We start from the raw sequence: 144179 nt of genomic DNA on the forward strand, positions 1-144179 counted from the left end.
CACCAACCCAACCATCAAGTCACTTAGTCCACTATGCCATCTGGGGGCTCCAGATAATGTGGATTATCTGTTTTGATCATCTGGATTATATGGCAGTGTAGAAGGGGCCGAAGAATCTCTAGGTCCTCCAGTGTGACTATAGTTAACCTCTAGTGGAAGTTGATCAGAGTCACACTGGAGGACCTAGAGATTCCTGGAAATAACATATTAACCAAATCCATGAATATTCATTCCATCCTCAAAAGTTAAACCTGCTAATGTGTAGGGCTTACTCTACCAGTCCAAAACTGGTAGTAAAGGTAAAGGTTTTCCCCTGACATTAAGTCCAGTCATGTCCAACTCTGGGGCTTGGTGCTCATCTCCATTTCTAAGCCGAAGAGCCGGCGTTGTCCATAGACACCTCCAAGGTCATGTGGCCGGCATGACTGCGTGGAGCGCCGTTACCTTCCTGCTGGAGCGGTACCTATTGATCTACTCACATTGGCATGTTTTCGAACTGCTAGGTTGGCAGGAGCTGGAGCTAACAGCGGCCGCTCATGCCGCTCCTGGGGTTTGAACCTGGGACCTTTCGGTCTCCAGCTCAGTGTTTGAACACACTTCGCCACCGGGGCTCCAAACTGGTAAAGAGCTGTAAAACCAAGCTTTTTCACCCTAATATGTCCTAACCCAATAGAGCTGGTTTTCTGTGGAGCCCACTGTGTGACAATTAATCCAGCCTGGTGCACAAGAAGCGAATGCTCTCTCTGTGCAGAAGAGTGTCCTCTGAAGCCGTCTGGAGGCAGTCAGCTTCCACCCAGGGGAGCTTTGCCCCTTTGCACGCTTTTCATATGTGCTGGCGGATGTGTGTGTGTGTTTATGTGTGTTATGCGGGCATGAGAGGCCGAGTGCTCTCTCTATACCGGTGCCTCTGTGCAAGTGCAGCATCCCAGTCTCCCTTTCTCCTCCTCCCCCATCTGCATCTCTCTGCTTAGTTCCATCTGGAAGCTTCTTAGGAATCTCCCAGCTCTGTGCCCCTCCCGCTGCCCAGCTCAGGGGAGGGGTGAGCCAAGGACACAGAGCCAGACAGCCCATTTCCCCTCCCACGTTCAGAAAGCACTGGCCTGATTGGCTCCTTTTGGCCTTCGGCGAGCTGCTTTGGAATGCAAGCAACCAATCTTAGTGGCTACTAAATCTTTCATCTATCTGTCTATCTAATCACCTTTGCTAAGTTCTCCTCCGCTCTCCATATTAGGGGCTCTCCAAAGGGTGGCACCTTTTCCTCTCTTTTGTTTCACGATAATCAGAAATGTATCTTCAGAAAAGTTTGACCATTTGGAGACTGGACCTTCACCACCCATAGAACAGAGAGGCAGGGCCAGCTCTACTATCAGGCAGAGTGAGACAGTTGCCCTTGAAAAGATATTTTGAGTGCCATAAAATTGTTGTAGTTTTTTTTCCAGGGTTGTTTTGTTTTGAGTTAGGAAATTAAATGATGAACCCATGGATATTTGTTTTTTTGTTTTGTTTTGTCTGCTCGAGTTATTCAGCAGGGATACTCGGCACCTTGACTCAGGTGATGAGAATGGGTGGCATTTGGATGGCCTCAAACAGGAAAAATGTCTTGGCACAATCCAGAACAGAAAGGCAGGGCTCCCATGCTTTAAATAGCATGTAGTGCAAGGATTCTGGCTGCTGCCCCCCCCCCCCCCCTCCAAAGATGACAAAAGTGACAATACAGTCCTGTCAGAAATATGAAAAAATATCTAGGTATTTTAAATTACGGTATATACTCAAGTATAAGCCTAGTTTTTCAGCACTTTTTTAAGACTGAAAAAGCCCCCCTCGGCTTATACTCTGGGTGAGGGTCCTGGTTGGCTAATATTTGGGTCAGTTTAAACTCAATAATATATGGTACATTTATTATTATTCTCTATTATTATTGGTATTATTACATTTATTATTTTTCTCTATTATTGTTGCTACTATTACATGTATTTTAATCTATTTTATTATTATTAATACATTTATTATTTCACTCTGATATTATTATTATTATTATTATTATTATTATTACATTTATTATTTTACTCTATTATTTTCCTGTAATTTTTATTATTATTATTACATGTGTTATTTTACTTTATTATTATTAAAAAGGAGCCCCAATGGCGAAGTGCATTAAAGCACTGAGCTGGAGACCGAAAGGTCCCAGGTTCAATCCCCGGAAGCGGCATGAGCAGCCACTGTTAGCTCCAGCTCCTGCCAACCTAGCAGTTCGAAAACATGCCAATGTGAGTAGATCAATAGATAGCGCTCCGGCGGGAAGGTAACGGTGCTCCATGCAGTCATGCCGGCCACATGACCTTGGAGATGTCTATGGACAACGCTGGCTTTTCGGCTTAGACATGGAGATGAGCATCAACCCCCAGAGTCGGTCACGACTGGACTTAACGTCAGAGGAAACCTTTACCTTTACCTTTACTTATTATTATAAGGATACATAAGCACATTTACATTGAATAAAATGAGAATAATAATTTAATCAGTGTTGGACAGTCTTATCTTAAATTTGAGCTTTATGTAAATATTCAAAAATATTTAACCTACTGATGCCTCAATTAATGTAATTTTATTGGTAACTATTTTTATTTCTGAAATTTACCACTCTCAGCTTATACTTGAGTCAATGTTTTCCCAGTTTTTTGTGGTAAAATTAGGTGCCTCGGCTTATATTCGGGTCGGCTTATACTCGAGTATATATGGTAAATACAAGGATCGATCCTGAGACATTATGCAGGCAAAACATGTGCTTTATACCACATAACTCTCACCAAATCGCCATGACCAATGCACAGCTGGCTAACAGATACAGGGTTTTGCTAGTCTAAAATACAACATTTCCAAGCTGTGATTCCCAGGGCATTACAGCCAGCTCAGGGCAGGCCCTGCTTTCACTTGGCTTGCATCTCCCGTTCAAATGAAAGGCAGAGAATGCTGCTGAGCTGAATTTGCTCTTCAAAGCATAGCAGAATAGGTCACCCAAGGACAATTCATTCCATAGTTTGCAGTTGACGCCTTCCTGCAACAACCGTGCCTGTTTTTGACCAGAGTGAAGAACATGGGTGAGAGGGCAATTATGCTGCTATTTTCCTCACCTTAATGGAGGGAGAACTTAGAAGGTTTCTTTCTGCCTGGTTGAGCCCATCGGAGAAGAGTTAGGACACGGCATTCTTCAGCAACCCTATAGTCCTTGCTATTGGATCAGTCTGATGCTCATGATAAATGCTGGACTGGAGTGCACTTCACTTCCCACGTTGAAGAGAGGAAGACACTGAAAATTGTTCACAGCTAGAATTTTTCCATTTGCTGGATTCACTTTCCCTTGGTCACTTTTGCCTGTCCCTTTTGTTTGGGTGCCTACACGCTCTTTCTAAATGCTCGATTGAAGTTTTGCATTATTGCGATGCTAGGAATTTGGGGAATGAAGAGAAATGTCATTGGGGGGGGCAGAATTATTATTAGGAGGGGGCCATGGCTTTTGCAATAAGGCAGACCCGCAGGTTTGTAGTCCTTGAAGTTTTGGAACAAAGACCTTAGAATGGTTCTGTTTTTAGACCAGGGATTCCCAAAATGGGCACTACCGCCCCCTGCTGGGCGTTGCAGTGATCCAGGGGGCAGTGATGGCCACAGGTGCATTTGGGGGCGGGGCCAGGGGAGGGGCGGGGCCTCTTCCCAAGTGCCAGAGACAGAGCTGAGCCCCTGAGGTGCCTATTAGAACACAGGGGGCGGAGCTAGAGGAGTGGGCGTGGCTTCTTCCCAAGAACCCAAGACAGGGCTGAGAATCTATACCTCTCCTGAGGCACTTGTTGGGACACAGAGGGCGGAGCTAGGGAAGGGGGTGGGGCCTCCTCCCAAGAGCCCGAGACAGGGCTGAGCCTGTATACCTCCCCTGAGGCGCTTGTTAGAACACGGGGGCAGAGTATAGAGGTTCAGCCCAATCAGGCACTAGGGGAGAGGCTACGCCCCCTCCTCTAGCCCCGCCCCTTGTGTCCTGGCAGGCACCGCAGGACAAGAATAGAAGCTCAGCCCTGCCTCAGAGCTCGTAACTCCGCCCATCCCAGTCCTGACCGCCCATTTATGGCCTCGCCCACCTCCCCCTCCCAGCCCTGCATCTTGGACTAGGGGAGAGGCTTAGCCCCGCCCTCTTGAGCAGGAGCCACACCCACCCCTCTAAGCCACGCACCCCTTTCCAGGGGGAGCTGAGTAATATTTTTTCTGGAAAGGGTGCAGTAGGCCAAATAAGTTTGGGAACCACTGTTTTAGACTATTGCGAGCAGAATTCCTCATTCATCTTGATTGGAGGATTCTGGGAACTGTAGTCCCTCAAAAGTTACTTTTTCCAACCTTTGAATAAAGCTGTCACCATACCCAACCAGGATCAGCAAAGGCAATGATAGACTTTTTGGCTTCCCAAGAGCCACTAGCGACATGATGTTGTCCCATCGATCAGATTTCCTTGGCCTCAAACGTCTGTGACAGAGGGGACTATATTACAATGTCCACTTATTACAGGACTACAACGGCCATAGCTCCTAACCACTAGCGAGGAGGACTGGAAAATATAATTCATCAGTATTGGGAGGGGCCCATGATTCATACCCTTGTCTGATGGGACAGTTGTTATTTTGTGATTGCCTAGCGAGGAGTGTTAGGGTGAGGTTTTCTAACACCCTTATTTCCAGTATTAGAAGAGATTCTTTGCAGAACCTCCCGCCTTTTGACATTCCAGCCTTATTAAACAACCACACGGCTCTCCTATTCCAGTATTGGAAATTAGTGGAGCTGCTGTTACTCTTTCAGCCAAGCGGAGAATTGGCCATGCAGTAGTTAAAATCAGCTAAAACTATGGGAATGCAGAGAACTTGAACAATGAATGTACGAAGTGCAGGCTTCTCTTCCCTCCAGCAGGGAGACACATACATGCTTGCAAGCTCACGCATGTGCGGATGCCTGAGCACAGACACACAGAACAAGTTGGGTAACTCTATATTTAAATGTCTCCTTACGTCAGATTCACCACGTCCAGAGCGCGTTTCAGCTTAGATTCCTCGCAGCTATACGTTTTACATTGTGGGAGGTCCGTTTTCATTTGCTTTATTTGAATGTTTCGCTGATTATACAGTGTGTGTGTGTATATGTGTGTGAGTGTGTGTGTGTGTGTGTGTGTGTGTGTATATATATCCACAAAATGTCATGTGAACTGCCCTGTGTAGGAGGAAGAGCGAGAAACCAGGACACCTTAGAGCAGATGAAAAAAGTGGGATGGCAGAGGATTAATCAGGACTATCCTTGTTAAATTCAATTGTTGGATAGTATACTGCATGTTTTATAGCACTATGATTGCATTTAACTTCCATGGCTATATCCTATGGAATCACGGGACAAATACCTTGAGAAGACTAGAGTTCTCTGCATGAGATTTCCAAACGGCCATCCCTGAACTTCAAATTCCAGGATTACCCATAAAAGTTAAGGTGAAATCATAGTGCCATAATTGTGTAGTATGAAAGAACATGGATATTTTCAGTAGATATTTGGAGAGTGAGAGAAATCTGTCCAGCTAAAGTTACTTTCAGACGTGAAACCCTAACTTTCATGCATTCCTTTTTAAAATGTTGGATCCTACTTCACTAGCCATGACTAAATCAAACTCCCCAACAGTTTCTTTCACTCAAATTCGGATATGTCTGCCCAGCTGTGGGAACTACGTGAGAGAGGAAAGGGATGAAGATGATGATGGCCACACCCATCATCCACCACCACTGTTTTCAGCCACATTCACCATTGGTATACATCTACTGGCCCTGATCTTGAATCCAGCCATGAAATACTGCCTAACTTAGGAAAAACATCAATGGAAGCAAAATAAGGATATTGTCGATTAGAGTTGTGCGTGGAACCCGTTTTCCTTCGTTACATTCATTCTTTCATTATTTTCATTACCTTTAGGAGCATGTAACAGGAAGCCCCATCCCTGCACGAAAATCAGCTCACTGCAAAAGCAAGTGGGAGCTGATTTTGGCTCCTTGCCTGCTTTTTGTGAGCAGTCTCCTTGACTTGGAGAGTGGCATGCAGCCTGCCTGCAGCCAAGCGCCTCTCCTCTAGAGTAGATAAACAGGTAAGAAGCCCCCTTAAAGTGCATGCCAGTGCCTGCCACTGAGCACTTCTTCTTGAGTAAGAAACAGAACTTGCCTGTTGCCTCCTTGCCTTGGAATATGTGTGTGTGGCATGCAGCCTGCCTCCAGCTGAGTGCCTCTCCTCTAGAGTAGAGAAATAGATAAGAGAAGCCTCCTTAAAGCACACACCTGCCTGCAGCTGAGCGCCTCTAGAGTAGAGAAATAGGTAAGAGAAGCCTCCTTAAAGCACTCACCTGCCTGCAGCTGAGCGCCTCTCCTCTAGAGTAGAGAAATAGGTAAGAGAAACCTCCTTAAAGTATGCACCTGCCTGCAGCTGAGCACCTCTAGAGTAGAGAAATAGGTAAGAGAAGCCTCCTTAAAGCACTCACCTGCCTGCAGCTGAGCACCTCTCCTCTAGAGTAGAGAAATAGGTAAGAGAAGCTTCCTTAAAGCATTCACCTGCCTGCAGCTGAGCGCCTCTCCTTTAGAATAGAAACAGCTTAAATGCCTATGATGGGAAGGGGAGCCTGGGAAGCCCCCCCCCCTCAAATAATGGGTCAATAGAAATCTGATCTTTCGGCACCCCAGAGCAAAAAAAGATGTCTGCTTTCCCGATTTTATTAGGCTCTCAAAAAACAGATTGGGGCCCCCCACCGAAAGCTGGGACACAAGGGTTACCCTGAGAGCACAACCCTATTGTCCATCTCTCTAACAAGAAAAAAGCAGCTCTATCCTGATTCTAATTGAATACAGTACAATTTAGTGCCACCTAGTGATTCTAATGGTAAATGACAGTATCCACCCAAGCCTAAAAAGCATTTGCAAGCACATTCGGGGATTGTATGGGAAAATATTTACTAATTTGAAACTCTGAGACTTCAGTAGATCTCTTAATTGCACCAGAAATTATGGGAAAGGTCACCTTGTGTTGAATTTGCGGTATCAACAATTGTGTCTAAAACCAGTTCCAAGGCAGTATCCTGCTTCATCCACTCTCAGGACTACAGTTGTGTGCGTGTCAGTTTGTCTCAGTGCCTGCAAACAGTGGGAGGGTGTTCCCATCCCAGCCTTCCAGGATCGAATGCCCCAGCTGCTCTCTAGCTTTCCGCCACCACCGACCAGCCATGAAGGCAGAGGTCGCAGGTCACTGGGTCATGACAGATCAAAGAGGCTGACCTCCATGTTCTGTCTAGAACATGTTAACCCTTTGCCGGAGTAGCCACAACAACAACAGAATGGGGCGGAGAAGGGAGGCCCACATTCGGGTGTGAGAGAATGATCTGCAAGCAATAACTAGGGGAGTTATGGGGGGAAAGCCTGTCCTGGTCTCAGGTAGGAAAAAAGATCTGACCGGTCCAGGCTGAGGATGTGAGCAAACAGAACTATTTGTTCATGTGTAGTGTATGCAGAGTGCTCTGTGTGTGCGAAAGAGAAGGTGGGGGGAGAGATGGGGCACTCATAGGGGCTGCTTTGGTGACTTCACATGAGAAGATATTTCCCCCTCTGCTGCCTGAATTTGGTAATGCATGTACCTTTCTTTCTTAGGTAAAGGTTTTCCCCTGACGTTAAGTCCAGTCGTGTCCGACTCTGGGGGTTGGTGCTCATCTCCATTTCTAAGCCAAAGAGCCGGGGTTGTCTGTAGACACCTCCAAGGTCATGTGGCTGGCATAATTGCATGGGGCAGAAATCTCCATTTCTAAGCCGAAGAGCTGGCGTTGTCCGTAGACACCACCAAGATCATGTGGCTGGCATAAATTGCATGGGGCACCGTTACCTTCCCGCCAAAGAGGTACCTATTGATCTACTCACATTGGCATGTTTTCGAACTGCTAGGTTGGCAAGAGCTAGAGCTAACAGCGGCCGCTCACGCCGTTCCCGGGGTTTGAACCTGGGACCTTTCGGTTTCCAGCTCAGTGCTTTAACGCACTTCGCCACCAGGGCTTCTTTCTTAGGAAATGTGATGACTCATGGGCCTTGTAGTCCTGTTCCTAGTACTATTGTGGCAGACGAAGAGGAAAACATGGGATTTTCGCCGGTTCAGCAAGAGCCGGAGCCTCTTCACCTGCAGGATGTTGACGTTTGCCCTCAAGAATTCAGCCAAACAGGCCTTGGGCAGAACTCCCCCCCGTTTTCCAGGAGGGACAATTATACTAAAGATAGGGGAGTCAGGGAGGCTAATCGCAGAAGCCTGAGAATCGCTGCCAAACAAATGGCTGATTAGGCCTGCTTCCCTTGGGAAATTCTAAGGAGTCATGCATCTGGACAGAGTTGGGTTTCGCTTCTCGTTCTCTAGGGAAAGAGTTCTGTTGGCGGGAAAACGAGACCCGATATAGGTGTTTGGCGCGAGGGATACTTTGCGGAGTCAATTGATCAGCTTGAGGAGAGAGATCGTGTGTGGACTTCGTAATCCCAGTTCCTTGCTTCCCGGATCAAGCTTCAAGCCTTGCCTTGTCTCACGGATTTATCACGGACTCTGTTTCATGCTTCATGTTCGTCTTGCCTCCAGTCACGGATCTAGTCGAGAATCAAGTTTATTTCCAGCCTTGTTGTCAAGCTTCATTGGACTTTTAAGACTCTGTTAATTCCCCACACTATTGCTTGGCAAAGTGTGTGTTTCGGTCAAGTGGATTAAAACTTTGAACTCTAATATCTTATATTGGACAATACATTCCTGGACTATATTTGACCTTATCTGAAAGGTCTGCTTCTGAACTATATTCTTCACTTGTTTTTATTGATTTTATATATTTCTTTAATAAAGATATTAGATAGAGACTGGCCTCTGTGTAAGGTTATTGGTGCTCTGCAGCCTGGGTCCTGACAGGAAACCCTTTAATCTCAAAATACCTTTGGACTCTCTCTCCCATCAACTCTACCAAAAATGGTTGATAGTGAAGGTGAGCTGTAATTTTCTAATAATAATAATAGCTAATGATAACAACAATAAATGAATAATGTATTACTCGCCACTCCTTGCACGTTGCGGTGAGGTACTATATGGTTAAAACAGGGAGATAAAATGCAACACTATTAAACTACATATAACAGGATATGCAGACCAATAAAGTGCAGGTTAAAATCCAAAAGTTAAAACTGACCAGGCCAAAATCTTGCTGAAATCCCCCCTTCTGCACAATTATTAAAAGTACATATGATCTTCCCTAAAGCACTGAGCTGCTGAACTTGCAGACCAAAAGGTCCCAGGTTCAAATCCCGGGAGCGGAGTGAGCTCTTGATGTAAGCTCCAGCTTCTGCCAACCTAGCAGTTCGAAAACATGCCAAAGTGAGTAGATCAATAGCTACCACTTCGGCGGGAAGACAACGGCGCTCCATGCAGTCATAATAATAATAATAATAATAATAATAATAATAATAATACTTTATTTATATACCGCCCTATCTCCCTGAAGGGATTCAGGGCGGTTTCCAACAATGAATACAACAATAAACAGTACATGACAGTATAAAAACACATTATTACACAAAATAAAACCATTTCATTAATAAGTGCAGCCCATGAGAATCAGAACAACTTTCAATTGGGGAGACAGGAATATTAATCATTGATTAATAATGATAGGAGTATGGCGTCTAGACCCAGCCACATGACCTTGGAGGTGTCTACGGACAATGCTGGCTCTTCGGCTTAGAAATGGAGATGAGCACCAACCCGCAGAGTCAGACACGACTGGACTTAACGTCTGGGAAAACCTTTTCATTCCGGCAACCCTAAATAGATGCATGTCTGCTCTAGAGAAAAGCTCTGAAGTCAGAGAAAACAATACCAGAGTCCCATGGCAGAGAAAAGGTCCCTCATTTGTTGGGAAAAGATTTCTCAGGCGTAGGATCTTACAGTTGGAAGGGACCACAAGGCCCATCTAGTGAAACCCCTTACAATATACAGGAATATACAATTAATGTATCCTTGGAAGATGCCATCTATGCTCTGTTTAAAATGGAGAATCCACCAACCAATAAGGCCCTTTCAACACTGCCATATAAAATCCAGATTATCTGCTTTGAACTGGATTATATGGCAGTGTAGACTAATATAATCCAGTTCAAAGCAGATAATGTGGATTATTTGCTTTGATAACCTGGATTATATGGCAGTGTAAACAGGGCCTAAGACAGTCCATTCAACTCTTGACTACTTTTATAGTCACAAATCAATTTTCTTTTAATTTGCATGCACTTTTTCATATTCCTGTCTCTGGTGTAGCAGGAAAAAAACTAGCTCCATTTTCTGCCTGACATCCCTTCAGATATTTAAGGATGGTTATCATGCCACCTTTCAGTCTTGTCCAAGGAAAACACAGGCTGGATGTGCCCTTTATCCCAGGATCTGATCCCAGATTGTCTGATTTGAACTGGATTATGAGTCTACACTGCCATAAAATCTGTATCAAATGCTGGGATATAGGGTGGTGTAGAAGGGACGACATTCAGCTCTCCCAGTTGTTCCTCATAAGGCTTGGTTTCCAGAGATTGAATATTCATGCTTGCCCTTCTCAAGTACACAGGGTGTTTGAAAAAGAACTTCCTAGTTTTAAGTACAAATACATTAAAACTAGGGAGTGTTTTTGCAAACACCCTGTATAGTCAGTGGAAAACACCAGGTGTCATGTTTGGTGGGTTTTGAAAGAGAGAGGCTTTGGGGAGGGTTCTAGAATGGCCAGGGATGCTGTACAGTAGAGTCTCACTCATCCAACATAAATGGGCCGGCACAACGTTGGATAAGCGAATATGTTGGATAATAAGGAGGGATTAAGGAAAAGCCTATTACACATCAAATTAGGTTATGATTTTACAAATTAAGCACCAAAACATCATGTTTAACAACAAATTTGACAGAAAATGTAGTTCAATGGGCAGTAATGCTATGTAGTAATTACTGTATTTACGAATTTAGCACCAAAATATCATGATGTATTGAAAACATTGACTACAAAAATGCATTGGATAATCCAGAACGTTGGATAAGCGAATGTTGGATAAGTGAGACTCTACTGTATTTCCACTGCAAATCCTGCACTGAGGAGGACGTTGGATGGGATTACTTCCATACTCCTGTCCAACTTTATGATTTTAATCCCTCATTGGTTGCTGAATTTTGGTAGGTGCTCAAAATCCTCTCTAATCTAAAAAAAAAATGCTAATTTGAGGATTGTCTGTCAGCCCTTCACAACCATGGAGTCTGTATGGATTCAAGCAGCTACAGTGAGAAAATGTTTTTAAAATTCAAAGAGCAGGTATGCTAATTTTGTATAAAGGATGCCATTTTACTATGCCACTATGTGTATTGAGACTTGTGCATCCATGGATTTTAGGACCATGGGTGCTCAAAAGGAAACTTAGGGTCTGGACCCAAACCCTAGTGAATACAAAGGCCAACCATTCTTCAGTTACTACAAACTGAGTTTAAACCGCAAAAGTACCGTAATCCCCACGCAATTAATTCAGCATATCTGTGCCCAGAGATGGAATAAAACAGCTATCCTAATGCAAGAATTGTGGCTTATGAAGATTTGTGAATTTGCTATTCAAGGTGGCCAATTGCAAACATTCACATTTGCCTCAAGCAGACAAGTTATTTCTCCCACCCTGGACATCATTCCACAGGTATATAAACCGCACTTGCCTAGTTTCCAACAGATCTGAGGATGCCTGCCATAGATGTGGGCGAAACGTCAGGAGGGAATGCTTCTGGAACATGGCCATACACAGCCTGGAAAACTCACAGCAACCCAGTGATTCCAGCCATGAAAGCCTTTGAAAACTTTTACTATCTTGTCCACATTCTGTTGTTGCTTGGAGGTGTCCTGATTTTTATTTACAAAATTTTGGGAGTTATGCTCACCACTTGCTAGGAGCTGGAATGATTCTCCATTTTGAAAGAACCACCCACCCTTTCCTGGGAGGAAAAAAAAAGAAAAGTACAAGCCTTATTCAGTTATTCTGACAATTTTTCAATCCTTATCCAGAAGATGGAGCCAAATGCCAGTTTAGACAAGATGAACTGCTGCTCCATTTCCTCCCCTTTCTTTCATCTACAATATATACATATGTGTGGTACCTTCAAGCCATTTGTTGACTTATGTCAACCCCAGGCAAGTGGTTTTCTTAGGCAGGGAATGTTTAGACGTGGCTTTGCCAGTCCCTTCCTTTGAAATATACCATATAGAGTCTCACTTATCCAACACTCGCTTATCCAATGTTCTGGATTATCCAACGCATTTTTGTAGTCAATGTTTTCAATACATCGTGATATTTTTGGTGCTAAATTCGTAAATATAGTAATTACTACTTAGCATTACTGCATATTGAACTACTTTTTCTGTCAAATTTGTTGTATAACATGATGTTTTGGTGCTTAATTTGTAAAATCATAACCTAATTTGATGTTTAATAGGCTTTTTCTTAATCCCTCCTTATTATCCAACATATTCGCTAATCCAATGTTCTGCCGGCCCGTTTATGTTGGATAAGTGAGACTCTACTGTACCATGTATACCCCTATCTTTTTGCCATGGGACTAAAGTTGGAGAAACAAGGTATATCTGCAATGCACAATGACAGCATTTGGACAGCATTGTTAACTGCCAAACCCAAGTCCTTTCACATGACAGTCCACAACAACGTACTTCCCCCCAAGATCTGTTCTCTGGAAAGTCAGTTTTTTAGCTTAGCTTTCATCATTTTTAGTTCAGCTTGGAAAAATTTGACTGAAAAGTGGTACTTCCCTATAGGTTAGTGGTTCTCAACCTTTCTAATGCCACGACCCCATAATACAGTTCCTCATGTTGTGGTGACCCCCAACCATACAATTATTTTTGGTGCTACTTTATAACTATAATTTTGCTACTGTTATGAATTGCAATGTAAATATCTGATATGCAGGACCAAACTTCACAAATACTCACTGGACCAAACTTGTCACAAATACTCAATATGCCCAAATTTGAACACTAGTGGAGTTTGGGGAAAATAGACCTTGACATTTGGGAGTTGTAGTTGCTGGGATTTATAGTTCACCTACATTCAAAGAACCCCTTGAACCCCACCAATGATAGAATTGGGCCAAACTTCCCACACAGAAGCCCCATGACCAACAGAAAATACTGGTCTTTGGTGACCCCTCTGACCCCTCCTCATGACCCCCCCAGGGTCCCGACCCCCATGTTGAGAAACACTGCTATTGGTGATCACTTGTGGCTGAGTATGATTGTCAACTCCATTTACAATGGAACGCTGAACTCACACTTGATTTTAGTCATAACTTTAAAAGCATTCATTTAAGCTATGAAACCCAATCCCCCAAATCTGTATGGCACCATGGAAAGCCCCTTTAAAGTTCAGAGTAAAACCTGGAACAGTTTCAGTGCCCCATGACGTCAAAACCATGAACCTTCACTGCTCCCAGTCTTGTTTTTTCAATGTGCATAAAGTATTGCAATTGTTGCTGTTTTACAAGGACAAAGGAAGGCAGACATGCGACAAGTAGTTTGAAGTAGCATTGTCCGAAAAGGGCTGTATACTGCCTGTGATTTTTGGCATGTCTGAATCATCTGTCCTGGTTGGGATCCAGAATCCCATTTTCTGTCTACCCTGAAGCCATTTCACACATTCTGAGAAAGCGCCTTCGTCACCATCATCACCTCAGGCGAGCAGCCCACACATACCCAGATGAGTGAGGATAACTCATGATTGCCAGTTAGTGGGGAAAATGTTGGGTGGGCTTGTGCATCTGTCTCAGGGTGAGATGCAGCCAGTGAAAAAAGCTACCAAATTCTTTTCACACATTACCTGCAGTCCAGATCATGCATTAGGATCACATAGCTATGTCTCTGTAGTAATGTCATCTCATGTCAGAGCACCCCACTCCCTCAAACTCACCTTGTAGACAATGCCCAAAATAGCTAATATGTGTTAAGATGTGAAATGTGCTCTGTATACATAGTAACCAAACACATATCATATTGATGAAAAAAGACCACAACTTTTTTTTGGTTACAGACATAGGTAAGAGTTGAGTCCCGCATGGGTTTGAATTCAGGCATTGACCAATTTGTGTCTTGCTCTATGAACCTGCTGATTCAGCCACTGCCAGAGATGCACTGAATGGGCCAGTCCCAGACTTGGTCTCTCCTCCACCAAGGTGTGCTAAAACCTTCTATCCACTCCTGGGCAAGACTGCCTATGCACCATACCCCCAAGTTTCCTACCCTCAAAGAAACCCCTCCACTAACCGGTGCCTGGAATATATTGGTCACATTCATCCTGGATCCATGCCCCAAGCCAATCACCAAACACAATTGTGTTGAACAAACAGCATTTATATACCCCAAACACAGGGAGGGCATGCAGCTGTGGGTCCTGAATTTAAACTAACTCGCCCAACCGGAGTTGGCTGCTTGCTCCTCAATGGCTTAGCTCCAAATCCTCAACTAACCCATGTCCTTGCTGGCCACACAGTTTCCATGGATAGTCAGGTTGTTTGCCTCTGCCTCCACCTATGATCTGTCATCCAAGTTGGGGTTCATGGTTTCTTTATTGTGGGAGAGTGGGGAGATGAGCAGGCTAAGGGGGTTGGACTAGATGGCCCATGAGGTCTCTGCCAACTCTACTATTCTATGATTCTATGATTCTAGGGAGGCATCCAGCTATTTTCTTATAGCTGAACACCCTGCAACATCATCTTCAAGGAGCTTCCAAGGACTCTCAAAAACCATTGCAGTACACTCAGCCACAGGAAGATACCGGTAGCTGGACACAACCACTCTGAGTCCTTTTGGGGAGATAGAGTGGTATATAAATAAAGTTTTGTTTATGTATTATTATATTGTCCCTACTCATCCCCCTGCTCTGGTCATGTCTGTGGTGATGGGATTTCACTTCTTGCATGGTGAAGATTTCAGAGGAGGGATTATCATCACTTCATGCTCGGAACAGAAGTCCATTTCTACATAATGTTCTCAAAAGTGATCTACCATAGGTTCAATATGCTATTGTACTTTTCTAATCTTTTTCCAGTCCTGTGTGATTTGTGTATCTCCTTTCTTCTACTTCCCACATCACGTGAGGACCCAACATGCCTTCTGTGAGAAGGCTGCAGCCTTGGCTCAAACCAGACAACTTGGGAGAGTCGTATCTTTAGCCAACACCTCCCAGAACCCTGAGGCCAGGTTCTTAGAATTTTAGTCCAAATCATGGACTTCTCCAAGTTGGCCAAATCCCTAGACCACTCCTGTCTTTGGACTGAGTATTCTGTGTTTTCCCGCTTCCTCCCCTGCTGACTTGTAGTACTGAGCTCAGTTGGGTGGACCCTCTCTAAGGGTGTCACTGATTCTCCCTCTGTGAGCTGCTTTTCCATTCCCTCAGTTCCCTCCCAACCTTTTGCAAGAGCAGTCCATCCCAGATGTGCCATCACCAGCTGTAGGAACTGCTAAACCTCAACTCCAAATACTCCCCCCCCCCAGCTGTCTTGGCTGGACCACACCCATTGAGACTCTGCCAGAATCGATAGTGGCTATTAATAGCTAAGGACAATACTTAACGCAGGGTCTGTGATCTTGGGAGGAGCTTCTTGGTTCCACAGAAAGAAATTTCTCTTCCTCTTTAGGCTTGTGATCAAAGTTGAAGGCCAAGGGGCAAGCCCTTCAATGGAAGGGCAAGTTGTCAAACAATCACAGATGCGGGTTCTAAGTTCCACTTTATCATATCAAATACATTTAAAAATAAACTAAGGATAATTCCTACTCATATTGAGCCACACCTTTAGTTCAGTCCTGTCAACTGTGACTGGGAGAAACGGCTCAGGAAGGGTACCATAGCCCATCGCTTTCTCAAACAATGTTGGCTCAAGGCACCTGTCAAAATGAAATATTGTCACAAGTGGACCAACATTGTGGTTATATTGATCATAGGAGTAAGAAAGTGGGATGCAGCAATGAAGCCCAATCAAGTTAGCTTACATCTCAATCTTTAAATATCCCATTCTCCCTTGTTCTAGGAGGTCCTCAAATGGTCATAGAGAAAATATTATCTTATCCCAACTAACAAAATATCAGTTTCCCAGCAGTTTTGAGATGAAAACATTTTTATTTTCCACCTTTGTGGCATGCTGGAAGCAAACTGTGTCCTCCTTCTCAACACATATGAGGAGAAGCTGAAGGAACCATGCATGTTCAGCTTTATGAAGAGAAGATTTGGGTGAGACAATCTTAGTCTTTAAATACCCCAAAGACTGCCACAAAGAGGAGAGTGCAGGCTTGTTCTCTGCTGCTTCAGAAGGTTCAACAAGTTTTGACAACAAAGGAAGGTTGATTTGGATTGAATATTACCAAAAAAAACCAAACAAAAAACCAAATAAAAAACACCATAGTGGTGATAGTGGTTTGGCAATGGAACCATTTGCCTAGAGAGGTAATGGAATCTCCTTCTCTGGAGGTCTTCAAAAAGAAAGTGGACAACTACTTGCTGAGGACCTTCTAGCTGGAGAGCCTGCATGGGGCAGGGATCTCCTTCCATTACCATAATTCAAACTCTTTTATGACTCTGTAATTTTCCCAGGCAGGCCTACCTGATTGATTACTAAATGCCCAGTTAATATGCCATAAAGTACATGCATAAGGAAAATGTGAGTTAGGGTATTTGTATTTTTCAGCAGTTCTTCCAGAAAACCAACTCCCCTACAGGAGTATTTGCTAAGTCTGTTTTTGCGGGCTTGAGGGGTCAAAAAATTAATTGTCATTCCAAAAAGCCTCCAAATGATCTCTAAAGGGTTTGGAGGGCATTTCTAGTAAGTAAGTAAGTAAGTAAGTAAGGAGGTTTATGGAGTTTTTAACTTCAGGAATCTTATCAGTGGTGTCTAAGAAAGCCCTCTCCTGTTTTCCTTGGGCCTTAGGAAGTATCTCAGGGATTTCCATTCTGTTTTCTAGTTCTTTAGAAAAAGAAAGATGCTTTTTCACTTTGTATCTGAATTGTGATACTTCACCTTTTTAGTGTCCAGAAAGTTTCCATTTTGTGATTGTAACTTGCTGGAATTTGTATGAGAACTAAAACGACACTATCAGATATTTGAAACAGCATCTACAATTTTTCAATGAGTTATGGCAGCCCCCTTCTTTTTCCCTTCCACGAGGATTCCACGTTGTATTTCAACTTGGAAGTGCCCGCTGCAAGTTGGATGACAACCAAAAACATACTGTCAAGTTTGGAGGCACCTACTGCGAAGTCCCAAAGAGTTATGGCCACCATATTCTCCTTTATTATTATAAATAAATTTCCTCCTTGAGGTCTCTCAGAAGATCTTCGTACTCTCCCCGAGGCTATTTAAAATAACCTCTCAGCTTGAACCAGGAAATGACATATCCACACAATGATATAGTTTTGTCTAGACTTTAAAATATATGCATTATGTGTTTCTCCCTTCTTCACTATTCCACCCAGTTATGAGTTTTCTTTTCTCACGCTACTCAGCCTTTTGTGACATTACATTTTTAAGGGACCGATGAGATAGCTTATCCTCCTTGTTTTTCCTCTTACTTTTAGGGGGCTTTCCCCAAAACTGAGGGTCACTCTGTTCTTCGATACACCTCATCTAAAAGTTTGACTGCATAATCCTAAAAATTGAAAGATTAATACAAATGAGTTTTAAATTATAATCCTTAGTAGTAGTCATGGGTGCAGTTCAGTGTTGTAGTTTGATGAAGCATCAGCCCTTTCTGACAAAGAAAGCTAAAGAACTTGTAAAACTACGACTCCCATGATTCCGTAGCATTGAACCATGGCATATAAAGTGGTGTCAGACTGCAGTATTTCTACAGTGTAGATGCATTCAAGAGATGGAGTCTTAAACTTCTCTTAAAGGTAAAGGTTTTCCCTGATGTTAAGTCCAGTCATGTCTGACTCTGGGGGTTGGTGCTCATCTCCATTTCTAAGCCGAAGAGCCAGCGTTGTCCATAGACACTTCCAAGGTCATGTGGCTGGCATGACTGCATGGAGTGCCGTTACCTTCCCGCCGGAGCGGTACCTATTGATCTACTCACTTTGGTATGTTTTCAAACTGCTAGGTTGGCAGAAGCTGGGGTCAAGAGCAGGCGCTCACTCTGCTCCCGGGATTTGAACCTGGGACCTTTCAGTCTGCAAGTTCAGCAGCTCAGTGCTTTAACACACTTTGCCACTGGGGCTCCTTAAACTTAAACTTCTCTTAGGCGAAAGCAGATTGCTCCAGTCCTGTGCCATCTTCATTTCAAATGAGGCTGCCTATTACAGAAGAAATAATTGTACATTGGGATTGCGTCTAATATCTGTCCTGCACTTTTTAATTTTTGCCTTCCACATGATATCACCCCAGCATATTGGCCAAAGACTTTACCTTATGGAGGCTCCTGGAAATGAGAAAAAGTCCTTTATTAAGATCAGGTAATTGAGGGCAAAGTCTAGTTACTGTAGTTAATATGTTTTCTCCATTTATACCCACTTCCTTGGAACAGTGGATATATGCAAATTATTATATGATTGGTACATTACTTTGGTACAGTCATCTAACGTGAGTAGTACAGAGCTAAGATGGGAAATGTACCCCCATCATAAAGTGTCGCCCCACCCAAAGATACGTCAGGTACATAGTTTACCATTCCACATATGAGTTAAGAAGTTGATTTTAAAATGTGCCCATTTCTTCTGTCTCCTCCCACTTTCCCCTTTACTCTGAGCTTAGTTTAGTTTCTGCAAACGGAATTTGCCCACAATTAACTCAGCAAAGGAAAATGGAAACAAGGGGATGAGCCTCAAACCTCTCTGTGTAGATGCAGGCAAAAGAAAACTGCTGTGGCCCTATGCTGTCCCAATCTGAAATGGGGTTGCCTATTACGGAAGAAATCACTGTATGTTTAGTACGTGTCAAATTTGAGTCCTGCACTTTTATTGGCATGATGTCACCTTAGCATATTGACTAAAGATTCTCCTCAGAGACTTGCGGAGGCTCCTGGAAATAAGAAGAGAGCTCTGGATTAGAATCAGCTCTTGGGGTCAGAGTCTAATATTGTCGCTGAAAGAATAAATTAAAGGGAGTTCCATAGAATAGTTGATATATGCAAATTATTATATAGTTGGTATATTACCTAGCCAAGCACCTCACATGGGTAGTATAGAGATCGCATGGGAAATGTACCTTATCGCTAACTGTTCCCTACCCAAAGATATATTGAGTACATGGAGTAACACCCCACATATGAGTTTATATGTTTTCATATCCTCCAAATGTCCCTACTTGGCAGAGACAGTCCTGATAAATCCTCAATGGTCTCTCTTTTTTAAAAAAGCTGCATTTGAGGTATCCCATTTTTCCTCTCCTCCTCCTACCTTTCCCCTTTCTTCTCAGCTGCAAACTGAGTTCAAAGGTAAAAGTGGTTTGTACTTGTAACGAAGTGTGAATTTTTTAGTTTACAGATGTCATGTTTAATTGCATTTTAAAAGGGTCAATATTTCAGTTACTCTGTACTCATGAGTTGGTTGCCATGGAGAATTGGGCGGAGCCAACTGCCGTTTTGGTGGAGAAGTGCAGGTTTGAAAAAGAAGCAGTTAGTCTGTGCCCTGATGAGGTACAGTGAAGACTGACCCTCAGTTGAAGGGATCAGAGAGACTCAAATGCTTATTTTTGAGTCAATTTAAAATAAGTTTGGTGACTTATTTTAAGGTAGTCTGTCTCCTGATGAGGAACAGACAATCTGTGATTGTAATTCACAGGGTGACTGCAGTTTAGAGCAGTAAAGAAAGAAGTGACATTTTAAGAAGTTTGAAACACCTCATTCTAGCCTTGCAACTGTTAACCAAAGTGCCTCTAAAGAGAAAGTTACTGTAACCATTAAGCTTTGTGCCAGAATAAACGTGTTATTGTTCTTTTAAACATCTCAGCTTCTGTCATATATGTTACCATCAAAAACAAACAAGAAGAAAGAAGAAAAACAAAATTTAAAAGGTCTCCTCTCTAAGTAACTAGTGCCTATATCTTCCCATAGTGGTGGCAAGCGTGGATAATCCCCTTTACATCTGGTGGCTGCATTATAAACATCTTTACACTGGTGGCAGCGGTTATAATATAATAATATAATAAAATAAACATCCAACTTCTCTTCTCCGCAGTACTCAACTCATCAGAGGAACAGAGGAGAAGAAGCAACTTCTAACTTGTGTGTTCTTCCTATTTAATAACTCTTGCCTTCTTGAACATGCTCTGATATTGCTTAGCCAGGCATGTCCTGTTTCTTTTCTACAAAATGTTGGAGGGTGTTCTTCCAATTCATAACATGGCAATAAACAAGTCAAGGAGGCTGAATTTAGACAGGAGTCAAGACCACTCTTGAAGTTTCCATTCATCGGCCATGAGGCAGTATGAGTTGGCTGACATTGGGAGCCAATTTTAGGTGTCATGAAAATACAGGAAATTCTTGGCCAATTACTTTGTTACTATTTTATACTTACTACCTGGGAGTGGGGGAAGAGGCATTAGTGGGATTGTCTATAGCTTGGGGTCTTTTCACACTATATGTTTATAAACGCCATGGTTCCCCTTGAACTGCCATGGCAACATCCACATTTATATCACATAAATTGGAGAAGGATTTAGGAAAATGACTGAAAAATTCTTTCTGAATGAGTGCCAATTTTACAGTTCAGTATGCATGGAGATTTAAATATGGCCAAATAAAGGAATATACTTTTTTCCAGAAAGGCTCAAGCCTTTGGTTATCTTAGAGTTGCCTTCATGTGAGATCCCATTTGCAGCTCTGTCTTATATTAGGGCAACTCTGGTTTTTATTTTCAGAGCTTCGATTAAAACAGTGTTTATCCCTTATAAAATAGAGCATGAAAGCATTACTTTGTTAGAACTACAGTTTGCAGAATCCCCTTCTGGCATGGCCAAAGACTGAGATTTTAAGAATTGTGCTTCAGAGATGTAGATACCCAGCATGGCATAATGATTCAAGCTTTGGACTATGACTCTGGAGACCATGGTTTGAAACCCCACTCAGTCATGGAAACCCACTGGTTGGCTTTAGACATAGAATATTTTCTTAGCCTCAGATGAAGTCAAAGGCCTTATGAAGTCAATCCCTTATGAACAAATCTTGCCAAGAACCCCCTCTGGTGGGTTTACTTTAGGGTCACCATGATCTGAAATGCACACAATGACACCTCCAGAACACTATGTTTCCAAACTTTGATCCTGAGCCCTTTCATATTATTTTGATCTAGAGCGTATAAGCTTAAGCATTGTGGTGGTGTTGAGATTAAGCATTGTGGTAGTATTATTTTTCTTCGATTTGTTTTAGCACCCATCAACTAGGATTGTCAGTTTCCTGTGTCTGGCTCTGAGTCCCTGGTCTTGGCCCTTTTCCAGGCATCAGGGCAAGGGAGGGAGATCTCAGCTCAAGAGCACTACCTTGAAACGTGTTTACATATGTATGTGTATACACGCAGTACATACAGATATATAAGTCAACCTCATGTATAAGTCTGGATTTTGATATGACCCAAAGATATATCAAGGGTTATTCAACAGAGAGGAGAAAGTGCCATCATGACATCAGGGGACTACCCTGTTTCCCCTAAAATAAGACATCCCCAGAAAATAAGACCTAGTAGAGTTTTTGCTGAATTGCTAAATATAAGACCTCCCCCGAAAGTAAGACCTAGCAAAAAGTTTGTTCGGAAGCATGCCCGCAGAACAGAACACCAGAGCATGCAGGATCGGAAAGTGTACGTACCATAAAGTGTTATACATGGAAATATTGGTAGTAACAAGAAATTCTTTTTTTTAAAATAGTTTTTATTAGGTTTCCAACTAAAACTTACAGTGAAAGTGTGAGAACAAATAAGTTTCTAGAAAAGCGGTGAAGGAAATAGACTAGAAGGGAAAAAGGGCATAAAGCAGAGGTAAAGGAAAAGAAAAAAAAATCGCTTCTCGGCCTTTTGGCTAAGATCAAGTGTAGTAACAAGAAATTCTTGATAGGATTCACAGTTTGTCTGGTTATGCTGTACAGTATATAATAAATGTTCATTTTTTTGTTCAACAATAAATGTGAATTCTTCTTCATGGAAAAATAAGACATCCCCTGAAAATAAAGACCTAGAGCATCTTTGGGAGCAAAAATTAATATAAGACACTGTCTTATTTTTGGGGAAACACGGTAAGTGCCCCGGGCTGGCACTGCTGGCACTTTCTCACCTAGACATCCAAAACAGCCAGAAGCAATTTCACAGCAGAGAGAATGGAGGAAGTCATTGCTTCTTTTAGAGCCTCCCAGGACGGATTAAGCTCTTGCCTTTTGTCACTCTACTCAGAGAAGGAGATAGTTTCCTTCTTTTTTTTTTTTTTGGCAAAAGTCAAGGAAAAATACTTTCAGTGGCCTGTGGATAAGTTGACCCAGGGTCAATTTTTTTGAATAACATTTCTGGAATTACACATGAGGATATGTGTCTGTACAGTTTTCAAGGCAAGGCCCTGTTCTCTAGAATCATTGTCCAATGTCCAAATCAAAATGCCATGCATTGGGAACTTTTCCCTCCTGTAAAAGTACCCATTAATCTAACAGTAGGGTTATTTATTTCGTGTCAAAAGCATTGCATACCAAATATATTTTAAAATGATGAAAAAAAAAGGAAATCACAAGCAACTAAATAGTTTTAGACCAAAAGCGGGCAACAGCAACTGCATTGTCCGTAGCTTTAAGCAAATCTAATAGTAGGGTAAAGGTTAAATCCAGTCATGTTTGACACTGGGGGTTGGTGCTCATCTCCATTTCTAAGCCGAAGAGCTGGCGTTGTCCATAGACACCTCCAAGGTCATGTGGCCGGCATGACTGCATGGAGTGCCATTACTTTCCTTCCAGAGTACCTATTGATCTACTCACATTTGCATGTTTTCGAACTGCTAGGTTGGCAGAAGCTGGAGCTAACAGCAGGCGCTCACTCCGCTCCCCGGATTCAAACCTGCAACCTTTCGGACTGCAAGTTCAGTAGCTCAACACTTTAACACACTTTAACACACTGCGCCACCAGGGGCTCCAATCTAACAGTAGCATATTTTGAGGGACCGTAGCTCCCATCGGTTTTCACAATGGGATATCTTGGCTTGGCCTGTTGGGCTCTATAAGTCAAAAACTGGAGGAAGGCCTCCTGAACTCAAATCCAAACTTTCCATCTATCCCAATTTTGTCAGGGCTATTGCTACTTATGACTTTTCAATGGACTCCATGAATATTTAGAGACGACAGAACCTTATCCTATGCAGTTTGGAAAGCATCACAGCTGCACTCCAGGGTTCCAGACATGGGCATTCCCTCCACCATAGCCTTCCCTAGAGATGCCAGAGATAGGACATATGGCCTCTGGATGCAATGAATGTGCTCTGCCATGGAGTGATAGCCCTTCCCCTCTGTGATTAGACGTTACGTGTTCCCCCTTGGCAGACCCTTAGCCGCCTGTGACTCAGGCCCTTCTCTTGGCCCCAGGTCTCAGCCATGCTATGCTGTGTGGAAGGATAAGATCTACACGCAAGTTCCTTCAACTGGCTTTCCTTCCCCACACATTCATCTGTCAAGCATGGATCATTTCCCGTACGCCGGTAGGCCGTGGTCTCCACGTTTCCAAAGCCTGACTCAGTGCCTACATAGATCCCTCAAGCCAGATGTTTCATAGCAACTGAAGGCAACGTTCCCAGATTAGGGTGGACCAACAACAGAGGAGGGGGGAGAGAGAGATGGCAACGTCATTGGCTCATCTGTCTACGTCTTGCAGGCTGAGGAGTGTTGAGCAAGACACCTAACTCAGCAACAAACCCTTCCTTGCCCCCAAGCCCAGCATGAATAATTTCCCCCTTTTAACAGAGATTGATAAAGAAGTGGGGAAGGGGAGAAAGGAAGGAGAAGAAAAACTACAGACAGACTCGGGGGAAAAGGAACTTTGCTCAGATCTGTTCTGAGTTAGGCATAGGCAAGTTCTGGCAACACCCAGCTGGCATCCATTGCATTTCCAAACATCTGCCCCTTTTACCAATGTTTAGCAGTGGGACTGCCATCTCAGGAAGGAAATGTCCACACAGAAGTTGTTTGTGGGGTAGACCTGGAAAGAAAACTGGAGATCAACCCCAAACAGGCATTAATACAAACCGAAGCTGGCCTTAGATGTTTTGCTGCCTAAAGGGATGGCAGAAATTCTCCAAGCACATCGCCCTTGAAGAAAAACATGAAATAATCTTAAGATTTGTAATTTAAGGAGGGGGTATTACTGTCAACTTCAGAGCTTCACCAAACTCCAAATCCCAGGATTGTTTAGGACAGTGGTTTTCAACCTTTGGTCATCCAGGTGTTTTGGACCTTAGCTCCCACAATTCCTAACAGCTGATAAAATGGCTGGGATTTCTGGGAGGTGAAGTCCAAAACAACTGGAGGACCAATGGTTGGGAAGCACTGCCTTACAATATTGCCATGGAAGTTAAAGTGGAATCATTTTGCTATAATTGCATACTGGGTTGCGAACAGGCTCTGGGTCTGTGAGTGTTGAGCACATGCTGTCTTCATTGGAGCCCCAGGTGGTACAGTGGATTTAACCCTTGTGACGGTAGGACTGATGACTTGAAAGTTGGGTTGCTGACCTGTAGGTTGCCAGTTCAAATCCAACCCGGATAGAGCACGGATGAGCTTCCTCTATCGGCTTCAACTCCATGCGGGGACATGAGAGAAGCCTCTCACAAGGATGGTAAAAACATCAAAACATCCAGGTGTCCCTTGGGCAACGTCCTTGCAGACAGCCAATTCTCTCACACCAGAAACGGCTTGTCTGTTTCTTGTTGTTCTCCCATAGTTACTTTGGGTACCTGTAAATGTGCTTACATCCATACCCGTTTCTCTATGTTTCAAATCCTGCAAAGATTGGTGCTAATAAGAAAGAGTGAGGATGACTAAGGTGCATGTTACACAAACTCCAAGTCGATATAAATGAAAAAGGAAAGTTTTCTCAACTCAGTGGCCTGATGAAATTCTCCCTTATATGCAGCTACAGGCATACTTCAGAAAACAGTGCCTATTGGCTTTGAAGTTTCTCTTATTCATTTTATCAAGTTGTGTCATGCCTTCCAGGTGTGCCTTCTTCTTCATCGGCATGATGACATACAGTTTAGCTGGAAGGTTTAAGTATTTGCATAGAAAGCGTGGTGAAAGAAGGTTGTAAAAATATAGAATTTTTGGTTGCAGCAACCTTCCTGTAACAAAAATTGCAATTGACAATGTTTGACCTTGGCAAGAGGGGGATTCTGCTTAAGGGATCCTACTATCTCCATGCAGTGCCTGCCTACAATAGGCAAGTTTAATAGCACCTGCTTCTAGAATCCCTTATTGAGCCACCCTGCTTTTCAGAAAACAAGACCTATCCCGAAAATAAGCTCTGGCATGATTTTTTCAGGATTTTTGAAGATGCTCAACATAAAAGGTTGGAGAAAGATTGAAGAACATTTTAAAGTCAGACATTATATCCACAAGCTTTGGATCTAAATTCAAACCCTAGGCTCCTGACTAAACAGAACAAAGGGCAGCCTTCCAAATGTGATTGTATCACAATTCCCATCAGCTCTAATCATGATGTCTTGATGATGAGGAAAACAGAGTTGTAGTCCAGCATCTGGAGGGCACATCAAACAACATGGTGAGACACATTCAGCCTGCAGGCCTTGAGCTTGACACACACACCAAAATTTTGCAATGCATTCCTTGTTTTTATGTGTAAGAGGGAGCATTCATTTATAGGAACTCTATATTAACTTCCACACTATTACAAAAAATACTCCATGGCCATGTGTATTGCAAATAAATACAAGATGGAGAAACCAGAACAAGTTTTATTTGGCCTAGATTTGAAAACCAGCTGTTTCTTGGGAGAGCAAAATCTCTTCTTCTCAAGTGACTGTTAGTTCCACTGTTTTCCTTGAAATGTCCAAAGTTCACCCATTGAAACACTGATTGAACAGGACTTGAGTTTTAACAAGTTAATTCTGATCAGCAATTCCCAGAATCTCCCAGTATGACTAATCTAACATTAGGATGCCAGAAGTTGCGTTTACGTGTATATGCCCTCCTCTGACATTGGTTAAATGGGATTTGCAGCAAAGATTGGCATGGCTTAGCGTTGGCTGAGGGCCATACGCCAGCAGAGTTGTCCAGAAATCTCCAGAAATCAATGGCTCTGATGCTGTCAAATACCTTTTTCACATGACAATCTCAGTTTGCCAGTATATTTTTTGGACCCCAGTTAACTGAAACTACAGAACCCATGGAAATGAGGAAAGATCGATATCTCGTTTAAGGCAATGCTGTTTCCCTTAGATCCCTTCTCATCTTCTCATCTTCAGAACAGGAGGAGGTCCAAACTCTGAGATATAGAACTGGTTCTTGGATCTGGCAACCAACCAAGTGGTGAAAACTTGTCTTTCACTTGTCCTCTGATTTGAGTCCTGAGGAAGAAGGCAAGGTAGGACTCCATCCCAAAATGTGGGGCTATGTGGGGCATTTTTTCAGTGGGCCACATGTGGCCTATGGGCCTCCCTTTTCTCAATCCTGTCTCAAACAATGATGAGAATGGCCAAACGAGGAGACATAATGGGATCCAAGCTTCGAATAGTCACTCTTTGGATTTCAGTTCTTAGAATCCTCCAGCCAGCATGGTCACTATTCTTCATTGGTCATGCTGGCTAGAAGTCACTGAGAACTGTAGTTCAAAAAGAACTATGTTTCCAAACATTGGGATTAGAAAATCCCTCAACATATAAAGGGCCATAGGGAGTTTTGGTCATTGTTGTATCCCATCTGCCCCTCAAATTGGCTGGTTTTAGTGGTATCATCAGAAGACCGAAGATTATCCACCCAGAGCCAATCTGCTTTAGGAAGTGAGATTGAATAGCTTCGGTGATGACGCATTGAGAATTCTCTATGGAGAAAAGAAAGTCAAACCTACAGGGTGGGGATCTGGAATGGAACAACAATGAGCAAATTCATAGGAACTTGGGATGTTGTGTTCCACCAGGTCTGACAATTTGTGCAAGTAGATCTGAGGACTGTGTAACACAGACTGACAGAAGATCTCATGAGGAGTAGCCTTTTCCCAGCACTTATGCTTCTTCTTTGGTCTGTATAATTGGAGGTGCTTAAGATTCATCCTGGAGGACCTTCTGTATCAAAAGCTTGGATGTCGATGCCAGCAGTAATACTGCTTCCTTCTCCCACCCTTGTTGTTTCACATCTTTTCTGTTAACAAAGCAGCTGTTGTACTGTTTATGAATATAATTGTCGTTGCTCTTATAGTAACTAATTTTACTAGCGAATAGTCAAAATCTCAACAATGTAGAAGGCTGATTCTAATTACAATATGAACTCCTGATTGATCCATTTTATTGAGAAAGTATATTGTGACGCATGTAATACAGAATTCAGTTGTTTCTCATATACAAAACAGTTACATAAACTAAGGGTGCAGCCAGACTGATGAAAAAGTCCCACATTTTAATGTGTTGTCGAAGGCTTTCATGGCCAGGATCACAGGGTTGTTGTATGTTTTCTAGGCTGTATGGCCATGTTCCAGAAGTATTCTCTCCTGATGTTTCACCCACATCTATGGCAGGCATCCTCAGAGGGTGTGAGGTACCTCACAACCTCTGAGGATGCTTGCCACAGATGTGGGTGAAACACCAGGAGAGAATGTTTCTGGAACATAGACAGATAGCCCAGAAAATTCACAGCAACAAAGAAAAACAACTGGAAAAGCTGACACGATATGAGGATTTAAAGATTAAATTGCAAAGGCTCTGACACAAGCCAGTCAAGGTGGTCCCAGTGGTGATCGGCACACTGGGTGTAGTGCCTAAAGACCTTGGCCTGCACTTAAACACAATCGGCGCTGACAAAATTACCATCTGCCAGCTGCAGAAGGCCACCTTATTGGGATCTGCACGCATTATTTGCCGATACATCACACAGTCCTAGACACTTGGGAAATGTCCGACGTGTCTGCTGTGGACTCAACTTGTTATGTTTCTAATAACAACAACAACAACAACAACAACAACAACAACAACTGCAAAAGGCCACCCTGCTGGGATCTGCGCGCATCATCCGAAAATACATCACACAGTCCTAGACACTTGGGAAGTGTTCGACTTGTGATTTTGTGATCTGAAATCCAGCATATCTATCTTGTTTGCTGTGTCATAATAAAATAATAATAATAGTAATAAAAACCATTGATCATATCCTCAGCTGCTATAAGAAAATTGCACAGACAGACTACAAACAGAGGCACAACTATGTGGCCCAAATGATTCATTGGAACTTATGCCTCAAGTACCACCTCCCAGCAGCAAAGAACTGGTGGGATCACAAACCTGCAAAAGTATTGGAAAATGAGCACGCAAAGATACTATGGGATTTCCGAATCCAGACTGACAAAGTTCTGGAACACAACACACCAGACATCACAGTTGTGGAAAAGAAAAAAGGTTTGGATCATTGATGTCGCCATCCTAGGTGACAGTCGCATTGACGAAAAACAACAGGAAAAACTCAGCCGCTATCAGGACCTCAAGATTGAACTTCAAAGACTCTGGCAGAAACAAGTACAGGTGGTCCCGGTGGTGATAGGCACATTGGGTGCCGTGCCAAAAGATCTCAGCCGGCATTTGGAAACAATAGACAAAATTACGATCTGCCAACTGCAAAAGACCACCCTGCTGGGATCTGCACGCATCATCCGAAAATACATCACACAGTCCTAGACACTTGGGAAGTGTTCGACTTGTGATTTTGTGATATGAAATCCAGCATATCTATCTTGTTTGCTGTGTCATAATAAAATAATAATAATAATAAATCTAAAAAGGAACAAATCTAGGTTTTTTATCGGTCTGGATTTGTCCAACAATACAGTAGCTTGGAAGCAAATGCATATTGTGCAAGTCATCCTCGTATCAATTGATATGTTTATAAAGTCTAATGACTCATGATTTATCTGCAATCTTGCAGAGAAACTCATTCAGATGTGTAGTTTCAGAGCCAAGATGACTGCATTTGCTTTTCCCTGATGAAGCTCTGAATGCCTGAAGGGTATGTGTCAAAGTTGAGAATGAAGTTTCCCATACAGAGATGAACTGAGGTAGTCTTACAATAGTGTACCAAATATATATGCATGAAAAGGCTTCCTTATACATGTACAATTTAGTGTGTTTATTTTGCAGGATTCCACCATATCCATTTCTTTGGGTGCCTAAACTGTGTTTCTTAATAGGCAATTGACATCGTGTTATTTCCATGTTAGAAAATTTATTTAGGAAGGACCCCCATATGGGAAACGCAGTCCAAAACTTTCCGAAGAGTCATCGTTTTGTTTTTGTTTTTTTCATCGTTATCCTGTTCCGGAGAGGCAGCTCCTTGCCATGACCAGTTTAAAGCTTTGTAAAAGTATTCCTTCTTTCCTTTCTCAATAAACTTTCTGTGTCAAGAAACAAAAAGGTGTAGTAGAATATGTGGAAGACATAGTTGTGTGGATGCTCCGTTAAGTGTTGTATTGAGTAGTCAATGGGTTATCGGCAGTCATAGTAGAGCTTTCTGCTCTTTTCCTCTGCACTACTCCCAAAAGCACACATTCAGTGTTATGGTTGAGACTTCGGGCTCCGGTAATAGAAGAAGGGTTCATAAGACTCCTCGAGAGTCAGACTCTTTCGAGGAGCGTGAAAGAAAACGGCTCCGGGATTTGTTTACAGACCCGACAGATGAGGACTCATCTGAGGGTTTTTCTGAGGGTTTGGAGGAAGAGATGGCCAGCTCGGAGGAGGACGACATGGAATGGACTCGTGTGAGGGAGGATTTGGGTGTTGGGGAAACAGGCAATGAAAGCATGGGAGGTGATTGGCGGGTTGCAGGATCAGACCCATGGACTGGCTGGAGGGATGGAGCTGGGGATGCTGTGGGGCGTAGTCAAAGGTGCTTAAGCTCTGATGAAGATGATGATGTTGGGGCACCTGGAATTGGGATGGCAGCTGACAGCGATGATGAGCTTGAACTGGGATAAATTGGGGTTTGGGACCAATGTCTAATTGCGTTGGGCAAGGTAATCTGGACGGACGCTTGGGCTTTTGTTGGGGAACTTCCTGAAGACGGGTGTGATTCGTTACTGGATACGTAAGTTTACCAAGGACACTGGGCATCGACGGCGGGAGGAACTGTGCGGGGTTTTTCTCTGTGCAACTTGTGTTTAATCTCGATAGCTTGGACCTCCGTCGTCTTTTTGACGGGCAATATCTACTCGCACTGGATTGACGCTGGACTGACTGACTTCGATTCCGGATTATCCCTTCTGCTGGCTATCGGTGAGACCTTTGGATTTCTAGACGACTACGCTTGGCTATTGACCTCTGGACCGGATTGGGACCCTGCTGACTGCCGTTACCCTGACTGCTGTGCCTGGACCTGGATATCGTTGGCCGCTGAACCTTAAACTGAATCCTGACTACGACCACGCTTTTCGTTTGCTGCAGGAAGGAATAAACAAGCCTGGTTTATTCTCCTGCTGTTTCTGAGTAGCAGAGAGGAATCTGCTACCAGTCTGTTGTTTACATTCTGACTCCTGTTGATCCTCTTTTGTTTGCATTGTTTGCCAGGCTGAAGTAAGCACTTTTGATTTAATCCGGATTATACTTCTGTTTAACCCGGTTTATCCCTTTGAACCGTTTAAGCTCAAACTGAGCTGTTTTTTGTTACTTATCACACTGAAGTCAAGTGTTTGCCCTGTTCTTTGTTTCCAACGGGCGTTTTTAGTTCTGTAACCTCAATAAACTGAGTTTTGTTTTACTCGCTGCCGTTCTGTCTGTGACATTCACAGTCTTTCTCAGTATGTGGGAGTCTGTAGTGGTGATGGACAGCTTCTTCATTTTAATGTTGAGTTACAATAGCTGGTATTTTATATTTTCTATTAAACTACATTAAACCTTTAACTTTCCCTTTACCATCAAGTCTCCAGATAATCTAAAGCCTACCCGTCAGAGTATGATCATAAGAATGATGATGATGATATATGATATGAAACTATAGTTCATGAAACTTTCAACTTTCTCTTTACCAATAAGTCCCAAGATGGTCTAAGGCAGTGGTTCCCAATCTTTTTTTGACCAGGGACCACTCTGACCAGGGGCAACTTTGACCAGTGACCACTTTCCAACATTAGTACCAAAAGGATTATGAATCAGTTTCTAATCAACTTTAAATTTGGTTTGGTCATCTGTTGTGCTTTTTTTTTTCCGTGTCAGGAGCAACTGGAGTTGCTTCTGGAGTGAGAGAATTGGCCGTCTGCAAGGACGTTGCCCAGGGGACGCCCGGATGTTTTGATGTTTTACCATCCTTGTGGGAGGCTTCTCTCATGTCCCCGCATGGAGCTGAAGCTGATAGAGGTAGCTCATCCGCAATCTCCCCGGGTGGGATTCGAACCTGGCAGCTTTCAGGTCAGCAACCCAACCTTCAAGTCATGAGGCTTTTATCCCCTTGGCCACCGGGGGCTCCTTGGTATAACATGATGCTTTGGTGCTACATGGAATGGCTCCGCTCAAGGGAAGGAGGAGGAGGAGAAGCAGCAGTCAGGAGGCTTGTTGTCACACCTTTTGTGGGTAGTCAGACTCTCCCCTCCTGACATCCCCATTGCCTTGGCACTATAAGAAGGTTTCGTCATTCTTGTTGCAATGGTGTAATAACGGTGAGGACATATTTTAGTTTTTGGGGGCCACTGGTGGTCCATGGACCAGAGATTGGAAACTACTGATCTAAAGCCTACCTGTTGGAGTATGATCATAATGGTGATGATGATATTTGGTATGAAATTACAGTTCATAAAACCTTTAACTTTCCATTTACCATTAAGTTTCCTGATGGTCTAAAGCCTACCTGTCCAAGTATGATACTGATGATAATAATAATAATAATACCAGCATTTTATCTTGCAGTATGAAATGCCAGGAATGCAACATTTCAGCACTGTATGCTGGAAAGCAGTATACAGCGGGCCCTTCACATTTGCTGGGGTTAGGGGCACAGGAGCCCTGCAAAACTGAAAAAACTGTGAATAAAAAACCCTTTTATTATTTTTCCTGGAAGACACCTTCTCTAGAATCTTTAGGTCCTCCAACAAGAGTCTAAGGCAGGCCTGCACAACCTGAGGAGTAAGGGGCCCAAATTTGATAAGCTAAGTCTCTTGGGGCTGCAGATATGTTTTTAGCATCTGACTTTCCAAGTAAGGTATAATTAGTGACTAATTAGGATTATTGTTGTGTGCTTTGAAGACATTTCAGACTTAGGGTGACCCTATTTGTTTTCTTGTCAAGATTTATTCAAAGGGGACTGGTCTTTGTCTTCCTCTGAGGCTGAAGTCACCCAATGGGTTCAGAGCCATAGTCTGAGGTTCCAACCACTATACCACTATTCCTTCTTGTTTCTACTTACCTTTTTCTTTTTTTTACTTTTCTTCTTTCCCTGTTTTTTTAGCTTTCTTTCTTCCTTTTCTCCCTTCTTCATTCCTTCCCTTTTCCCTCCCTTCCTCCCCTTCCTCCCTTCCATCTCTTTCCCCTACTTCTCTTTATTTATTCCTCCTGCCGAAGCTGACTACAGAATCGAGCTGGGGGGCAGGTTCTAGAGAGTCCTATTGACCAAATCCATCTAGGAGCCACAGTGGCGCAATGAGTTAAACCCTTGTGCCAGCTGAACTGCTGACCTGAATGTTGCTGGTTCAAATCCATAAAATGGGGTGAGCTCCCATCTGTCAGCTTTAGCTTGCAGGGGCATGAGAGAAGCCTCTCAGCAGGATGGTAACACATCTGCGTGTCCCCTGGGCAACTTCTGTAGACAGCCAATTCTCTCACACCAGAATGACTTGCAGTATGTTCTCAAGTCACTTCTGACATGATAAAAAAACAAACAAATCCATAAATAATAAAATCCACAGAAGTCAGACTCACAAACGTTACAGAGCAGTTCATTCTCCACAAGTGAAATTAAAATAAGCACGCCATCAGAATGTTTCCAAAATAAATAAAGATTTATTTTACAGCATATATAAAACTTTGTTTTTTTTAAAAAAAATCTCATCATTCAGTATTTTTTTGCTTTTTCTTAAAGAAACCATTAAATAGACTTTTTTAATTATTAAAATAGGGCAAATAAATAACTTTGGTTGCCTTCATTTTCTTGCAAGAAACAGATCCCCCCCCCCCCTTTACCCACTATAGGAAGAAAGAGGCAATAGGGAAATTGACCACTGTCCTCTTTCTTTCCAGGTTGGGAAAAAAGGGCAAGGTAGAATTTCCCCATTTCTGTTGCACAACTGTAAACCTATGTTTTGTAAAACCTCAAGTGTCCATAAGGCAAGATAAGGCACAATGCCTTTTTTTTTTACTTTTTTAAAGAAAGAAAAAGAAAGAGAGAGAGAATCAGTAAAGCCATTGTATAGGCCAGGACTCCCATTATAAAGAAGTAAGAGTTTTTTCCTCCACTTCTCCAACTTTTTGCAAACTTTAGTGGAACAGCTGCAAGGTCTGAGTCTCTTTCTCTCCCTTTAATGGCTGCTCTGCTCCGACTCGGAAGTGTCCTGGCATTCAGTGCAATGAGACCGGGTCTTGTGCAGCACAGATCCCTGTGTTTCCCCCAGAGCAGTGATGCCACATATCAAAAGTGAAAGAAGACAATGCTGGTGCTTCCTGAACGAACATTCAATACTAATAAATAAACTGAGGTCAGAAATATTTCCCAGGCACAGAAAGCCACCAGCTGAAATGAGAGAAGGGGTAACTAGGAGCTTCTCTCATCCGTTTGGGTGAAACAGATACCATTCCTGAGATACCATCGTCTTCCAGAAGCCTTTCACCAGTTTTGAGGCTTCTTCTGATCTTGGCTTCTGGAAGAGAACTCAAGGAGTCTAAACTTCACCTCTACTGACCAATCACACTGTAGGGAAAGGGAGGAAGAGGAGGACCACAAGGAACATCTCCAATCACAAACTCCATGAGAAGCTCCTACTAGGCTACTCTCTTCTCTTAGAACTTGACAAACTAAGACTCCCGATTCCCAGTCTACACCTGTCCAGCAGTGGCCAGGTATGGATATCAAGTTGCCCAGCCCTTTATCTCTGTCCACTTCAGACCTCAACACTGTAGAAATCCACTCTTTTCCGGCAGCATCTCCGAACCCACACCCAATACAGCATGATCATGAATGTCCAGTAGCCTAAGTAGATAGCTGAACCAATGAGCAGGTACCAGATCTCGGTCTGCTTGGTGTCAGTTGTCCAGTCAGCCAAGGCTTCCAGATAGATGGTATAAATCAGGCCTCCCAAAAGGAGCAGACCCCAAATAGAAACAGGCAGCAGAGGCATGTAGTTCCCCACCATTTTCTTCCGGCCAGAGGTGCCCCAGCTACTCTTGTTCATGGTCACGATGGCAAAGTATTTCGCTGGGAGCAGGCCGCCCATGTAGAGCACGGCATAGAGGGACATGAAGATCATGATGAAGTTTCCCCTCAGCCAGCAGGCGTAAAGGGCCTTCACGCAGGCCACCAACTGGACACACAGTAGCACCCACAGAATGTCCCACAGGTTTCCCCCGTAAAAGAGCCGCAGGACGGTGGCTGTGACGAAAAAGGGGAAGATGCCGGAGACCACAGACTCGTAAGTCATCCATAAGTGGTGACGGTGCCACCAGAGGGCATTGTAGAGCCACTCCCGGAAGTAGGATTTGGTCCAACGGGTTTGCTGTGCCAGCCATCGCAGGAATAAGGACGGGGTCTCTGAGTAGCAGCGGGAGCGAGCAGTGTATCTGGAGCAAGGAGAGGAGAAAGTCAATATTACATAAGCCAGGCATGCTTCTATTTCCATAGCAGCCTAGCATATTAATATTATTATTAATAATAATAATAATAATAAAAGATAAAGGTTTCCCCTGACGTTAAGTCCAGTCATGACCGACTCTGGGGGTTGGTGCTCATCACCATTTCTAAGCCGAAGAGCTGGCGTTGTCCATAGACCCCTCCAAGGTCATGTGGCCGGCATGACTGCATGGAGCGCCATTACCTTCCCGCCGGAGTGGTACCTATTGATCTACTCACATTGGCATGTTTTCGAATTGCTAGGTTGGCAGGAGCTGGAGCTAAGAGCAGCTGCTCCCGCCGCTCCCGGGGTTTGAACCTGGGACCTTTCGGTCTCCAGCTCAGTGCTTTAACACACTTTGCCACTGGGGCTCCTGTAATATAATAATATTACAGTATTATTAATGATGATGACGAGGATTATAAAATCAGAAAAGCAAAGCAAAATAATTGCATAATAATATCTGGAGTCTTAGCATTAGAAGGCACCGCTTGCACATCTAATATGTGGTTGCCAGTACATTTCATTTCCAGACACACTTCTGGTAGAATCCTATAGGGATTTAGACCAGGCATGGGCAAACTTTGGCCCTCCAGGTGTTTTGGACTTCAACTCCCACAATTCCTAACAGCCGGTAGGCTGTTAGGAATTGTGGGAGTTGAAGTCCAAAACACCTGGAGGGCCAAAGTTTGCCCATGCCTGGTCTAGAATATTTGCTTACTTCTCTCCTGCTTATGAGAAGAGGAAGGGTGACGGGGTAGAGAGAAATGCTTTGTTAAAAAATAATAGTAATAATATCAATAGCAACTTTCCTAAGAACAAAAGCAGTTAGAAGCTTATATATATTACATAGAATTATTTATTTCAAAATCATTATTTGACTTTCCAGTGAGTAAAAGATAAATGGCTTAGCAATACAAGGAATGGTAAACAGATTTGGTATTTTATTTTGTTGAGGGAATGGGGAGAAAGGCTAGAAGGGGGGAGAGGGAAAGCGTAGTTGAGGAATGTAGAAGGCTTCAATTATTTATTCTACTTTAGCTTATTTTCAAGGTACGTAAGGAGAAACTCTTTTTATAAAAGTTATTGGCTATCATTCCCCAACTGGATGAATTCTTGGCCTGTTAACCAATTAGACAAACTTCTTTTCCCTCATCCCACGTAAGTATTTCTTCCTTTTTATTTAGCTTCAGCTGAAAATGACCTTGGCCATTTTTAAAACAATTGCAAATATCTGACAGGAGTCATTTGCCATACGCAAATGAGATCTATAGCTTATATAAATTTATATATATAAATTTTATTTCTACCCCACCACCATCTCCCCGAAGGGACTCGGGGCGGCCAGCTTCCAGGTATTGACTTTTGAGAAGAGCTTCACAGAGACGTCTTTTCTCTAGACATTTATGTCCTCCATCGCACCTCTATGGTTTGCTTCCACCTGAGGTTGTTTATTCAGTGGAGTTTTCTATTATTCATCATTTTGCATATCCACATAAATTCCTGTAATGTATCTCCCATATGGAGACAGGAGTTGTACTATATTTTTCCTGTCTCCCTGCTGCGATTCATTCTACATTGATCTTGTTTCAGGAGATTGAGTTAGTTGTGTTTCCTTACTTGGTGGCATAGCCGATGCTCAGCATCCTGTTGGTGAGGTGCCGATCATCCCCAAAAGTACAATGGGTTCCAAGGAATTTCTGATTGTACCAGGACTCCAGAAACTGTTGAAGGAGGTCATTCCGATATAAGCCTGAAGAGGGAAGATGGTGAGAAAATGAGAGCAGAAATGGAGAAAGACCTGCTGAGTCCCAGATAGACTTTAGGGAGGCAAAATGACCCCTTTTCCTTGATCTTCTTCTTGTTACTTTGGTAAGAGAGGGTTCACAGCTTCCATCAAATTCTCAGATTTTTTTATTGTGTCAGAAGCAACTTGAGAACATACTGCAAGTTGCTTCTGGTGTAAGAGAAACTGGCCATCTGCAGAGGCATTGACCAGGGAACACCCAGATGTGTTACCATCCTGCTGGGAGGCTTCTCACATGTCCCCGCAAGCTAGAGCTGACAGACAGGTGCTCACCCTGTCTCGTGGATACTAACCAGCAACCTTCAGGTCAGCAACCCAACCTGTAGGTCAGCAGTTCAGCTGGTACAAAGGTTTAACCCATTCCACCACCATTCTCAGATAGGCCATTACTTTAAAAGTTTAAGAACCACTATCCTAAATTATGTCAAGAGACACCACAGAGATACATAAAAATGTGCCATATTTTCTCTGAAAGCACAATGAAAGTATAGCTAATCATTTTTTCATAATTGTATATACCATTCCATAGATGAGGATGCACATTAAAACTGATAGTATAACTAAAGTATATATTATTTAGCATATTAACTTTAAGTAATTCTGATGTCAATTATAGTTATTCTTACATAGGTACATAATGTACAGCTTTAGAGTATTCTTCCAGACCTAAAGTGCTGCCTACTTCACACACATATAAATCTGACATTTCGCAAGAGAACAGTATGATCAAGAAAATCAGAATATAGTCAAGATGGCTATTAATGATGAAGTACTCATAAGCTAGGAGAGGCTGCAACAATTTGCTTTTGCCTGAGCCTACTGAAGGGGACATAATTTTACCTCCTCCTCCCCTCTCCCCACTGATTAATGCTTTAGACTCAGTTTAGACCAATGGATGCAAACAAGGGAAAGTGGGAGGAAAAGAGACATTTCAAAAGCAGCTGAAACTGTGGTTTAGCAGAGGATGAATCAAGGCTGTCTCTATCAAATCTGGGGGAAATCCCATGTTCTTCCTGATCTTAAGTAATAACACCATTGTCTATTGAGATGAAGAAGAAGGAAGCCATGGTTAGGAAAAGCCTTACCCAGAGGGCCACTGATACAGGAGACACAGTTGAAGAAGGACTGGCAGGCACGCTCAATGTTGAAGGCCATCCAGTAACGCAAGCTGCTCATGAAGCTGATGTAGGAGTCAGAGAGGTTCAGGATCCGCACATCTCCACCAACTGCCCCATAGCGTTCATTTGACTCCAACACCTTCACCAGTTCCACCGTTGCCTGTGGCTCCAGTTTGGTATCTGAGTCACAAACCTGGGAGAAGCCAAGAAATTTAGACCAGGTACAAGGCAAGCACATTAGATTTTGCTGCCTGAAGCAGAGAAATCCCTGCCATCTACCTACCCAAGCAGCCAGAATATAGGAACATTTAGGATTTAAACCCAGCCAAGTTATTTTGGTGTAGGAGGAATGCATTATGCCAGCTCAATGCAACGCCCAGGCAGAATAGCGACATTGCATGGCACCAATCGATGTCTGAGTGCTGTAGCACAGTCAATTTTAATGTGTCAGAAGCAAATTGAGGCAAGTCGCTTCTGGTATGAGAGAATCGGCTGTCTTCAAAGACATTGCCCAAGGGACGCCCAGATGCGTTACCATCCTTTAGGGGGCTTCTCTCCTGTCCCTGTGTAGGAAGCTAGAGCTGACAGGTGAGAGCTCTCCCTGTCTCGCGGATTCGAACTGCCAACCGTTAGGTCGGCAGTTCAACTGGCAAAAGGGTTTAACCTATTGCGCACAGTGTTCAGCTGCAATGTGCAAAGCGTAGCCACAATACAGAATGTTGATATATGTACTAGTCCACCTTTGCTGCCATCAGCAAAATACATCTGTTGTACTACAGCAAATCACCAACATGTGTAGGACATGTTACACAAGCATATATCACAAAAAGAATGTCAGACAGAAAATCCCATAAGTGCATTTCCATTTCCTTGGTGATAAAAACCTAGTACAACTGTGTCCATTAACTATTTCCTTGTCATTCAAAATGCCCCAAATTGGTTGCTAGACGTGGTTGCTTCATTCTGCTTAACAGAAGAACTGGACTAAGAACATTCTTGGTGCTTTTACATTGCTGGAAACACATTGAAAATGCAAGCAGAAGTCTGTAGCTGAACTCTCAGGTGGCAGAATCGATTCTCTCGAGAGATGTAACTTCTAGTAGCTACTGCATGAAAGACAGGACACACCAGTGCTTTCTCATCTCTACCAATGCCCACATGCACATACAGTAGAGTCTCACTTATCCAACGTTCTGGATTATCCAACGCATTTTTGTAGTCAATGTTTTCAATACATCGTGATATTTTGGTGCTAAATTTGTAAATACTGTAATTACTACATAGCATTACTGCGTATTGAACTACTTTTTCTGTCAAATTTGTTGTATAACATGATTTTTCTTTCCGTGTCAGGAGCAACCGGAGTTGCTTCTGGAGTGAGAGAATTGGCCGTCTGCAAGGACGTTGCCCAGGGGACGCCCGGATGTTTTGATGTTTTACCATCCTGATAGAGGGAGCTCATCCGCACTCTCCCCGGGTGGGATTCGAACCTGGCAGCTTTCAGGTCAGCAACCCAACCTTTCAGGTCAGCAACCCAACCTTGGCCACCGGGGGCTCCTTGGTATAACATGATGCTTTGGTGCTTAATTTGTAAAATCATAACCTAATTTGGTGTTTAATAGGCTTTTCCTTAATCTCTCCTTATTATCCAAAATATTCACTTATCCAACGTTCTGCCGGCGCGTTTATGTTGGATAAGTGAGACTCTACTGTATTACTACTCCTAGATGGGAATCTACAGCAACCAAGTGAGGTGTCCATGCATGTCCAGATTTCCTGGCAAAACCATGGCTAAAAACAAAAACTATATGGTTGTTTTGTTTGGGGTGAAGTGCCATGCAATAAGACTGGGATTTGGGAGGGTGCTCGCCAGACAGCCAGGCTTAGATGCTGTCTCAGCTTGCAACAGTCACTGCCTGGCTTGAGGCAAAAAAGTCACACTTTCGTTGCTCAATTGCCTCATCTGTGAAATGGGAATGATACATTCTTAATCGTGGCAGTGACTAATCCATGAGCAAGCAAGAATTATACCCCTTTTCTGTGGTCAAATTAATGAGATGGGTTGATGTTTTGGCTGCAGCCACGGCAAAAAGACAGATAGAGGGCTGATTTAGGAAAAGCAGAATTAGTTTAGATCTAGATTTTAAAGGCATTTATATGAGTAAGGGAGAACTTTGGACCTCCAAAGTCTTTTGGACTGCAGTCCACGTAATCTCTCACTACAGGCTATGTTTAGGGATGATGGAACTGAAATCCCATAAAATAAGAAAGGGCCATAGTTGCCAATCCTCGGGTTATACTGAGTAAAGAAACATGGGTTATTTAGTAACCATGTTTGTAGCTCAAGCAAAAATAATTATTTTGCATTTAGGTAAACAAATTTCCACAAATTATAACATTCTGCAGATGTAGTAAATTTGTATCTTTCCTCCTTTATTTGTTTCCAATAGGGATGCAGGAGGGCAATAGAACATTTGGCTCTTCAGGGGTTTTGGGGCTCCCAGTTCCTAACAGATGGTAAGCTGGCTGGGATTTCTGTGAGTTGAAATCCAAAACACATGGAGACCCAAAGGTTGGGAACCACTGGTCTATTAGGAGTTGGGAGCCACAAAAGAGCCAAACGTTCTGTTGCCCTCCTGCATCCCTATTGGAAGCAAATAAAGGAGGAAAGATACACATTTACTACATCTGCAGAACATTATAGTTCGTGGAAATTTGTTTATCCAGATGCAAAATAATTTGGTTCCCAAAGGTTGGGAACCACTGTATTAGACCATTGGTTGAGGGCAATGGAAATTATTGTACCCTTTAACGGATAACAATCTTGCCGAGCTTTACGTATGATTAAGCATTTGATTTTTTTTTTGCTGAATACAAGATAACATAATCTTTGAGCAGATAATGAAAGTAAATAAAAATGATTACGCATTCAATGTAAATGGTAGATCAGTAGGGAAAAGAAAAGTGAATGTAAAGACAAATAAAAAGATTAAAACAACCATTATATAGTACAATTAAACTGACAAATGTGCAGGTATAGACAAGTTTCAAGGTGGGTGCTTATCAGGTTGAATGTTGTACTGAGGATATATGCAGAGTGTTAAACTAGGATCAGGGGAGCCTGGGTGCATCGTTGATCTATTTCAATATAAGATTTAAGAGACCCTATTTGCATTGGGTGGTAGCTCATGTACATCACTTTGAGATTCTCAGAGGAAAGATGATAAACAAAATACAACATTGGACAAAGAGACAGAAATCAATTACCTGGACATAGTCTACTGAATTCCCCAGAGCCTTGAAAGCTGTGTACATGACTTCCCTTTTCCCGCCCCATTTCTGCATGATGCAGACACATCTCTTAGTCCGGATTAACTCTTCTACGATCAGTTGCCCGGGGTCCTCCATGTCTATTTCACTATAGAGAGATGGCTCATCCCCAGCCTGGTAACCACTGTCCCCTTCATCCACGTCCAGGTGAGGCTGCTGGTGGTAGTTGTTCTCCCAGATAAAACTGCCCACGTCCTCTCCTTCAAAGACTTCCTCAAACATATCCATCATGTACCGGTCATCAGGGCTGTTGCCGTCTATCACCATGATCACCCGGAGCTTGTCGGGGGGATACAAGGTTCCCTTGACGGACTGAAGGCACTCCCGAAGGTAAGCTGGATCCTCCTGATAAGCAGAGATGGTGAGAGCCACTGTCTTTGTATAGCTGCACTTCAGCGAGTCCCTCCTCATCTTTTTGTGCTCCAGAAAGGCAAAGAAGCTCTGAATGACAAGATGGCATGCGAGGAAGGCCCCATAAAGACCAAATGCCATGATGTGGTACTGGTCAGAAACCAGCTGGATACCTGTGATGTATGCCCAAGCCAGGACGGAGAGTATGAGTAAGGCAAAGCCGATGGTGAGGATCCGACGGCTAGTCGAGACAATGATCTTGGGAGCCTTTGTGACGTCCATGCCTAGGAGGAAGAATTCAGAAAAGTGAATGCCTTTGGTCATTTTCAAAAAGGTAGGTTCAATATTTAGCAGTAGAGGAAGTATTTATGATATCATTCCATGGTAGTTATTTTTAAAACCCACATTTCTAACCCTTATGACTATGGATATGATTGGAAAATGTGAGCACAGAAGCCACAGAAATAGCTGAATGGGGTCATGATCCTGTGAATTACTTACACCAGCTTAACCCCATAATTTAAAATGTGGTGCTATAGGAAATTTCTAGACCTGCTATGGACTTCTATAGGAATAAATGGGTCTTTGAGCAAATCAGGTCTTGCGAAGAAGACACAATGATCAAACTAAAACTTTGGACATATCCCGAAATGACTGTAAATAGCTGTGGATAAAGGTAAAGGTCTTCCCCTGACATTAAGTCCAGTCGTGTCCTGACTCTGGAGGTTGGTAGAAATCTCCATTTCTAAGCCGTAGAGCCAGCGTTGTCTGTAGACACCACCAAGATCATGTGGCTGGCATAATTGCATGGAGCACCGTTACCTTCCCGCCAAAGAGGTACCTATTGATCTACTCACATTTGCATGTTTTCGAACTGCTAGGTCGGCAGAAGTTGGGGCTAACAGCAGAAGCTCACTCCACTCCCCAGATGCGAACCTGCGACCTTTCAGTCTGCAAGTTCAGCAGCTCAACTCTTTAACACATTGCACCACCAGGGCCCTATGTAAATAGCTATAGTGCGTGGTAAAGTGCAAGGTAGTAGGGAAAAAGAAAGACTACATTATAGGTGGATGGACTCAGTCCTGCTTTTGCAAATTGTGAGAAAGGCAGCTAGTAAGTGGTTGCTTGGTGGTCTCTCATTCATAGGTTTACCATAAGCAGAAATTTATTTGATGGAAAATTTCATCATGAAGTACTTTTAAAGATGTTAAAAGCGAAGGCATTCTGTACCTCCTTTTGCAATACTTTAGCCACAACTGACAGAAGTGTCTAAAAGTATGAAAAACGAAAAATTTATGAGTCTTACATTTGTATAATTCATTTAAGGTCACATCTTTCAGCTTCTTGAAGTACAGAATCTGGATTTACAAGATTTTTTTCTTTAGCTTCAACTCTTCAACAATCATATTTGCAGAAAATTGGAGTGCTGGATCCTATCTCTTTGTTTCCCAAAGATAGGGAAATTTATGGGGGGGAGGGGGGGAAAGAAATATGCCTTTGGTGCTGGGTCAGGTTTTGTGTGTGTATTAGGATCCTTGAATTATCCTAAAAAGCTAATTTGTACCAAACAGGAGAGGCATAACCTTGGGACGAGGAGCAACTTTGGCAGGAGTGGTCCAAGACATTTTGCCACTGGAGGCAAAGGACAGCATGGCACCTGCTCCCGGTTCTACATTCAGAAGCTAACTGGGCTGTGGATGAATGCTAGTAATGGGATAGCATCAGAAGAAGCCAGCTGGGCAGTGAACCTTCTCTAGAGTCTTAAGTCTGAACTTTAAGAAGTTATCCAAGATGCTGAAACTTGGACAGGTCTTTAAAAATTCATACTATAGGTGAAATTGGATTCACTAATCCGGTGCCATGAAACTGGAACACTGGGAGCATCAGCTGCTCTTGGATAGGATTATGCATTGCACTTAATGGCTGTGTGCCATTTATAGGTACATAGGTCACCCAACACATTGAGCTGCAACAGAAAGAAAGAAAGAGGAGATGCCATTTATGTCCCTATGATCTGCCATTTCAAAGTGTTATTGCACTCTGCCCTATGGTAGGGCTGACCTCGAGTTCAGGAATCAGTGTAACAACATACATTTAATTCTAAAGATTGTCCTTTATTTCAACTCTGGGCTGCAATAAACTAGTTGGGTAGAAGGCCCTGCCTCCATCTCTATCTCTTTATCATTTTGACTCCTTACAATGTAATAATGCATTACATTGCATTGGTGCTGCCAATGTACCAGTTAATTGGGTCACTTGCACTGAACACTCATTTTGTGCCCAGAACAAGGTTGCCCTGCCATGGCACTCTCAAGCAGCTGAGTCTGGATGTCACAGAATGGCAGCACATTTGTATTTATTTATTGTGTTATGATTATATTTTTATAGCCAGGGATTTGGAGAGGGTTGCTTAATGGGATTTTCTGGGCCAAAACAAACTTGGCTGTCTTGGAGCACTACACACCTTGGGTTTGGAGAGCCGGATGGGGAATGCTGCCACTGATTGCAAAATATTTAGGCACCCATTTGAGGAGGAGGATGGCTGAAATGTTGGCTTTCGGAGCTTGGTTCTGGGCAGTTTCCTAGACTCATGGGTAAATTTTAATATATCCTCCACCCCCTCAGACTCCGCAGTGCCAACGTTTTGCCAAACTCACTCCTTGGCAAAGGCGTTGGGTAAAGCTATAAAAAGTTATTAACAGGCCCTAGGAAGGGACGTTTTCAAAAATTAAGGCAATTGGTAGTGTTGGTCACTGGATAAACAAATGAGAAAAGCACTCGATGTGATAGATACTGTTAACCACACCTCTCCTCAATAACTGGAATAGCACCCCATGTTCTGCCCTCCTCTTACTTGTCCTTTTTGCTCCATCATGTCAAAGCCATCTTCGTCATACTTTCAGCCACCTTGAAGACCAGTTTTGGGGCAGAAAGGGTGGGCTATCAGTACAATAAATAAACAAATCCAGCACCCTCAAGAGATATGTTGGACTACATATCTCATCATCCCTAGTTCTGTGGAATATGTTTCCAGATAATTGCATACACAGTGGCAGGTAAGTTCATACCCAATCTGGCAGGCTGGGAATGATGGGGACTGTAGTCCAACACATTTGAAAGATACCAAGGTGTTTGTGGGAGACTGGTATATACAGTAGAGTCTCATTTATCCAACATTCGCTTATCCAACATTCTGGATTATCCAACACAGTTTGCCTTCTGCCCCGATACACAGCTGTTTCTCAAGGCAGTAAGGATTGAACTTTTTATGGATTTAATTTCTGATAATGTTGCTTCTGTAAGTTCATTTTATGCAATTCTATCTTTATTTGTAGTCAATTTGTTAGTAGCCAATGTTTTTGTAGTAAATGTTTTCACTGTATGGCAATCTTTTGGTGCTAAATTAATAAATACAGTAATTACTACATAAGGTTACTGTGTTTTGGACTGCTTTTTCTGTCAATTTGTTGTAAAACATGACGTTTTTGGTGCTTAATTTGTAAAATCATAATGTAATTTGACATGTAATAGGCTTTTCCTTAATCCCTCCTTATTATCCAACATTTTTGCTTATCCAACGTTCTGCCAGCCCATTTATGTTAGATAAGTGAGAGTCTACTGTACCTCTAACTGGGAATACATCCCATTGATTATGGAACTTAATTCAGAGAAGAGCACATAAGGGGTACTAAGAATAACCAATGATAAAGTTCTCAGTTGCGCCACAAATTGTCTCAAATCAGTGGATTCTCGTGTTGGTTCTAAGTCCTATCCATTCCCAACATTCCCCCTTCCTGAATTGCTAAAGCACTGTGAAATAACATTTAGTACTTGGGGTGAATAATGTTGATAATAATAACAATAAATATCTAAAAAAAACAATATTGTCACCAGTTTGGGACTCAAGAAAGCTTTGCAGTTGCTGTGTGCCTTCAAGCTTCTATAAGTTCCTGACTTATAGTGACTGAAGGCAAACTTATAATATTTCCTGGGTTTTTCATGACCGAGCAGGGACTGGAGTCCAGAGGTATAGTCCAAAACTAAAACCACTATGCTCTCTCAAAGCTGTTCGCTACAGTTAATAACCAAACACAGATTTAAAAATTCGCAATATATCTCAAAAGCTGAACGCACAATGATGCAACCAGCCATGTGTCCCAATAGTCACATGAACAGACACTGTAGACGAAAGCACCACTGTTTTGTTGTATTGGAAATCCATGGCAACTGTTCTGGGAAACTGATATTGGTGGCTTACCACATTCTAAAAATACAGCTTCTTAGCCAAAGATGTTCACAGTCCAAATCTTGCCTAAATCACAAACTTTGTAGGTGGCCTTGGCTGAAATGCAATTGTATCTCAGCCTCCAATCTAGTAACTTCCCACCCAAACCAACAAAAGAATGAAAGTAATTCCAAAGAAATATCCGGCACATGGTATGCTTCTCCTTCCACTTTACCCTCCAATAAATAAATTTGGTATTTTTTGTGTTGCTTCAGAAACCCCTTTCGATCAGGAGGTGAAAGTAAAAGAACTGGATTCTTTCATTATTTTCAATTCTCGTAAGCTTCTGTTTCAAAGTGCCACAGAAATGACAAGTTACTTCCAGACAGCTCTGGACTGATCAGACATACCACTGTTGTTCTATTGAATGCAACTGGTCAGCTTTTCCATCAGATCAGAATGGTTTACGCAGGCTGGTTCAAACATTGGCAAACGGCTCTTCTACAAACCGATCTTTCAGCCCAGGTGGGAGCAGGCCGTCAAGGGCAGCCGGTAAGCAATCCTGATAACTTTAAAAGTAGGCTGCCTGCCTATTGTGCACATTGGCTGTGGGTTGGCTCGTGACCAGTATACCCAGGGCATAGCGTGGATCGCACAGTGGAGCGATAAATCAATCCACCGCAAGTATGAGACTCACAATTTGGCATTACAATGGGAACACAGGAAATGATCGTATATAAGTCCATCTAGTTCTGACCTGCCTCTTGTTCGTTAACAGTAGCTCTCCAAGAGCTCACCAAGAGTTCCCAGAGCTTACAAGAGATAGTAGGAATTGAACCTGGCACCTTTGGGATGCAGAAGACATCCTCTGCCATTAAATCCCCCCACTCCTCATGAAAGATACTGGAAGCCTCCAACAAGGTTAGTTAGTTATCCTCTAGATCAGGGGTCCTCAAACTTTTAAAGCAGAGGGCCGATCCACAATCCTTCAGACTGTGGAGGGGCCAAATTATCATTTGAAAAAAAAAACCCGAACAAATTCTTATGCACACTGCACATGTCTTATTTGTAGTGCAAAAGAACAACAACAATGAAAGAACAATACAATATTTAAAAATGAAAACAATTGTAACCAACATAAACCTATCAGAAGTGTGGGCCTGCTTCTGGCCAATGAGATAGTCAAGTTAATTAGGATTGTAGTTGTATGCCTTCAAGTCATTTCAGACTTTGGGCGAGCCTAAGTCTAAAATTATTTATTTATTCATTTACTACATTTATTTATTACATTTATATCCCGCCCTTCTCACCCCAAAGGGGACTCAGAGCATATATATATATTATATTATTAGCATAGCACAATATCAGTATTATATATTACTATATTGAACTATACCACTATACTGTAATATTATATGTAATATATAACATATAATTAATATTATTATATGGTATTAGTAGTAGTATTATATTGTATAATATTATAATATTATCAATATTATATCTATATACAATATATTATATTATTAAAAATTATATAAAATATTATAATATAAAACTGAGGGTGGGGGCCAGGTAAATGACCTTGGAGGGCCGCATCCGGCCCCCGGGCCTTAGTTTGGGGACCCCTGCTCTAGATGTTTGAGATAAAATCCCCATTCGCTTGGAGAAGAAGCAACAGAGAGATGATATGATAGCAATTTTTAAACATCTGAATGGATGTAGTGTAGAAGATGAAGCTGGCTTGTTGTCTGCTGCTCTAGTTCTACCTACACATTAGGAAGATCTTTACTATGAGCTAGTGGAGCTTATAAGTGTGGTGGATTCCTCATCTCGCTATGTAACAAAAAATTTTAAAAAACCATTGTTCCTGGTTTGAAAGAGTTATTTCCTGTTTAATTATGCAATACTTACTTAGTAGTTATTATACTCCAGAAATTTAGTTTTTGTGGCTGCCACAAACTATGCTGAATTGGTTGAGACAATGAGATATTCATTGAGAAACTATAGAAAAATATGCTGCAGGATGTCCAGCAAAAAAGCAAAGTTTTTGCAATTCAATAATCTTTTCTCATGTTTTTATGATAGAACCAATTAGGAAATGACATTTAACCAGGAACAAAAATTGTGTTGCATAGTGAGGTCATAGATCAGTTTGGATAGGCATCTTTCTGGAGTCTTTGCATGGTTCTTGGGGTCCTTTCCAATGCTAAGGTTTTGCGATCCTATAAGGTAAAGGTAAAGGTTTTCCCATGACATTAAATCCAGTCGTGTCCGACTCTGGGGGTTGGTGCTCATCTCCATTTCGAAGTTGAAGAGCCGGCATTGTCCGTAGACACCTCCAAGGTCATGACTGCATGGAGCGCTGTTACTTTCCTGCTGGGGCAATACCTATTGATCTGCTCACATTTGCATGTTTTCAAACTGCTAGGTTGGCAGAAGCTGCGGCTAACAGCGGGAGCTCAACCCATTCCCCAAATTCGAGCCTGCGACCTTTTGGTCTGCAAGTTCAGTGCTTTCCCCAAATCTCCATGAAGTCTAGAACATCTGAAGCACATCATGTTGCATACCTCAAATCCCTACAACTTTTAAAACTCTGAATTAATCCTAGCTATCCATTCCCATTTATTATTGCTAACTGGGATTTGGATCTATGGTTAACATTTCCAATAACAATGAAAGGGGGCTTCTATTTAATAAATCCGGTTGGCAGTACTAAAGGGTATGTATATTTTCCTTTTTGGAAAGAAACCCTTTAAACTCAGCCAAATAATCTGGAAAATTCACACACACACACATATGGAATTTAAGATCCAGATTTTCCATCATTTTAAGTCACAACTCACAGCTATTTATATTCTAGAAAAGAAAGAAATGTGCAGAAATCACAGAACCATTGCACCCAAAGCCATCTAGTTCAGCTCCTATCAGTAAAGTAATCCATGGCTAAAGCATTCCTATAGCTGACCCTTCTTGTAATACAATGTAAAAGGAACAAAGCTCTAATAACCACTAATTAGATTTTGTGAATGCCCAGTGACAAAAAGTGGGAAAGAAGCACTCTGCATATGCTCAGGGGCACACCTATCAATGACAAAGAAAGCAACCCATTCTACCTAGTAACAAATTAAATGCCCCCGTGGCAATGTGTGTGTGGGGAGCACTCTGTGTGTGCTCAGGAGCACACTAGTTATCAATGACCCTGAGAGTTCCTGGCAGAGAAAGCAGCTCATTAAGTGCACAAAGGAAAGCTGGGGGAAACCACTCTGTGTATGCTCAGGAGCACAAATTATCCTGAGAGCTCCTGGTAAAGACACTAACCCATTCCAACTACTAATTTTTTTTAAATGCCTCTGTATATGCTCAGGAGCATGTTGATTGTGAGAGGAAAAATCACTCTGTTCATGTACAGGAGCACACTGTTTATCACTAATTACAACTGGTTTTTGCTAATGATCCTGACTTTTTCCTAGCATGAAAAGCAACTTGATCAGTTAACAAATGAAATGCCAAATAGCAAGATGGGAAAAAGCACTCTGTATATGCTCAGGAGCATGTTGATTATTATCAATGATCCTGAGAGTTCCTGGCAGGAAAAAGCACCTCCACCAGTTAACAAATGAAATGCCAAATAGCAAAGATGAGGAAAAGCACTCTATGTATACTCAGGAGAAGACAAATTAAATACCCAATTGCGAGTGGGGGGAAGCACTCTGTGTATGCTCAGGAGCACACTGATGGATAAATAGTCCTGAGAGTCCCTGGCAGGAAAAGTAAATCCTTCAAATTAATGAATCAAATGGCAAAGTGGGGGAAAGCACTCTGTGTATGCTCAGGAGCACACCGATGAATCAATAATCCTGAGAGTCCCTGGCAGGAAAAGTAATTTCATCAAGTTAATAAATCAAATGGCAAAGTGGGGGAAAGCACTCTGTGTATGCTCAGGAGCACACTGATGGATCAATAGTCCTGAGAGTCCCTGGCAGGAAAAGTAATTCCATCAAATTAATAAATCAAATAGCAAAATGAGGTAAAGCTCAGGAGAATACCGATTATCAATCACTCTGAGAGTCCCTGGCAGAGAAAGCAATCCACTCCATCTGTTAACAAATGTCCAATGGTAAGGTAGTGGGGAAAGCACTCTGCGTATGCTCAGGAGCCCACTGATTCCATCAATGACCCTTCCTGGCAGAGGAGGCAACTCATTCTGTGAAGGAATGGACCCTGGCTTTCCAGGCGAGCCCCTCCTTCCCTGCTGAGCGGGGCCGCGTGTCTGCCTCTCCCAGGCGATGTTGGGGGGCTTCTGGACCCCCAGCCTGGCCTCCCCCCGGCTTTTGGCTCACCTGCGGCTTCGGAGCAGGATCTGCGAAGGCTTTCGAGGAGGGTCTGGTCTCTCTTTCATCTCTGGCGGGGAAGGTTTTTGAATGCCGGGGAGGGACGGGGCGGACCCTCGGCTGCGTCAATAGGGGCTGAGCCCCATCTGATGTCACGGGGAGCTCCCTTCGGACAGGCAAGACGGGGACAAGCTGGCACTTCTTCCCCCAAACAACCAACCAACCGCCCCCTCCTTGAAAAAAAAAATTAAAACACAAAACAATCTCCTCGCGCCTTTGGCTTATTTGCTTCCAGTTTAATTTCTCTGTCTGATTTTTCTCTCTCATTCACTTCCCCCTTTTCTTTGAAACAAGAAGCAACTTTCTGACGTGTTGTCGAAGGCTTTCATGGCCGGAATCACTGGCTTGCTGTGAGTTTCCCGGGCTGTATGGTCATGTTCCAGAAGCATTCTCTCCTGACGCTTCGCCCACATCTATGGCAGCCATCCTCAGAGGTTGTGAGGTCTGTTGGAAACTAGACAAGTGGGGTTAATATCTCTGTGGAAAGTCCAGGGTGGGGGAAAGCACTCTTCTCTGTCCGAGGCAAGTATGAATGTTGCAATTAATCAGCTTGAGCATTGAATAGCCTGTCAAATTGATGGCCAGGGATGTCAGATTCAATGCCTGGCTGTTTCCTGCCTGGGGGAATCCTTTGTTGGGAGGTGTTAACTGTCCCTGATTTATTTATTTATTACAATATTTATATCCCGCCCTTCTCACCCAATAGGGGACTCAGGGCGGCTTACGATAAAACACATATATAAAATCGTACAATACATTGTGAATCAATTAAAAAGTTATCAAATTACATCAGACAATCATAAAAACATTTATAAAATACAGATGGCATGTTCGAGTCTAAAAGACTGGGTCTGAAAGACGGTCTGATTGATTCATGTCTGAAATTCCCCTGTTTTCTGAGTGTTGTTCTTTATTTACTTTCCTGATTTTGGAGTTTTTTTTAATACTGGTAGACAGATTTTTTGTTCGTTTTGATGGTTTCCTCCTTTCTGTTGGAATTGTCCACATGCTTGTGGATTTCAGTGGCTTCTCTGTGTAGTCTGACATGGTGGTTGTTAGAGTGGTCCAAACAATAAAGCTCTAAAGTCAGGACAGTAAATAAAGAACAACACTCATAAGATGAAAATTCCAGACAAGAAACAATCAGGGGCAGTTAACACCTCCCAATGAAAGATTGCCCCGGGCAGGAAGCAGCCAGGCTTTGAAGCTGCCAGGCTATTCAATGCTAATCAAGCTGGTCAATTGCAACATTCACACTTGCCTCAAGCAGACAAGAGTTCTTCCTCCCACCTTGGACATTCCACAGATATAGAAACCCCACTTGCCTAGTTTCCATCAGACCTCACAACCTCTGAGGATGCCTGCCATAGACGTGGGTGGAACGTCAGGAGAGAATGCTTCTGGAACATGGCCATTCAGCCCGGAAAACTCACAGCAACCCAACTTTCTGATGCTCAGAAGAGGCCCCTGACAAGGTGCATGGTGCCTTTGGAAAACGTTGGGAAGCAAAGTGTCCCAAAGTGAAAGGAGTTTTGTTTTAAAACAAAACATACTACACTTGGGCTGGATTTACACTGCAGAATTAATGTACTTATGGAATCATTTGATTTGTAATCATAGCACCACCCCGCATTGGCTGAGAAGGCTAAAGGTTGTTAAGCTGCAACTCCAATGATTCCATAGTATTAAGTCATGGCAGTGAACGTGATAACAAACTGTATTGAGTCTGCAGTGCAGATGCATCCAAGACAGACTTATCATTGATTTTTTTTCAGGCTAAAGGCTTTTAAGGAAGAAGGTTTGTAAGACCATACCAGGGTCTGTTGCTCCTTATGGAGAGAAAAAGTGGGATATAAATAAACATAATAAACATGATAATAATAACAACAATAATAAATAATTTGCCAGTCTCAGAACCAAGCACCAGTCAACCACACTCACCACTAAACCACACTGCATTTGGGTCTGAGGGTGCATTTGCACTGTAGTATTAATGCAGTTTGACGCCACTTATTAGCACAGCAGGTTAAACCACCAGCTGCAGCAAATCTTGTCAATCCACAGTTCGAAGCCCTGGTCAGGGTGAGATCCTGGCCTTTAGCCCTGTTTCTGTCAACCAAGCAAAAAATGTGAGTAGATAAATAGGTACCGCTTAAAAGCAGGGGAGATATTTTAAAGCACCCATAAAGGAAAAATGAATCATAGAATCATAGAATCATAGAACAGTAGAGTTGGAAGAGACCCCATGGGCCATCCAGTCCAACCCCCTGCCAAGTAGCAGGAAATCACGTTCAAAGCACCCCCGACAGATGGCCATCCAGCCTCTGCTTAAAAGCCTCCAAAGAGCCTCCACCACAGAGAGTTCCACTGCCGAACAGCTCTCACAGTCAGGAAGTTCTTCCTAATGTTCAGGTGGAATTTCCTTTCCTGTAGTTTGAAGACATTGTTCCGCATCCTAGTCTGCCAGAAAATGCCAGTGATCCAACCAAAAAAGGAGGAAGTTTATGAATAAAAATCTTTTTGGCAGGGAGATGGAGTGACAGCATCTCTCTCTCCCCCCCCCCCCCCCCAATGGCTGAAATCGAGCACAAGCCTCTGAGATGCCAAAGATGGGAAAAGCCTATATACACTATATATTCTATGTACAATGGTCTATCTTGTCCATGTATAAATGACACTAAACATTTGCCATATATATATGCTCTGTGATCCGTCCTGAGTCCCCTTCAGGGTGAGAAGGGCGGAATATAAATACTGTAAATAAATAAAAAAATTATTAGTATATTTACAGTAGAGTCTCCCTTATCCAAGCTAAACGGGCCGGCAGAAGCTTGAATAAGCAAATATCTTGGATAATAAGGAAGGGTTAAGGAGAAGTCTATTAAACATCAAATTAGGTTATGATTTTACAAATTAAGCACCTAAACATCATGTTATACAACAAATTTGACAGAAAAAGTAGTTCAATACGCAGTAATGTTATGTTGTAATTACTGTATTTACGAATTTAGCACCAAAATATCATGATATATTGAAAACATTGACTACAAAAATGGCTTGGATTATCCAGAAGCTTGGATGAGCGAGGCTTGGATAAGTGAGACTCTACTGTATTTATATCTCACTTTATTTATCTCTCCTGGAGGAGACTCAAAGTGATTTTAAATGCCATGGCTAAGGAATCATGGGAACTGAGTATATATTTACTCCCTTCTTCAACTTGATTTTCACAACTTTGCAAAATCTGAAAAAGCACCACGGAAGAAGGGGCCAAGGATTTGGCCCATTGGATCCTACCCCAGTTGGCCTTTTCTGACTGTTTCCTCGAGATCTACGTTTGCTCAGAAGGAAGCACTGCACCATCAGCCAAAAGTGGGTGTGAGTGGAAATCCCAACATTGTACAGAAAAACCTCTTGAGAGTTTCCAAACAGAAGCCTTGCTCAAGTTTTGGGAAAGGACTTTTATCAGAAGAAAGAGGATTATTCCTTCTGGCCGGAGATTTGTCTGTCGCAACGAAGGCCAGACTTTGGAAGTAAATTGCAAGTAGGGAAATCCAGCCCTGGGATAAGCATGCGGAGGAGCTGCCACTCCTTTCCAGAGTGTTTTCTCTTTCTTACCATTTACAGGATACACATGGAAGTAAGCTCCATTTAGTTCCCTTTGAAATAAGACGAGTGCAAAGGAGTAATCTGCCTCCTGACATAACATTCTACTTTTCTCTGGCATGAAAAGGCATGGGAGGCTTTTTGCATTGATTCAAAAACCTCCACAATCTGTTTGACCCAAAGGGAAAAGTAAGATAAAAGAACAATAGGTTTATACTGGCATAACTAGACACGGGAATGCTGGCCATAGGGAACGAAAGACGTGAGTCACTATACTTGTGTAGGTAAAGGTTTTCCCCTGAGGTTAAGTCCAGTCATGTCTGACTCTGGGGGTTGGTGCTCATCTCCATTTCTAAGCTGAAGAGCCGGTGTTGTCCGTAGACGCCTCCAAGGTCATGTGGCCAGCATGAATCCATGGAGCGCCATTATCTTCCCGCTGGAGTGGTACCTATTGATCTACTCATAGTTGCATATTTTCGAACTGCTAGGTTGGCAGAAGCTGGGGCTAACAGTGGGAGCTCACCCTGCTCCCCAAATTCAATCCCCCACCCTTTCAGTCAGCAGTTCAATCCGCTGCGCCACCAGGGGCTCCAACACTAACCACTATACCACCCTTTTCTATTACTTCCACATTTAAAAGATATAGATTCCTGGATTTCCCAAGGACTTGGTAGGAAAACAATAGATAAACCTAAAAATTGGCAGCAGTTCGCCTACAGTCCAGATTTGGGAGTTAATCCATTGAACTCAAAGAGTTGAACTTCTGAACAGACATCCAGAGAACTGTACCTTTTGTCCAGTGACTGAAACCCTTTTGATGCCCAGTTGATGGGCAGCTTATTTCTTTTCTTTTTTTTCAATTGGCTTTCCCCATATAAAGTTTCACAGAAACAATTAGATGTGATTTCACAAAGGAGGTAATATTTCTTTTTTAAAATCACTCCCATAACATGTGAGCAATCATTTAAAGGAAAATAGCCAGTGACTCTCCAGATGTGTTTTGACTGCAGCTGCCATCATCCCCTGCCGACATTAATTGATGGCTAGGAATGGGGTTTTCCCTGTCTCTGGTTTAAAAAGTCTTGTTTTGTACCCAGTGTCAATTTAATTGATTAACTAATTAAAACTTGGGCCATTTCTCTCTCTCATTCACAGACAGAATGAAAAAAATAGATTAAAGCACAATGTAACAGGTTCAAAATTACAAATATAGATTGACCTCTGCATTTTATGGTTTTGACTTCTGTGCATTTGAATATTGACAGATTTGATAAAAATGTCCTCTCGGGTATTTTTTGCACGCCCATTATTTTTGCTGGGGTTGTCCTCTGCTTCTAACCCCAAACAATGGAGAGAGCTCTCTAAATACACTTGAGCCTTCTCTGGCTTAATTGATGGCCTTTCAAATGTATTCTACGTCTTACTGTGTTTTCTGTTGAAGTGCTTTATTTGCTGCTTTTGTTTCTACTCAAACGTACTCTGTTTTAAAAATAATGGGTAAATGGCATCGCGTATAAATAGCTTACATATAAACATCACCATGTGGTGGCAAATCTATCTATTTATCCACTTACCTGCCTATATATACTTGCTTATCTATTTATATATATCTGAGAATGAATCATACATAAACTTCATCCATATATTTTGTTCCAAGTCGAAACAGAAATAGGTGGCGAGCTGTCAGTTATTTCTACTATCATAAAATGTACAGTGATTTTTCTAATGATGAAATAGATCCCCCTTTTTTAGTTTCTCCCACATGGAAGCAAGTAACAAAGCTTCTTAAAATGCTTTCCAAATGTAATGCATCCAGTTACACAACCTGATCAGTTTTCTCTGAAATGTTGCAGATAAATTTTGTGAGCTTCCTTTAGGTACCCTGATTTCAAGTGCCTTCTGGTTGACTGGCGCTTTTAAAGGAGTGAACATTGCACACCAAAACAGGACAATTATGTTTTTCTGTTCACATTATTTCATTCCCCAACTTCCAATTTACGAGTGGTTGGTAACATGATGTGCTTGGTCCAAATCCACCTGATTTAAAAACTTCTGCATCATCATCACCCAGTTTTTTTTTTTTTTTTGCCTGGCATCAACAGAAATCTCTGTTGATACCAGTATCCTTGGACAGTTCTAGTGATTAAGAGTCCCAGCAAACACTATCACTAACATATGGTTTAAGCCAAGGTGGCAGATTCTGGGAGAAGGCACCAAGGTAAAGAAAGTTGTGTGTGCCTGTTATATAGTATCAAGCTGTCCTATAGGCTTGTGCAATTTGGCTGGAGGGTGATCCGTTTTTGGTATCTGAATTTTGTTGGGTACCCAGATCCATTTTTGGGAGCCTCCTGAAAATCGGCTAGTGGCAAAATCTGTTTTTGTCTGGGCATCCGAAAGATCCAGAAAGATTTGTCCCATTGGTGGGAATGGGGAACCTACGAAGCTTCCCTCTCTGTTCCTGGACTCCTTTTATTTCTTCCTTTCAAGGGAGCCTGGGTTTACCCAACGGGGTTAAGGAAGCACCCCTCCTTGGACCCTTTCCTATCTTCCTTTCAATAGAGTCTGAGTTTGAAGAACTAGAATCATCTTCTTCAGTCGTTTCTGACTCTTCATGACCTCATGGACCAGTCTACGCCAGAGCTCCCTGTCATTCGTCGTCGCCCCCAGTTCCTTCAAGTTCATGCCAGTCACTTCAAGGATACCATCCATCCATCTTGCCCTTGGTCAGTCTCTCTTCCTTTTTCCTTCCATTTTCCCCAGTATCATGATCTTTTCCAAGCTTTCCTGTCTCCTCATGATGTGGCCAAAATATTTCAACTTTGCCTCTAATATCCTTCCCTCCAGTGAGCAGTCGGGCATTATTTCCTGGAGGATGGACTGGTTGGATCTTCTTGCGGTACAAGGCACTTTCAGGATTTTCCTCCAGCACCAAAGTTCAAAAGCGTCTATCTTCCTTTGCTCAGCCTTCCTTATGGTCCACCTCTCACATCCATAGGTCACTATGGGGAATACCATTGCTTTCACTATGCGGAACTTCATTGCCAGTGTGATGTCTCTGCTTTTCACTATTTTGTCGAGGTTGGCCATTGCTCTTCTCCCAAGAAGTAAACTTCTTCTGATTTCCTGGCTGCAGTAACTGCCTCCACGCTTTCTCCCTCTATTTGCCAGTTATCAATAGATGTGGTTGCCATAATCTTGGTTTTCTTGATGTTTAACTGCAGTCTGGCTTTTGCACTTTCTTCTTTCACCTTGGTTATAAGGCTCCTCAGCTCCTCCTCACTTTCAGCCATCAGAGTGGTATCATCTGCATACCTAAGGTTGTTAACGTTTCTTCCAGCAATTGGAAGAGACTTCATGGGCCATCCAGTCCAACCTCCTGCAAGAAGCAGGAAGGTTAAGGAAGCACCCTTCCTAGGCTCCTTTTCTTTCTTCCTTTCAAGGGAGTCTGGGTTTGAGGAACGGGGTTAAGGAATCATGTGGCGCGTGCTCTTGAAGAAGGGAAGAAGCTGCACCCGGCAACCATGTGGGCCGTTTTGGGCCAAAAAAACCATGGCGGCTGAGCCCGTTCCAGTACAGCCACCCAAACAAGACGGATTGGCTGAAGGGAACAAACCAATCCAAATTTGTGCACAAGCCTATTGTCCTGTTGCCTTCTAGTGCAGGGAAAGATATTGTCCCATGGCCATCATTAAAGAAAGATTCAGCAGCCAGTCTGATTGTTGAAATGGAGCAGAAGGGGAGGACTGACTAGAGAGTGAAAGAAGTGAAAGAAGTTTTGCTGTGTATGAAAAGGCCATGATTTTGCCCTGGTTGCCATCTTGCTCACAATGGAACATCTGGGACATTATCAAGTGGCTAAAAAGGTAGGCACTGAAAGCTCTTAATATGCTATCTAGATATACAGATAGTTTGAAAGATTAATGTTTCCAGATAGGAAAATACCATCTCATTAACAAAATGTTAGGATTCCCTATTCTCCAGGACCAGCTTGGTGAGTGAAGTGTCTGGCGGGCAAGTTGGTTGTGTAGTAGGACTTCTGGGCACATAATATTTTTAAAAGATGGTGTTGCATTGTTTGAAACTAAATTGTTTCCAATTGCTTTTCATCTTTTAAGCATATCTTTTAATGCTTAAGTTAATGCATTGGGAACATCTTAATTCTGTTTTCATGTTCACTATTTGTGTGTATTCAGCTGTGTTGTTCTTAAATCATCTAGAGTTCCGATTCAGGGAAAAGGCAGGATAAGAAGAAAGAGGAGGAGGAAGGGTTTTTTTTTTATCATCACACCCTTTCCTCCAAGATGTCTGAACAGGCATTCACACATATGCACAGAAGAAACCTGGAATGCAAACCCAGGGACTGGGTGGAATAGAAGACGTGGGGTGGGGAACCAGAATTGAAATAGTTGATGGAGTTTGCACGGCAGCAAGACTGGAAAATCAGCCCTCCGGAATAGTTCTCCTTGGTGGTAGGAATATGCGTACAGGGTGTGGAGGGCGGCAGAAAATCTCACAAATTTAATACCCTCCAGCATTTCACAGATGCAGACAGGGACACACAAGGTCAAGCAACATCAGAGTCTGGTTAAGATGGAAAAAGCTATTGATGAAGAAGAGCGCACAGGTTAACAGGAACTTGCAGAAGTTTGCTTTTGCCTGAGCCAACTAGGAAGAGCAAATTCTGCCCTCTCCTCTCTCTGTTGTTGAGTTAATTGAGTAGAAACTACTTCTGCATCTTGAACTCAGTTTGCACTAATGGAAGTAAAGCAAGGGCAAAGGGGGAAAGTGAGAAGAAGAGGGAATTGGGACATTTTAAAAACATCTGTAAAATTGGAACGACATGACAGAGGACTAATCAGGATTGCACTTGTTAAACCTGGGCTATTGGAATGGAGGAATGGGAGAAGACCTGGAATATTAAATTAAAATATACTTATTCTTTTGATATTAAAGAAAACTGTATAAAATGATGTACTAGTGGTATACCACCCCAGACAAATTAGCAAAATGCTACAAAAACATGAATGCAAAATGTTAGAAATGTGAAACAGAGAGAGGTACCTTTTTCCACATGTGGTGGAGTTGCAAAAATGCAAATAGTTTTTGGAAAGAAGCACTTGGTGCTATTCAGAAGATATTACAAATGAAATTTCAGATGAAATCAGAATATTTTTTATTGGGCATGGTAGACATTAAATTAGAGAGAAACAAAGACATTTTATTTAATTATTTGGTCACAGCAGCCAGAATAATGTTTGCGAGACACTGGAGAGTAAATGAAATCCCCACATTAAAGGAATGGTTGACGAAAATAGTGGAAATTATGAGTATGCATAAACTTACACATCAACTATCACAATAGAAAGTCATGGACTGGACCTTGTTAACTAGATATATGAAACAACAAAAAAGGAAGATATTTTGGGTGTAGTGGAATTTTTACTTTTACTAATTTTTTCACATATTTTGTAAATTTCCTTCCAGAAGGATTTCACTTTCTCACAAGACCACCATATATGGTGGAAAGTTCCTTCACTTTTGCCATATTTCCAACAATTGTAATTTGAGTTTTTGGAGAATTTTGCAATTTTCTGTGGGGTGATATACCACTGGAGTATCATTTTGAGCCATTATTCTTTCATGTCATATGCGTAAGTATATTTTAAATTTTTATTCCATATGGTCTCGCATTCCCCTAATATAATTGCCTGTCCTATTTTTTCATCCCATTCCCCTCCCCTTTTTCCCATCCCCTATTTCCCTCCCCTCTTTCCAAGACTCGTCCCAAACATTGTTTTTACCTATTGATGTATATCAGAAAATCCCTAATAAAAATTATTTTTTAAAAATGGAGATATTACGGTGAATATGTACCAATAAGGGTACATACCCTTTGGTATCTGAAAAGAGAGAGGATGAGAATAAGAAGAAATGGATGAGAATTATAGACTTACAATCACGACGAAGAGGATTTAAAGCCAACAAACTACCCCCCACGTTCCCCACCCCATTTCCTCTTTTTTCGACCCTAAACTTCTATCCTAACCCCCAACTTGATTCCCTTTTCCATGTCCATAGTATCCCCTTCCCTTTTTCCTTATATTCCTAACATTTCATTTTATGTGTATCACAATCTGTGCCCGGCCACGCGTTGCTGTGGCGAAGTATGGTGGTATGGGAAATAAAGTATTGAGGAATTGGTGGTAGTTAAGGTAAAGGGAAAGGTTTCCCCCAGACATTAAGTCCATTATAAATGGGTAATATAGCTGTGTGGAAGGGCCTTGAGTCTACACTGCCATATAATCCAGTTAAAATCAGATAATCTGTATCTTATAGGCAGTGTGGAAGAGGCCTAAGTGAGGCCTAACTCTGCCTGTCTGCTGGGCTGAGTGGGTTGCTAGGAGACCAAATGGGCGGAGCTTAGCCTTCTAACTGGCAGCAATTGGATAAAAACAATTATTCCTCTCCCTCTAATTAGAACTTTATTTTTCTTTTCTTTTTGTTGTATGAACGTAGAGGCATGGATGAGGGGTTGTGCTGCCAAGTTTAGTGTTTCTGGGATGTGTAGTTTTGTTGTTTTGTCCTAGGCTGAAATTTCATTACCCTTTTATATTTGTATCATTAAAAATCTTAGTAAAAATTATTTTTAAAAACTTGGGCAATTGGAAGGTATAGAATTACTATATTATAATATTTTCATATATTATTTTCTCCATGACTCACTTTGCACTGACCAATAAGAGAAAAGCAGGCTGGGTCTTCCATATGATCATTAGTTCATTTGAGGATCCCACTAAAGGGGAAGAAGAATTCAAACCACATATCTCAGCTGGCAGTGTGAGAAAATATTCCTCAGCTGGGAAAAGTTGCCTTTTGGGATCTCAACTTCCCTAAAATCTCACCAGATTCTCGATGTTGTGGTCCACGCACATAACTTTTCCAGATGGCAACGTTCATTCTGAAGGATAATAAGTACAAATACATAAAATCACATGTGTGGTGAAATGCCAGTCATGGTTGAGTCAAGGCTGGTTTTACGTCTGCTTGTAAATGTGCTTGTAGTGTCATGTACATTTTTTTTCTTAGGGGTTTCTTTTTTCCACAAACTACATGGAAATGAACAATATCATGCTGGAACTACCAACCCCACTTCACACACATACACACAGAGGAGCCTAGCAATTCTCTTGGTTTGAAATTGCTTACTTTTTAAGACTCTTAACTAAATTGAAATATTCTAGTTCACTCAAATTAAAGGAGAATTAGTACAAAATGTTTTTCTGATGGTACCTAACCCCCCAGAAATTATCTAAATTTTACAAAAACCATAAAAAAGAATGTTGGAAATGCAATAATAAAACAGGGACTTTTTTACATGTATGGTGGGAATGTAAAGAAGTCAAAGGTTTCTGGAAAATGATACATAATTATGCAAAAGGAATCTTAGATAAGAATTTTGATTTTAAACCTGAATATTATTTGTTAAATATTACCGACTTTCACTTAGAAAGAAATGAAGATATATTATTCTTTCACATAACAGCAGCTGCTCGAGCTTTAATAGCTCAAAGATGGCATTCGAAAGATATCCCATCGGAAGATACATGGATCACCAAATTAAGGGAATACATGGACATGGATACTATGACCTTTTTACTGCAAGATTATACCAAAAAACAAAGGACGGACTGGTCACCAGTAAAAAAAAATTTACAAGGGAAACATCAGATTAATTTTGAATAGTTGGTCAGAGCAAAGATAGACATGCGTCGGATCAAGAATGTGCGGGGATATGAGCAGAGAAAATTTATAGCATATTGTAAATGAATTACTGCCCCTGTGGAATTGATCGGAAGTTATTGGTGTGCTTTTTGTTTTTTGGCTCCCCCCCCTTTTTTTTTGCTGTCTGCTGGCTGTGTGTAATAATTATTTTTATTTTTATGTTTTTATTTTATTTTTTCTTCTTTTTCCTTTTTTTCTCCTTTCCCCTCCTCACAATTTTTGTAATGTAATTCCCTAAATTTCTGGAAAATCAATAAAAACTATTTTAAAAAAAGACTCTTGTGCTTAGGCTTTCTTCCCAATTGCCTTCCCAAAGGTCTGGCCCAACTCTGGGTTGTGTCACCCAGCCTCGGGTTTTGACACATGGAATTTCTGTCCAGATGCTGCTGGGATTAGTCAGAAGTCGGCCTGCAAAAGTGAGATTGCTTCCCAATCCCCACGCCACATCCCCGCCTAAGGGTCAGCAAAGGGCAAATTCCCCCCACGCTTGGGCTGTCTGCAACTTCCAGTTCAAAGGGCTTTTCCCTGAAATGGGTGAGTCCCGTCTGTCTGATAGCGAAAGAGCAGAAAGCACCAGCCCCAATCCCGGAGTGTAGCTGCCCACGCTTTCTCTGTTATCTTTGTTGCGGATGCTGCTGTCCCAAGGCTCCCCCTTTGCATTAGGCACTTTCCTTCAGGCTCAGGAAGATAGCATTTAAAGTCCTTTTAATGACCAGGTTCTTACAAAATTAAATAATTGGGTATCTGCCATTCAAAAATTAGGCCGTCTGGTCAAAATCAGCCAAGGTGAGAATCCTGTTCAGCTTACCAGAAGGCACTCATTTCTTAAGTCAAAATGATACATTAGTCATTCCTTCTCTCCAACTTTATACACAAGCTTACACAACAATTTATTGATTAGCCAGTTGGCCTTATCAAGCACAGACAATACAAACACAACATACAACAAACATCTAGTTCACTTAAAATAAAATACAGATATACAGGTATTTGCCAGCTTGGTGCCAATGTAGCTTAGCCATCGATGTTTGCATCAACTCCTCATCTCCTCTACACTGCACTCCAATCTGATCTATGTACTCCGATCTCCTTTTAGCAGCTTTAAACAAATACAGGGCCACTTTTGTTGTCAGAATGGGGTTATAACCGGCCAATTAAAATGTAGTTTTGGCCGCTATGTCCCAGCTTGTTTTATTACAAATAAAAGGCCGTAAGTATTGTTTCCTTTCTTTTTCGTATAAGTTACAAGTATGCAAAGCGTGGTTCAAATTTTCGATTTCAGGGGTGCCACAGATACATAATCTTTCTTCATGTGGGATGTGGTTGAATCTGCCATATCTCTCCATGGACTCCCTTTGTTTGAATCTTGCCCTGGTGAAAGCGAGTCTTAGGTGTCTTGGCATATCTGCTTTTAGGAACAACACCCACTGGAATCCAACTTTATACATCCTGCCAGCCTAGTAGCCAGAGATGTGTTTACTACAGCTCCCAGGATCCCTGGGAGGGAATGAGAAGAACTATTATCGGATAGATCAAGATGCCACAAGGTTGAGTAGTAGGGAGCTTGGAGTACGGCATTTGTAAAATTTGTCCAAATTCTCCTTTTGATAGAATTTTAGAAGTCCCAGGAGCTAACGTTCATGCCCTTCCTAGCCAACATGAGCCCCCGGTGGTGCAGCGGATTAAACCGATGAGCTGCTGAACTTGCTGACCAAAACGTCGGCAGTTTGAATCTGGGGAGTGAGGTGAGCGCCTGCTGTTAGTTCCAGCTTCTGCCAACCTAGCAGTTCAAAAACATGTAAATGTGAGTAGATCAATAAGTACCACTTTGACAGGAAGCATTGCTCTAGTTAGTGGCAGATTTATAGTGGAAATAGCTTCCTAAGATCTACAGGGATACTCACAGGAACACCTCAGCAAGCGAGAGTCCAAAACTGGCAGGCTAAAAATTGGAAACTCAATTCATGGCTGATACCAGATGAGAAACTCCCTCCTGGGCAAACAGAAGATTGGGAGACTTGGAAGGCGCTGAACAGACTGCACTCTGGCACCATGAGATGCAGAGCCAATCTTAAGAAGTGGAATCCACGACATGCAAGTGTGGAGAAGAGCAAACCACAGACCCCCTACTACAATGCAGTCTGAGCCCTGCCACATGCACAATGGAGGACCTTCTCACAGCGACACCAGAGGCACTCCAAGTGGCCAGCTTCTAGTTAAAGGAAATCTAGTACAATGCCAAATTTTTAACTTTGTTTGTGTGGTTTTTAAATACATTTTAACTGTATTTATTAGGCTTGATCGATCCATGAAAAATTTGATTCTAAACTCGTTTCAAAACTAGAGGGGGCAGTTTTTCGTTTTTGTTGCTATTTACGAATTTGGCCCCCAAAAATTTTCGAAATTAACGAAAATTCGTTATTTTCTAAATTAATTCGTTAATGGCGGACGCGCATGCGCAATTCCCAAAAACAGCACAGAGGGAGAGGACTTTACAGGACCCTCCCACCCTCATTTTTTGAGTGATCTTCTTCCAACTTGGTACAGTGGTAGAACACATTTAAAACTGATAGCTCACCAAAATTTGGAACGTTTCCCTTATCCTCTGATTTTTGGCGAATTTTCATAGCTTTTATAATAAACCATTTTTTAATAATTGCAGAAATCTGTTCCTGGTTTGAAAGTCTTATTTCCTGTTAAATTGGGTTGTCTTTACTGTGAAAGTCATTGTTCTACTTCAGAAACTTTGTTTTTGTGGCTGAAACTTTGTTAAATTGGTGTGTGTGTGATATATACTGTCTGTGTATATATATAATATATAGTCCCTGCATAATGTGTGTGTGTGTATAGGTAAAGGTAAAGGTATCCCTTGACGTTAAGTTCAGTCATGTCTGACTCTGGGGGTTGGTGCTCATCTCCATTTCTAAGCCCAAGAGCCAGTGTTGTCCATAGACACCTCCAAGGTCATGTGGCCGGCATGACTACATGGAGTGCCATTACCTTCCCAGAAACACCCAGAAAATGGGAATTCCAGACAGGAAACAATCAGGGCCAGCTAATACCTCCCAACAAAGGATTCCCCCAGGTAGGAAGCAGCCAGGCTTTGAAGCTGCAAGGCTATTCAATGCTAATCAAGGTGACCAATTGCAACATTCACACTTGCCTCCCACAGACAAGAGTTCTTTCTCCCACCCTGGACCTTCCACAGATATATAAACCCCACTTGCCTAGCTTCGCACAGACGTCAAAACCTCTGAGTATCAGGCCTGGCAGGCAGGGAAGGGCGAGCGAGCGAAGGGAGGACAGCCGCCGGAGGAGGACGAAGCAGAGGGGAAGGGGTCTCGATCCGCCGCCTCCGCCCGCCTGGATGCGCCTTGCGAGGAGGAGGCGGAGGAAGCGGAGGAGGGGGCGGCAGAGGGAGAAGCAGAGGCAGGCAGTGAGGGAGGCATGAGCAGCGCCGCCCGCGCCCCTCGCCCGCCTTCGCCTTCCGCCTCCTAAGCGACCCTCCCTCCCTCCCTCCCAGCCCCATCCTCCCCGCAAGGCTTCCGAGGAGGAGGAGGAGAGGACGCCGCCCGAAGGAAAGGAAAGGTCGGTGGGCTCTTCGGGGGAGACCTTGGGGAAGGTCGCGGGAAGGGCGGGAGGGGAAGGGGAAAAGCGCCCCATTTTCAAGAGCCACTTCGGGAGGGAAAGAGGGCAACCAAGGGGGGACCTCCCTCTCCCCCTCCTTCCCTCCTGGAAGAAGAAAGGAAAGACACGTGGACGCGCCTCCTTTCCGACGTGCGGGCCTCGCCTTCCTGGGCGCTGACACGCGAGAGCCTCCCTCCCGAAGACAGAAACCTGGCCCAGTCCTTCCTCGGTAGGCTATTGGGAGATCACCCTTGGGAGGTAATAATAATAAATTATTATCAGCTGCTGAGGCGAGGCGGCGGCGGCCATTTCCCCCCTCCGTCTTCCTTCTCCTCCTCGGCCTCCTTCCCCCTCGCCCCCTCCCATTGGCTGAGCCTGTGACGCCCCTTTTGCTGAGGGGCAAAAGGGAAGGGCCTGATGGTGGGAGTTTGGGTGCTTTGCAAAAGCTTTTTTTTCCTAACGAAAAAAACGACGACATAACGAAAAACGGCCTCTCGCGATTCGAAACCGCGATATCCAGACGTGTGACAACCAATGCTTCAAAATTGCTTCAAAACAAACGAAAATAACGAATTAATAACGGTTAACGGGGAAAACGAATTATTTGAGCAAGCCTAGTATTTATATCAATTTGCTTCTGACACGATAAATAAACAGTGGAATAAGCAAGCTTCTTGATATTTTTATTTTAGGATGCCATTAAATGGGTGACTTCAATTACCTGATATAATGGGTCTCTTTCATTTGTATCATGCTTTAGTTTATATCATGCCTTCCTCACAAAGTGGGAGCCAAAGTTGGGTTGTTGTTCTGACTGTGACACAACGGCAAGGGAAAGCTGCTGTTCTGTCCTCTTCTAGAGCTATTTTTGTGCTATGTTTCAAACTGAAAGGATGTTTTTAATTACTAACTGGTTGAAAAAATGCCCAGAAGTCTTTGGAGACAGGGTGTAGTGTATATGTCTATATGTCAATACTTACAGTAGAACCAGGACAAAAAAATTTGAAAGTTGAGAAAGCAGAAGAAGGTTTTGTTCCTATGTTGGAGCAGGGAGGCAGGGAGGTGCATTGGTCAGCCCACACGGACAATGGAGACCTTGGTATCCTTTGCTAAGTACTGATTTGTGGGAGGTTGTCCTCTGGATTGGGTTTTGCACACTTGACCGGTTATTGCTCCTGAGGCAATTGTCAGTGGCAATTGGTTTGGGATATAGGCCAGTCCTCCCTTCTTTATCTGTCTCCCTGAAACTCTGTCTAAGGGAAGGAGAAGAATGGTGGGAGGCAGGTAGGCATGGCCATGTGTTTGTGTGACCCGACCCCACAAATGTGAGCAAATGCACGTTTCCCTTCCTTCATCTTGGGGGGCCATATGCACTTCTTCACAGAGGACCCTTCTATTTGAGGGGCTGTCAAAGCCTCTCATTAGAAGGGGTTTTTGTCCATTTGTTTGAGGAGCTGTTCCTCCCACGTCTGGTGCTTTGTTGTTGTCGGCTCTGATTTATGGCAACCCAACTGTCGGATTTGATTAGCAAGATATATTCAGAGGTGATTTATTGTTGCTTACCTTTTAAGAAGAGTCACCTAATGTTAGGAGCCTCCGGTGGCCTAGGAGATCAAAACCTCATGACTTGAAGGTTGGGTTGCTGACCTGAAAGCTGCCAGGTTCGAATCCCACCCGAGGAGAGCGTGGATGAGCTCCCTCTATCAGCTCCAGCTCCATGCGGGGACATGTGAGAAGCCTCCCACAAGGATGGTAAAAACATCAAAAATATCCTGGCGTCCCCTGGGCAACGTCCTTTCAGACGGCCAATTCTCTCACTTGCAACTCCGGTTGCTCCTGACACGAAAAAAAAACCAAAAAACCCTAATGTTATTCCAAAGCTGAGAAGGGATTCAAACCCTTTTCCCTTGGAAGAGAAGGTACAACGCTCAAACCACTACCTACACTACCTCTGCTCTGTGACTATAAAGACTCATATAGGAACAGACTGCTATGGCCCTATGTGATTATAGCATTATGATTCCAATGGACCAATATGGGTGCATCCTATAGAATAGGTAAAGGTAAAGGTTTTCCGTAGACACCTCCAGGGTCATGTGGCTGGCATGACTGCATGGAGTGCAGTTACCTTCCCGCCGGAGCTGTACCTATTGATCTAATCACATTTGCATGTTTTCAAACTGCTAGGTTGGCAGGAGCTGGAGCTAACAGCGGGCGTTCATTCTGCTCCCGGGATTTGAACCTGGGACCTTTTGGTCCACAGGTTTAGCAGCTCAGCGCTTTAACACACTGTGCCACCAGGGGCCCCTTCTATAGAATACTGGGATACATCATTTGTTGAAGCTGAAGTGTTCCTCCCTAAACTAAAAAAGCCACAATTCCATCCAATGGAACCATGGCAGATAAAGTAGAATTCATATTTTTACAGATACAGGTAAGTGTAGGTAAAGGTAAAGGGTTTCCCCTGACATTAAGTCCAGCCGTGTCCAACTCTGGGTGTTGGTGCTCATCTCCATTTTTAAGCCAAAGAGCCGGTGTTGTCCGTAGACACCTCCAAGGTCATGTGGCTGGCATGACTGCATGGAGTGCCATAACTTTCCCGCTGAAGCAGTACCTATTGATCTACTCACATTTGCATGTTTTTGAACTGCTAGGTTGGCAGAAGCTGGAGCTGACAGTGGGTGCTCACTCCGCTCCCCAGATTCAAACCTGCGACCTTTTGGTCCACAAGTTCAGCAGTTCAGTGCTTTGACCCACTGTGCCACTAGAGGTTTAAAATTGATATAATTGGCATGGTTTTAAGGCAGAATTTGAAGTGCAATGTGTACAGACTACAAATATTTAATTACCAAGATGTATAAACTTGTATTGGAAATGGAAGATGAACAAATGAAAGAATGCATGTTTAAATGGGCACAGGGACTTAAATCTGAAAAAAGAGGCAGAGGGCTGTCTTGCTAGTTTTCTTGCTCAAAATCAACACTGAGTTGTTGTGTGTTTTCCGGGTTGTATGGCCATGTTCCAGAAATATTATCTTCTGACATTTCGCCCACATCTGTGACAGGCATCATCACAACCTCTGAGGATGCCTGCCATAGATGTGGGCGAAATGTCAGGAGAGAATACTTCTGGAACATGGCCATACAGCCCGGAAAACACACAACAACCCTGTGATCCCGGCCATGAAAGCCTTCGACAACACAAAATCGACACTGTTTTTTGAGTTGTTTTACATTCAACTCCCTTACCCTCCATTTTACCAAATTCCAGTTCTGCCCACTCTGACATTGACAAACACTTTTCATTCACTTCCAAAAGCCTTTTGCAAATACTTCTACATTTTCTGTGTCCCTGCCAAGTTTTGCCCATCCATCATTTGCCAATCTGTCAGCTTCATCAAAAATCCACAGTTATGGCTTAAGGGGTTGGTGCCATGACTAAGGTTTGCAAGGTGAGAGCCCTTCTTGGCACTGTCCTGAGATTTCGGTGCCCAGCCCAAACGCCATGTCACGGATCCTTCGGTTGTGAATCAGCCAAGGAAAGGCCAACCACTGTTGACTCCTAGCAACTTGCTAGAGACAACAGAATATTTAAGCATACTTGTAAGACACCTGTTCTCATGCTCACAATGAGTGCCCCCCTTCCCTGTTATACGTTGCGGAAAGCTAAACATATTCCTTCATTGCGCCATAGTTTGCTCTTTATCGGCATCAAAGAAGGGCGTGTTGGTAAATAAATGGACCATTACTTAAGAATGAGTGTGTGATGGTTTCGCATGAGATTTAGCTAAAAGGCTGACATATAAACCAGAAAGCACCAGGTTTGAATTTCATCAGGTGGCCTTTAGCAAGCTGCTCTCATCTTCCCTATATCTGCAGGTTTTGGAGGGTGGAGCCGAATAATGCATTTTACATAGAATTGCCAACCTGATTTCACTCCAGGTCCTGAGGTTTCCAGGCTGAAACCAGCCACAGCGTGTAATTTAAATGCACACATTATTTTCCTGTTTGGAAATTAAGACTGAAATCTTAGCTAAAGGGTTCCCAGAGCAAGATGAAATGATAAGATTATTTTTTCTTGGTTACAGAGATAGGATAAAGGACATTTAACCTACCTTGCCTCTAGCCAGCTAGACGCAGAGCAGAGGGTAAGCCCTGGCACCACAAGAACTGGGAGGGAAGAAGCAGGTTATACAGTAGAGTCTCACTTATCCAACACTCGCTTATCCAACGTTCTGGATTATCCAACGCATTTTTGTAGTCAATGTTTTCAATACATCATGATATTTTGGTGCTAAATTCGTAAATACTGTAATTACTACATAGCATGACTGCGTATTGAACTACTTTTTCTGTCAAATTTGTTGTATAACATGATGTTTTGGTGCTTAATTTGTAAAATCATAACCTAATGTAATGTTTTATAGGCTTTTCCTTAATCTCTCCTTATTATCCAACATATTTGCTTATCCAACGTTCTGCCGGCCCATTTACGTTGGATAAGTGAGACTCTACTGTGTATATATATATATATATATATATATATATATATATATATATACACAGTATATATGTTGGATAAGTGAGACTCTACTGTGTATATATATATATATATATATATATATATATATATATATATATACACAGTAGAGTCTCACTTATCCAACACTCGCTTATCCAACGTTCTGGATTATCCAACACATTTTTGTAGTCAATGTTTTCAATACATCGTGATATTTTGGTGCTAAATTCGTAAATACAGTAATTACTACATAGCATTACTGTATATTGAACTACTTTTTCCGTCAAATTTGTTGTATAACATGATATTTTGGTGCTTAATTTGTAAAATCATAACCTAATTTGATGTTTAATAGGCTTTTCCTTAATCTCTCCTTATTATCCAACATATTCGCTTATCCAACGTTATACCGGCCCGTTTACGTTGGATCAGCGAGACTCTACTGTATATCCCTTTTAGAGAGTCTTTGTATGTTGTAACAACAAATCATCTGAACCTTGTGTTGTTGAAGGCTTTCACGGCTGGAATTACTGGGTTGCTGTGAGTTTCTCGGGCTGAATGGCCATGTTCCAGAAGCATTCTCTCCTGATGTTTCACCCACATCTATGGCAGGCGTCCTTAGCGGTTGTGAGGTCTGTTGGAAACTAGGCAAGTGGGGTTTATATATCTGTGGAATGTTCAGGATGGGAGAAAGAACTCTCGTGTTTGAGACAAGTGTGGATGTTGCAATTGGCCACCTCGATTAACACTGAATGGCCTTGCAGCTTCAAAGCCTGGCTGCTTCCTGCCTGGGGGAATCCTTTGTTGGGAGGTGTTAGCAGACCCTGATTGTTTCCTATCTGAAACTTGCTAACTGCTGTTTGAATAGCTACTGTATGTGCACATGGTGTTTTCATGTTCCTGCAAGTGGAATCAGAACTAGATTCTTAGCCAAAAGGTCCCCAGAACTAGAGAATTTGCAAACTATTATCTCCACATGGAGATTATCCTGGAGACTCAGGGCCAGGTCCTGAGATCATGCAACTGTAATTGTGCAGGCTATAATGAGTAGAAATAGATAATATACACAAAGTGTTCTAGACATTCAAAAATACTATGCCAGTGTATTATAACACTATGTAACAACATTTGAAAAGATTTCTGTTCCTGGTTTGAAAGTGTTATTCCTCTTTAATTGTGAAAGTTGTTGTTATACTCCAGAAACTTTGTTCTTATGGCTGCCATAAACTATGTTGAATTGGATGAGACTCAGTGTCCTGCAGTTTAATAAACTTTCCCCATGTTTTTATGATAGAAACAGTTAGGAAATGACATTTCTAATCCAGGAACAAAAATTGTGTTACATAGTGTAAGTAATGGTAAATAAAATGAATGCTTGCAGAATTTTTTGAAATCAGTGTGCAAAGGATTGCAGCTTCAGGTGACCCAAAAATGCACCTCATATCTTTTCCATTCCTGAAGATACATAAAACCAGATATGCTGGGGAGCACGCTTTTGGAAAAGGTGTTGATTTTACAGCACTCCTGGCAACATTTTATAGGAGAGTGGAGAGCACATCCATAAGATCTATGTCTTCCATCCAGAAATGCCCTGCTCTCCAAGTTCTTACTGGGAAAAGAAAGCCCATTAAGGAGAACAGATTAAATAACTGTCTAGTGATATTGTTATTATTATTTTTAATGTATGACACAGCAAACAAGATAGATATGCTGGATTTTGTTTCACAAAATCACAAGTCGAACACTTCCCAAGTGTCTAGGACTGTGTGATGTATTTTCGGATGATGCGCGCAGATCCCAGTAAGGTGGGCTTTTGCAGTTGGCAGATCGTAATTTTGTTAATGCCTATTGTTTCCAAATGCCGGCTGAAATCTTTTGGTACGGCACTCTGAATCAATAAAATCAATTACTTATTCACACAACACAGAGCCGATTTATGGAATTCACTGCCAGAAAATGGATAAATTGCCTTTATCTTCTATGACCTCCAAAGGGAACTAGACAAGTTAATGGAAGATCTATGAGTACCTGGTGATCATGGTAAACTATATAAACCTTCCAGGCAATAAACCTCCAAATACAAGTATCTGAGGGGCACAGGCCATTTTAGCTGTAGATTCAAAGGTGAAACTAAACTATAGAATTAATGCAGTTTGGCACCATTTTAAATGTTACAGTAGTCTCACTTATCCAACACTCGCTTATCCAATGTTCTGGATTATCCAACGCATTTTTGTAGTCAATGTTTTCAATAAATCGTGATATATTGGTGCTAAATTCGTAAATACAGTAATTACTACATAGCATTACTGCACATTGAACTACTTTTTCTGTCAAATTTGTTGTATAACATGATGTTTTGGTGCTTAATTTGTAAAATCATAACCTAATTTGATGTTTAATAGGCTTTTCCTTAATCCCTCCTTATTATCCAACAAATCCGCTTATCCAACGTTCTGCTAGCCCATTTATGTTGGATAAGTGAGACTCTACTGTATTACTTAAGAATAAGTAACAGACAGGCCCTATATCCCAGGATCAGATCCCAGGTTTTCTGCTTCGAACTTCAACTCCTGTGATTCCATAGCAGTTAAAGTGGTGTTTAAATGTGTAATTCAACAGTGTAGATGCACCCTATAAATGCCTGCTCCAAGCTCTTTTGCTATGACTGAGTGCCATGGTGAGTGATGATGACACACACATCCTTTTTCTCCGTGACGCACTTTTGGCATTCCTTTGTCAGGGAGGTGTGTCTGACAATGGAATCTCAATTTAATTTTCTGTAATCCAGACTTTTCAAAAAAAAAGTTCATGCAATAATCCAGTCTTACTGCTATCTAGTCTGCCACTGCGTCACCTGCTTGCAAACAAGCATGAGCCTTCTCTTTGCTTCCTGACTTTTGGGAATCTTATGTGCATTTCCCAAACGCAAGACATAATTGTTGCTCTACATTCACATTTTTTACTTTTGCAGATTTGATTAGTCACGGATTCGATTAACAATTATTCTATAGGAATTTCTTGGTCCTCCAGTGTGACCCAATAGTCAATATCCTTCAGTCACGCTGGAGAGCCTAGAAATTCTTGATAAACATCTCTACTAATCTCTCTTTAAGGACTCTTATTACAGACATGGTCATGGGGACTGTCATGAAGGGTGCATATTATTTATTTATTTACAGTATTTATATTCTGCCCTTCTCACCCCGAAGGGGACTCAGGGCGGATCACATTATATACATATAGGGCAAACATTCAATGCCCATATACACATAGAACCGAGACAGAGACAGATGCAGAGGAAATTTAACCTTCTCCTGAGGGGATGTTCGATTCTGGCCACAGGGGGGAGCAGCTGCTTCATCATCCACTGCAACGGCACTTCCTCATTCCAATGTCGTAAATTAGTTAAATTTGCCTCCCCACTTTATAAGTGGTACCTTATTTCCTACTTGATAGATGGAACTATCTTTCGGGTTGTTAGGTCAGCAACGAGCAGGGGCTATTTTTTATTTTTTAATTGATGGGTGCTCACTCCGCCACGGGCTGGCCTCGAACTCATGACCTCATGGTCAGAGTGATTTATTGCAGCAGGCTGCTCACCAGCCTGCGCCACAGCCCGGCCCCCCATATATTCCAAACTATACTACTATTTTACTAGGGTGTGGAAAACTGTGGACAGACCTTTTCTCTTTCATACCAGAAACAGCACAGTACGTCACTGTATCTTTTGACAGCAGAAAAGGAGAGTGTCCTCGGCAGACAAGTAAATGAGGAAAGCTGTCACTAAAAGTCTGGAAAACATCATGTTTTCAAATACAGGATAGGGGTGGCCTTGTCTTTTCATCAATCACTTACTTTGAATAGCAAATTCTACAAAAGTATATCATTCCTCCTGTCTACATTACAGTAAGTTCTTAGAACAGAGCTTAGGCGTGGGTCGGGTTGCTATTTTGATTTTCTGCTTTAGGTCTAAAACACATTGAAGAATGGCACTGCTGGGGGGAAAATGAGAAAAGAAACCTCTTCTCTTTATGAAACTGAACACAAAACCCAATCTATAAATAATATCAGTATAAAAACCACTCATAACATTAAGATTTAAGATTAGGAATGACGCATGCCACTGTAAGAAGGCATTCAACCAGCCTGACCTGATAACTATTTACCCAGAATCAAGATTTACTCTTTTCAGTGGAGCGAAGGCTATCCACCTCTCCACACCCCACTTCTCCAGAATCCTCCTCACCACTAAAAATATCAAGTAACAGCCTTCTAATGTTTTTATGTGGTTCCATTCATGTCAATGATGTGTTACAAGGTAAGTCCCTGCTTCAAGAAGCTTATATGCTAAGGTCACACATAGGAAAAAATTAATGGAAATGGAAGACTGGACAAATATGCTCGGGCTGTGGCGCAGGCTGGAGAGCAAGCCAGCTGTAACCAGCTGCAATGAATCACTCTGACCAGGAGGCCATGAGTTCGAGGCCCGCTCGGAGCCTATGTTTGTCTTGTCTTTGTTCTATGTTAAAAGGCATTGAATGTTTGCCTATATGTGTAATGTGATCTGCCCTGAGTCCCCTTCGGGGTGAGAAGGGCGGAATATAAATGCTGTAAATAAATAAATAAATAAATATTCCTATTGCATTTATGGCGGCCTGGATACTGGAGAATATGCTCCTGAATTCTACATTGTTAGTCTAGCTATCACTGTGGGAAAATCACTCGCACATTTGATTCTTCTGTATATATGTCCCCATGTTGAGGTTTAAGTGCCTGAACCTTATCATTCATTTTCCTGCAGCATAATATCTCCATTGAATTTGCATACCTGCTGCTGTTTATTTATTTTAGTAACAGTATATCCCCCTAGTGAAGATATAAATAATTAAATTAGGCTCCAGATTTAATGAAGGCTAACTTTACTGTTTTTACTGTGTAACACTAACTTGTAACAGTTACTATGATTACAACAGAGAAGGAAGAGGAATATAACATGGTTCAAGTGCTGGCTGATGCTGTGCCTCAAGTTACTGCATTTGAATGGCATTTTATAAGTAACTGAAGGGTAATTTTAGGGTGCATCTGCACTGTAAAATCAATACAGTATGACACCATTTTTACTGCCATGGCTCAGTGTTATGGGATCATGGGAGTTGTAGTTTTACAAAGCCTTTAGTTTTCTCTGCCAAAAACGTGCTGCTGTTCTCATTAGGCCATAGTATTGAGCTATGGAAGTTAGAGTGGTGCCAAACTAAATTCATTCTAGAGTTGTAGGCACAGCCTTTGAGAAAAGAGAAAGCAAATGGTACTTTAAACTATAACTTAGTGGACACTAACCATATTCAAAGAGTTTTGAGCACTGAACTCAATTTTGAGAGGTCAAGATTTGAATCTCAACTCAACTATAGAGACCCATTGGGTGACCATGGGCAAATCAGACTCTTTCCATATAAGAAGAAGGCAATGGCGAACCTGAAAAAATCTTGCCAAGAAAACACTATGATAAGATTGGAAACAACTTAAAAGCAACCTTACCATTGGGAAGGAAAATTGGCATTATTTGTTCTTCAAGAGCATCTTGTTGAGCAATGCTTCTGCTCTGTTACACTTCCCAGAATATCTTCCAAAAGTTTTTAATCCCTTCCAAAACATGGTTTTGATCTACGAAACATCTCAGACTTTACACACTCAACAGATGCTTGGCTGAGACCCCCCTTCCATCTCCTTCCGAAATAAAAATCTACTTTTGAAAGTGGTATGTTTTACATGGATGACTAATAACTTCATCTAAATCTACGTCTTTGCTCATTCCAAACCCGTGCTCCCAGCTCCCCTTTTGTTATGGGCAAGAGGAACAATTTTTTCGTTCTTGTCAAGTTCTATTATTAAGAATTCAATAACCAGTTTCGCATTCCTTCTTTAATCATTTGGTAATGCATCATTCCCATTAATCTTCTGTGTAACCCCTTGTCTCTGAATCCTTCCCAGACTCCAACATCCTGTTTGAATTTGTGGTTGCTTAACATGTGCATGCACACACACACTGTTAGCTGGGTGGAGATTATGCCTGCGTGCTACATAATGGAAAATATCAAATTATTCACACATTTAAGTGAATTAGCATGCACATGTTTAGCCGTCCTCTAACTGGGGAACCCTGGACTACAGTATCTTTTTGTAGATGTTTTGCAGGTGCATGGACCTCATCATACTATGTCCTTTCTCCAAGAGAGCCTCCACCAGATAAGACTCCTAACTGACAGTTTCCAGACGCATTGACTGGGATAATAGTAACTGTAGCCAACACATAAGGAAGATATTAAATTTTGGGTCCTCTGCCTTTTCTGATGTTTCCCTGGGAAGCCCCTGGCCCAATGCCCTGATAGTCACTCCTCCAAGCTAAAATAGTCCCTTTCTCCTCCTGACAGAGCTCCTTGACATATCAAATCAACATAAGATCATTTAGGATGCATCTCTAGAATGAATGCAGTTTGACACCACTTTAACTACCATGGTTCATTTTTTTCCATGTCAGGAGCGACTTGAGAAACTGGAAGTCGCTTCTGGTGTGAGAGAATTGGCCATCTGCAAGGACGTTGCCCAGGGGATGCCATGGCTCAATGCTATGGCATCATGCAGCTTGTAGGTTAGTGAGATACAAACCCTTTTACACAGAGGAGGATAAAGATCTTGTGAAACTACATCTCCCAGGACTACATAGCATTGAACCATGGCAATTAAAGTGGTGTTGAACTACGTTCACTCTACAATCTAGATCAGTTGTTCTCAACCTGGGATCCCCAGATGTTTTTGGCCTACAACTCCTAGAAATCCCAGCCAGTTTACCAGCTGTTAGGATTTCTGGGAGTTGAAGGCCAAAAATATCTGGGGATATTGAGAACCACTGATCTAAATGCACCCTTTGCCAAGCACCAATGAGTTTATAAAGTTTGCTGCAGCGAGGAATAAAGCTCCACCTGATGAGTTTCTAGGTTTTGTAGAGTGAACCATCAGAAAGTAAAAGAGTTGCCATCATAGCCAGTCATGTGGATACCGATTCCAGGTTTTGTATTATTTTGGAGTTCCTGATAAGGAATATGCAATCTGTGCTGCCTCCTTTAACAACAGCATTAGGACAGCACTGCTGCCGCTTGTGGTTGCACAACCTGAGTATACCTGGCAATGCAGACCAGGTGAGCCAGTAGTTGAAACAGCTCTTCCTGTATTTTGGAGTATTTGTATTAATTCTATCTCTAAAACCTACAAGATTATAATACTTGTAATTCTCTCCTCCTTCACTGAAAAAGTCTTCAGATTTTTTTCAAAGTTACTATTCTTAGAATTCTATTTTAGGTAGTCTGGGTTGGAATCAGGTAAGGGGGAAATTAGTCTGGTTTCAACAGAGGTCTGAGACACAGTAATTGAAGGTTTTTATGACTAGAAATCACATTGATTGGGTTGCTGCTCTTTGGCTATAGTTGGCTTTCCACATTCACAAATTTGATTACACTGTGTAACGCGATTTTTGTTCCAGGGTTATGCATGTCATTTCCTAATAGAGTCTATCATAAAAAAAAATGGAAAAAGTTTATTAAACTACAAAAACTTTGTTTTTGTGGCCTGCACAAAAGGTTAAAAATGGCACATGAAAGGTTAAAAATGGCAGCCACAACAATGAAGTTTCTGGAGTATAACAACTACTTTCAAACTAAGTACCACACAATTAAACAGGAAATAACACTTTCAAATCAGGGACAGATTCCCCCCCCCCCCCCCCAAATTTTGTTACATAGTGTTTTTGCTGATTTGATAAAATGTTATCTTTAGGAATCTCTCAAGTAAAACAAAGAGCAACTTTTATTTGTGGCTTTTCACATTTGTGGGGGTCTTGTGTCCCTAACTCCAGCAAATGCCAAGGTCTGACCATATTACCATTGGAAATTAGTGCTGAATTTGCTATGAATTCACTAGGTTGCTTTGGGTCAGTCATTATCACAACTCCATTGTTTACATATTTCAAAACGGGGAAAAAGTAGTGTGGTAGGATTCTTCAATCTAAAGAATACACGATCACCCTCTAAACACTGACCTCACAACATGAAAAGCCACGGATTTGTCTTAAACATGCTTTGTTGCTGAAATCACTAAATGCAAGAGAGGAGAACAAAGAAACAGTGCTCATCTTCTTCATTTTTAGTTTCTCTTCTGCCCTTTTGTGCATTCCACTTTGTGTTGGCAGGCAGCTAGACGCAAAACCTCAAGTTGTGGATTGCAAAAGCCATGGGATTAAACAAGCCAGACTTCGGAAACAGGAACGCACCATAGGTTCAGATTGTGGTTTATGGAGTGTTTACAAGCCACAGGTTGTTAGAAGCAGGCCTGAACATGATTCGTATTGTGTGAACACAATACGGAAAATAAATGATTTTCTAAACAGTTTTATCCAGACATCTGATGCAAGCTAGATGGGCCTCTACTTGGGACACTTTCACCTTTCATTTCAGGCATGAAGAAGGATAGAGTTGAACTAGAAAGCCAGAAACAATTTCGCAATTGCGGAAGTCTGAAATCTAGGACTAAAAAAAGGGCTAAATATAGCCACAACAAAGTGGTAATATATCAAAACTGCGCAAGTCCGGAAAAATATGTTTTTTAAAAATTATCATAAAAGTTTCACCCATGAGGGTTACTGGCAAGAAAAGAGGCACCGAGGCTTATTTTAACATCACTAAAAAGACCCTGGTGGCGAAGTACATTAAAGCACTGAGCTGCTGAACTTGCAGACCGAAAGGTCCCAGGTTCAAACCCCGGGAGCGGCATGAGTGGCCGTTGTTAGCTCCAGCTCCTGCCAACCTAGCAGTTCGAAAACATGCCAATGTGATCAATAGGTACCGCTCTGGCAGGAAGGTAACGGCGCTCCATGCAGTCATGCCGGCCACATGACCTTGGAGGTGTCTACGGACAACGCCGGCTCTTCGGCTTAGAAATGGAGATGAGCACCAACCCCCAGAGTCAGACATGACTGGACTTAATGTCAGGGGAAACCTTTACCTTTACTTTACTAAAAAGATCGAACACAGGGGAATCTAACAGTTTTCATCTCACGTGTAAAAAAGCACTTTTACCTGTTTCTATGCAAATCTGGAGCTCTGAAGTGGATTGCTACCTAATTCCTAAAACCTCAGTTTCTACACACTTTAAACCAGTTGTTACCAACCTTTGGTCCTCCAATTGCTTTGGACTTCAACTCCCAGCAATCCCAGTCAGCTTACCAGCTGTTAGGAATTGTGAGAGCTGGAGTCCAAAACACCTGGAGGGTCAAAGGATGGGAACCACTGCTTTAAACAATTCATCCTAAACTACATTTCCCAGAATTCTGCAGGCAGCAGAAATGTGGGGCTGCCCACTTTAAAAACCTGATGTGATAACGTCGCACGACAGGCCATGTTGGGATAGTACTAAGGGATATAAATAAAAGCATGGAAAAATGTAAATAATTGCTTAATGAAATATGTTTAAAATTGAGTACAAAACACATACAATTAAAACCAAACAATTATATGAATTACATATATGTATATTAAAACCACACAGCCTTATAGTTCACCATAGTGATGGAAGGTTAGGAGAAAAGGGTCTGTATGCCATCTACTCATACCACTGTCCAGGTGTAGTTTAGCACCCTTGAATTAGACTTGTGCTACCTGATTTTTTACTCCTTACCTGTAAGGAGACCAAATTACTGTAACTGAACTGGAATTAGGATGTTGCATGTCCAACATCTCAAGTACAAACTCTTATAACATAGTCTAAATAAGATTTTCTGCTCGTTGCAACAAAAAACTATTACATGCACAAAAAAACCAGCCAACAATTGTTCATAAAATGTGGAGTGAGTTGTTTAAAAGCTGTTGTCCTTTTCTTTCCTTTATTTCACCCCCCCCCCCCATTTAAATATTACAGAGTAGCAGATTTTACATGCACATAATGCAGATTACCTTAATTTAGAAAGAAAAGTTTCCCCAAACCTTTTCTTTGGTTATTCGTCCATTTATTTGAAGGAGACTCTGGCCCAATACTGCAGTCTTGGTTCAGAGCAGCATCAGCGCCTGATAACTGTTGGAACTCCATCATCCTGGCAGGACTCGTTTCTCAACTTGAAATTTTTAATTTTTTTCCCAGCCCAGTGCTCTGAATGATTGGTTTGTTTTAGCAGTTTCGTCTAACAGCCATTTATATGTCCCACAATACTATTTCATTATGCAGTTTATGGCACACCTGTAGCCATGCTGATGTGGGGGATTCTGGGAGTTGTAGTCTGGAAAGTATTCCAAGCTCTCTTTTGGGGAATTGGAGGAAGTCAAAATGGCAGCTCAGAACTATATATTCCTGACTCCTTCCAGAGTGAACCAATCTCCTCTAAAATTTGGAACTGCATTGTTATATTAGAAGTGAAAGTTCAAATTGCAGTTTGACATATTTTATGGCTCAATCTCTGGATTTGCGGAACTTGGAGTTTGGTGAGGCACTAGCACTATTTGGTCGGTAAGTCCAAAGACTCCCATTATTCCATAGCAGTGAGCAATGGCAGTTAAAGTGATACCAAATTGCATTAGTTCTACAGTGTAGATGCTTTTTAAATTCAGATTTACTTCTGAATAGGATTGCACTATTCCTCTTGTAATGACCAAAACATAGCATTGAGTTTTCTGTTGGAATGAATTGTTATTGATAGGTGATAATGGAGATTTGTTATAATTTTATGATTTTGTATCTGAGGATGGGAATGTGTGATCTTCCAAAAGTTGCTGGATTTCAGTTTCCATCAGACTAAGCCAGTGTATCCAATGGGCAAAGATGTAGGATACTGTAATATAACAAAATCTAGAGCTTGAAGGTTTCTATGCATAGCTTGGGTTTGGGGTGCAATGCATAGGTCTGGGGTGCATATTTCTGTAACACAATCTCAACAACTTCACAAAACTACAACTTCCAGGATACTTTTGGGAGAAGTTGAGCAAAGACTAGCTCTTTTTGGTGATGTCATGGTTTGAGTGCTGGACCAGGCTCTGGGAAACCAGATCCGAATCTCCACTCCACCCTGGGCTAGTCACACACTCTCAGCCTCAGAGCAAACCCTTTCTGAATACTTCATGAAAACCTTATTGTAGCGGCACCATAAATGGTTGATTTGAAATAACATAATATGGCAGTTAAAGTGATACAGAACCTCTAAAATGTCTGGCATTTCTATTCCTAGATGGCTTTTGAAATATGGTATTGCTATGTACCCTAGAAGGCTTTAAAAACAAACATCTATGTGTTTACTGCTCACAGCCAAAGTTATCATGGTAAGGATAACCTTGCTTTTACTACATTTGTCAGATGTTTTAAAATAATGACTGTATCCCATCATTTCCTTAGCCCATCCTTAGGTTAAGCCCTTTACCCTTGGTTTCAGTTGGTTAGTAAGCAGGAGCTTTGTGATGGAGGAGCTCAGGCATGTTGTCTACCTAAATATATGTGCTCTGAGTCGTGCATTTATTGACATTGCTCTTGGATTACACCTTGGATCCGGAATCCATTTGTTCTAGAGGGAGAAGCATGGAAAGCTGCCAGGATTAAAGCCGTGGTCTTGAAAGTTGTCAGAGTAATTGAGGGCATGCTTCCTCCATTGGGAAATTCAAAGGAGATATATCCTCATATAGTTATCAGGAAACTGAATGCCAGATTGCCACGTCACTGTCCACCTGGCAAACCCTAGAAGAATACAGTTTTAAGTGGCCATTCCTTAATATTGCTGGGAAATATGATCCCACCCTTCAGTATTCCCACCACTTATAGACGTTACATGGTTTAAAAGCCACTTGAGCAACTATCATGATATCTTTTCTTTCAAATACTGAACAGTTAGCCTTCCATATTCACTGGTTATGCACCCGTGGATATCATTTTATTACACAATCTAGTTTTTTACAGTAGAGTCTCAGTTATCCAACATTTGCTTATCCAACATTCTGGATTATCCAACGCATTTTTGTAGTCAATGTTTTCAATACATCGTGATATTTTGGTGCTAAATTCGTAAATTCGGGCTGTGGCGCAGGCGGGAGAGCAAGCCAGTGCAATTAACTGCAATGAATCACACTGACCACGAGGTCATGAGTTCGAGCCCCGCTCGGAGCCTATGTTTGTTTGTCTTTGTTCTATGTTAAAAGGCATTGAATGTTTGCCTATATGTGTAATGTGATCCGCCCTGAGTCCCCTTCGGGGTGAGAAGGGCGGAATATAAATGCTGTAAATAAATAAATAAATAAATAAATAAATAAATAAATAAATAAATAAATAAATAAGGTAATTACAACATAGCATTACTGCGTATTGAACTACTTTTTCTGTCAAATTTGTTGTATAACATGATGTTTTGGTGCTTAATTTGTAAAATCATAACTTAATTTGATGTTTAATAGGCTTTTCCTTAATCCCTCTTTATTTTCATCATCATCATCATCATCATCATTTAATTACTTATTAATCGCCCTCCATCCACGATGCTCTAGGCAATTTACAAGATAAAATTGTAAAGGATAAAAATACATACATACAAATATTGATTAAAAAATATTAAATTAAAATAGATTATCCAACATATTCACATATCCAACATTTTGACGGCCCGTTTACGTTGGATAAGTGAGACTCTACTGTAATAAAAGTCAGTGTTTGTATGGGTGTGTGGCAATTTTCCGATTGGCTGTCACTTCCACAGGCCACTGCAACCCCCATGAATGACGGACCTGGAACAAACTTGGCACACAGAACCCCCATGACCCACTTTACATCCCGGTGCTGTTTGGGGTAGGATGGACCATGGATGATAGGACTTGAAGTACCTCACTCACTTCCTGAGACAACTGCGACCCCCACCAATGACGGATCAAAACCACACTTAACACAGAGAGCCCCATCACCCATGGGCATCGCTGGGTCCCCAAGCTAGTTATATAGAATTTGAGCATCTGCAGAATTTGGTGTCCATGGAGAGTCTTGGAACCAAAACCTGGATGATACTTAAAGGGCCACTGTATACCAGTATTTAACAGATTAAAATAGGGATATATGTGGTGAAAATGGCACATGTTCATGATAAGGAAGAACAGACAAGCCACAACAGGCTGAAGAAGTTTGCTTTTGTCTGAGTCTCCTGGGAAGGGCAAGATTTTGTTTTCCTTTCCCTTCTCTCCTTCTGTTGGAATACTGTTATTTGCTTATTTGTATGGCACTATCACAGATCAAGAGACAAACATTATCTGCATTCAGACTTGCAATTTAAAGACACACAAAGGGAGATGACTATAGGAAGGGAGATTAAGGCCAGCTGATACTACTCTTCTTCTCTCCTTTCCAGGCCAGAGCAGTCGAACACACTTCTCATCAGCACTTAGCCAGGTAAGGAATGAAGGGAGCTGCAATTCATTTAATCTCGAGGCTACAGATTTTCTCCCATTGCAGTACAGGGTTGGTATTCTAAATTAGACCTTTTTCTCTTTCGTAACATGTGTTCATTTGGGTGTTATCACATCATTGTAAAAAATCTGTACTTGAATGAGACTTTCACCTAATGTTTTCTATCTTAAAAGTTGCGGTTCTCCACCTTGTTGAAAAACAAAGACTATTGTTTTGGTTGGTATTGTCAGCTTTATTTATATTATACCAGGGCTGGAACACAAAGCAGTTTAAGCCTTAAAAAGACTGCAGTTAAAAATATACAAATCGTGTGTTGAAACCAAAGCATTTAAAGTACATTGAAGCCAAAATTAAACAATAACCATATTACATATACAGTAGAGTCTCGCTTATCCAACGTTCTGGATTATCCAATGCATTTTTGTAGTCAATGTTTTCAATACATCATGATATTTTGGTGCTAAATTCGTAAATACACTAATTACAACATAACATTACTGCGTATTGAACAACTTTTCCTGTCAAATTTGTTGTATAACATGATGTTTTGATGCTTAATTTGTAAAATCATAACCTAATTTGATGTTTAATAAGCTTTTACTTAATCTCTCCTTATTATCCAACATATTCGCTTATCCAACGTTCTGCCGGCCCTTTTACGTTGGATAAGCGAGACCCTACTGTACTCTAAAAAGAGATTAAATTCACACAATATAATTATGTGCACTCCACACTTTGAATATAAAGGTAAAGGTTTTCCCCTGACATTAAGTCTAGTCATGTCCGAATCTGGGAGTTGGTGCTCATCTCAATTTTTTTTCTTTTTTTTGAATATAATTTTTATTGAAATTTTTTCTTATTAGAAACACAAAGCGTAACATAACAATAGTGGGAAGAGACACAAATGGATATGAATGGGGTCTTGGGGGAGAGGGTTGGGGGAAAGGGGGAAAGGGGAGGGGGAGTGAGGGTCGGGTGGTGGGAGGGGTAAACACAATAAGGGAAATTGGGGAAAGGTGAAATTTCAGGGTAAGGGGGGGGGTGTTGACTTCCGATTTTTGTTCTTTTACTTCTTCTTACTTACTTACTTCTTCTTTTTGTTCTTTTTACTTCTCATCTCAATTTCTAAGCCGAAGAACCAGCATTGTCCATAGACACCTCCAAGGTCATGTGACCGGCATGACTGCATGGAGCGCCGTTACCTTCCCACTGGATTGGGAACTGCCATGTTTTCGAACTGCCATGTTGGCAGAAGCTGGGGCTAACAGCAGGAACTCACCCCGCTCCCCAAATTCAAACCACCGACCTTTTGGTCTGCAAGTTCAGCAGCTCAGTGGTTTAATCTACTGCACCACCGGGGGCTCCTACCCTTTGAATATAGAGGGGGTTTTTTCAACTGTGTTTAGTATTATACACGATCATACGAGCATGTGAACAAAGGAAAAGTGTTTGGAAAAGATACTTATGGGATTATCAATCTCAGAATCTCCCAGTGACCACCTGAAAGATGTAATCCCCAAGGTTTCTTTCCCATGCTCTGAACAGATGAATCAGCAATGATAAGGTTGTTATCTTGTACTCATATCTGTTCTTTACATTCATTTGACGTGCTTGTTGGTATATTCACTTTTGGTTTTTATTCCTCTTCAGAGTTCAAGGCTGTTCAGTCCCAACTGACCCTGAATGTTTCCAGGGCTTCGCTATAGGAGGAAGCATAGCATTAATAAATGTGGAAAGTGTGATGCATGTGCTATGCTATTGCCCTAGCCCATTATGTCAGCCATCATTTTCCCTGAGTGGTATCAGAACACTTCACTGTCTCCATATTAATTTAAATACCCCAAATCACCCCAATCTCTTGGTTGTTCATACTGGATGTAGACCTGTTAACCCTTCTGGGTTACATTTTCAGTTCAAGTTTGGTTAAAATATGCCATGACATCTAGCACATTGGGGCAAAATTAGCCTGTGATGTGTTTCTTACCCCGTCTTCATGCTCTCCAACATATTTCAGATGCAAACTGGGACAAATGTGGCTAAGAAATATCAGAGTATAGCTCAAATGACAAAATGTGTCATCTGAATGTGTCATCAAAATGTGTACATCTGAGGGATGTACAACCTAGGAGAGGCTGCAGCAGTTTGTTTGCCAGAGTTTACAGGAAAGGATAGGATCCTTTTCCCCATTCTCGTAAATCAAGTGAATGCCAACTTATTGTGCATTTTGAACTTACCGTATATACTAGAGTATAAGCCGACCCGAATATAAGCCGAGGCACCTAATTTTACCACAAAAAAACTGGGAAAACATTGACTCCAGTATAAGCCGAGGGTGGTAAATTTCAGAAATAAAAATAGATACCAATAAAATTACATTAATTGAGGCATCAGTAGGCTAAATGTTTTTGAATAAAGCTCAAATTTAAGATAAGACTGTCCAACTCTGATCAAATCATTATTCTCATCTTCTTCAATGTAAATGTGCTTATGTATCCTTTTAATAATAATAGAGGAAAATAATACATGTAATAATAATAATAATAATAATAATAATAATAATAATAATAATAATAAATACAGGAAAATAATACATGTAATAATAAATAGAGTTAAATAATAAATGCAATAATAAGATCAGAGTGAAATAATAAATGTATTAATAATAAAAATAGAGTAAAATAAATGTAATAGTAGCAACAATAGTAGAGAAAAATGATAAATGTAATAATACCAATAATAATAGAGAAAAATAATAAATGTACCATATATTCTCGAGTATAAGCCAACCAGGACCCTCACCCGAGTATAAGCCGAGGGGGGCTTTTTCAGTCTTAAAAAGAGGGCTGAAAAACTAGGCTTATACTCGAGTATATACAGTATTTTGTAGCAATGAAAATAAGTTGAGAACAAAGGAGAAAGGTAAGGAGAGAGCAACTGGGACATTTTAAAGGCAGATCACAAAGTGAGACAACAGGATTAATTGGGACTGTCCTTTCCAAATTAGAACAGTTGGAGGATATGGTGTTTTGGTGGCAGGACACACACTTTGCATGCATGTTTCCAGCTTTAAACCTTGCCATGTTTAATGAAAATGATCTGGAACTGAAAGATTGGTATCAGTGGAAATCTGAAGAGGTGTTTTCAGTCTGAGTAGACAATCCTTGGTTCGATGGATAGAGTCTGACCTTGTGTTTAAAATAGCTTATGTTTTTCAGTGAGCCATTTAGCTCGATGTCTCTGCTCATATTTCCCATTCCGGCTCTTTTTCTTTCCTTCCCCAGTCACCTGCATTCTGGGTTGGGTATTTAGTCATGGATTGTGCAAAAATGGTTTCTGACCTTTCTCAGATATTTTAAGTGCCTGCTCTTGACTCCATCGGCTCTGGCTGAAAGCCAAGCAGTTCGGAGAACTTGGTGAATGCTGAACACACCTCCTCCTTTGAGCTTGGAATATCCAGGGTTGGTTTAGGATTTTTTTTTTCATGGATACACCAAACATAAGGATTTCTGCAAGCTAAGCGTATTTTTGGAGTTGAGAGCTTGTACACCAGGCATGTTAGGAATTATGGGAATTGAAGTCCAAAACACCTGGAGGGCCAAAGTTTGCCCATGCCTGGTGTACACTCATAACTCAAAAGTCAGATGATAGTAGGTAAAGTTAAAGGTTTTCCCCTGACATTAAGTCTAGTTGTGTCCGACTCTGGGGGTTGGTGCTCACCTACATTTCTAAGCCAAGGAGCCAGCATTGTCTGCAGACACCTCCAAGGCCATGTGGCTGGCATGACTGCATGGAGTGCTGTTACTTTCCCACCAGAGCGGTACCTATTAATCTACTATCACTCACATGTTTTTGAACTGCTAGGTTGGCAGAAGCTGGGACTAGCAGTGGGAGCTCACCCCACTTCCGGATTCAAACTGTGGACCTTTTGATCATCAAATTCAGCAGCTCAGCAGTTTTAACCCACTGCACTATCAGAGGCTCCACAGATGATAGTGGTAAGAGCCAAAATAATAGGTTTCCCCCCATAGGCTGGGTGTAATAATAATAATAATAATAATAATAATAATAATAATAATAATAAGTTTATTTATATCCCGCCTCCATCTCCCCCGAAGGGGACTTGGGGCGGCTCACAGAAATCTCAAATAAAAACAATAACAGTATACAATACATCAATAGACAAAAACACATGTAATAATCATGTAGGTCTAGCTTGTCAGGCTGAAATCTCTCTTCTACACAATATTAAAAGTGCATGATCTCTATATTCTTTAGTAACTCCCCATAACATGGTTGGGGTTCTGTATTAGGGAAATGAGGGATGTATTTACAACGTAATAACAGATCGATACTACTTTCACTGTCATGGCTCCATCCAGCAGAATCCTAAGGTTTTTAATTCACTATGATTGATCTTCCTTTAGCTTTGAACTAAAGCTCCCTGGCAGACAATATGGGCCAGAACTGCAACTGGAAGAAGCTCAGACAAAACTTGTCCGAGAGCTGAGTTCAACTTCGGGAAGTAAGATATTGCCAAAAACATGGGAGCAACATGGTAAATCTGTGTCCAGATAATTTCTCCAGATAAACTATAATTCACAAAACATTCCAGAAACCTCCAGCGTTTTATCTCAAGGAAACCAAACCCTTGGTAAAGTCAGAGCTTAACAACTTATTTTTCTGCACTGCAACTCCTAGAATCCCTGGAAGAGTCTAGCAGATGTAACCCCGAAAGTAATCTTTACTAATTGTTCTTTTTTGTTTTGAAGGTGCAAGGGATTCTTTAGAGAATTAAGATATAAGGGCATAACAATATTATTGCTTGAGTGCACTCTTTTAATTCTTTCTAGTACAAGCTGCGTGCTGTTCTGCCAATAAGAATCATTTAGAAAAATCAAATTATCTGTAAAGATTCTGTTTAAAGTGGATTGCAGTATTATCTAGGTGTTGACGGCCAATTAGGAAATGTCTCTGTGACAGTTTGATGAATGGATAGTAATTGTTGAAATGCCAAGGGAGAGACTAGGAGGTTCTCTAAGTCCAGAGATGAAAATGTACCTTTCGTGCAACTGATAGTTAAAGGCAGATTTGACAAGAGTTGTTAAACATGTCAGAGTTGTCTGTTTTATCTATCAGATTGCGCACTTGCCTTCCTACAATTCGGCTCAAGGTTTTATTCCACTAAATGCAATATAAGCTTTCTAATCAACGGAAACAGTTTGCTTAATTTCCACCGTTTATTGATTTAGGGCTCCGAACACACGGTTCTGATCATGCTTTCACTTTTGTTATGTCAAGGCTAAGGTCACACCTATGCTTTTATATGCAGCAGAATTATGGGGTTTAAGTTCCATCTCAGTAATAGAACAAGCACAATCTCAACACTTGAGAAGCATTCCAGGAGTAGATAAAAGGACTTCAGCTGCTGCAGTAAGAGCTGAACTGGAAATTTATGCAATCCATGCACAGTCTAAACTTTGAGCATATAATTATTAGTGGTGTGCATTTGTATGGAATCACTGTTCATTTTGTTTAGTTTCATTAGTTTTGTATCAGTTTTGTATTTGTCCCTGTTTCCAAAAACAGGGTGCCTATACGAATAGAATTTTCGTTTTGCTTACGAAAAACAAAAATTTTCGGACATTGGCGGCAATGGGAGGGCTTCCGAGGCTCACCCTCTTTCACAACACAAGCAAAAGATTTTGAAACAGTTGAAAAGCAACTCACCAATGCCTTGAAAGATCTCTCCAGCTACTACAAAGAGAACCACCTGAAGCCTAACCCTGCCAAGACACAAGTGTGTGCTTTCCACCTACGTAACCGCAGAGCCAACAGGAAACTGAAAGTTACTTGGGAAGGCCAAGAGCTCGAACACTGTTTCCATCCTAAATACCTTGGTGTCACCTTAGACCGAACACTAACATATAGGAAACACTGCATGAACACCAAGCACAAAGTAGCTGCATGCAACAACATCCTGCGGAAACTGATTGGCAGCACATGGGGAGCAGACCCACAGGTAATAAGATCATCAGCCCTGGCCTTGTCTTTCTCAACTGCAGAGTATGCCTGTCCTGTTTGGCACAAGTCCGCCCATGCAAAGCAGGTGGACATAACACTGAATGAAACATGCAGAATCATCACGGGATGCCTTAAACCTTCACCTGTTGATAAACTCTACAAGTTAGCTGGCATTGCCCCTCCTGACGTGCGACGGGAAGTTGCTGCTAACGGTGAGAGAAAAAAGGTCGAACAGTGTGAAAGCCACCCACTGCATGGCTATCAGCCTCCTCCCACCAGACTCAAATCAAGGAAGGGCTTCATGAGAATCACCACTCCTCTTGATGTTCCCCCAGCAGCAGCAAGGGTGTCCCTCTGGGCAGCTAAACCTGGCAATTCTAACTGGATGGCCCCCAAGAGGGTCTTCCTCCTGGGGCAAACCAAGAATGGGCAACTTGGAAGTCCCTGAACAGACTCAGAAGTGGAGTGGGCAGATCTAAAGACAACTTGGCAAGGTGGCACTACCTGGAGGAATCCTCCACCTTGTGTGACTGTGGAGCTGAACAAACAACTCAGCACATGTATGCTTGCCCACAATGCCCTGCCTCATGTACGGAGGAGGAGTTGTTTAAAGCTACAGACAATGCAGTTGCTGATGCCCGCTTTTGGTCCAAAACTATTTAGTTGCTTGTGATTTCTTTTTTTTCTTTTTTCTTTTTCCCCCATTATTTGAAATGTATTTGTTGTACAATGCTTTTGACACGAAATAAATAAATAACCCCAGCCCACTCGGTTTTTGGGCTAGAGGGGTAAATATCGCCACACACTGAGGGCATTTCGATCCCTTTTAGCACACCAACTTTAGAAATGTTTGGATCTTCCCCAAAGTACTATTGTTATTATTATTGACACAACGACGTTGTATGACACAGCAAACAATATAGATATGCTGGATTTCATTTCACAAAACCACAAGTCGAACACTTCCCAAGTGTCTAGGACTGTGTGATGTATTTTCGGATGATGCGTGCAGATCCCAGCAGGGTGGCCTTTTGCAGTTGGCAGATCGTAATTTTGTCAATGTCTATTGTTTCCAAATGGCAGCTGAGATCTTTTGGCACGGCACCCAGTGTGCCCATCACCACCGGGACCACCTGCACTGGTTTCTGCCAGAGTCTTTGAAGTTCAATCTTGAGGTCCTGATAGCGGCTGAGTTTTTCCTGTTGTTTTTCATCAATGCGACTGTCACCTGGGATGGCAACATCAATTATTCAAACCTTGTTCTTTTCCACAACTGTGATGTCTGGTGTGTTGTGTTCCAGAACTTTGTCAGTCTGGATTCGGAAGTCCCACAGTATCTTTGCATGCTCATTTTCCACGACCTTTGCTGGTTTATGATCCCACCAGTTCTTTGCTGCTGGCAGGTGGTACTTGAGGCATAAGTTCCAATGGATCATTTGGGCCACACAGTTGTGCCTCTGTTTGTAATCTGTCTGTGCAATTTTCTTACAGCAGCTGAGGATATGATCAATGGTTTCGTCAGCTTCCTTGCACAGTCTGCATTTTGGGTCATCAGCTGATTTTTCGATCTTGGCCTTAATTGCATTTGTTCTGATGTCTTGCTCCTGGGCTGCAAGGATCAGGCCTTCCGTCTCCTTCTTCAGGCTCCCATTCGTGAGCCAGAGCCAGGTCTTCTCCCTATCAGCCTTTCCTTCAATTTTGTCAAGGAACTTTCCATGCAGTGTTTTGTTGTGCCAGCTGTCAGCTCTAGTTTGTAGTGCAGTTTTCTTGTACTGGTTTTTTGTCTGTTGTGTTTTGAGGAGTTTCTGATTTTTGACTTCAATCAAAGCAGGCTCTTCACTTTACTTTACATATTCTGCCAGGGCATGTTCTTCTTCTTTGACTGCTTGTTTTACTTGTAAGAGTCCTCTGCCCCCTGATCTTCTAGGCAGATAGAGCCGGTCAACATCACTGCGAGGGTGCAGTGAATGATGAATGGTCATGAGTTTTCTTGTTTTTCTGCCCAAATTATCCAGTTCCACCTGTGTCCAATTTATAATGCCAGCAGTATATCTTATGACAGGTATGGCCCAGGTGTTTATGGCCTTGATGATGTTGCCTCCATTGAGCTTGCTTTTGAGAATTTTTCTGACCGATAAATAGATAACAGATAAATAATAACAGATAAATAATAATAATAATAATAATAATAATAATAATAATAATACACCCATTGGTACACATCAGATGTCATGGGGAAGCAGGCCTCTCTCAGACTCAGCTTAGGGTCCCAGAGTAACTATTGTTATTAATATTATTATTAACACCCATTGGTACACATCAGCTACAATGGGAAAGCAGCCCTCTGTCATTACTTGCTTATTGTTACGCAGCCCAAAACGAAAGGAAAATGAAAACAAGCATGGTGACCATGCAGCTTCCTCTTTCTTGTCGCCTTTTGTTTCGTTCGAAAATTGCATCTTTTGTTTTGTGCATCCAAATGGACGATACTAAACAAATAAACAAATGAAACAAATGCCGTGCACATCACTAATAATTACTGATCATGACACTTTGTACCTGAGGCAAATATGATGCCCATACCACAATCCCAAATTTAGTATTGGACTAGTTGAACCATACTGTAGTCTTGGTCACAGGGAATTGTCATCTGAGGGCAGCAGACAAACTCGACAGCCTGCCTTAGGAGACTTCAGGGGAAATGGTAGATGCATGCAATTCCCTTTCATAATTTGCCATTGAATGAAAAGAAAGATAGCAATTATAGATATGAATGAAAAACTTAGGAAACATAATGTAAGGGGGTTCTTCTTGGAAACTGGGATTGTATTCAAATCTTCAACACAATATGAATAATTGCTATAGCTATCTTGCGAGTTGTTGGTAGTTTGTGCAATCTGTGTTAACAGTTTTCTGCCTCCATTCATCTAAATCATTGATAACAGTATTGAAGAGCACTTATGATTCTGACCATTGCTTAATGCCAAGACTGGCCGCCGCCATCTGAAATCAGGGTTACCATGCTTCCGCGTAAGAAGGCTAAACTTGCAACACTGAATTCAGATTCTAGCATGTCTCTCTTTTTGAAATGATGTGTCTCCCTTTTACAAAACTGTCTTGTGGCAGAGGAATTGCCCTGTTTGTGAACTTCCCTTTGGTATCTGTCTGGGCATTGCGGAAGACAGAACTGCTGAGCTAAACCAAATGAGGGACTGAATCAGCCTGGCATCTCTTACGTTTTGATAATGATGCATAGGAACAACGCTCTTGGAGAGTTCATGATGCTTACTTTTTCCAAAAGAATAAATAAATATTGTATCTTCGCGGTGAAATACCCCACAATGATTGGCTGGTCTGGTCTGATGACATGGAATATTGGGTTGCTTGAGAAACAAAACAATTTGCTGTTCTGGTTCTATGAGGGAATGGAAAATGGTCAGTTCGGATGAGTTCGATCCATATCACAGGGCAGGGCTGGGTGGATTCTAAGCTTACTGGATATTTTCCTAGAAACTTGTGGTCAACGTCAAATGGTCAGGGGATGGGCAACAAGTCGTGGTGCAATGCTGGCAGCAACTGTTGCTAATGTGCATAACCTGTATATACAAATGCAAATCTACATCTAATTTTATTTATTTATTTATTTATTTTTCAAACTTATATGCCGCCATTCCCCTAGGGCTCGGAGTGGCTTACAAGATCCAGCTAAAATCAACAATTTAAAAACATCTTAAAAACATCTTTAAAAACATCTTAAAAACATCCTAAAAGCACCTTTTAAAACATCAACAACAGAACTCAAAAGCCTGTCGAAACAGATGTGTCTTACATGCCCTGCGGAAGGCCAACAAGTCCCGCAAGGCACGAACTTCAGGTGGCAAGGTGTTCCAGAGCGATGGCGCCACTGCTGAAAAGGCTCTGCGTCTCGTTGCAGTTAGATGCAAAGTCTTAAAACTGGGGACTTCCAGTAGGTCTTGGTCCTCATAACGGAGGGATCTCTGTAGGGAGTGAGGCAGTCCCTCAGGTACATCGGCCCTAGACCATGTAAGGCCTTGAAGGTAAGCACCATCACTTTGAAAGTGATCCGGTGCTCAATTGGTAACCAGTGCAGCTGCCGTATGACGGATCCAATCTAAATTCCAGCTAGAGTATTCCTATATGGTGATTTATCTGCCATATCTATTCATCTATAAGTCAACCATATCTATATAAGTTGGGGACAGGTTTTGAGCAAAAATTATGGATTTTGATATGACCCATAGATAGGTTGAGGGCGATTCCACAGAGATGAAAAATACTAATTTCATCTCAGGGGGGAAGAAACCCCTGTCCGGTGCTGACATTTTCTTTCCCAGACATTCAAAAAGGCCAAAGTGTTGGAGAGAGTATAGGGATTGGTGCTTCTTTTAGGTTCTCTTGGGATCAACTAAGGGCCCTTCCATACAGGCCCTATATCCCAGGATCCGATCCCAGGTTTTCTGCTTCAAACTGGATTATATGAGTCCGCACTACCAGATAACCTGGGATAAACAGAAAACCTGGGATCAGATCCTGGGATTTAGGGCCTGTCTGGAAGGGCCCTTAGTAGTTGACTTACCACTCTACGTAGAGAAGGGGGTGGTTCTTTTTTTGAAAAGAGTTAAAATACTGTACTCACATTGACCCAAATTTTTGGGTTGATTTTTCCTAAATGTTCTAAACTTACAAATGAGTAGAAAGACTAAGTGTTGACTTATGAAATCCCCATTGATTCAGCACATCTACTTTATTCGTAAGCAATAATTAGACTCTGAGACTCTGGCATAATCCTAAAACTGTCTGGCACAACTGCTAGACCCAGTCTAAGATACTTTGCAGATCAGTGACCTGAAGTGAAGATGGAGAGTATTAGCAGCTGCCTGCTATCACAGTCCTTTCTTCTTCTTTTTTCTTGGCTTGCAATTCATATGGTAGTGTTACACTGTTTGGAGTGAGAAGAAACCTTTGGCAGTCTATGCCAGTAATTTACCTCCTGTGTGACCATGCTGTGACGAATGATTGAGAAGAGACTCTGAAAAGAAGGTAAATGAAAGGTTACAAGTCTTAAGTAAATTTTGTTACAGAGAAAGAGAAATTTGGGGAAAAGGTTGGCAAGGAACAAGACATGAGTAAAAGTGCAAAGGACAGAAGATATTGGGTTGCTGTGAGTTTTCCGATCTGTATGGCCATGTTCCGGAAGTATTATCTTCTGATGTTTTGCCCACATCTATGGCAGACATCCTCAGAGGTTATGAGGTCTGTTGGAAACTAGACAAGTGGAATGTCTGTGGCATGTCCAGTGACATATATAAATCCCACTTGCCTAGTTTCCAACAGACCTCACAACCTCTGAGGAGGCCTGCCATGGGTGTGGGCAAAATGTCAGGAGAGAAGGCTTCTGGAACATGGCTATACAGCACAGAAATCTCTCAGCAACCCAGTGATTCCAGCCATGAAAGCCTTCAACTACAGATAGAAGATGTTGCAGTAATAAAGGTAAAGATAAAGGTTTCCCCTGACGTTAAGTCCAGTCATGTCTGACTCTGGGGGTTGGTGCTCATCTCCATTTCTAAGCCGAAAAGCTGGTGTTGTCCATAGACACCTTCAAGGTCATGTGGCCGGCATGACTGCATGGAGCACCGTTACCTTCCCGCCGGAGCGGTACCTATTGATCTACTCACATTTGCATGTTTTCGAACTGCTAGATTGGCAGAAGCTGGAGCTAATAGCGGGCGCTCACTCCGCTCCCCAGATTAGAACCTGCGACCTTTCGGAACTATCAAGGGAATGCAAAAGCAAAGACAGGAGTTCTAGGTGTGAACAATTGCCTATGGAAATGGAAATTTTGTTTGGGAAGCAAAATTCATACTGGGAAGGCAACACTCGTTTTGGCCCAATCTGCAGCTACATTCCTGCAGGATCTAACAGTGGGCTCTCAAGCCGCTCCCGGGATTTGAACCTGGGACCTTTCGGTCTGCAAGTTCAGCAGCTCAGCGCTTTAATGCACTTCGCCACCGGGGCTCCTATTTGCAGTAATAGAGGGCCATAAAAATTTCATCTAGCCCTGAAGATCAGTAGAGTCTGAGTCCCCATGGGGAGATAGGGCAGGATACAAATAGATTATTATTATTATTATTATTATTATTATTATTATTATTATTATTATTAACACAAAGACATAGTATTACACAGCAAACGGGAATAATAATAATAATAATAATAATAATAATAATAATAATCATCATCATCATCATCATCATCATCATCATCATCATCATCTCATTTCCACAAAATCAGCTTTGCCTTAACATTTCAGCTATTGTAATGAACTCACTCTTAAGGGGCCTTTTCACACGACATACTGTTATTATAGTGCTATGATTCCACTTCAGTTGCCTTAGCAGCATCCTATGAAAACCTGGGATTTGCAGCATAGGAAGGGACACTTACTATTCTGGGCCAGAGATCTCTAGTACCACTCACACCACAAATCTTAAGATCCTATATCATGTTGTGCTGCCTGTGCAGTGCGAAAAGGGTGGCTTTCTTCTCCAACTTCGATCTTCCATTAAGAGGGCGTAGAAAGCACCATTTTTTCTAAAGAAGCCCCAAACCATGTCTGACTAGACAAGGCCTCTGGAGGATTCTTAACCTTTAAAACCGTCCCTTGAGATGACTGGAGCTGCTGCTGGAACTTCCAGTGGCACGTAAATTGGACAAGTGGAAAATTGCACACACCAAAAATGTCTGGAGCTAAGCATTTGAGGAGGTGGCTTATAGGGAGGGAGCTGTTAAAACCTAATAAAGATAATAAATAACTCATTTCTCAGCATTCTGTCATACTCGGCTGACATTCCGTCATACTTTACCATAACAGCTCCCAGGGCAGAGCTATGCAAATAGAAGGCAGTGGTAGAGAACATGGTTTGTTTGAAGAAAGTTCCAGTTTCAGCCTACATCATCTCTAGGTGGAAAGAAGTAAGAAAGACCTGGTATCAAGTTGCTGCAATTGTCCAGGGCACCTAATGCACCAGTTATGAACTGCAGTCTGGTGTGCTAGTTGAAATGGGAAAATATTTCAAAAACATGCAAATATGAGTAGATCAGTAAGTACCGCTTCTGCGGGAAGGTAACGGCACTCCATGCAGCCATTCTGGCCACATGACCTTGGATGTGTCTATGGACAACGTCAGCTCTTCGGCTTAGAAATGGAAATTGGTACCAACCCCCAGAGTTGGACACAATGGCTTCAAACTACAGGAAAGGAGATTCCACCTGAACATCAGGAAGAACTTCCTCACTGTGAGGGCTGTTCAACAGTGAAACTCTCTCCCCCAGACTGTGGTGGAGGCTCCTTCAGGCTGGATGGCCATCTCTCGGGGGTGCTTTGAATGCGATTTTCTGCTTCTTGGCAGGGGGTTGGACTGGATGGCCCATGAGGTCTCTTCCAACTCTACTATTCTATGATTCTATGATTCTACGATTAGACTTAATGTGAAGGGAAACCTTTGTTGTGGTAATCTCTGAGCGGTTAGACTCAATTTAACCCTCTCTGGGGGAGATTCAACCAAAAATCAGCAGGGTAGCAAAAGCTTTCAAATGCAACAGTTACTTACACGTGGTGAGCAAAGAAAAGGCTTACAACTTAGGATGGCAATGGAGTGCAGAGTCTCAGTAAAAGTTCAAAAATATTTATTCAGGTAAAAAGAATTCCATTGTGGATAGAAAGGCTTGGGAGCTGTCTATTCTACTCTAGACTGGTTTCTAAGGAAAAATAATAAAGGAAAAATAACAAACATCTAAATAGTTACATCTTGCCAGGAGAGATGCCGAGATGCTTCTTGTTAGCTAGAAGAACAAAGGGAGAAGAGAGAACCAAAATGGTTCCGACCTCATGGTCCAGTTTATTGGGGCCATAAAACATTCTGACCAATGAGAAGTTAGTGTCCCTAAAGATTCACATTTCTACTAACTTCAAGAGATGTGACGTAAACAGGATAGAGTGAAACACAGTAAAGCCTATCTAGGCATGCTTTGGAAACTGGGAAAGGATTCCCTCAATCTAACTCTATCATTTATCTGACTACATTTAGACTTGAGTAGTCCAGGGTGATTCCCAACAACCTTTACCTTTACCTAATAGTAAAACATTTCAGTTGCAATTGCAGAAAATGTATAGTGGCATACCAGACCTACATTTGGTTGGTTTTTCCATTTTAGAAGGCAACTCTGGAATTACGGGTGACTAGCACTGGTTTGTCAGAGTCTAATAGCCTAAAGCGGTGGGAAAGTGTGATCACACTACACAATACAGCAAATGTGTGATTGCATTTCTGTCTCTTTTCAAGCTGTTTCTTAATGGAAGAAACATGAATATTGATGCTAAGTCAGATGTTGACCTACAAAATTACTCCCTTCTAAAAGTGGCTATTTGTACCCATTTGACTGAAATTTCACAAGGAGGAGGCAGAAGACCATAAAATGTTGCCTATGCCTACAAATCAAAGATGGTGCGTGATAAGGTAGATATTGGAGCCTATTGACCTCTGAAAAGGACAGCTGTCGATTTCTGGCAGGTAGAAGAAGGTAAGTCTAGCTATGGATCCAGATGGATCTGAAGGACATGTAGTAGGATGGCTGTCTTCAAATTTGATCATTTCCCTGACCATGGTGTGAAGAAGTCACTTTACTTGCCATACCAGGTGTCAGTCAAATTGATGAAAAACAACAGGAAAAACTCAGCCGCTATCAGGACCTCAAGATTGAACTTCAAAGATTCTGGCAGAAACCAGTGCAGGTGGTCCCGGTGGTGATCGGCACATTGGGTGCCGTGCCAAAAGATCTCAGCCGGCATTTGGAAACAATAGGCATTGACAAAATTATGATCTGCCAACTGCATAAGGCCACTCTACTGGGATCTGCACGCATCATCCGAAAATACATCACACAGTCATAAGACACTTGGGAAGTGTTTGACTTGTGATTTTGTGATACGAAATCCAGCATATCTATCTTGTTTGCTATGTCATGCAATAAAATAATAATAATAGCAATAATAATAATAATAATAATAATAATAATAATAATAATAATAATAATTTATTTATATCCCACCCCCTCTCCCCGAAGGGACTCAGGGCAGCTCACAGTAGAAAAAATACAGTATACGTAAGAATACTCGACCAACCAAGACAAACAACATTCATCCACTGACAAATCGCAAGTCAGGAATGGAGGCATGCAACAAAAACAATTTTTAAATGCCAATTCCAGGATTATGTATTTTTGTCATAAGCAGTAACCCAAACACTGTTATATAGAAAATGTTATCATGGGTAGGGCTATCAATTTAGCCAATGGGGAACATCAGCACAGGATAGATTTTAACCTATCAAGCTATTGCACACATTTATGGTTTAGGAAGGAAACCTGTGGGTCTAAAGAGTGGGGCAAATTCTCACTTATCTTGGCACAAAATCTTTGGCACAAAAACAAAGGACCTGCCCCGTATCTGAGTCTAGAATATGAAATGGGCGGCTGAAATACCCGATGCTCAGCGGCGCAGGTTGTAATTGGATTTCTTTGGAACTTAAAATTTAGAATTCCTGGATGTTGCAAGAGGGAAGGCTAATTACAGTTAAGCTTTGTATTGTCTGCTGCACTATTTTGGGCACTAGAAAGAAAAAGTATGCTGCCGGGAGGATCCAGGTTTGCCTTATCGCGACAAAGTAGCCATGCCAAAAAATCGCATAGGAATGAGGAAGACTGGACGTCCACAGCCCAACCCAAATGAACTAAGTTCCTTGTGTTCTGGCATGGGGCTTACACTGCCCTTCATGCTGATTCTGCCTCTCTAATATGTGCTGGACTTCACTCGGTATTTCTGGCGGCACACCCCTACATTTATTTCGTGATTAGTAGTGTTGCTTTCGAAATGCCATCAAAGAAGTGATTTTCCTCTGCTGAATGCATTTTTCTTTTTCTTTGTGTACAAGACCTGAGTCAGCTGCACCACTTGTCCTCAGAACTTCAGTCTGGGCATTGGGCAATTCTGGAAACTATGTGTGGCATAGTGATTCAGCATTGGGCTGGGGGGTGGTCTAGCGGTAGGATCAGAGTACGGTCATGCAGGTTGTCTTTCTGTTGATACAAGCCTTCCATTGAAGGATATCAGGGACAATAGGTAGGATTTGGGGGCTTGTTTCAAGTTCCATCCCTATCTTAGGAGGTCAAGGGAATTTTGCTAACAAGAGCAGTGTGTGTTGGACACGTCTCGGGGTCTGACATTTGCTCCAGAGAACCAAAACATGGTTGAGATCTTAAGTTATGTCTATGGGCCTTAATATTAATATTAATAACAATAGTTATTCTGGGACCCTAAGCTGAGTCTGAGAGAGGGCTGCTTCCCCATGACAGCTAATGTGTCCCAATGGGTGTTAATAAGAACAATATTAATAATAACAATAGTATTCTAGGGTAGACTCAAACACTTTAAAAGTTGGTGGGCTAAAATGCCCTCCGTGTGTGGCGATTTTCACCCTTCTAGCCAAAAAACTGAGCCGGGGGTGGGGGTGGGGGGATGAGCCTCAGAAGCCCTCCCATTGCAGCCACTGGTCCGAAAATTTTCATTTTTTTCATTAGCCAGATGAAAATTTGTGTTGTATAGGTGGCCCATTTTCATTACCGTGACACGAATACAAAAATAAGATGACACAAACTACACAAAACGAACAGCAATTCCATATGAATGCACAACACTAATCTACAGTGGGAGAAAGAGGCATTTCCCAACATGTGGTTTCTCCAAAGCTTTGCAGTGGAGAGGTTTTGGATGAATATCCCCTTGTGCCCATTCCTAAATAAGACAGGTGTAAGTAACCTTGATTTCTGCAGGCAATTGTTGCTAACAGGCTCCTGGCTCACCTAGCACAGGAGAGGTCATTTCTTCGTTGTACTCAGTATCCAATATTTCACAGATGACAACTGGGACATATATAGTCAGCCAACAACAGAGAGTTCGTCAAGAAGTCAAATGTCAGTAATAGTGGGAGAACAGACAAGCTAAGAGAGGCTGCAGCAGTTTGCTTTTGCTTGAGTTTATAAAGAAGAAGGGGAACTACTTTGGTGCTATGAACACACTGTTTGCAGGAGCTGAAATAAGTTGAGGACCAAAGGAGGAAGTGGGAGGAAGACAGAGAAACCAGGACATTTTAAAGCAGTTGAAAAAATAAGATCACAGAGTATTAATCAGCACCCTCCTTGCAAAATCAGGACAGTTGGAATGTATTGTTGTGAAGGTGGCTCCAATTTCAAGGCCAAAAGTATGGAAACTCTTCCCCACCTTTCAGTCTGTTCATAAATAAAGTTGTGCTCCATAATGAAGGTGGTGTGTACAAGATAAAATCCACCAGTGAGCGTGCAAGCTGTCATATCCATGTAAGTATAGGGTGCATTCAATCATGAATAAAACCAACGTTTTAAAATGTTTATTATGAAAAAGCAATTCAAGTACATTAAGTGTATCCATGCTACATGATACCACTTTAACTAATATGGCTCCATCTACACTTCCACATAATGCAGTGTAACAGGATGTCATTTAACCTCATTGAAATGGATCATATGAATCTATCCTGCCATAGTGCAATTCAATTCAAACTGCATTCTGAAACAGCATAATATGGTAGTTGGATGGGGCCAAAGAGGAGGAATATAACCTTCACTGTAAATGAAGTTTTGTAAGAAATGATGCTACTGGTTGCAGTAGTTAATGAAGCAGATGTGCTCCTTGGCATGACTTTTTTTTAACAGAAAGATTGATACCAGAAGTGGAAATAACATGAAAAGAATAAGGAGGTATTCCCACATCTCAAGAAAAAATGTAGTTCAATGTGTTGAACTAGCAATATGCAGCCAGTTAGATAAGCTTTGTATAACACATTTTATTTATATTCCGCTTTATCTCCACAGAGGGATTCAGAGCTGTTTACAGTACATATAAGGCAAATATTCAGTGCCTTTTTACACACTGACGTACAATACAATACACCCGACAAAGTAAAGGACTTTCCTTTTTCATTTCTGGCATCTAGAGGCAATGCTCAACTCTGGCCATGGGGAGGTGCTCTTGTTCTATTTTTCAATGCCGGGGAGTTTGTTGTCTATAGACATATCCAATAGTGTTTTGCCAGCTTGTTTGCATGGGGCACCCTTTTATCTTCCTGCCGACGCGGTACCTATTGATCTACCCTCATTGAATGCTTTTGAACTGCTAGGTTGGCAGAAGCTAGGGCTGACAGTTGGGACTTCACTCCAACTCGCAGCTTTGAATTGCCAACTCTTCAATCAGCAGTTTTTCTGCAGCTAGTGGTTTAACCCGCTGCGCCAATGCGGGTAAATATTAGGAGTCTTCTAAAGACCACTTCAAGCTTCTTCCCAAATTCATCCTGAAATGACCTTTCCTTTCACCAGTCTCCACTTTTCTTTTAATTTCCAGATGAATGTATAGATCTATGCATTCTTGTCATGGTGGGAAGAGCTGGGGAGGTCAAGTAATCTACTCCACTGTTTCGAACTTTATTTTGTAGCTGCTGTTTGCCTTGTCAGTTGTAAGTAGTAACATACAGCTACAGTAGAATCAGAGCAGAATCCTACTCTTGTTGAGCCACAGTTTACACTGTCAACTGTATGCATACTTCTGCAACTTAATGCCAAAGCAATATTTCTCCAGCCTTCCTTCATCATCCTCTTGGTGCTGATATGCTGATAAACCTTCAATTTAGACAGAGAACGGAGAGGACAGGGGGTACTGGCCAGGCATAAAAAGTCTTTGTAAAAAAGAAGCTTCTTTGTCAATGGCTTTGTTAAGTGAGATAACAAAGCTTTTATTCGTGACCTATGGAAGTTACTCTCCAAGGACTAATAATAGTTTGAGTGGTTGATTTTTACAAGGACAGTGGTGATAGTGGGAAAGCATATGCTGCTTTGGAAAGTAGTGTAATAATAATAATAATAATAATAATAATAATAATAATAATAATAATAATAATAATAATATGCTTTTGTTGTAGTCCTTCTTTGTTTTGACATTAAAAACAAATATGTGATGAACATCTAATTACTTTAGCAAAATGTAGTCTGAATTTCAAGCATTGCAACTCTCACCTGAATAACAAAAACAACACACAGCTATAAATGGAGAGAGCTGAGTTTCCTAGGGAAGTGTGTTTCCAAACCACCAGGGCTACTATCAAAAGATCCTGTGTTTGGTAAATGGCAATAGAATTTATGATAGGATGAAGGAGAAATTACTTCTTTGTTGACATATTTTGAAACTGAGATAATGGCAGGATTTAGTGGGAGAAAATGGAAGGCCGTGAACAGTCTTATGCACTCAGGAACAACAGTAAACACCCATAGTATATTAAATAGTAGGAGTAATTGTAATGCAAGGGTGTCAAACTCATTCTCATCGAGGGCCACATCGGCCTTATTGTTGCCTTCAAAGGGGCATTGAATACATGGATGGAGAATCCATGAATACAAAGGGCCAACTATAATTTTTTTAACATAGTGGTCGGTACTCTTTAGTTTTCACCCAATTTGTGTCCCCAGATGTTATTGAATGACAACTCCCATCACTTGATTATTCACCATGCAGACTGGGGATAATGGGAAATGAAACCAAACAGCTCTTGTAGATCTGAGGGTGGGGAATGGTTAAAGGACGCTTTAACATCAATTCTCATATTCACAAAACTTGTATCTAAATTCAACTCAGCAGAACAAACTCTAGCCTTCCAGATGTTCATGTATCACAACTCCCATCCTGGAGTTGCGTAGAATCTTGAGCCAATGTCAATTGTAGTAAAGATATTCAGTCTCCAAGATAACAGTTTCTATATTCAAAGGAATTCTTCGTTTGCTTTGCAACGCCAAGAACTGGTACACAACAAGGTCTCCTGGGTTGTTCCCCTTGTTTCGTTATCACTTCCTCAGGTGTTGTGTCTGTTTTAATTTTATTGTGCTTAGTACGATTCTTATTAGTAGCTCTGGCTCTGTTTTAAGTGGAGTTCTATAACGAGCTTACAAGGCTTTTATCCCCTAGGCCATTGGAGGCTCCTGGTATCAAAATAAAAATACCCTTTCTGTTTTGAACATTTTAACATCTTAGACTTGCCGCCTATGTGAGTTCTTTAGTTTGACATTCCCAAACCCTCAATTTGTATCCTTTTGCATCTTTAAAGAAGGTGATGGTCTGTTTCCTTGCTTGTGCTTGATCGCCCTGTCAGTCCATTTTTCTCATGGCAGATTCTAACATTAAAGATTGTGGCTATTTATTTGATCAAACTATTCTTCATACTATTGCTATTTATTAATCAAGTTCAGTCAAATCAAATAGGTGTCCCTTGTCTCCTTCACTAGGGTCCCCCAAGAAGTCATGATTGTTTAGATCAGGGGTCCCCAAACTAAGGCCCGGGGGCCGGATGCGGCCCATTGAAGCCATTTATCCGGCCCCCATGGCACAAGGGCAGAAGGGGGTTGGGCTAAATGACACAAGGGGTCACTTCTTCTCTTACAACCCTTATTATTATTATTATTATTTGAAACACAACAAGATGAGTCCACAGCAGACACTCTGCTGGCTGTTGTACTGGATCACACGGCAGACACTTCCCAATTGTCTAGGACTGTGTGATGTATCGGCGAATAATGCGGGCAGATCCTAGTAAGGTGGCCTTCTGCAGCTGGCAGATGGTAATTTTGTCAGCGCCGATTGTGTTTAAGTGCAGGCCAAGGTCTTTAGGCACTGCACCCAGTGTGCCGATCACCACTGGGACCACCTTGACTGGCTTGTGCCAGAGTCTTTGTAATTCGATCTTTAAATCATCATATCGTGTCAGCTTTTCCAGTTGTTTCTCCTCAATCCTGCTGTCCCCTGGGATTGCAATATCGACAATCCATACTTTGTTTTTTAACATGATTGTAAGCTCAGGAGTATTGTGTTCCAAAACCCTGTATTATTATTATTAATAATAATAATAATAATAATAATAATAATAATAATAATTAATATTAATAATAATTATTATTCTGCACAAAGGCAGAAGGGGATTGGACTCAGTGGCCCAAATGATCTCTTCCAACTCTCTCTTTTTTAAATTATTATTATTATTATTATTATTATTGTTTTTGTTATTACAATAATAATAATAATAATAATAATAATAATAATAATAATAATAATAATAATAATTGCTCAGTGGCCAACTCCAATGGTCCGAAGGATCATGAACTGGCTCCCTGTTCAAAAGGTTTGGGGACCCCTGGTTTAGATGCTGGATTAAATTGTTTGGAACAGATATGAAGATACAAAGGGAATTCATTGACCTCTACTGCAGTGTTTCTCAACCTGGGGGTCAGGACCCCGGAGTGGGGGTCACAAGGGGGTGTCAGAGGGGTTACAAAAGACCATCAGGAAACACCTATTCCTGATGGTCTTAGAAACCCCATTGGCAGAGAAGGTTGAATATCTCTTTGCCTGCCCTTCTCTTCCTTTTTGGAAACAGATGACGATTCCTCCCACCAAAAGCCCAATTTATCCAATTCTATTGTTGTTGGAGTTCATGGGGCTCTTTGATTGTAGGTGAACTATAAATCCTAGCAACTACAACTCCCAAATGTCAATGTCTATTTTCCCCAAACTCCACCAGCGCTCACATTTGGGCATATAGAGTATTTGTGCCAAGTTTGGTACAGATCCATCATTGAGTCCACAGTGCTCTCTGGATGTAGATGAACTACAACTCCAAAACCCAAGCTCCATGCCCACCAAACCCTTCCAGTATTTTCTGTTCTGTGTACCAAGTTTCAATTCCATCACTGGCTGTTCCAATGTGCCTTCCCAGATTAATAGGAAATCTCCAATACCAAGTCCCATAAGCACTTTATTAGAACTAAGATCGTATATCGCACTCTGCACTTGCCCTATAAGCCTTATATATCACCTGTCACATCAGCACTTTTAATCTTGTACCCATTACTCTGGCCCGGCCCAGTTTTATTGTGTTTTAGCGTATTGTTTATTGCTTGTTGTTTATACTGTTTTAATTGTTTTTAATTTGCCTTTTGTTTTGTATTGTTATATTGTGTGTTGAGGCCTTTGTAAGCCGCATCGAGTCCTTGGGGAGATGCTAGCGGGGTACAAATAAAGTTTAATAATAATAATAATAATAATAATAATAATAATAATAATAATTGGTGGAGTTCAGAATGCTCTTTGATTGTAGGTTAACTGCAACTCCCAAATGACAAAATCAACCTCTCCCCCAACCCCATCAGTATTCAAATTTGGGCGCATCAGATATTTGTGCCAAATTTGGTCCAGTGAATAAAAACACACCATGCATATCAGATATTTACATTACAATTCATAACAGTAGCAAAATTATGTTATGAAGTAGCGATGAAAATAATTTTATGGTTGAGGGTCACCACAACATGAGGAACTGCATTAGGGAGGTAGAGAACCACTGCTCTACTGCTTTGAGTCCCAATGCTGGTGTGAAGTGGGATATAAATGAACCAAAAATAATAATAATTGCAATGCTAATTGCCCTTGCAGTTGGAGAAATGAACAAAATGATGTGGGGAAAAGGTCTTATTTACTGACCTCAGGAAGCAGCAGGATTTCATCTTCTAATCAGCAAACTGAATAGACTTTTCACTTTGCCAGAATCCTCAGTTAGGAAGATCCTTGGCACTTAGGGGAAGCCTGTTTTTATTTCTGGTCCCAGATTGGAGATAAGCATCAGGACTCCTCTGGATGACACTGAGCTTCCCTGTTTTGACACTGAACAGAACGTAAAGGCAATCTTTCCCATCCCAGGGGGTTGACTTGGAGGAGCCTTCGCAGGACTATCCGGGGGCTGAATTGCAGCCATCGGTGGTCCTGATAAGACCTGTGGGTCCCTTCATTCAGAATATCAACATTTGTTGTTATATGCCTCCAAGTTGACTTGGACTTATGTGACCCTCTCTTAGGGTTCTCTTGTTAATATTTTTTTCTGGAGGAACTTTGCTATGTTACTTTCCTCTCAGGCATAGAGCATGCAATTTATCAAATATTGTTTCCAGAAATTGATGTAAAATTAATGTAATAGGGGAAGGTGGAAGGATGAGAGAGAAACTGGGACTTTTAAAAAAGTTGAAAAGTGGCAGAGGATTAAACTGGGACAGCTGGAGATCGTGGCATACTGCTGTTGGTTGTTAGCATCAACTGTTGTTCTATAGTGAGGTACTGTAAAGCAATTAAGTCACTGGTCCCACTTATCTATCTATATGTAAGAGTTGAAGTAATGGTATGCAATGCATGTGTGTGTTTGTTTCTCAATTTGTACCACAAAGGCTGTTGCTAGATGAAGTGGCCTTCTGTGTTGTCACTGGATTGACTGCTGCTAGGTGAAGTAGTCAGCGTATTAAACTGCTGAGCTGCTGAACTTGCTGACCGAAAGGTCAATGGTTCAAATCCGGGGAGCAGGGTGAACTCCTGGTATCAGCTCCAGCTTTTGTCAGCCTAGCAGTTCCAAAATATGCAAATGTGAGTAGATCAATAGGTAACACTTCGACGGGAAGGTAACGGCACTCCATGCAGTCATGCCAGCCACATGACTTTGGAGGTGTCTATGGACAACGCCAGCTCTTCAGCTTAGAAATGGAGATGAGCACCAACTCCCAGAGTTGGACACAACTAGACTTAATGTCAGGGGAAAACCTTTACCTTTACCTGCCTAGGCGAAGTGGCCTTCTATGATGTCACTGGATTGATTGTTGCTAGGTGAAGTGGCCCTCTATGATGTCACTGGATTGACTGTTGTTAGTTGAAGTGGCCTTCTATGGTGTTATTGGGTTGACTGCTGCTGGCGAAGTGGCCCTCTGTAATGTCACTGGATTGACTGTTGCTAGGTGAAGTGGCTCTCTGATGTAACTGGACTGACTGTTGCTAGATGAAGTGGCCCTGTGATGTCACTGGATTGGTTGTTGCTAGGTGAAGTGGCCCTATGTGATGTCACTGAACTGACTGTTGCTAGGCGAAGTGGTCCTCGATGATGCCACTAGATTGACTGTTGCTAGGTGAAGTGGTCCTCTGTGAGGTGACTGAATTGATTGTTTCTAGATGAAGTGGCCCCCTGTGATTATACTGGATTGACTATTGCTGGGTGAAGTGGCCCTCTGTGATGTCACTAGTAAAAAAAGGTGACATGTATGAGGGGGAAGGAGGAAGGAAAGAGAAAAAAAAGAAGGGAAAGGCAAAGAGCATTGCCATGGGGACCTTGTGAGGTAGGCCTTTCTCAGAGATGGAGCAGGGAGAAGGTAGACAACACTGGGTATACACATTAGTAAAAAAAACCTATCGAGTCCTCCACCTCTTATAGCCTAAGATGTAAAAGACTAAGTAATCATTTTAGGCAATGGTTGCTAAAAATGTACAATCTTGTTCCTGACTTGGAAAGAGGAGAAATGGAGCGCCGAGCCTTTGGGGATGCATTGACTAGTGATGTGTGTCCATTTATGTCACACCGGTTACTCTTGCTTCCTGATGCCTCCTGTTCCTTGTTCTATTGCTCTCTTGGCTTGAAGGAAATCAGCGGAAATATGCTTTTCCATTCATTGGAGAACAGCTTGTTTATGGCATTAGAAGGAGCCTTCACACATCTCATAAGATCATTGCCACCCTTACTAGTTGTTTTTATTGTATCTATTCTTTTGTACTCTTTCAGTATGCCCCGATATACTAAAAAAATCATTTCCATATAAGGCATTCTCAAATCAAGCCTGGAAAACCAAACAGGAGCCCGAAGAGAGTCGTCACATGGCAACTTGGTGAGTCAATACATAAGGAAGAGCTATTGATTCGCTAGGTGTATTCTAGCTGAGACTAATAGTGGGTTTAGCCCTATAGAGGCATCATTTTTGAGCCACTCTTCCCTTATGGCCCGAAGTGACACAAAACCCTTGGAATGTGAGACAACCCCCAGCGATTCTTACTGAGTCCTTAGCTATAGAAGCAGCTAGAATGGCCTCTCACATTGGAAATGAAGCTAAAGGGAGTCAGGAGGGTCTGAACAACTCTGGCTTAATGCAATAGTCAAGGTCTGCCTGGGCTGTTGGTTGCCATGGAAACCGGGGGCTGAAGTCTTGGCGGTTGCTGTCTTTCCTGGAAGGCCTGAATCATATTTCTTTTGAGGAACCAGGCTTCTAACAACCCAGGAGTCCTGACTCTTGGACCTCTGCTCCTCCATTGCCTCCTCCATAGCCCAGGGCTGGAGATGCAAGATGCCAGAGAGGAGAGCCATTGTGTTTGGTTAAGCTCCAAGCGCCATCTGATGGCTACTTGAGGAATCGCAGCTTTCAACACCAGTCTCAGTTGAATCAGTGCTGATCAGAGAATAATAATAATAATAATAATAATAATAATAATAATAATAATAATAATAACCTGCTTTGATTGAAGTCAAAAATCAGAAACTCCTCAAAGCATAGCAGACAAAAAACCAGTACAAGAAAACCGCACTACAAACTAAAGCTGACAGCTGGTACAACAAAACATATCTATCTTGTTTGCTGTGTCATACAATAAAATAATAATGTAACAACAATGTTTAAATCACCATCAATGCTATCTAAAATGTATTCTTTAACCATTTATTAAAGGTTCAATATCCTTATCTGGGCAGACAACTTCAGGGGTTCTTGGACGATGCGGATTTTCTTGACCCATTTCAATCTGGCTTCAGGCCGGGTCATGGAACCGAAACGGCTTGGCCTTGCCGCTGTGGACAAGTCTACATAGGGACCACCAAACACAGCAGCAATGCCCAAACACAAATCAAGGAACAGGAAAGGCACTGCAGACTAAGTCAAGCAGAGAAGTCAGCCATAGCAGAGCACTTGATGAACCAACCTGTACACAGGATGTCATTTGGGAACACGGAAATGCTGGACCACTCTAACAACCACCATGTCAGACTACACCAGTGATTCTCAACCTGCAGTCCCCAGATGTTATGTCTACAACTCCCAGAAATCCCAGCCAGTTTACCAGCTGTAAGGATTTCTTGAAGCCACATACATACTAACAATGTAACAGAGAGATCTTCTCATTAGTTGTGTTACTCCTTGGTTGTTCATTACTCTGAAGCTGGTTCTAAGCTGCTATATCAGTATCAGAAAAATTATATTTAAAAAATAACCTTTAAAAGGGGTAATCAAATTGCATTATTTGTATCCCAGACTTTAACTCAAAATTTTTAATGCAATCTTGCTGAAAATGTGGATTTTACCCAATAAAATCTTTCTGTATATATTACAGGTTCCAAAAAAGGAGAAAGCAAATTAACAGTATTGAACTGGATTATGTGAGTCTACACTGCCATATAACCCAGTACAATGCAGTTAATCTGAATTCTGAAACTAGATTATATGACTACGTAGATCCAATCTAAGTCCACAGTTATGAGTGAGATAATAAATTTGCTCTGGGCTATAATCAGAATTTTGAAGGAGTTGGCTAAGGTGCTGAACGCTTTCCCAAAATTAGTTTAGCAGTTTAAGGAGGTACTTTGGAAAGTTCTGTCTAAAACCCCAAGTAGATTTATTTCACATACATACACACTAACATGCAAGCCACCAGCCAACTACCACCATTATTATTATTATTATTATTATTATTATTATTATTATTATTATTATTATTATTATTATTATGAACAGCAAACAAGATAGATATGCTGGATTTCGTATCACAAAATCACAAGTCGAACACTTCCCAAGTGTTTAGGACTGTGTGATGTATTTTCAGATGATGTGTGCAGATCCCAGTAGGGTGGGATGATGTGCCAATCACCACCGGGACCACCTGCACTGGTTTCTGCCAGAGTCTTTGAAGTTCAATCTTGAGGTCCTGATATCGGCTGAGTTTTTCCTGTTGTTTTTTGTCAATGCGACTGTCACCTGGGATGGCAACATCAATGACCCAAAACTTTTTCTTTTCCACCACTGTGATGTCTGGTGTATTGTGTTCCAAAACTTTGTCAGTCTGGATTCGAAAGTCCCACAGTATCTTTGCGTGCTCATTTTCCAATACTTTTGCAGGTTTGTGATCCCACCAGTTCTTTACTGCTGAGAGGTGGTACTTGAGGCATAAGTTCCAAATTATTATTATTATTATTATTATTATTATTATTATTATTATTATTAAATCATAATAATGGGAATAGACACTTGAAGAATTCAGAACATCTCTCAGGATGCTTTACAGTCATCTTTATAAGTAATTAGAAAGCAGAACCGGGAAGATCTGTCTTTTTGCACTCTACAGTGGCCTTGGTTCTTAGGAAATTCTAGGACTTTTCTCCCTACTTTTTCCATGCTATTTTTTTTGCCTCTGGTGCCATAGTTTCAGTTAAAGAAGTCATGCTCAGACACACATCTATTGATGTGTACTTGAACGTGCCTTACCCCTGCTATGCTTACTTAGATAGAACTTATGTACCCCTTTGAACACCATAACAATGGTCACTTTTCTACTTTCCTTGTGAACTCTGGTCACAAGATATCTTGCTATCACAAGATAAAAACTACAGCTATAGAAGTTGTGTCAGGATTTTCAGGAGCCGATCTTCCGAATTGAGTCAGGCATAGTAATGCAGAACACACCCAAAAGTTCCTTGCCAGATGAGAACTTGCCAAACTCCACAGAAAACAATCATGTAATTATTGGTTCTGGGATGTGGGGGAAGTCATGATAAGGAATTCCAACAATTTCTCCAAAAGGAGAACCACAAGCAAATAATGGGGAGGGAGACACTACACTTGTTGAATTTCTGTCTGTCAAGGAGTAGTTAAAGGGGCAGAAGCCCTAATGGGATGTAGGATGGCAGAGATGTGCCAAGATCAATATTTCACCATGAATTTGAATTCGGGTAAGATTTAAACCACTTTGAAGACTGGCAATTGGTTTTCCCCACACCTTGGAAAAGAGATTAAAAGGGGAAAGGGGGGGATAAACTATTTGGAAATTGAAATTTTTAATAAGAATGTTAAATGTTAACTTGATGACCAGAATTTGAAAATAGGTATATATATTTACTGAATATAAGCTGAGGCACCTAATTTTACCACAAAAAACTGGGAAAACATTGACTCCAGTATAAGCCGAGGGTGGTAAATTTCAGAAATAAAAATAGATACCAATAAAATTACATTAATTGAGGCATCGGTAGGTTAAATGTTTTTGAATATTTACATAAAGCTCAAATTTAAGATAAGACTGTTCAACTCTGATCAAATCATTATTCTCATCTTCTTCAATGTAAATGTGTTTATGTATCCTTTTAATAATAATAGAGTAAAATAATACATGTAATAATAATAATAATATTACAGGAAAATAATGCAAGTAATAATAAATAGAGTAAAATTATAAATGCAATAATAATAATAAGGTCAGAGTGAAATAATAAATGTATTACTATTATTAATAATAATAGAGAAAAATAATACATGTAATAATAAATAGAGTAAAATATTAAATGTAATAATAATAATAATATCAGAGTGAAATAATAAATGTATTAATAATAATAAAAATAGAGTAAAATAAATGTAATAGTAGCAACAATAATAGAGAAAAATAATAAATGTAATAATACCAATAATAATAGAGAAAAATAATAAATGTACCATATATTCTCAAGTATAAGCTGACCCAAATATAAGCCAACCAGGACCCTGTATAAGCCGAGGGGGGCTTTTTCAGTCTTAAAAAAGGGCTAAAAAACTAGACTTATACTCGAGTATCTACAGTATATGTGAAACAGTCAATTTATGGAAACCCATGAATTTTAGAGGGGTTTTAAAAGGCAAGGAATACTCAGAAGTAGGTACTTGGTATGTGTTGATATTCTCCCATCCAAGTATTAACCAGGTCTGATCCTGCTTAGCTTCCGGAATTAGACGGGATCTGGGCCTTAGGGCATTTAGACCATAAATAGTAACTAATTTATTTGAGGGATTTCCTAACCAATTGGATAGCAATTCACTTTTTATGCATAAAAAAGTAACACTCCAACCTCTGCAAGACAGATTCAGGTTAATATGATTGAGTAGTTAAGCAGTACTTTGCATCTATGTGTGTGTGAAAGAGAGGAAGGAAGAGGTTGAGACGTGGAAGCATCTCTGTGAACTGAGCTGGATGCAGGCTGAGTCTTTTGGAACTCCAGGGCTCCTTGATGTTCAGCCACAACTGGCTCGGGGTCAACCACATCCTCCTCTCCGGCAGCTGTTGCCACTCAGGAAATGTGTCAGCAAGCCAAAGGCATACCTCTGACATTTCACAGATGAATGAAAATAAGGGAGGGAGGCTCACTGCACTGCTGTTGAGCTCCCAGCCCTTCCCCGTCACACAGTCGGGAAGTTGCATCACTACCTTTTTATATGCTGCATTCAGTGATTTGGTTTGCACTGATTTATAGGAAGTGGGTGTTATAGTGTGTGCCTTCAAGTCACTGTAATTTGCCTTGTAAGAGGAGGGCAAATGACTTTTCTCATTCATTATAGTTGAAACATTCTTAAACGGGAAATTTCTTACAAGCATACTGCCATAATGTATCCTCCATGTGTTCCACTGACTTCCAAATAAGTGGATGTTGGAACAATTATAGTCAGACTTTATAATTCGTGGGTGGACTCAGCAACAGTTGTCTTGATTTTCCTTTGTGCTTTATCATTTAGCACATTCCACATCGATCATTCCCAAGGAGGTTCAACAATAATATCTATGATTCTATATTATTATTTATTTATTTATTTATTTATTTATTTATTTATTTATTTATTTATTTATTTTATTGTATGACACAGCAAACAAGATAGACATGCTGGATTTTGTATCACAAAATCACAAGTCGAACACTTCCCAAGTGTCTAGGACTGTGTGAGGTATTTTCGGATGATGCGTGCAGATCCCAGTAGGGTGGCCTTTTGCAGTTGGCAGATCGTAATTTTGTCACTGTCTATTGTTTCCAAATGCCGGCTGAGATCTTTTGGCACGGCACATTGCCCATCACCACTGGGACCACCTGCACTGGTTTCTGCCAGAGTCTTTGAAGTTCAATCTTGAGGTCCTGATAGCGGCTGAGTTTTTCCTGTTGTTTTTTGTCAATGCAACTGTCACCTGGGATAGCAACATCAGTGATCCAAACCTTTTTCTTTTCCACAACTGTGATGTCTGGTGTGTTGTGTTCCAGAACTTTGTCAGTCTGGATTCGGAAGTCCCACAGTATCTTTGCGTGCTCATTTTCCAATACTTTTGCAGGTTTGTGATCCCAGCAGTTCTTTGCTGCTGGGAGGTGGTACTTGGGGCATAAGTTCCAATGAATAATTTGGGCCACATAGTTGTGCCTCTGTTTGTAGTCTGTCTGTGTGATTTTCTTACATTATTATTATTATTATTATTATTATTATTATTATTATTATTATTATTGTATGCCGTCTCCATCTCCCCAACGGGGACTCGGAGCGGCTCACACAGGGCCAAGCCCAATACAATCATATAATATCATAAAATCAACAGTTGAGACATCAATGAATGCATTTAAAAACAAATTAAACAAGTCATAATTTAAAATATACATAATTAAAATATTAAACAATAATCCAAGGCATTAAAAGGTCCAATATAGGACAACAGTCTGGGCGACAGTCAAAAGTGATGAAGGGAGTGTCCATTACAGAATAGAACATACATGAAATAGACACAACAAACAGGGAAGATAAATCTGAATAGAATCAATGATTCTATGACTCTATTATTCTATGATTCTAATATGGTATACTTGGTGGATTAGTTTTGTTGGGAGTTTTCTTTAATTCTTTATTTTAAAAATGGCAATAAATTAAAATTTTGTTTAATCTTTTGAAAAATATTCTAATAATAATAATAATAATAATAATAATAATAATAATAATAATTGTTCCTCCCCTCTCCTCACATCTCAAGGCAGGGCACAATTCATCACGGTAAAATACACACCATAAATCCAGACATTAAAACACACCACCACAAAATACATATATTAAATTACATAGTGTAAGTAAGTAAGTAAAACTTTATTTATATACCGCTCTATCTCCCTGAGGAGACTCCAATAATAAAACAACAACGTACACACATAGCCAGCATAATAAAACACATTATTAAAATGAGGTAAAACTATACAATTAAAATAAACAATAAATAATAATTACAACAAACCTTGATCGAGGGGATGAGGATCATTATTGTAGTGATTAAGCTGAATACAAATGCATATACAGTGATACCTTGAATTAAAAGTTTAATTTGTTTCGTTACCAAACTCTTAACTCAAATCACTCTTATCTCAAAGCGAACTTCCCCATTGAAATGCTATTAATGTGTTAATCAGTTACAGGACACAAAGTCAGTCAAAAGATAAATAAATAAGTAAGTTATACACCAACACGATTCTGGCCATAGATGGCATTGATGTGGATTGTTGGCACTGATGTGGATTCTGTCCCTCGCCAGAGCCCTAGGCATAATGGCGCTGGCATATTTGGGTGTGATGAGCCAAGACATGATCAAGTCTTGCCTCTTTTTTGCAAGCACAAGAGAGAAGCTTGCCCTCCAGGCACAAGAGCTGCAGAGAGCGCTGCCAAACACCTACCTGCTGCATCAATCACTTAGCAGAAATCCTTTCCAAATGGTGCCAGCGTGAATACTGATAGGTTTGTAATGAGTTGCTAATTAAGGGCTTCCAGCATGAGTCCAAGAACTGACAGACACACAGCCAAGATGGTCTGGTGTCTTTCTGAATGATCACTGGTTTTTTTTAATTATTATTATATCCCATCCCCATCCCAGGATTGGGACCCAAAGTGGTTCACAACTTAAAAACAATGCAATTGTAAACATACAAACGGTAAATATTGAAACATGATTACAGTTGTTACAATAATTAAAACAGTTTACTGTCAAATTACAATCATGCATAAACTCTCTTTTGAAGTAGACCTAAATCTAGGAATGCAAGAACACTCACAATTTTTTCTCATTATAGTTGAAACAGGGTATCTTGAGACATCTAGTTCACCCATGGAGATATATGCCCCTATAGCAAGGTTTTTCACATTTGGTGCCTTTTTTGTGAAAACCTCCTTATGCCCCTAGATTAGGTTTGGCACAAAATAATGTTTTCGATGAATAATAATAATAATAATAATAATAATAATAATAATAATAAGAAGAAGAAGAAGAAGAAGAATGCAGATGGCGTAGTGGACTAAGTGACTAAGTGACTTGAAGGTTGGGTTGCTGACCTGAAAGCTGCCAGGTTCGAATCCCACCCGGGGAGAGTGCGGATGAGCTCCCTCTTTCAGCTCCAGCTCCATGCGGGGACATGAGAGAAGCCTCCCACAAGGATGGTAAAAACATCAAAACATCCGGGCGTCCCCTGGGCAACGTCCTTGCAGACAGCCAATTCTCTCACTCCAGAAGCAACTCAAGTTGCTCCTGACACGGAAAAAAGAAGAAGGAGAAGGAGAAGGAGAAGGAGAAGGAGAAGGAGAAGGAGAAGGAGAAGGAGAAGGAGAAGGAGAAGGAGAAGCATGCAAAGATACTGTGGGACTTCCGAATCCAGACTGACAAAGGTCTGGAACACAACACACCAGACATCACAGTTGTGGAAAAGAAAAAGGTTTGAATCATGGATGTCGCCATTCCAGGTGACAGTCACATTGACGAAAAACAACAGGAAAAACTCAACCGCTATCAGGACCTCAAGATTGAACTTCAAAGACTCTGGCAGAAACCAGTACAGGTGGTCCCGGTGGTGATGGGCACATTGGGTGCCGTGCCAAAAGATCTCAGCCGGCATTTGGAAACAAAAGACATTGACAAAATTACGATCTGCCAACTGCAAAAGGCCACCCTACTGGGATCTGCACGCATCATCCAAAAATACATCACACAGTCCTAGACACTTGGGAAGTGTTCGACTTGTGATTTTATTATACGAAATCCAGCATATCTATTTTGTTTGCTGTGTAATAATAATAATAATAATAATAATAATAATAATAATAATAATAATATTTTTTGTGTGTGTGTCAGGAGCGACTTGAGAAACTGCAAGTCGCTTCTGGTGTGAGAGAATTGGCCGTCTGCAAGGACGTTGCCCAGTGGACACCCAGATGTTTTAACCAGTTGGTTCTCGCAGAAGCAGAGGCAGCAGGAGGACATTTTTGCTCCCTGGCTTCAGGTAGGATTTGGCTAAGATTTGGCTAAGATTTTAAACTGAGTGTGGGCTTGGCTCCTGTGGTCAAAGTCTAACTGTTGTGTGACTGTTGTGTTGAAAGAGAGCCAGGTACTTAAGTTGATTGACAGCAGGCATTGTCCCCTGTTAATTGAGTTTCTGGGAAAGCTTTATTTGCCAGTGTGAGTTTCTGCCAGAGCCTGATCCCAGAAGGGCAGTTGGTTCTCGCAGAAGCAGAGGCAGCAGGAGGACATTTTTGCTCCCTGGCTTCAGGTAGGATTTGGCTAAGATTTGGCTAAGATTTTAAACTGAGTGTGGGCTTGGCTCCTGTGGTCAAAGTCAAAGAAAAAGGCACCTTTACTAACTATCCTTTGCAGTACATACAGGAAACAAAGCAACATAAACAAATACACAAAGACGTGGTTTGTTGCAGTCTGCACATAAAGTGCGTGCATATTATTTAACTGTACAAAGATCCCACTTGGCCACCACACTCACCAAGAGATGCAACAAAAGCAAAACATTCCCATCACATGCACCAGCTGTGGCATGTTCCACTTTTTCACACAAAAACTAGACAACTACATCTGCTCCAAATGCAAACAGATGACTCTGATGGAGCAGAGGATCCAACAGCTCGAGCACCGTATTAAGACCCTTAAGGACATTCAGGCACTCGAGCTCTTCTTGGACACTGCACAACACGCTGCTGTAGATCTGCAGCCTGCATCACACCAACACCACCAAGACCATGATCAGGAACCTTATGGGGAGATCAACTCAAAGGTAGACAACCCTCAGGCTTGGAAGGAGGTCACCCGTAGAAGGAGACACAGGACCAGGCAGCCTCCGCAGAACTCCTCTGCTCAGCTGCATTTACACAACAGATTTGAAATTCTTACATCATTAACATACAATCAGGAAACACATCTTGTGGAGGACCACAGTTTCTTAGATACCACTCAGTGGACCATCCTGGATCAATACACAGGGGATAGCCCTGACGGGGACAGTGCATCACCACAGTCACACTTATGTAATCATGCAAATGCTCCATCCCCAATCATAGACCAGGAGCAACAGGAACATCCTTGGGAGAGTAATGGGCTCTCGGATGTATCTCAATGGATTGTCATTGATGAATGCACTGGGGATGTTGAGGAGGAGGACAACACTTTACACCTACATGATTCACTTCAACAGGAACACTCTTCAGGGGACATACACACTGTCTTGCACAAAAGGGGCCCTGTCAATCCTCAAAGGAAATAGGTCTTGGTAGTAGGTGACTCCCTCCTTAGAGGAACGGAAGCCATCATTTCCAGACCGGATGGGATGGCTCGAGAAACATGCTGCCTCCCGGGGGCAAAAATACACCATATCACTCAGAGGCTCAGCAGGCTCCTAAAGCCCCATCACCCTCCCCACCTTATGTTGATTCATGTAGGTACCAATGACACCGCTAGGCATACTTTTCAAAAGATCACAAATGATTTTCGAGCTCTGGGAACAAAGCTAAAACTGTATAATGTACATGTGATCTTTTCATCCCTCCTCCCCGTTGTAGGACACGGCTCTACAAGGGCCGGAAAAATAGTACAGGTCAATAACTGGCTCAGAAAATGGTGTCAAGAGGAGCATTTTGGCTTCCTTGACCATGGTCTACTCTTCCAAGAGGATGGACTACTGGCAAGCGATGGGGTGCATCTCACACAAGTAGGAAAACATCTTTTTGCACACAGACTCACAAACCTCATCAGGCGCACTTTAAACTAGATCCACTGGGGGAGGGGAACAACAGCCTGGCAAACACTATATTACCCACGACCACAGGGAACCGCCAAAAGGCTAAACGGAGGGCTGCACAAACACAGCAAGGACCAAGTACAGAGAGCACAATAATCCCAAATAAACAGTTCGAGGGGAGGTCACAGGGGCTTACATGTCTTTACACTAATGCTCAGAGCATGGGAAATAAGCAAGACGAACTCCAACTCCTAGCACAGCACCACACATACGATGTCATAGGCATCACTGAAACCTGGTGGGATGACTCCTATCACTGGAATTTAACCATTGAGGGCTATAACCTCTTTCACAGAAATAGAACAAAGGGGAGAGGAGGGGGAGTAGCTTTATATGTCAAAAACAGTTACGTTGCAGAAGAAATGCAAGACTGTAATCCGGGAAACCAGCTTGAAAGCATCTGGATAAGAATCAAGGGAACCGGGACTCAAAAAGATCTTGTCGTGGGTGTCTACTACAGACCTCCGAGTCAGGATGAAGGACTTGATGAAGCCTTCTGTCAACAGCTGACCAAACAGGCACAAAGAAGAGATATAGTAGTCATGGGCGATTTCAATTATCCCGATATGTGCTGGAAAACAAACTCAGCCAAGAGTACAAAGTCCAACAAATTCCTCACTTGCCTTGCAGATAATTTTATGGTCCAGAAGGTAGAAGAGGCAACAAGGGGATCAGCAACTCTTGATCTAATCTTAACAAATGTGGAAGACCTGATCAATACAGTTGAAGTGGTTGGATCCTTAGGGGCAAGTGACCATGTGCTCCTGCAGTTTGCAATACAAAGGAATGCTGAAACTAAGACAAGTCAAACACGCATTCTGGACTTTAAGAGAGCTGACTTCCAAAAAATGAAGGAATTACTGAGCGGCATTCCATGGACGCCGATATTAAAAAACAAGGGAGTTAAGGATGGATGGGAGTTTTTCAAAAGTGAAATACTCAAGGCGCAAATGCAAACAGTGCCAACAAAGAAGAAAAATAAGACAAGTGCAAAGAAGCCAGAATGGATGTCCAAAGAACTTCTAACTGAGCTAAAGCTCAAAAGTGACATGCACAAGAAGTGGAAAAGGGGAGAAATCACCAAAGAAGAATTCAAACGTATAGCCAACACCTGTAGGGAAAAGGTTCGCAAGGCTAAAGCGCAAAATGAGCTCAGGCTTGCCAGGGACATAAAAAACAACAAAAAAGGCTTTTTTGCTTACGTTGGTCGAAAAAGGAAGAAAAAGGAGGCGATAGGGCCACTGCAAGGAGAAGATGGGGTGATGGTGACAGGGGATAGGGAAAAGGCAGAACTGCTTAATGCCTTCTTTGCCTCGGTCTTCTCACAAAAAGAAAGCCATCTTCAACCTCAGCAACATGGAATGGACGAAGGATTGGGGGAAATCCAACCCCAAATAGGGAAACAAGTTGTCCAGGAACACCTGGCCACTCTAAACGAATTCAAGTCCCCAGGGCCAGATCAGCTACATCCAAGAGTACTGAAGGAACTAGCGGAAGTTATTTCAGAACCACTGGCAATTATCTTCGAGAGTTCTTGGAGAACGGAAGAAGTCCCAGCAGATTGGAGGAGGGTGAATGTGGTCCCTATCTTCAAGAAGGGAAAAAAGAACGACCCAAACAATTACCGTCCGGTCAGCCTCACATCAATACCAGGCAAAATTCTGGAAAAGATCATTAAGGAAGTGGTCTGAGAACACTTAGAAACAAATGCGGTCATTGCTAATAGTCAACACGGATTTACCAAAAACAAGTCATGCCAGACTAATCTGATCTCTTTTTTCGATAGAGTTACGAGTTGGGTCGATACAGGGAATGCTGTGGATGTAGCGTACCTGGATTTCAGTAAGGCCTTCGACAAAGTCCCCCATGACCTTCTGGCAAGGAAACTAGTAAAATGTGGGCTAGACAAAACTACGGTTAGGTGGATCTGTAATTGGCTAAGCGAACGAACCCAAAGGGTGCTCACCAATGCGTCGTCTTCATCATGGAAAGAAGTGACAAGTGGAGTGCCGCAGGGCCCGGTTCTGTTCAACATCTTTATTAACAACTTAGACGAAGGGTTAGAAGGCACGATCATCAAGTCTGCAGACGACACAAAACTGGGAGGGATAGCCAACACTCCAGAAGACAGGAGCAGAATTCAAAACGATCTTGACAGACTAGAGAGATGGGCCGAAACTAACAAAATGAAGTTCAACAGGGACAAATGCAAGATACTTCACTTTGGCAGAAAAAATGGAAATCAAAGATACAGAATGGGGGACGCCTGGCTTGACAGCAGTGTGTGCGAAAAAGACCTTGGAGTCCTTGTGGACAACAAGTTAAACATGAGCCAACAATGTGATGCGGCTGCTAAAAAAGCCAATGGGATTCTGGCCTGCATCAATAGGGGAATAACGTCTAGATCCAGGGAAGTCCTGCTCCCCCTCTATTCTGCCTTGGTCAGACCACACCTGGAATTCTGTGTCCAATTTTGGGCACCACAGTTGAAGCGAGATGTTGACAAGCTGGAAAGCGTCCAGAGGAGGGCGACTAAAATGATTAAGGGTCTGGAGAACAAGCCCTATGAGGAGCGGCTTAAAGAGCTGGGCATGTTTAGCCTGCAGAAGAGAAGGCTGAGAGGAGACATGATAGCCATGTACAAATATGTGAAGGGAAGTCATAGGGAGGAGGGAGCAAGCTTGTTTTCTGCTGCCCTGCAGACTAGGACGAGGAACAATGGCTTCAAACTACAGGAAAGGAGATTCCACCTGAACATCAGGAAGAACTTCCTCACTGTGAGAGCTGTTCGACAGTGGAACTCTCTCCCCGGGGCCGTGGTAGAGGCTCCTTCTTTGGAGGCTTTTAAGCAGAGGCTGGATGGCCATCTGTCGGGGGTGCTTTGAATGCAATTTCCTGCTTCTTAGCAGGGGGTTGGACTGGATGGCCCATGTGGTCTCTTCCAACTCTACTATTCTATGATTCTATGATTCTAATGTTTTACCATCCTTGTGGGAGGCTTCTCTCATGTCCCCACATGGAGCTGGAGCTGATAGAGGGAGCTCATCTGCACTCTCCCCGGGTCAGATTCAAACCTGGCAGTCTTCAGATCAGCAACCCAACCTTCAAGTCACGAGGCTTCGGGGGCTCAATAAAATAATAATAATAATAATAATAATAATAATAATAATAATAATAATAATACTTTTTATCCTGCTTTATCTCTCCTGCAGGAGACTCAAAGCAGTTTAACATGAAAGCATCAGCATATAATTTAAAATATCATAATAATAATACACTTTATTTATACTCTGCTTTATCTCTCCAGAGAGACTCAGAGCAGATTAATTACACACCCAAGGCAAACATTCAATGCCTTTTATACAGTGAACAATGACATATAATACACAGACAAAGGTAAGGCCTCCCCTTTCATCTCCAGCGTCTGGAGGCAATGCTTAACTCCAGCCATGTGGAGGCGCTCATGTTCCATTTTTCCATGCCGAGGAGCCTATTGCCTGTACACATCACCAATTGTATAGCCGGCATATCTGCATGGGATGCCTTTTTACTTTTCCCGCCAATGCGGTACCTATTGATCTACTCGCATTTCATGCTTTCAAACTGCTATGTTGGCAAACTTTAAAACAGGATTATATATAAACAGTATTAAAATTCCCAATTAAAAACTATTAAGATGTGTTCAAAGTTGAAAACCACAGCACCCCTGACTTGATCTTAACAGTTTGGTGCATTGTATTTAGAGCAAAACCCCACCTTTTTGTGCATTGGTTTCAATTACAAAAGCATTTTTCATGCAAAAGTCCCAAAGTTTTTTTTAAAAAAAACACATTAATATGTGCAGTAACTCTCATATTTCCAACCAAGGGAAAGAAAATCTTGGGAATTTGTGCTTTTGCTTATGAGACTATAAAAAGCAAAGATGAACATCTGTATTAAAGATCAAACCAGCAGAAAATGGCTTGCTCATAAAGACACATTGGCCTTCCTGAAAATGGAGAGGAGAGATTATTGCAAAAGAAAGAAATCCCTAGACCATAATAAAAAAAAAAACCCAGTGACCACAAGTGTATGATCCCAAACTGAGATGTAAGGAAGGCACAGAGGGACACAATAGGATGCAATGCTTGTAAGAAGTTTGGATTCAGGCTTGTCATCAGCCAAGCGGGAAGGTTTCCCCCCCAAAGTTCCCCGCTTCCCTTCCCTTTGCTTTCTCAGCACTAGAACTCTCTAATTATGGTCTATGCCAATAATAACGGCATAGAGATGTTGGTTGTTACCACATCGTGGAAAACAACTTTTGTGGAGCCAGAGAGAACAGAAAGGTATGGCTGGGCTGGTGTGTTTGTACAATGCTGTGGTTTTAATTGGCAAGTGGATGGATGAGATGGCTACTAAGAGGAAAGGGAAGGGCCAGGGTCACGTGTGTCTAAGGGTAATGACTTGACGCTTGCCAAGTTTTTGAGACTGAAACCCATAATAGCTTCAGCACCTTGGATCACTGTTTTATAGTTTGGACTACAACCCAGAATTGCTTCACCACCCTGCTGACACGGAAATCGCCAATGATGACTTTTAACCATCCAAAATAGACACAGTCTGGCCTGATGTGTCCTACCTAGACCTGGACGCAGATTTCCAGATGAGTTCTGAACAAAGCAGAAGAAAGTGGTATGTATTACTTCAATTGGTCTAGCCAAGGCATGGGCAGACTTTTTGCCTTGGAGACACATTGTGGGCCGGGAAGGAAGGCCTAACACACGCTGGATAGGGCGAGCCTGCAAGGGGTAGGGCCCGGGAAAGGACAGGTCATCCTCAGGTTGTCCTCCCAGCATAAGGACAGGGCTGCTTGCCCCATCCTTATGCCGGGACGAAAGCAGGACACACGGTGACTGTCCCAACCTTCCTCCTCTGAACCTTGGGCTGTCCTCTTGACATTATGTCAGGAGGAGGGCAAGACAGGCTGCGGCTGAGAGTGCTCCTAGGACTCTCTGCCACCACGTGCCTTCCTTCAGCTGTCCTCCCAGAATAAGGATGGGGCTGCTCACACCGTCCTTATGCCAGAAGGAGGATGAGACACACGGTGGCTGAGAGGGCTCTCAGCTGCTGCGTGCCTTCCTCTCCTGACATTTTGGTATAAGGACGGGATGGGCCACCGTGTCCTTGTGGCAAGAGGACAGGGAAAATGAGGAGGGCCTGAGGTAAGTGCCTAGGGGGGCGCATCCAGGCCCCAGGTCTTAGTTTGCCCATGCCTGGTCTAGCCACTAGATTTATCTTAATGTATACTAAATGCATTTCCATCTCCAAAATATATATTATTATGGAAACACAGGTGTTTCAAAATCTGAAATCCAAAACATTTCTACTCCCAAGCATTTTGGATAAGTGATACTATTTTTTTTCCGTGTCAGGAGCGACTTGAGAAACTGCAAGTCACTTCTGGAGTGAGGGAATTGGCCATCTGCAAGGACGTTGCCCAAGGGACGCCCGGATGTTTTGATGTTTTACCATCCTTGTGGGAGGCTTCTCTCATGTCCCCGCATGGAGCTGGAGCTGATAGAGGGAGCTCATCCACGTTCTCCCCAGGTGGGATTTGAACCTGGCAGCTTGCAGATCAGCAGCCCAACCTTCAAGTCACAAGGCTTTAACCCACTACTCCACCGGGGGCTCCAGTGATACTAATAAAACTATACCAATAATAACACAGATCATAATCCTATATGCAAGTTGTTCAGCCCAATAATAATGGTAGACTTATCCAATAATATTTTAAATTTTTAAAAATAGATGCTGTCCTCCTCTCAGCGGTTAATCTCCTTCTCTCCATATCCTGCCCCTTCTTTTCTTCTAGTCACCAAACATTTTCAATGTGCCGGGTTAGAACAATATTGGTTTGGGGTGACGCCTCTATTACCCATCTGCCACCTCTTGATTTTTGAGTGAAAAATGTATCTGTTGCTCCGAACCCTGGGAAGGTTAGCTCTGTGGCCAGTGGTTTGCTGATTATCTTACAACTCAGGGCTGATGCTGAATATTTGGGAACTTCCCCGAGTCAGCAAAATCCTAAAAGGTTGGTTTGTCTGGAGGTTTTTTCGAATATTTATTTTCTTAATGATTTATTTTTCCCACTTTGAAAAAAAACAACAACACTGTAGCTTTTGAGCCATCCTGGTTAGAGAGCTTCAAGAAGCACCACTTCTCCCTTGGTTCTTGGTTTTGTTGTTGTGACTGTGGCTTGAGGTCGCAAACACTCAGGGGTTTGTGGCTTCTTTAATTGCTTTGTTTGCTTGGGAGGCTTAGTGAGAGAACCAAGGTTCCCTGGCAGGCCGCCCTTACTCCAACTGCTAGGCATCATTGCCTCCCTAAGGGCTGTGTATAAGATCTGAGGGAACCCTGGATGCCATCCAGACAAGTGCATTGATGCCTAATTTCATCTGTTTAATTTTCACATGTGTAAAGCTCGAAAAAGGGGGAAACGGAGCAAGATGCACATCTGTCACAAGAAAGGCATCTCTTGCGGTTTGTCTAATCACAGAAGTAGCTTGCGGCAATTACCCATGTGTTTCTCCTTAGACCATTCACTTTGGTTGACCACTAATGTAAGCAATTCAGTTAACAATGGCCAGCTGGCTGGAAATAGAAATCAAAATTCTGGAAGGTTCTGCCTTCTGCCGCTGTGTTACACCATGGGCGTCACATCAGAGGTGAGTTCAAATCCAATTTTTTTCAGGGTCTGTTACAGAAAGGCAGAACTTGGAGAAGTCACTTTTTGATTTAAAGCATTTATCTGCCACCTCTCAAAGGCAATGGCAGAGCACTATTCTTTGGCCAGTCAGCCCTGTATTTTGCTCAGTCTCACCTAGAGATAAAATGCAATCACATTCTAAAACTGGGAGCATGGATCACCTTAGGGTCATCATAGATCAAATACATTTTGAAGGCATGCAACAATGCAGAATATTTATTAATGATTAGCAAACATTAGAATCTGAATTAATAAATGGAGTTTTGAAATGTTTTCAGTCCTAAAGCTCATCTGATGCGGCAAGATAATATTGGCAATGTGACTTTCATCCCTATCTCTGACTCATAAGAGGACCAATAATGGCAGGATAAGATTTAAGGATGCAGTTGGACCCAAAAGACACAGTAAAACGTAAAGGTAAAGGTTTTCCCCTGACATTAAGTCTAGTTGTGTCTGATTCTGGGGGTTGGTGCTCATCTCCATTTCTAAGCTGAAGAGCTTAGACACCTCCAAGGTCATGTGGCTGGCATGACTGCATGGAGCGCAGTTACCTTCCCGCCAGAGACGTACCTATTCATCTACTCACATTTGCATGTTTTTGAACTGCTAGGTTAGCAGAAGCTGGGGCTAACAGTGGGAGCTCACTCCACTCCCTGGATTCGAACCTCTGGCCTTTTGGTCAACAAGCGCAGCAGCTCAGCAGTTTAACCTGTTGTGCTACTGGGCACCCCCAAAAGACACAACTGGACAAAAATACATATATCTGGGAAGCTAGCAGTTGTGCAGAGAGAAGGGGAAATGAGATTTGTGTTTTTATGCTTATTGCGAATATAAATGGCAATAAGTGGTCTAGTTCCATTAGTCCTCATCAGAGCAAATCAATGAATTAAACAAGACCGGTTAGCTGCAAGTAGCAGGAATTCTGTAGATTTCCATCAATTTGCTTAACTAGATGCCAACCTTGGATTTAGCCCAGTGTTTACAGTGTGAGCAAGAACCATAGCATAGTTTGACTGAGATCCTTCACTATACAGAATTCTGTAGGGGGAGACAGGAATGTGACCCACTCCAATACAGTTAGTAGCAAGTACAGTAGAGTATCACTTATCCAACATAAATGGGCCGGCAGAATGTTGGATAAGCGAATATGTTGGATAATAAGGAGGGATCAAGGAAAAGTCTATTAAACATCAAATTAGGTTATGATTTTACAAATTAAGCACCAAAACATCATGTTACACAACAAATTTGACAGAAAAAGTAGTTCGATACTCAGTAATGCTATGTAGTAATTACTGTATTTATGAATTTAGCACCAAAATATCACAATGCATTGAAAACATTGACTACAAAAATGCGTTGGATTATCCAGAACGTTGGATAAGCGAATGTTGGATAAGTGAGACTCTACTGTATATGCTTTCAAGTTGTTTCTGACTGATAGTAACCCTAAAGCAAATCTATCATGGGTTTTTTGGGGGCTGAGAGTATGTGACCTGCCCAAGGACACCCAATGAGTTTCTATGGCTGTGCAGGGAACTGGGCCCTAGTCCAACCCTCAAACCAATATATTATGCTGTACTGTTGATCTTCGTCCCTCTACCTAAAGAACTGGTTGGGGTAACAACACACTCTGGGGCTTGACTGCTGGAATGGATGCTTGGATAGTTTTGGATGGAGCACAAGGGACAAATTAATAGCTCATTGTTTGGCATTCAAGACACATACATGAGTAACCTCAAGTATGTCACCAGCGGGATGCCAGCCTTTGTGTTCAGTTGTACTTTTAAGTATTAGATACGTGGTGGGGCTTGTGTGCAGTTGGATAATCTGTCTTAACAAAGAAACAAAAACTATTAGGTGCTCACTGGGCAGATGGTTCTGGTGCCAAGTATGATCCCTGACTCCTATCACACCTCCCTGGAATTTATTTATTTATTTACAGTATTTATATTCCACCCTTCTCACCCCGAAGGGGACTTATATGTGTTTGCACACATATAAGGCAAACATTCAATGCCATAATATAGAACAGAGACAGAGACAGACGCAGGCACGGGCTGGCCTCGAACTCATGACCTCTTGGTCAGAGTGATTTGTTGCAGCTGGCTGCTAACCAGCCTGCGCCACTGCCCAGCCCAGAAACAGGTAGCTGGACTGGCTAATTATTATAGGGTTGATTTTACTGCTCATGTGATATTAGGTTGCCTGGCCACGATTATTTAGCACTTTATTGATTTTGAATTGTGTAACTACCTCTACCACGCTGAAGTTTTTCCTCTGGGCCCAGCTCTGCGTTTTTAGCCCTGTTTTTAACCATTTTATGCCGTGCGCTGACTTTTATAACTGTTCATTGATGTTATGTTTTGATTGATATGACATTGTTTTATTGCTGTCCTTGTTTTATTGTTTTATTGCTGTTATTGTATTGTTGTCGGGCATGGCCCCATGTAAGCCGCTCCGAGTCCCTTCGGGGAGATGGGGCGGGATATAAAAATAAAGTTATTATTATTATTATTATTATTGTTATTATTATTATTATTATTATTATTATTATTATTATTATTATTATTGCACAAGCTGCTGTTCCAAACTTCCAGTGTGGTGTGTTTGAAGTGGCTTCTGAGAAAGCAGTGCTTTTTGGGTGAAGCAAGAAAGGGTTAAGCTTGCCCCAACAGTGGTCCCTGTGCCAGGGCTCCACAGGCAGCCAAATAAAACCAGATTGGGCAATGGTTTGTGGGCAATGGACTCTGCCTTCCAGCCGCATGTCAGGACTCTCTATTTTCCTAAGAATGCACACGCCCAACCTGTGAGTGTCTCTGTCCCATAGCAAGAACAACAACAGTTTATAGAGATTTTTTTGGAGGCAGATTGGTGTTCCCAAAACAGCTCCAGGCGGGAAGGTGGAGAGGCTGGGAGCGGAGCAGTTAGGTCAAAAAAGAGAGAGGAGGGAAGTCTAAAAGGTGACGCTCCATCAGTTTCTTTTTGTGTTCTCTACCTTGGGTCGGTAAGTAGGTTTTGATCTCCATTCAGGAATACTGTACATGATTGTGACATCTTTCACTCCTGTGAAAATGCACAGAGAGTTTCTTTCTTTATTATCTTCACAAAAATCCTGTGCAGTAGATTGGGCTGAGAGACTGCTCCAAGATCATCCAGCAGCGTCATGGTCTAGGGGAGATCTGAATTACCTTGGTGGTAATGGGGTAGATAACCTGCAGATCTCCATATGATTTGGATTATACCTCAGTGAAATCCAAGTCAGCAAGGGTAATGGTTAGGAATTATGGGAAATGTAGTCACATATGTATATATACCGTATATACTCGAGTATAAGTCGACCCGAATATAAGCTGAGGCACCTAATTTTACCACAAAAAAACTGGGAAAATATTGACTCCAGTATAAGCCGAGGGTGGTAAATTTCAGAAATAAATATAGATACCAATAAAATTACATTAATTGAGTCATCAGTCGGTTAAATGTTTTTGAATATTTACATAAAGCTCTAATTTAAGATAAGGCTGTCCAACTCTGATTAAATCATTATTCTCATCTTCTTCTATGTAAATGTACTTATGTATCCTTTTAATAATAATAGAGTAAACTAATACATGTAATAATAATAATACTAAATAAAGGAAAATAATGCATGTAATAATAAATAGAGTAAAATAATAAATGTAATAATAATAAGATCAGAGTGAAATAATAAATAATAAAAATAGAGTAAAATAAATGTAATAGTAGCAACAATAATAGAGAAAAATAATAAATGTAATAATACCAATAATAATAGAGAAAAATAATAAATGTACCATATATTCCCTAGTATAAGTTGACCCAAATATAAGCCAACCAGGACCCTCACCTGAGTATAAGCCGAGGGGGCCTTTTTCAGTCTTAAAAAAAGGGCTGAAAAACTAGGCTTATACTCGAATATATACAGTCATTGTCGAGGGTTTTCATGGCTGGAATCACAGGGTTGCTGTGAGTTTTCTGGGCTGTATGGCCATGTTCCAGAAGCATTCTCTCCTGACATTTTGCCCACATCTATGACAGGCATCCTCAGAAGTTGTGAGGTCTGTTGGAAACTAGACAAGTGGGGTTTATATATCTGTGGAATGTCCAGGGTGGGAGAAAGAACTCTTGTCTGTTTGAGTCAAGTATGTTGCAATTGGCCACCTTGATTAGCATTGAATGGCCTTTCAGCTTCAAAGCCTGGCTGCTTCCTGCCCGGGAGAATGCTTTGTTAAGAGGTGTTAGCTGGCCCTGATTGTTTCCTGTCCAGAATTCCTGTTTTCTGAGTGTTGTTCTTTTATTTACTATCTTGATTTTAGAGTTTGTTTTAAATATTGGTAGCCAGATTTTGTTCATTTTCATGGAGAGAATGCTTCTGGAACATGGCCATGCAGCCTGGAAAACTCACAGCAACCAATACATGCACATACACATACATGCACGCATGCACACTAGAGGGCTCCAGTTTTCATTTTCTGTCTGTAATCTGTTACTTTCCGCCACTAAACCACATCAGTGTATTTATTTAAGCTTTATATTATAAGATCTAACTGTAGTAAGAAACAGAGCCCCAAAAAGGGGTTTCTTTCAGGGGGGGGGGGGGGGGGGATAGATCTCCCAATCTCTCAGCCAGATGAGCCAGTGATTATGAATCTTAGGATGCCCAGTGACCAGGCTATCTAAGGATTATGGGTCTTCTAGTTCCCAAAAGGAACTTTCCAGAGTGGTGCAAAACGCCTATTATAATGGATGCTTACCGCCTGCAATCTGGGAGTGTGTGAGGGCAAAATAAATGCCAGTTTGTTTTGAAGAAACTGAATGTCTGGTTGTTATTTTAGACTTCAGAAAAGGAAAATGTCTGTACAGGAAAATAAGCAGTTAGAAGAGACTCAGGGCAGGAGTGAAGCGTTTTCTAGCTTTGCATAGAACCATAAAAATTACTGGCATTAGATGGCTAGAATTATGTTGAGTCTTCAGTGTGCTTTGTAAATACTCTTTATCCAGTAAAATTAATGGGTGAATACTGGAACAAAGCAGAATATAGCTGGACATACTAGAACAACTTTCTAAGAACTGTTTGACAGTGGAACAAACTGCTTTGAGAGTGGAAGGCTCTCCTTTGTTGGAGGGATTTAAGCAAAGGTGGGATGGTCATCTATCTGAGATGCTGTAGCAGCAATTTGCATTGTATATTGATACTAGCCTAGGGTTGAGACTAGATGGTCTCCAAGGCTGATGAAATGAATTTCAACAGGCATAAATGCAAGATAGTACATTTAGGTAGGAAAGAATGGAACTCACAAATATAATGTGGGTGACACCTGCCTTGAGCCTTCAGTGGTGCAGTGGATTAAACTGCAGAACTACTAAACTTGCTGACCGAAAGGTTGGCGCTTTGAATCCAGGGATCAGGGGGAGCTCCCGCTGTTAGCCCCAGCTTCTGCCAACCTAGCAATTCAAAACATACAAATGTGAGTAGATCAGTAGGTACTGCTCTGGTGGGAAGGTAACGGTACTCCATGCAGTCATGCTGGCCACATGACCTTGGAGGTGTCCACATACAATGCCGGCTCTTCGGCTTTGCACCAACTTCCAGAGTCGGACACAACTAGACTTAATGTCAAGGGAAAGCCTTTACCTTTACTCTACCTGCCTTGAAAGCAGATTGGATGGATAATTGGATATCATTCAACAGTGTATTCCTGCATGGCAGGGAGTTGGACCAGACAACCCTTGTGGCCCCTTCCTACTCTATGTTTCGATAATCCTACAACTTTATAACACTATGTAACATGTTTTTTGCTCCTGGGTTATAAATATCATTTCATAATGCATTCTATCACAAAAACATGAAAAAATATTATTAGACTGCAAAAAACTTTGTTTTGTTGGACTATCCTGCAGCAACTTTTGCTATAGTTTTTCAATGAATATCTAATCGAGTCCCAACCAATTCAATATAGTTTGTGGTAGCTGCAAAAATGAAGTTTCTGGAGTATAGTAACTACTTTTAAAGTAAGTACAACACAGTTAAACAGGAAATAAAACTTTCAAACCAGGAACATAACATATTTCGAATTTTCTTACATAGTGTAATAAGCTATTCCAGGGATGGGCAAAATGCAACCTTCTTGGACTGCAGTTCCCATTGGCCTTAACTACAAATGTTTTGGAATGCTTGTACTTGCAGTCTTGCAAATTCTGAATAGTGATGCTTTGTCCACACATAGGTAAAGGTAAAGGTTTCCCCTGATGTTAAGTCCAGTCATGTCCGACTCTGGGGGTTGGTGCTCATCTCCATTTCTAAGCTGAAGAGCCGGCATTGTCCGTAGACACCTCCAGGTCATGTGGCCATCATGATTGCATGGAGCGCCATTACCTTCCCGTCTGAGCGGTACCTATTGATCTACTCACATTTGCATGTTTTTGAACTGCTAGGTTGGCAGAAGCTGGAGCTAACAGCAGGTGCTCACTCCACTTCCCGGATTCGAACCTGGGACCTTTCGGTCTGCGGGTTCAGCAGTTCAGCGCTTTAACTCACTGCGCCATCGGAGGCTCCTTGTCCACACATAGTAAAGAGGAAAAGTTCTAAATCTATATCAGGGAATATTTTGTTATGTAATGTATAAATGAAGTCTGGTGGATCAGCAATGCTCGAACTAACAAGTGTCCACTAAATGGAATAATAACAATGTATTAAATATCATTAAACGTTGTATTATATACAATAAACAAATATAAATTTCAGATAAATGGTTACAAATGACAATCAAACTGTTGCATTCACAGTATGATGAATAGTAGTTACATTCACGATGTAATAAACTTTCTTGGTTATTTTCTTGTTTCCTCATTAAAGATGAGGAGACCCCTGATCCACAACCAGTTTCGACTACCTATAGTCTTCGTCTGCCTATTTCAAAAGCACTTGATTCCTTCCCACAAATTGGTAGCGGTCAAGGCTTTGAGTGAAGAATTCTAATTCCTAATTCCTGGGGCATCATTGTCTTGATAGTGAAACTGGTTCTACTATGCCATCAGCACCACACCCAGCTTTGTTTGTGGCATAAGACAGATGCTGGACGGATGTGCAGTGCAGCACTTTGAAATGATGCAGCCCAGAAAAACCAAAAAGACTGCATTAAGTCTGCATTGCTCTACTACCATCTTGTGGTAAAATACTGCATAGCTGAATCTGGCAACATAAAGCTGACTTCCATGAGATCTGTTATAAAGGCTGTGCCAAATCTCCAAGTTTTGGGTTAAATCAGGCGTGGGCAAACTTTGGCTCTCCAGGTGTTTTGGACTTCAACTCCCACAATTCTTAACAGCTGAAGTTTGTCCATGTCTGGGTTAAATCTTGCAGGAATGTAGCTGCAGGTTGGGCCAAAACGAGTGTTGCCTTCCCAGTATGAATTTTGCTTCCCAAACAAAATTTCCATTTCCATAGGCAATTGTTCACACCTAGAACTCCTGTCTTTGCTTTTGCATTCCCTTGATAGTTCCGAAAGGTCGCAGGTTCTAATCTGGGGAGCGGAGTGAGCGCCCGCTATTAGCTCCAGCTTCTGCCAATCTAGCAGTTCGAAAACATGCAAATGTGAGTAGATCAATAGGTACCGCTCTGGCAGGAAGGTAATGGCGTTCCATGCAGTCATGCTGGCCACATGACTTGGAGGTGTCTATGGACAACGCTGGCTCTGCGGCTTAGAAATAGAGATGAGCACCAACCCCCAGAGTCAGACACAACTCAACGTCAGAGGAAACCTTTACCTTTACCTTTACTGATAGTGTTACCTGTTTGTTCTATTTAGATCAGTGATTCTAAACCTTCCTAATGTTTAATACAGTTACTCATGTTGTGGACCCCCAACCAAAAATTATTTTTGTTGCTAATTCATAACTGTAATTTTGCTACTTTTATGAATTGTAATTAATATAAATATCTGATATGCAGGATGTATTTGCTGCCCTGAGTCCCTTGTTGGGTGAGAAGGGAAGGATATAAATATTGTAATAAATACATAAATATTTTCATTCACTGGACCAAATTTGGGAGGGACTGATTTTGTCATTTGGGAGTTGTACTTGCTGGGATTCATTAACCTACAATCAAAGAGCATTCTGAACTCCACCAACAATGGAACTGAACCAATCTTGGTTCACAGAACTCCCATGACCATGTAATTTTCCCATTTATTTTAGAGATCAGGAAATCAAAAGCAGTGCACTCAAAATACAATGTTTGGATAACAAGGAATATAATCTAATTTGAATACAGCTCCTTCAAACTTTTGAACATTTTAAAAAATAAAACCTAAACTGTGAGTCCTCATTGTTGTTGGGGGACATGTCCCATAAAGTGAGGGAATGGCTAGACCACACCACTATTTGTAACGTATGACTAGAAAAATGCATGTATATGGAGGAAGGGTGAGTTTTCTTCCTGACCACTTGGAGGCCACTATTGTTTCCCATAAACAATGTGTCAAATAGGTAAAGGTAAAGATTTTTCCCTGACATTAAATCTAGTCGTGTCCTACTCTGGGGGTTGGTGCTCATCTCCAATTCGAAGCCGAAGAGCCAGCGTTGTCCATAGAAACCTCCAAGGTCATGTGGCCAGCATGACTACATGGAATGCCGTTACCTTCCCGCCGGAGTGGTACCTATTGATCTACTCACATTTGCATGTTTTCAAACTGCTAGGTTGGCAGAAGCTGGGGCTAACAGTGGGAGCTCACGTCGCTCCCCAGATTCAAACTGCCAACCTTTTGGTCAGCAAGTTCAGCAGCTCAGTGGTTTAACCTGCTGTGCCATCAGGGGCTCCAAATAGTTATATACAAATACTTATATATAAACTTGTCAAATACTTACATGCAAATCCAGGTCTACACATGAAATATTTTAGGTCCTTAAATGTTGCTGGAAATGCTGGTATTTGTAGCTGCACTTCTGTTTTTGCTTTTCTGGGAAAAAAGTCATTGGGGCACATCTGCATTTCTTGTGATTCATGCTGGGTTTTTTTGCCCATTCCCACAATGATGTGTATTGTGAGGTCAGCTCCAGTATCTGCCTACTATAAAGTTTAATGGTAAGAAAGGCAAAGGCAGTTGTTTTATCTTCCTCTCTTCCATTTTCTCTGTTATTTTTCAAAAGTTCTAGCATTATGATTGTACTCGTGAAATGGCATATGGAAATGCAGTTTCATTATGTTGCTGGTACACTATGACTCTAAAGCAAGATGACAACTAAGAATATATTTTAAAAATATGGGAACACAGCCTACTCTCAGCAAATCAAAACCTCGGTTTTTTAAAATATATATATGTATTTTAGTGAGGATTTAAAACATTGATATGTCTAGCCACAAACAGCTCCCCCAAATAACAGAAAGAGCCTACTGACAAAGAATAAGCGGATGATAAATGGTAATAAACAGCAAAAATCATACAGTCAGAGCTCATACATCTTTAGACCAGAGCCCTTTACTTTATAACTTGTTCTCAGCCAGTCTGTGTGTTTTGAACATTTGACAGACAACTTAGGGGTCACATTATGCCATCTTGTTAAAGCAATGTGTTGTGTCTTCACAGGTCATCTTCACAACACATTCACTTCCTCCAAAATGGACACCAATGCCACCTCGGAAGAAAGCCTGTATGGAGACTATGAAGACTATTCTGATCATGATGAACATGCAGGTCTCCGGGACTCAGTGCATCTTCTCGCTGTGGTGATCTACAGCATTGCCTTCCTTTTGGGAGTGATTGGAAACGGCCTTGTTATCTTTGTCACTGGCTTCCGTATGAAGAGGACCGTCAATACTGTCTGGTTCCTCAACCTGGCCATAGCTGACTTTGTCTTCACTTTCTTCCTCCCACTGAGTGCAGCCTATATGGCTCTGGGCTTCCACTGGCCCTTTGGGAAGGTCCTTTGCAAGCTCAGCAGCACCGTCGCCTTCCTCAACATGTTTGCCAGCGTCTTCCTCCTCACCATAATCAGCATGGACCGCTGTGTCTCCGTAGTTTGCCCCGTCTGGGGCCAGAACTACCGCACGCCCCGCCTGGCCTCCCTGGTGGCATTGGGCATCTGGGCAGCCGCTCTGGTTCTCAGCTCTCCGTACCTTGTTTTTCGAGATACACGGCCCTCTCCTTCTGAAGAGAACACCACTCACTGTTACAACAACTTTGCCTTGTCTGACAACTTCCAGTCTGAGGAAGCTGATGAGTTGAGTGAGCATCGCCACCGAGCCATGGTGCTGACCCGTTTTGTGGTTGGGTTCTTGGTGCCATTCACCATCATCCTGATTTGTTATGGTGTTATTATGGCCAAGCTGAAGGGGAATCGCCTCACCCGCTCAAGCAGGCCTTTCAAGATCATGGTGGCGGTAGTGTTGGCCTTCTTCATTTGCTGGTTCCCGTATCACGTTTTCTCTTTCTTGGAAATGTCGGTCTCTACAGTAACGCCCTGGCTACAGATGGTCCTCATGGTGGGGACGCCCTTGGCTTCAGGCCTAGCATACTTTAACAGCTGCCTGAATCCCTTTTTGTATGTCTTTGTGGGTCAAGATTTCAGGGAGAAGCTGCGGATGTCAGTCTTAGCGGCTTTTGAGAATGCTTTCAGTGAGACCTCAGCACAGGCGCTAACAAAGAGCAAATCCAGCCTAGAGGTAGACTGCCACCTTGTCTAACGTAACTTCGGCCCTTGGTTTCTGCTGGGGCTGGGGCGTGCTTCGTCGTTGTTTCACTCGTTCAGTCGTTTTCGACTCTTCGTAACCTCATGGACCAGTCCACGCCAGAGCTCCCTTTCGGCCATTGCCGCCCCCAGTTCCTTCAAGGTCGAGCCAGTCACTTCAAGGTCAGCCTCTCTTCCTTTTTCCTTCCATTTTCCCCAGCATCATGATCTTATCCAAGCTTTCCTGTCTTCTCATGATGTGGCCAAAATACTTCAACTATTTCCTGGAGGATGGACTGCTTGGATCTTCTTGTGGTCCAAGGCACTCTCAGGATTTTCCTCCAGCACCAAAGTTCAAAAGCATCTATCTTCCTCCGCTCAGCCTTCCTTATGGTCCAGCTCTCGCATCCATAGGTTACTCTGGGGAATACCATTGCTTTGACTATGCGGACCTTCGTTGCCAGTGTGATGTCTCTGCTTTTCAGTATTTTATCGAGGTTGGCCATTGCTCTCCTCCCAAGAAGTAGACGTCTTCTGATTTCCTGGCTGCAGTCTGCATCTGCAGTGATCTTGGGCTTGCTTCAAGGACCTCAAATAGATATCAAAATACATCGATGCTCAAAGTCCCACTATATGTAAATATTGTGTCAATAGCAAAATCAGGCTTAACTTTTTGGATTTTTTTTTTAAATCAAGCCCTGGATGGTTGAATCCATTGATACAGAGGACCAACTGCATGAAGTTGGCAGATTGTCATCTAATATAGATCTCAAGCAGGCAGGCATCATACCATACCCCCCAATTGTCCCGATTTAGCAAAAACTGTCATGATCTTGAGTCTCATCAGCCAAAACTAGATACAAAATAATCACTTATGTGAATAGTGCTGAAAGAGAAACACAACAAGAAAGTGGGTTACTGTGAGTTTTCCGGTTGTGACTTTATAACCTCCAAAGATGCCTACTATAGATGTGGGTGGAACATCAGGAGATAATGGTTCTGGAACATGGCCATACAGCCCGGAAAACTCATAGCAACCCATTAATTCCAGCCATGAAAGCCTTTGACAACATATAACAAGGAAGGTTAGAACCAGTGATGGGGTTGCAATTGTTCAAAGAATTTGTATGAATCTAGGAACTCAGGAACATGTTGAATTGCAACTCCTGGAAATCTCTTGTCAACAGTGGCTGCTGTTGATTTCATTTCCGTGGGCTTGCCTCTTCTAGTAGATCCCCCCCCCCTTCCCCACTCCTAGAACAAGTATCTTATAAGCAGGGTTGCTGTTGTTGTCTATTGTTCAGTCACTTTTGACTCTTCATGACCTCATGGACCAGCCCACACCAGAGCTCCCCATTGGCCATCACCACCCCCAGTTCCTTCAAAGTCAAGCCAGTCCCTTCAAGGATACCATCCATCCATCTTGCCCTTGGTCGGCCCCTCTTTCTTTTTCCTTCCATTTTCCCCAGCATCATTCTCTTCTCTAAACTTTCCTGTCTTCTCATAAGTAGGGTTGGTCCAAGGCATTTTTATTGCCTGAGAGTAAAACCAAGGTCCCAATCCACCCAGTTCAGTTCACAAAAGCTGATTGAACTTATAATTGAGCTTTGCTTCAACACTGACAATGAGAGAACATTCCTCACCTCAGTTGTAGAGAGATACAAGGAACATAAAAAAGGAGAGGAGGAAAGCATTCATTCAAAAGCATTGGTTAAAAAGCAAGAAAAATAGCCTTATAACTTTTGGTTTTGAAAATTAGGGAAGTATGATTATACCCTCTGTAAGTGGAACTGATAAGAACAGATACTACAGATTGTTTCTCAGCCTTTTGGCTAAGATAAAATGTAGTATCTGTAAGTAGAACTATCAAAAAGGAAATTGGAAGGCTCGTTTCTTTTAGTATTTTTCTCTATATATTCATTCTATATTCTAGTTCTTTTCAATTTTATTGTATGGCAGATACATATACAGATTGAGGAAATGAGCAATCCTTAAGCTGTCAGTTTTAGACTGAATGGCGAGAAATTCACTTCTTGAGAAATTTTAAGTGCCAACAATAGCTCTTGTGGTAGAGGTAACCATGAGGTTGGTCCCCACCCCATCTCATAGTTACAGCATCAACAGAGAGATTGTTGCTGTTGTTGCTGCTGCTGGGAAGGCCTACACGGACAGAAGACAAAAATCAGATCAGCAATCTTTTTGTCCAGCATCCTTTTCCTTGGTTAACCAGCTCTCCGAAAAATGCACAGACAACGTGCCAAGAACCTGTAACCAAATATTTAATGACAACTGCTTCTCAGCTTGGACTGTTCTATTTAGCCTCCAAGAGATGTCTTCCCATCCATGGATTTCTTTCTTCCTCTTCTAAAGCCAGGACGGGCATCAAAAGACATGCCAGGTCCCCAAACACCAAAACAACTGGGTAAAAGTTAATAACAAAAATTTACAAGAAATTGTTAGCATGGTCAAACTGAAAGAGAACAAGTGAAAGAATGCATGACCAAATAGGCTGCCAATATAGGTTGGCCGATCAGAATGGAAGAATGGGAGCACATATGGAATCACAAGTTAAAATTGCCTATTCCTACGACTTAAAGGAGAATTGGTACAAAATGATGCCTAGATGATATATAACCCCACAAAAATTAGGATTTTTAAAAATAAAAATATACAAAATAGTTGCTGGAAATGTGAAACCTAAGAGGGCACCGTTTACCATATGTGGTGGATGTGTGATAAGGCAAAGAAATACTGGAAAAATATCCATTACATATCTCAGAAAATATTAAAAGGAAAATGGCAAATGAAACTTGAATACAGTAGAGTCTCACTTATCCAACACTCACTTATACCACGTTCTGGATTATCCAACGCGTTTTTGTAGTCAATGTTTTCAATACATCGTGATATTTTGGTGCTAAATTCGTAAATACAGTAATTACTACATAGCATTACTGAGTATCGAACTACTTTTTCTGTCAAATTTGTTGTATAACATGATGTTTTGGTGCTTAATTTGTAAAATCATAACCTAATTTGATGTTTAATAGGCTTTTCCTTAATCTCTCCTTATTATCCAACATATTCGCTTATCCAACATTCTGCTGGCCCGTTTACATTGGATAAGTGAGACTCTACTGTACTTCCTTTTAGAAATTTTGGATGAAAAAATGGAAGCAAATGAAGAAGTGCTATTTATCTATCCACAGCGGCCAGGATAACATATACTAGGCATTGGAGACAAAAAGAAATACCAAGTATGGAAGAATGGCTGATGAAAATAATGGACATTATGAATATGGACAAACTGACATACTTATTAAGAAAACATCAAAGAAGACCAACTATTTTTATTTGGCAGTTTAATCACCATTATATTGTTGTTAAAATGTTTAGTTTAATTTATGCAATGTTAAATGCCAATGATGTTTGTTTTATCATGAATGCATTTTATTTTGTTAATTGTGGAACTTTGGGCTTGGCCCCATGTTAGACGCCCCAAGTCCCTTCGGGGAGATGGAGGCATGGTATAAAAATAAAGTTCTTTTTCTTCTTCTTCTTCTTCTTCTTCTTCTTCTTCTTCTTCTTCTTCTTCTTCTTCTTATTATTATTATTATTATTATTATTATTAAAAGAAAGACAGATTGGCTAAACTTTAAAGACTACCTGACAAGGGAGAATATAAAAATACTAATTTAAACAAAATAATGAAGAAAAAATACTACCAAGAGACACTAACATTTGGCGAAGCAACTATACCGAAATTGAGAAATAAACTCAGACGACATACATATCCAGAGGTGATGAAGATTGGAAGGATGAATTTCCTGCTGCCCCTACCCTTTCCTTTCCCTTCCCTGTTTTTTCCCCCTGCTACTTCCTTCTCCCCTATCCTAGACCCACTCCTTATCCTCCCTTCCCCCAATTTCCCCCTTTCCTTCCTTAACTTTCTGTCTTTTAATGTTATCTAAAGAAACCTTTCATAAATTTTTTTTTAAAAGTCTGAGGACCCCTGTACTAGATCTTCTCTGAGAAAACAAAGAAGAGATCTCTCTGCCATTGCATTTTAAAAAGTATGTTGATTAAAAAGCTAATTTAGACCACTGGGACTTGAAGCGCCACATGTTCTAAATTCTTGCATTTCGTAAGCAAAAAGGTACAAAACAGTTTTCAACATTGAAAATTGCTGTTATTAAATGGGACTAGAGACAGGCCAATACAACCAATGAAAAGTTAGCAGGCCTGTTAGCTAGGGGTGACGATGAAGCAAACGCCACAAAAGCTGAAATTTTGCTTGCCTTGCCTTTGTAAAAGGCGTGAGGACAAACCCTTTATATACCTCCAGCACACAACAGCAACCACTTCTGCTTTGCCGTTCTCATCAAGAGCACCCTGCCTAGAAGCAGCAAGACAACAGTGATCTACTTTGTTCTAAGGTAAGGATCCTCACATAAATACATTTTCTTTTTCTTTTTTACAAGACTTAGTTTCCTTTCTCCTTCCTTGACTGACACTCCTGTGACCCACCTCAAGCCACGAGGAGGGACGGATAAGATATTATTATTATTATTATTATTATTATTATTATTATTATTATTGACACAAAGACATAGTATGACACAGCAAATGAGATATATATGCTGGATTTCCTATTACAAAATCACAAGCTGAACACTTCCCAAGTGTTTAGGCCTGTGTGATGTATTTTTGGATGATGCGTGCAGATCCCAGTAAGGTGGCCTTTTGCAGTTGACAGATCATAATTTTGTCAATGTTTATTGTTTCCAAATGCCGGATTATTATTATTATTATTATTATTATTATTATTATTATTATTATTATTATTATTATTATTGTGTGTCTTCAAACATTTACCAACTTATATTGGATCTATCACAGGTTTGGGGCTGAGAGAATATCATTCACTCAGGGTCACTCACAGTGAGTGTTCAAGGCTGAACAGAGATTCGAACCCTACTCCCCAGTCTTTTTCTAACACTCGACCCCCTACTCCATGGTGGGTTTCTCTCCTTCTACTCCAGTGGCTCTCAACCTTCCTAATGCTGCGACCCCTTAATATAGTTACTCATGTTGTGGACCCCCAGCCATAAAATTATTTTTGTTGCTACTTTATAACTGTAATTTTACTACTGTTATGAACTGTAATGTAAATATCTGAAACGCAGGATGGATTTTCATTCACTGGACCAAATTTGGCGCAAATACCCTAAACGCCCAAATTTGAATACTGATGGGGTTGGGGGGGATGATTATGTCATTTGGAAGTTGTAATTGCTGGGATTTATAATTCACTTATGATCAAAGCATTCTTAACTCCATCAAAGATGGAACTGAACCAAACTTGGCACACAGAACCCCAATGACCAACAGAAAATACTAGAAGGGTTTGATGTGCATTGACCTTGAGTTTTAGAGTTGTAGTTCAGCTATATACAAACAGCACTGTGGACTCAAACAATGATGGATCTGGACCAAACTTTACTCAATATGCCCAAATGTGAACACTGGTTTAGTTTGGGGAAAATAGACCTTGACATTTGGGAGTTGTGGTTGCTGGGATTTATAGTTCACCTACAATCAAAGAGCATTCAGAACTCCACCAATGATGGAAATGAACTAAACTTGGCACACCGAACCCCCATGATTAACAGAAAAATACTGAAGGAATTTGGGAGGAATTGACAGTGATTTAAGGGAGATGTAGTTCACCTACCTCCGGAGAGCACTGTGAATTAATATGTGTTTTCTGATGGTCTTTGGTGACCCCTCTGACACCCCATTGAAACCTCCCCAGGAGTCCCAGGTTGAGCAACACTGTTCTACTGGTAGGGAATTTGGACATTGATCACACTGGTCTGTGACGAAAAACTTTTTCAATATTGTAATCATTTTGAATATATTATTAGTGCCAAATTTGAAAAACATAATAAGAATGTGACACCACAAACAGTTCTTTCACAAATTCGATATTTTTTTATCATTTGAGTTGTTTGTCAATTTTAGGTGCAGGTGCTAGATGTTGCAATGTAAGTTGTTTTAGTGCTTTTAAATTGAAGTATATCAATAAATTAAAGTTTTTTAAAAATTCCATTAGAGGATCATAACCCCCTTTTATCATTTGCTTTTACTTGCAAAGAGATCTTATTCCAAAGAGGAAGAAGTTGCTACAGCTATGTGTGTTGTTTTTATAGAATAGATGTGTGTTGAAACTTGTGGATGGACCAAGTATATCAATAATTTATTGGAATTTTTGAGTTGTTATTGATGTCAAGTCAGCTTCAGCTTACAGCAGAGATCATTATGAGCCTTGGTCATCAACAGTGGCTCACATGTTGCAAACTCAGGGCTTTTTCTTCCCTTACTGGATCAACCCATCTGAAAATTTGGTCTTCCTTTAATTTTTAATACTTTATCACTTGTGCAGAAAATGTTACCGTCATTCTGTGCAAAATCTCCATGATTTTTTTTGTCCAGAACATAATATTTATGCAGATATATAGATATAATATAGATATATACATACATTTTTTTCTGTGAACAAAATGCATTATTCTTACACAAAATAACCACATGTGAATTTTGCAGCTTCTTAACAAGCAGACATTCAATAGTTGAGATCTTTCTCTCAATGGGCAATTTTTTTCCCCACTTTCTGAATTTTTCCTACTTTGTAAAAAGGCACAAGAACTACAGTGGAGAATATGATGCCACATTTGGAAGGTTTCTTAAGTTTGCCAGTGTTTTTCCTCTTCCTGTACTGAGGGCAACACAAGTGTCAACACCTCTTCCTGTCTTGGCTAACAACACATATCACATCCTCTTGGCATTCATCCTACTTAAGTCCCATACTATTCTCAATTCCTTTTTCAATGGCACAGCTGCAGAACTCGGGAACCAAAGAACAAGAAGATGGAGAGCAAAACTTGGGATATTTTATATATATATATATATATATATATATATATATATATATATATATATATAGTATATATACTGTATATATACACACACACATACATACAGTATATATACACACACACACACACACACCCCACACACATATATATATACACAGTAGAATCTCACTTATCCAACATTTGCTTATCCAACGTTCTGGATTATCCAACACATTTTTGTAGTCAATGTTTTCAATACATCATTTATTTATTTATTTTTCAAACTTATATGCCGCCACTCCCCTAGGGCTCGGAGCGGCTTACAAGAACCAGCTAAAATCAACAATTTAAAAAACATCTTAAAAACATCTTTAAAAACATCTGAAAACATCCTAAAAGCACCTTTTAAAACATCAACAACAGAACTCAAAAGCCTGTCGAAACAGATGTGTCTTACATGCCCTGCGGAAGGCCAACAAGTCCCGCAAGGCACAAACTTCAGGTGGCAAGGTGTTCCAGAGCGATGGCACAACTACTGAAAAGGCTCTGCGTCTAGTTGCAGTTAGATGCAAAGTCTTAAAACTGGGGACTTCCAGTAGGTCTTGGTCCTCAGAACGGAGGGATCTCTGGGGTTTGTAGGGAGTGAGGCAGTCCCTCAGGTACATCGGCCCTAGACCATGTAAGGCCTTGAAGGTAAGCACCATCACTTTGAAAGTGATCCGGTGCTCAATTGGTAACCAGTGCAGCTGCCGTAAGGTTGGTGTTATGTGGCATCTTATCGGGGCTCCGGCAAGGAGCCGGGCAGCTGCATTTTGCACCAATTTGAGCTTCCGGATCACCGACACAGGAAGGCCAATGTAAAGGGCATTACAGTGATCCAGTCTCGAGATGACTGGATCATGATATTTTGGTGCTAAATTCGTAAATACAGTAATTGCTACATAGCATTACTGCATATTGAACAACTTTTTATGTCAAATTTGTTGTATAACATGATGTTTTGGTGCTTAATTTGTAAAATCATAACCTAATTTGATGTTTAATAGGCTTTTCCTTAATGCCTCCTTATTATCCAACATATTCGCTTATCCAACATTCTGCCGGCCCGTTTATGTTGGATAAGTGAGACTCTACTGTACTTCTGTAATCTGAGTGCAAAATGTTGAAGAACAGACAGTCCCCAAGTTATAAACATCTGACTTACAAATGACTCATAGTTAAGAAAGGGGTTGAGACAATTGGAAATAAGAGAAATCTACCCCTCGGCAGGGAAATTAACTCCCAAAGGAGTTATCATGGGGAAAAAGTGTCC

General features: G+C 41.6%; 3 protein-coding genes and 1 pseudogene across 8 annotated transcripts in view; 3 read left to right on the plus strand and 1 right to left on the minus strand.

The window, feature by feature from the left end:
* The first annotated feature begins 22117 nt into the window (after positions 1–22117).
* LOC134293880 (U2 spliceosomal RNA) lies at positions 22118–22253 on the plus strand (annotated as a pseudogene).
* Positions 22254–33259: 11006 nt separating this feature from the next.
* Positions 33260–80480, minus strand: has1 (hyaluronan synthase 1). Of its 3 annotated transcripts, none has more exons than XM_008121785.3 (5): positions 79895–80480; positions 41295–41992; positions 37995–38220; positions 36723–36855; positions 33260–35052 (listed from the first exon to the last, which is right to left on the minus strand). In XM_008121785.3, the coding sequence occupies exons 1-5, from the start codon at positions 79998–80000 to the stop codon at positions 34377–34379; spliced, it is 1839 nt and encodes a 612-aa protein (XP_008119992.1). In that variant the 5' UTR covers positions 80001–80480; the 3' UTR covers positions 33260–34376. The 3 variants fall into 3 exon arrangements, with proteins under 3 accessions (XP_008119992.1, XP_062818571.1, XP_008119994.1); XM_062962501.1 differs by having other exon boundaries at positions 79865–79983; XM_008121787.3 differs by lacking the exon at positions 79895–80480 and adding an exon at positions 50277–50380.
* Positions 80481–111231: 30751 nt separating this feature from the next.
* Positions 111232–136128, plus strand: LOC100566059 (chemerin-like receptor 1). 4 transcript variants are annotated; one of them, XM_003228209.4, is made up of 2 exons: positions 111232–111355; positions 134870–136128. In XM_003228209.4, exons 1-2 carry the CDS (start codon positions 111295–111297, stop codon positions 135964–135966), a joined length of 1158 nt encoding a protein of 385 aa, XP_003228257.3. In that variant the 5' UTR covers positions 111232–111294; the 3' UTR covers positions 135967–136128. The 4 variants fall into 4 exon arrangements, with proteins under 4 accessions (XP_003228257.3, XP_062818562.1, XP_016853323.1 ...); XM_062962492.1 differs by lacking the exon at positions 111232–111355 and adding an exon at positions 123049–123184; XM_016997834.2 differs by lacking the exon at positions 111232–111355 and adding an exon at positions 127858–128265.
* Positions 136129–136234: 106 nt separating this feature from the next.
* LOC100565857 (chemerin-like receptor 1) overlaps positions 136235–144179 on the plus strand; it is a 10706-nt gene continuing 2761 nt past the window's right edge. The window contains exon 1 of the mRNA XM_003228208.4: positions 136235–140386. The gene's annotated coding sequence lies outside the window, so the exon portion shown is untranslated. The remainder of the gene's footprint in view (positions 140387–144179) is intronic.

This window comes from Anolis carolinensis, unplaced genomic scaffold (assembly GCF_035594765.1).
Source record: "Anolis carolinensis isolate JA03-04 unplaced genomic scaffold, rAnoCar3.1.pri scaffold_10, whole genome shotgun sequence".
NCBI classification, from domain to species: Eukaryota; Metazoa; Chordata; class Lepidosauria; order Squamata; family Dactyloidae; genus Anolis; species Anolis carolinensis.

Coding starts and splice junctions, on each gene's coding strand:
- LOC100566059 (XM_003228209.4), top strand. CDS start 111,295: ATGGGATGTAGGATGGCAGAGATGTGCCAAGATCAATATTTCACCATG. Junction 111,356..134,869: donor CACCATGAATTTGAATTCGG/GTAAGATTTAAA, acceptor GTGTCTTCACAG/GTCATCTTCACAACACATTC.
- has1 (XM_008121785.3), bottom strand. CDS start 80,000: ATGATGGAGTTCCAACAGTTATCAGGCGCTGATGCTGCTCTGAACCAA. Junction 41,993..79,894: donor GACGAATAACCAAAGAAAAG/GTTTGGGGAAAC, acceptor TCTTCCTCCTAG/GCATGGACGTCACAAAGGCT. Junction 36,856..37,994: donor CTGTATCAGTGGCCCTCTGG/GTAAGGCTTTTC, acceptor TTCCCTCTTCAG/GCTTATATCGGAATGACCTC.